We start from the raw sequence: 144,179 nt of genomic DNA on the forward strand, positions 1-144,179 counted from the left end.
CACTGCCAGAGCCCTGCAAAATTACCTCCAGCAAGCCACAAATGTGCATGTGTCTATTCAAATGATCAGAAACAGACTCCATGAGGGTGGTATGAGGGCCCGATGTCTACAGGTGGGGGTTGTGCTTACAGCCCAACACCGTGCAGGACGTTTGGAATTTGCCAGAAAACACCAAGATTGGCAAATTCGCCACTGGCGCCCTGTGCTCTTCACAGATGAAAGCAGGTTCTCACTGAGCACATGTGACAGACGTGACAGAGTCTGGAGATGCCAAGGAGAATGTTCTGCTGCCTGCAACATCCTCCAGCATGACCGGTTTGGCAGTGGGTCAGTAATGGTGTGGGGTGGCATTTCTTTGGGGGGCCGCACAGTCCTCCATGTGCTCGCCAGAGGTAGCCTGACTGCCATTAGGTACCGAGATGAGATCCTCAGACCCCTTGTGAGACCATATGCTGGTGCAGTTGGCCCTGGGTTCCTCCTAATGCAAGACAATGCTAGACCTCATGTGGCTGGAGTGTGTCAGCAGTTCCTGCAAGACGAAGGCATTGATGCTATGGACTGACCCGCCCGTTCCCCAGACCTGAATCCAATTGAGCACATTTGGGACATCATGTCTCGCTCCATCTACCAACGCCACGTTGCACCACAGACTGTCCAGGAGTTGGCGGATGCTTTAGTCCAGGTCTGGGAGGAGATCCCTCAGGAGACCATCCGCCACCTTATCAGGAGCATGCCCAGGCGTTGTAGGGAGGTCATACAGGCACGTGGAGGCCACACGCTACTGAGCCTCATTTTGACTTGTTTTAAGGACATTACATCAAAGTTGGATCAGCCTGTAGTGTGTTTTTCCACTTTAATTTTGAGTGCGACTCCAAATCCAGACCTCCATGGGTTAATAAATTTGATTTCTATTGATCATTTTTGTGTGATTTTTTTTGTCAGCACATTCAACTATGTAAAGAACAAAGTATTTAATAAGAATATTTCATTCAATCAGATCTAGGATGTGTTATTTTAGTGTTCCCTTTATTTTTTTGAGCAGTGTATATAGATATGTGTAATATATATATGTGTGTCATTATCTCAGTAGGGGAACCAAAAATGTGTGATTATGAATTTTGTATAAGGGATACTCAACCTGTATACGTATATATATATATATATATATATATATATATATTCGTGTCAGTTTGGCACTCCCAGAGCAGTAGTACAATGGCGCCGGTGCCCTCATGACATAAAGTATTTGTGTAGAAAGATGCAGCACTCGTAGCATTTACGCTGTTCACAATAAATCCAACACGGATTTAACAACGTTTCAGTTGACTAGCAACTGTCATGTTTAATTATTCTTAATTCTTTAATCAAGATTAAACCTGATGACAGTTGCTAGTCAACTGAAACGTTGTTAAGTCCGTGTTGGATTTACTGTGAACAGCGTAAATGCTCGAGTGCCGCATCTTTCTTTATATATATATATATATATATATATATATATATATATATATGTATATATATGTATATATATAATGTTAGGTGTTAGTGTCCCGTTAAGATTGATTGGAACATTTCACTAAAAGTCTTCCGCTAAAAGAGTGCCACTTTTACTCCAGAGATATTACATTTAACTATGGTGCGGCATAATAGGCTCTGAACATTTATCATGAAAATCAGACAATAAAATCATTTTCTGAAACGGCATATTACCTCGCCAATTATTTGTTAAGGGCCAATTTGTAGAAAAACTGGCAGGCAAATAGGGCATATAATAATATGACGCTATAAGGGTCAAAGGTTAAAGCTCAACATTAGGAGCCGAACTTTGTAATTTACAACTCATTGTCATTTTACACTTCATGTATAATTCATTAATATATTCAATTGGCACCAAATAACCCTAATAACCCATCTATTTTCTACCATCTCCAGATTTAAATATAAATGGTTTAACCCAATTTCCTAGCAGCATTTACAGGGAGTGCTTTGCCTTGTATTAACTCCTGTATCCTAGAGTCACTTAGTGCCTCCCAATTTAAATGCAAAGCCATGCTATAAATAATAATTTTAGTCCACTCTGAATACAAACCATAATCCCATTCAGGCCACGTATTATGTGAATTTATTGCGATCAATGTAATATCAAGTTTGCATATAATGTTAGCTTGACAGCCAATTAAAACATTGTTACACTCGTCTTTATGAGGCTTAGGGCTTAATGGCGGAAAATGAAACCGAAAAGAATACTTGAAAAACAAATAATAGCAGTTTTGCTGAATGTGACAGGTGCAAAAGTATGTGGCTCATTACTAGTTAGGTTAGAATTAGGTACTTAAAAGCTGTGGTGTAATTCTGGTCATTTATCATCCTCGTCAAAAGCCCTTTTGTAAAAGTGAATTTTGAAGAGCTTAGTTTACTGTTAGGCTGCCACAGCTGCTATCACTAAAAGCAGATGTTTGCAAGGCAAATATAGAGCTTAGCTAATTTCCATGCAACGGCTGTACAGGCAAGCAGATATTTGGCACATTATCCAGAAATAGATGGGATAGCTTCATGCAGGTGCGCACAATGTCTACCTAACTTGTGTATAAACTAAGGCAATAAGGAAAGAAAGCTGATATTGGTGGGATCGTTTTCAAATATATTTTAAAGTCAGCAGCAGGAAATAAAATTAGGTTATATTTAAAAAAAAAGAAAACTAAGTCATATCCTGTTGTAATGTTTATAATTCACTCCTCAATATCGCCCATTGAAAAAAAAATTTCATCGCTGAAATATTTTAATTCTAAAATTGGTTAAGGATTAATTTATTCATTTTATTTATATTTCTCATTTTAACACTATAAACTATACATTTAAATGTAAAAATACTTAATAGAAATAATTGATACATTACGTCCTGTAAACAGTATTAGCCAAACGCAAATGGTCACATATAACTGTAAATCCAAGATACATTTTATAGGATGAATTGTTTTTTGAGCCGATTGTACAGGTGGTAAGCGCACTGATAGATAGGAAGCAAATATTATTTATTTTTTGGTTTTACAAAGATGCAATCGTTGTGATTATCAGACAATACAGAGATATTTTAGTGACTGCCAGAGAATACAGATAGCACTTTAGTGACCGCCAGACAATATTGACAGCAATTTTGTTACCTCCAGACAATATGGAGAGCACTGCAGTGACTGCCATATAATACAGAGACCATCAGTGCCCACCATATAATTTGGAGAATTGCAGTGCCCACCATATAATGCAGAGAGTGACGCAATGACCACCATTAAATGCAGAGTAAATAAAATGAATTCTCTCAATAAAGCGCACACACATACATGATAAATAGTCCTTCTTCAGTAGTCTCAAATGATGGAGCAAATGTTCAGACCGGGTATACTTCCACTCCATATGATAACAATGGCTACAGTTGGAACCATCCACAGAGGATTAAATATATCTCAAATAGAAAAGAGAAAACATAGTGCAATATTGCAAAAAACAAAGTACATTATTATTTTTGACACTATGCACTCACAATTTAAAAATGTATTAAAGCATGTATGCCTCTGAGGAAGGACAGGGGAAAATGTACTAAGCAGTGATAAAAGTGGAGAAGTGAGCCAGGGGAGAAGTTGCACATGGCAACCAATCAGCTGCTCTGTATACTTTTATAGTATGCAAATAATAAATGTTACGTCAATGCTGATTGGTTGCTATGGGCAACTTCTCCACTGGCTCACTTCTCCACTTTTATCACTGCTTAGTACATGTCCCCCTTAGTGTCCAAAAAGCTTTTGGCTGGTGATTCCTTGTTTGGAGATTGGCGGGGACGCAGGATATCGATTACCTTTGGAGGGATAGTCTGGACCTTTCCTCTACCTTTTCCAACTGGGATGATAACCTGATCACTGCAGTATTCCCAGGGCCGGTTCTACACCTTGTGGTGCCCAGTGCAAAACAGTTTGCGAAGAATAGGGGCGTGGCTTCATAGGGGAGGGTTGTGGCCACAGTTATGCCCACAGTAGCTGTGCCCCCAGATTTGCCCCCAGTAGATTTGCCCCCTGTAGCTGTGCCCCCCTGTAGATTTGCCCCCAGTAGCTGTGCCCCCAGTAGTTGTGCCCCCAGCAGCAGTGCCCCCAGTTCATTTTCCCCCAGTAGCTGTTCCCCCTGTAGCAGTGCTCCCTGTAGTTGTGCCCATAGTAGTTGTGCCCCCTGTAGCAGTTCCCCTTGTAGCTGTGCACCCAGTATGTGCCCCCTGTAGTTGTGCCTCCTGTAGATCTGCCCCCAGTAGCTGTGCCCCCTGTAGTAGTGCCCCCAGTATGTGCCCCCTGTAGTAGCGCCGCTTTAAAACCCTAAAAAAAAAAATACTTACCAGCCTCTCTCCTGCTTCTGGACCGCTATTGCCGCTGCTGCTCCTGTCGCCGGGCGCCGGCTCCTCTCTATGGGACAGACATCATGACGTCTCTCCCATAGCAGCGCCGCACTGACACTAGGGGTCAATTTTGACCTCTAGCGTCAGTCAGTGACGCCGGCTGCAGCGGGAGCACACAGCGCTTGCTGCAGCCGGGGAGGGAGGATTAGTAGCGGCTCTTGCCACGGCGGCGGCGCCCTCAGGTTAGCGGAGCCCCGGGCAAAAAGCCTGTTTGCCCGTGGCAAGAGCTGCTACTGAGTATTCCCTGTGCGAGGCTCCTATATCCATTTATATGGTTACACGCTTTAATACATTTTTAAATTGTGAGTGCATAGTGTCAATAAATTTACTTTTGTTTTTTGCAATATTGCACTATGTTTTCTCTTTTCTATTAGAGATATATTTAATCCTCTGTGGATGGTTCCAACTGTATATGGAGTGGAAGGATTGGGACTGCTTGAAGAGTCAAGTATATCCGGTCTGAACATTTGCTCCATCATTTGAGACTACTGAAGGACTATTTTTCATGTACTGTATGTGTGTGCACTATATTGAGAGAATTCATTTTATTTGTTTGTTCACTTGGGATTGGTGAAGGATCCCTTTTTTCTCATAGCAGCATCACATAAGTTTGCGTAATTAAGAATATTATCTGTATTTATATAATGCAGAGTGTCACAGTGACCACCAAACAATGCAGTGTCGCAGTGCCTGCCATATAATGCAGAGTGTCGCAGTGCCCACTATAAAATACAGAGAGCGTTGCAGCCCTATACAGAACTGCCTGCCCCCACACACACCCATCCACTCTGCGTCCGAGAGTTCTGCATATGGTTACACACAGATATAGGGGTCATTCAGAGTTGATCGCTCGCTAGCAGTTTTTAGCAGCCGTGCAAACGCTATGCCGCCGCCCACTGGGAGTGTATTTTAGCTTAGCAGAAGTGCGAACGGTTGTATTGCAGAGCGGCTACAAAAATGTTTTGTGTCGTTTCAGAGTAGCTCAAAACCTACTCAGCGCTTGCGATCACTTCAGACTATTCAGTTCCGGATTTGACGTCATAAACCCGCCCAGCCATGCCTGCGTTTCTCCTGGCATGCCTGCGTTTTTCCACACGCTCCCTGAAAACGGTCAGTTGCCACCCAGAAACGCCCACTTCATGTCAATCACTCTGCGGCAAGCAGTGCAACTGAAATGCATTGCTAGACCCTGTGCAAAACTACATAGTTCGTTGTGCCCATACGTTGCGCGTGCGCATTGCGCCACATACGCATGCACAGAACTGCCATTTTTTAGCCTGATCGCTGTGCTGCGAACAAATGCAGCTAGCGATCAACTCGGAATGACCCCCATAATGTATAAAGAGTTACACATACGTACATACAGTATCCGGTCTCTAGGTCGACAGTAATTAGGTCGACACTATCTAGGTCAACCACTATTGGTCAACAATAACTAGGTCAACAGGGGTTCTAGGTTGACATGTTCTAGGTCGACAGGTCAAAAGGTCGACATGAGTTTTTCACAATTTTTCTCTTTTTTTGAACCTTTTCATACTTAACGATCAACGTGGACTACGATTGGAACGGTAATCTGTGCCAAGCGAAGCGGTAGCGGAGCGAGGCACCTTGCCCGAAGCATGGCGAGCAAAGCGAGCCATGCGAGGGGACACAGTGCACTAATTGGGGTTCCCGGTCACTCTACGAAGAAAACGACACCAAAAAAACATAAAAAACTCATGTCGACCTAAAGACGCTGTTGACCTAGAGACCCTGTCGACCAATAGTGGTCGACCTAGACACTGTTGACCTAGTTACTATCTACCTTCCATACCACACCCGTACATACTGTATACAATTACACAGACACATATACACAGTTACTCAGCCACATATACACAGACACATATAGAGTTACTCAGACACATATATGCAGACACAAATACACAGTTACTCAGACACATGTACACAGACACATATACAGAGTTACAGACACAAATAGAGTTACACAGACACGTATATACACAGACACAATATAATTTAATGTCCCTCAAACCTTACTACAGACTGTTAGTTGTTACTGAATGAGGACTTTGGCTGCTCTGGCAGCTCCATCCCACCTATCTGCCTTGCTACAGTGCAGGAATCATGGCTGTACTCCATGATGGGTAGCCCCGCCCCTTCTGGGACACTGCTACCTTCTTATCCTCATCCCTTCTGATTATTGAAGATGGCCCCTTGAAGAAGGCAGGCCCAGGACACATGCGTCCAGAGATTCCCTTACTGAACCACCATTCTCAATGCAAGGCAAGCAGCTGCCCCCTCCTTGTCCAGGAGGTGGAGCTTCTGCCTATGCTGGCTGGGGGGTAGGTAAGAGAGGCTGGAGGAGGTGGAGCTGCACTGGCCAACAGAGAGCAGGGGTGGAGAGTTCACACAGAGCCAGCTGCTGCTTATAAGGAGTCCCGCAGCCACCGCAGGCATCATATACCGCCATTGGTAATCTGGGGTGGAAACTGGCTGGGACAATGGAGTACAAGTTCCCCCTTCAGGGCTGGAGCAGCAACTGACTCCATTGTATCCAGAGGTTCCACCCCTGGTGCCCCATCCTTGAAGGCTTGAAAATGTAACAAAAATATCCCCCCCTTCCTGCACAAGCATCCCCCCCCTCACCCCCCACCCCCACCCTTCCCGCACAAGGTAGTTGGTGCTGCAGCTGCCTCTGGTCACCTGCATCTCTACCTGGTGCTATATGAACTCACCTCCATATGTACACTTGCAGTGGTGAATTAAGAAAGGAGAAGGCCCATGTGCAGGCTTCATGCGGGCACCCTCCTCTATGGCAGTGGCCACAGCTCTGTAGACTCTGGCATTGTGCCAGAGTCTACTACGCATGTGCAGTTCTCAAAAAACATGGCACACACACCGTATTCCTGAGGAAAATGGCCACCGTGGCATTTTTTCCTTGATTTTTTTCTGCAGAACCGACCTCTGTGGGACTACGGAAAGGTGAATATAATTATACGGGTGCAGGGTGTGTGGTGTGGGGCCCCCTGGACCCAGGGGCCCATGTGCACCACACACCTTGCACCCATTATAGATGCATCAATGTACACCTGCTGTTCGCTTACTGCACTCAGCAAATAGATGGTAGCCGTAACAATAATAATAGTAAAAATGTCAGAGGGAGGGATTAAGATGCCCTCAGCCAATCAAAGGTGGCAAGATATAGGGGGGTATCCAATTAGAAGAAATCCTTTTTCGGGCAATAAAAATGGCCTGATATTGCGATTTTTGACCGATGGTCATTATCGCAGTATCCAATTAGAGGCCATTTTTCTTGCCCGAAAAGCGGACCTGCGATCATGCGGTAACACATGGGATCGAGGATAAACTCCTGATCCCATTTGTTATCGCTGCTCCGACTATTACTTATCACCAATAAGAACCAGCATCGGGAGGAGGAGCGTGCCGCATCGGGGCTAACTGGATAGCCTAGGTGAACCTTGGTGATTATAGCGCTGTGCAATATGAAGGTGCTATATAAATAACTGTTAATAAAATAAACATCTATTATTGCTGTCTGATTCAATACTTTGTATACTCTACACCATGTAAAATATTACATGTCCTTCTTATTTCTGGCTTCACCCAGCGGTGTATATTGTACACTTTTTTTTATTGCACTGGTGACTAATGTCATCTGTATATTATTATTATTATTATTATACAGTATTTGTTCAATAAAGAGATAATCATTTATTGTGTTTCTTAAAACACATGCTATTACAAATGCTTAGAAAGTAGTCTTGTTAATACTATCTGCAACTATTTGCATATGTGTCTGCTAAATTAATTCATTCTGTTTTTTCAAGTGATTATGTTTTCTATAGCACCAGGTGACGTATAGAAAATCATAAACCATTTTCCTCTTTGGAAAATCAAGTACTATATTCAAAAGCTTTGGAGAATGATGATGATGATGCCTGGGGAATACCTAATGAAAGGAATCCCTAGTGGAGTGCAAGTGAGAAGCAGATTCCCTGTACAATCACATTATTAAATCTGGAATTATAACAGTTCACAGATAAGCCGCTCCTATAACGGGTATTGGGGCAAAGGGCGGTCTCAACCACACCTTCTCTACATTACCATAGAGCTCCCAATTCCCCAGCTATTCCCAGTAATATTATCAAGCCAGCATACGTATGTTAAATGCAACATCATGTAAAATGTGACAGAAAAGTTAGAGCTCTGAAATAAAAGTATGAGATTTTACTTTACATACAGGATTTGCTGATGTTAGGTGCATATTAGCAAATGAAACAAACTCCTTTTCTACTCACCTGTCTGGGGTAGATGTACTAAGCAGTGAAAAGAGTGGAGAAGTGAGCCCGTGGAGAAGTTGCCCATGGCAACCAATCAGCTGCTCTGTATAATTTTATAATATGCAAATTTTAAATGTTACTTCAATGCTGATTGGTTGCCATGAGCAATTTCTCCACTGGCTCACTTCTCCAATCTTTTCACTGCTTAGTACATCTACCGTCTGTTTATATCCCTCTTTCCTATTTCTTGTAATGCAGTCTGTTATTTACCTATTTCATACCTCCCAACATTTAACATTTTTAAAGGACACATCAACTTCAAGACAGAGTTTAGTGATTCTGAAGCTCTAGGATGACTTGCACCTTCTACCATCCATAGGTGTTCGAAAAGGAGATTTCCTGCCATGTCACCTGTTGAGGTATACAGTGATAACATAATGTCACGGAAACAGGTTTGGATTTAGTGCACTGCCTGTGGTGGACGTGCTTGGCCGGCCGGATCACTGCTCATATTGAACGTCTGTCCTGCCATTATCAAAGACAATGCATCAAACCCGTGACATGACTTTATCACTGTACACCTTGACAAGTTGGTGATGAATTTCAGCTGCTGATATGCCCTCTAGATGCAGAAATCTGATCACACTACATACCGCAATGTTTGACCATGTTTCCATCAGCCCCGCCATCTTACAACTGATGTTGGGACAGTATGAGTGATATGAGGCGCAGTCTAATGGCCGTGAGGGGAAGCAGTGGTCTACCTGCTCTGGCCTGGTGTGCAATAGGAATAAAATAGAGAACATTACACGTGAGAGGTCTTGTTACCTTATCATGGCCATAGACAGAGTGGCCGGCCCAGGTAATGGAGGCATGGCCTAATGTAAGGGGGCGTGACCATGCCTCTTTACAAATTTTTTTTTATAAAAATTGTATTTATGGTGCCATTGTGCACCCCAGCCAGGAGCAGATCAGGAGGGGGCGCGATCAGTGCGATCACTACCCCGCCTTCCCCATTACTGTTCAGGGGCAGCAACCTAGCTACATTCACTGCAGCCCAGGGTGGGGACACGTAAATGGGAGCTAACAGGTTGGGGAGGGGTGGGGGATGATCATCAGATCCAGGTAACTAATTAGTACTTGCTTTTCCCCCTCTCTGCGCCATTGGCTTTACTTATTGAACCATACTTGTATTTTTCTATATATAGGGGTATATGCAATTGCGGTCGAATTCCCGAAATTGTCGAATTTCGGGTCATTTTCGACCAAAAGAATAAATCGCCTATGCAATTCAGTGCTTTCCGACCAAAAAACGGACTTTCAAAATTCGACTTTTTGAAATTCGAATTTTTGCAAATTCGACTTTTTTGCAATGATACAAGTGCTGCAATTCGACCAAAGCATATTCAATTCAAGTTTGGAAATTCGACAGCAGTGCTTTTAGACAGCAAATTCGTCATTTTCAATCCGCCACACTTTGGAGGGTGAAAACAAATAAAAAAAATTTAAACATGTTTTTTTTTTGTGTTTTTTTTTTGGGAATAGCAGATCTATTTATATTAGAAGGGATTAGGTACTTTTTTTTTTTTTTTTTGGAGGCACAAATATTATTTATATATTTTTTAAAATATTATTATTTTTTTTATTTTTTTTTTATGCTGGAACGGTAAAATCATAAAAAAAAATGGCGTGGGGTCCCCCTTCCAAAGCATAACCAGCCTCGGGCTCTTCGAGCTGGTCCTGGTTCTAAAAATGCGGGGAAAAAATTGACAGGGGATCCCCCGTATTTTTAAAACCAGCACCGGGCTCTGCGCCTGGTGCTGGTGCCAAAAATACGGGGGACAAAAAGAGTAGGGGTCCCCCGTATTTTTAACACCAGCATCGGGCTCCACTAGCTGGACAGATAATGCCACAGCCGGGGGTCACTTTTATGCCGTGCCCTGCGGCCGTGGCATCAAATATCCAACTAGTCACCCCTGGCCGGGGTACCCTGGGGGAGTGGGGACCCCTTCAATCAAGGGGTCCCCCCCCCAGCCACCCAAGGGCCAGGGGTGAAGCCCGAGGCTGTCCCCCCCATCCAATGGGCTGCGGATGGGGGGGCTGATAGCCTTTTGTGATAATAAAAAGATATTGTTTTTTCCAGTAGTACTACAAGTCCCAGCAAGCCTCCCCCGCAAGCTGGTACTTGGAGAACCACAAGTACCAGCATGCGGGAGAAAAACGGGCCCGCTGGTACCTGTAGTACTACTGGGAAAAAAATACCCAAATAAAAACAGGACAAACACACCGTCGACAGTAAAACTTTATTTCATACGTCGACACACACATACTTACCTATGTTCACACGCCGACATCGGTCCTCTTCTCCATGTAGAATCCACGGATACCTGAAAAGAAAAGTTCAATATACTCACCTCAGCCATGGTCCAGAGATAAATCCACGTACTTGGCAAAAAAAGAAAACGCAAATACCCGACCACCGGACTGAAAGGGGTCCCATGCTGACACATGGGACACCTTTCCACGAATGAGACCTGTCAGTGACAGCTGTCACAGAAAGGTCTCTAAGCCAATCAGGAAGCGCAACTTCGTTGCGCTCACCTGATTGGCTGTGCGCTGTCTGAACTCAGACAGCGCATCGCACAGCCCCGTCCATTATATTCAATGGTGGGAACTTAGCGGCTAGCGGTGAGGTCACCCGCCGGTCAGCGGCTGACCGGCGGGTGACCCCACCGCTACCCGCAAAGTTCCCACCATTGAAAGTAATGGAGCGGCTTTGCGATGCGCTGTCACAGTACAGACAGCGCACAGCCAATCAGGTGAGCGCCACGGAAGTAGCGCTTCCTGATTGGCTGAAGGGACTTCAGTGACAGGAGTCACGTGATGTCCCGGCATTCGGGAGAAAGGGGTCTGATGTGAAAGCATTGGACCCCTTTCAGTCCGGTATGGAGCGGGTATTTGCGGTTTTTTTTTTTTAACAAGTACGTGGATTTATCTCTCTGGACGTGGATTTATCTCTGGACGCTGGAAGGTGAGTATAATTTTTTCACAGGTACCCTCGGATCGTCGGAGACCGTGGCAGTCGGCGTGTCAACATAGGTAAGTATGTGTGTGTCGGTAGTGTGTAATAAAGTTTTACTATCAAGGTGTCTGTGTCCTGTTTTTATTTGGGTATTTTTTTCCCAGTAGTACTACAGGTACCAGCGGGCCCGTTTTTCTCCCGCATGCTGGTACTTGTGGTTCTCCAAGTACCAGCTTGCGGGGGAGGCTTGCTGGGACTTGTAGTACTACTGGAAAAAACAATATCTTTTTATTATCACAAAAGGCTATCAGCCCCCCCATCCGCAGCCCATTGGATGGGGGGGGACAGCCTCGGGCTTCACCCCTGGCCCTTGGGTGGCTGGGGGGACGGGACCCCTTGATTGAAGGGGTCCCCACTCCCCCAGGGTACCCCGGCCAGGGGTGACTAGTTGGATATTTGATGCCACGGCCGCAGGGCACGGCATAAAAGTGACCCCCGGCTGTGGCATTATCTGTCCAGCTAGTGGAGCCCGATGCTGGTGTTAAAAATACGGGGGACCCCTACTCTTTTTGTCCCCCGTATTTTTGGCACCAGCACCAGGCGCAGAGCCCGGTGCTGGTTTTAAAAATACGGGGGATCCCTGGCCAATTTTCCCCCGGATTTTTAGAACCAGGACCAGCTCGATGAGCCCGAGGCTGGTTATGCTTTGGAGGGGGGACCCCACACCATTTTTTTTCCGGGTTTTTCCCGTTTTTTACCGTTTTTTAAAATCGCGGCAAAATCTGCCAAATCGGCCGATTTTCGCCCGCGATTCTGGCGAATCCGTTTTTCATTGAATATGGTGAATTCCGGCAGGCACCTGCCGGAATTCACCTGGCGAATTGAGTCGAAAAAAAAAACGGCGAAAAATTGCCGCAATTCGCCGTGAATTGCATATACCTGATAATGTATGGCGGCACAGTATCACTTACAGCCTCTTGTAAATATTTATCTTCTGCATACTTCGAAATGTACAGTTTGTATATGCCATGGTCAGGAGAAAAATTATATACAGTAATTGCTACCCTGACTGTACTGAAAAAGTTAACCCTGTGACTTGTATAGCATGTTACTTATATAGCCCTCTAGGTGGAGCACCCCCTTTATATTTCAAGCCAAGTTTTTCTGTGTTTCATTTTCTATCCCAGAAAACCAGATGCAGAAGTACAGTAGTTTGCCTGATTTATGGCAGAACATGCACCAAAGATGGAGTTTTTTTTTATTTTATTAGGTTAGTGTAATTTAATAGTACGGCATGTTATATAGCCATTCTGCACTATTTCCTATCTCGTATTTATTACATTTTCGGGGAAAAAAATATTTTTAATTTAACATATATTACTTACTGTATATCCTATATATTAAGTAGTACATGCCAATATATCATATATTTGGACATTTATGCTCATGTCATTTGTGATAGCACCATGGTGCAGTAGGACGTAGAAGGAGCATTTTACTCCAATGAAATTTATTATGTGTCATCTTACAGTAGTATGCAGACATCTATCTGGTCCAGAAGCTCACATTATCAGAGATACTGCATACATATGACTGATTATATATTAAGGGCTTGATTCTGTATAAAATGCAAATATACATGCGGATGTGCCATAGCAAGTAAATGCCGACTGCAGGATCAGAATAAAAATGGGGCGGCTGGGACTACAGTCCCAGGCCACATAAACATAGGCCCATCATAATGCCAGCACTGATTATGGCATACAAACTTGAATTCAGCCCTCTGTTGTAAGTGGGTGATTGCTACAGTAGCTTGGCGGCTGGTCATCATAATGACCAGCCGCCATGCTACTGTAGCCATCACCCACTTACAGAGGGCCGAATTCAAGTTTGTATGCAATTGCAATTGTTATTCTGTAGGGTACGGAGCAGCTAATGAAGCTGCCACCCAGCAATGAAAATAAATGCCCACCGGAGCCATCGCAAACTCAATCGCAGTTGTGTACACATTCGCAGCTCACACGCAAAAACAAGGAACATCAGAGCTCAGGGTTGCGCTATGGTTATGCAAAGTGGACACAGCAGTAGTGGCACAGGCGCCATGTTTTTATACATATAAGCTCGCTGCTGACACCAGATACACCTCCAGAAAATGGCCATGACGCGTCTGAGTTTTTCCAACCACCTCCAAATGGTCACTTCCTGTCAAACACTCTGTGATGGAATCCTCAGTGCAAACGAGATCGCAGCAGCACCTTGGCGCATGCACAATGTGGTCGCAGCACACGCACAGTCTACCAATAATCACTCCATTGCATTATAATCACCATTGCATGCAAACATAAATTAGGCCCAAAGTACGAATGTGGGCACGCTTATAGGCCTAATTTAGATCTGATCGCTGGGCTGCGTTTTTGCTGCCCTGCGATCAGATAGTCGCCGCCTGCAGGGGGAGTGTAAAATTACTGTGCAAGTGTGCGATCCTATGTGTAGCAGAGCTGCACAAAATCAGTTTGTACAGTCTCTGCGCAGCCCAGGACTTACTCTTCCAGGGCGATTGAATCCTGCTGATCGGGGCCGGAGCTGATGTCAGGCATCCTCCCTCAAAACGCCTGAGTCCGCCTGCGTTTTTCCGTACACTCCCTGAAAATGGTCAGTTGCCACCCACAAACAGCCTCTTCCTGTCAATCACCTTGCCGTGCGAATGGATCCTTCGCACCATTCCGTTGCTGACCGCCGATGCCCATTGTAGCCGTCCGACGCTCCGGCGCATTGTGGCTCGTACACATGCGCAGTTCGGATCTGATCACCCACTGGGCGAAAACGCACAGCACGGATCAGATCTGAATTAGGCCCTTCATCTCTATTGGGAATGTGGTTGATATATTAAAAAACTATATATATTTAATACAGAGTTATTCTTTAAAACGGCAATATAGTTTTGGCTTTAAAAGTGTTGAAACATTAATGATTACATTGCTTCAATTTGCATTGCATTTATTAAAACAATAGACTTTGTCAACGCAAGTGTTACTTCTTAGTCTCATAATTAACTTGGTTTATCCAAAGTAATTGTGATTTATTTTTTGTTATTTTTTTTAGATGCTGTAATACATCCCAGAAAGGATATTTGTGACACTATGATAAAGCACTGCTTAATTAATTTACCCTGCAGCTTGTAATAAATGAGCCATAGTATACTAAAATGTTTCTGGAAAAGTTAAGTGGTTATTAACTCCATTTAAATTGGGCAAATTAATTATGAACTATACACATTTATAGATGGGCTGCAATTGTATTTATTAGTTTGTCACCATCTTCTGTATACATGTCATAAAACTCTCTGAGATGTGACATATATAATATACACCATTATGAGACACAAAGTAATATAAAGTTAGTTTCAGCAATACGTATTGTCTTAACTCAACGTTACTTTTAATGTATACCATTCAACTTGTACTGATAATATTATTACGTGACCTGGAGCAGTCAGGGGAGGGCAGCCATTATATTTGATAGCAGGCCCTGTAGCTTTATTGTAAAGCATTCTATAAACCATATTATCTGACACATAGATTTTTCGGCCAAATGTGTGCTAAGAACTTTACTTATACTCCATGTTAATTGTAATAGTTTATCTAAATTATTTTGACTGTCAGTATTCTTAGTGCATAGAATGTGCATCAGTATTTTTCTTTTTGTTCTGTGTGGTACTAGAAGCCTCAGCATGTTAGCACCTCTTATTGTGTTTAAAAATAGGGTGTGCAGTCCAGTCCCCCCTTTTTTCCCCTGTATATTTGTGTATATGTTGAACACTTGAAGATGAGGCTCCTTCATTCTGGTAAACGCACCCCTCCCATCTACCCTCAGGTGTTTTAATTAGCATAGGTTCCTACATTGCTGACTACATATTAGAATGGGCTCTATTTAAAGTTAAGACCTAGATACATTTATATAATGTGTTAGTATTAGAGATGTTGGGACCCATCTGATAAAGATCACCTGGACCTGGTGGATGGGCCCACATATTTGGCCAAATTTGTGCTAAGAACTTCACTTTTACTTCAAGTTAATTGTAATGGGCCCTACACACTGGCAGATAATACTGAAAGATATGATCGATCTCGTTCATTAATGAACGAGATACCATTCATATCTTTCAGTGTGGAGGCACCAGCGATGAACGATGCGCGGCCCCGCGCTCGTTCATCGCTGGTGCCCCGTCACTTGTGCATGCAGGCCAATATGGATGAGATCGTCCATATTTGCCTGCACTGCCATGGAGCCGGGTGATGGGGGGGGGGGTGAAGAAACTTCACTCCCCCCGTCACTGCCCCCCCGCCGCCGGGTCGCCCGTCGGCTGTATCTGCCGTCGGGCAGCTCGGCAGCGGATCTATCAGTGTGTAGGGCCCATAAGAGTTATCAAAATTATTTTGACTATCAGTATTCTTAGTGCATCAGTATTTTTCTTTCTCGTGTATGATACTAGAAACCTCAGCATGGTAGCACCTCTTATTGTGTTTAAAAATAGGATGTGCAGTCTAGTCCCCCCTTTTTCTACATAAATTATTTACCCAGTGGCGGATTTCACACTAGGCACATGAGGCAGTAAAGACAAGAAGGTCCCTGCATATGCTCAGTGGTGATCTCGCCAGCCATCTTGGGATAGTGCATGAAGCTTAACTGGAGGACAGGAAGCCTGGAGTCCGCACAGTTGCGCACTCCTCTTTTAACAATTGGTACCAATTATAAGCTTGTGCTAGCGCATTCATATGATGATGAGGGCGAGTTGCACACTAAGTGCACAGATTGGGGTGGGTAGATGGCATAGGTGTGCACAACTCTGCATAAAGGTGAATATATAGATTTATTTCCTTGAATGCAAAGCAGGAGTGTATGTGGCCAATTTGCATTCAACTCTACAACAGGTCCTCTATTTGGGTTATGTAATAGGTCCGAAATTACGGAAGTGGCGGAATTTCAGAGAATTTGCTGTTAAATTTAAAGCGTCAATCAGTTATCAGGCTAGCTTTGCCTTATAATTGATTGCCGCTTTAAATTAAGCAGTGAACTCGTTAAAATTCCACCATTTTCATCATCAAACTTAGTACATAACCCTCTATGGAGGGGATGTATCAAATCTTGGAGAGAGAAAATGTGGAGAGAAATAAAGTGCCAACCAATCAGCTACTGTCATTTTTCAAACACAGCCTATAAAATGTCAGATAGAAGCTGATTGGCTGGTACTTTATCTCTCTCTCTCTGCTTTATCTCTCTCCAAGGTTTGATACATTTCCCCCTAGGTGTTAGATCATTTCATACACTCTCTATTAGGTATATATCCACCTGCAGTTTAAAAATCTTTTGTAATTTCATGATGAAGCTGCCATCACTCTGCCGCTAACATCAGCGAGTAGCTGCCACAGGAAGCATATACAGACCTGCTACCTTTATTCCAACATAGAGCTAATTTGTCTCACACATTTGTACTAGTTACATCGATCATCATAACACCTTTTCCATTGCAAAACATCATTTTGAATAAAGTGACACTCGAGCAATTAAAAAGTTAGGGACAAAAACTTTGACTCTAAAGATAGTGAAATGATGAGATTTACAAATACTTCAAACTAGTTACAAATCTGAGTGTTTCTGTAAATTGCAATCAGTGCTGATGAGTAAATCACAAGATGCCTGAGACATTTCTTGAGACTCCGAACTGTCACTGCACAGGAAGATGAATCAAACAATAAACGTCAATGCCAAAATAAATAGCCATTAAAAACGCCTAACCACTTTGTCACTGAACAGTTTTGGGTAAAGATTCTACAGGCACTTTTCTAAAGGAAAGTCCAGTTTTGGGGACGTTTAGTGGGTACACCACGGGATACAGTCGTTAGGTCGACCTATTGACCATGTCGACCTTCAGTGGTCGACTTAATGGTTGTCGATTAAGTCGACCACTGAAGGTCGACATAGTCAATAGGTCGATATGGTCATTAGGTTGACATGTACTAGGTCGACAGGTCAAAAGGTCGACATGAGTTTTTCAATTTCCCCCCATTTTTTGGACTTTTTCATACTTAACGATCCACATGGACTACAATTGGGAATGGTAACCTGTGCTGAGCGCAGCGGCAGCTGAGCGAGGTACCTTGCCCGAAGCATGGTGAGTGAAGCGAGCCATGCGAGGGGACACGGTGCACCAACTGGGGTTCCCCGTCACTTTCCGAAGAAAACGACACAATTTCCCCCCAAAAAACCCCGTGTTGACCTTTTGACCTGTTGACCTAGTACATGTCAACCTAATGACCACGTCGACATATTGTTGACCTTCCATGGTCGACCTAATGACTGTCGACCTAAGTTGAGTCGACCCAACGACCCATACCTGACACCACTGTGTCATCCCCATGTAGCAAATGGACAGAACACTCAGCTCTTGCTTATCAATTAATCTGTTCAAAACAGGTGACGGCAATCATAAATTAAGAGGAGAGTCCAGGAGCAGAGCATTTTGTCCCACCTGGAATGGCATGTTGGGAAGTATGGCAAATAGCGGGCTAACCTCTTAAGCTCTATGGAGGAGAAGATATGTTATCCCTTTTGTGCTAAGCTCATGGGGGGGAGATTCAATTGTGTAAGTAATGGGTGCTGATAGAGTTAATCAAGTATTCTGCCAATCAGGAACGACTGCAAGATTTCTGATTGCAGCCTACTGAGGTGGCAAGCTGAAATCTGGAAAAGTCAGCTGTTTGGGTGCCCAAACTACTGTTTGGGCAGCGTGTCCAATGGTTTGGATGCTTTTGGGCTCAACAAGGATAATAAATGATGAATGTCCGCTGCACTCATAAATGAGCCTGCTGGCAACTGAAGGCACAGATGGTACAGTCAGAATCTTGATAGAATCAGCACTAGAATACCAGGGTCCCCATTAGGGAACTGGAATGCTGGAGCCACCAGGATGGAACCGGAATACTGCAGACACTGGGATGGAACTGAAATACTGGAGTCACCGGGATGAAACCAGAATACAGAAGTCACCATGATGGAACCGGAATACTGGAGTCACTTGGATGAAACCGGAATACTGGAGCCAGTAGTGCAGTAAGGTAGATGCTGCCCTTGGAGTAGGCAAGTTCTGGAAACTTCAGGAGCTCACTGCATTAGCATACACCTAGGCTGAGGACGAGTGCTGCATGACGGAAGAGCCCTTACTATACCCTTGGCCGGAAAGGCGATTGTTTACGGCCATCATGTGACCGAGTACCGGTCACCTGTTGGTGCTTAGACAGTCACCTAAAGCAAACCAGCATGGCTGCGCCCAGTCACCGATGCCGGCAGGAAAGCTGTGTATGGAAGCCAGTGTGAATGTTGGGAGCTACGTGGAGCAGTAACCGCCGCAGAAGTTAGAAAGCCGTGCTGAGTCAAAGGAAGTTTGACATGTAGCCGCAGTATGGAGAGGGGAAGTAGATAAGTGACTCACTGGCTACACTGAATAGTGTGGACAATTACGAGCTGACTGCGTATGCATCTGAAATGTAAAACATGGGTGTGCACAGCACACAATGTGTTACTCTGAAGTATCAAATAGGTATGTGTGTGAGGGCCGTTTGTGATGGGAGTGTCAGGGGAATGTATCTAAACCTCCATGCGATTCTAAGGCTGAGTGATAAATCGCCCAAACCGCCATCATGCCGACACAGCGGCCGTTTCGTTAAGCATACACACTTACCACTTGACTGCCTGATATGTCAAGCCACACATCACTAATAGGTGGGCATTTAAATTTGTCCGCACAGATAAAATGACAGTCCCTGCAACCAGTGTATTTGTAGTCAGCGGGTCGCCCGTACACACAGCCAGACATGCTGGCATATCTGCAAGATATAGCGGCATTGTTGTGGGTGTCCAAACCTACCAACGTACTACAGATGTAACATTTAGTACTCGAACGAACAATATATCTGTGAAGTGTGTACACAACATAAGGGACGCATGGTTTAGACAGATCTCTTGCATCTAGCATGTAGCTGGTGCAAGTGTAGACAGTAATAACACCACAAAGTCTGGTGACACTAGAACTGTGAACGGGATAGGATTTCAGACACCCGTAATTGCCACTTACTTGGGCAGACTGCAGTATCAGCATATGAAAGTATGTCCAATGCTGTGGCTGTAGGGAAAAATGAAGCATCCGGTACAGAATCACACACAACACACATCTTGGTAAGATCCTTGTGTAATAATACTGTTGTAAGTTCTTTAATGTTAACAGGTACAACAAATACACGTGTAAAAGCAGCAGGTGGATGCTGTCTGACGTGGTATGCCTTTTAGACAGAAAATATGAGTAGTTAGAGAGATAGAAGGATGTGGCAATCCATCTGGGGATTCTTTAAATCTACCCATAGTAGACAATTTCTTTTCAAAGTCAATCTTTTTTTTTTTTTTAAATTCAAAGGTTTTTATTGAAGTTTTTGTATAAACAATACAGATAAACAAACTGTAAACCCTCCCAGCAACTTACATATGATTAACAATAACACTGCATTCTGCACTCACAGTACCAGTGAATACAATAAACAAATTTTGGGTAGCAACGTGTCACGCATGGTCATCATACGACAGTTTTATGATGCATTATAGCAGTGCAGCGGAGTCAATAGAACATAATCAAGAACAACAACACCTACACCCTTCATACAGTAACAAATTTCTTTCGGCAACCAGCATTAAATAGAGCTATTGATGTATATACGGTGAGTCTAACCACCTCTCCCAGATACTGTAGTATTTTGTTTCAGCACGTCTAGACAGATACACATACTTCTCATGCTTGACAACCTCATTGGTAAGAGATATCCGGGCTGCGATTCTAGGACCGCTAGTGGACATCCACAGTCTGGCAATACAGACTTTAGCAAGCATGCAGAGGTTGATAATGTATCGCTGCATATTCTCATCAAGAGCGTCATCCTCAAAAGCTGCTAACAAGCAAACAGTAAGAGTGTATGTGTCTGGGGGTACCCCCGTAGAGACAAGAACCCGGATAATCTTTTCCCAAAATAACTTAACCACAGGGCAGGGCCATATAAGGTGCCAGAAAGTGCCCTCCATTGAGTTGCATTTAGTGCAGTATGAATAGCTGAATCTGCTGAAACCTTGCCAAAGTGGACGAGATACGTGGGCCAGTCAGGGCAGCATCCCAGGAATCCTGAGACAAGGGGTCTAAGTCCGCTTCCCATTGTATACGAAGGCGTGGCATGTCAGTCACATGGTGTGAAGTAAGTAGAATAGAGTATATCTGAGAAATAAGGTGAGAGCCATCCAAGGACAGCAACATTTGCTTAACAGGTGATTGTTTTATCTGAATAGGATTGTCAGGGAACTGTGCAGAGCAGGCATGTCTCAGCTGTAGGTAACGATAAAAATAAGTATGGGGAATTGGATAGTCCGACTGTATTTGAGAAAATGATTTAAGTATATTCCCGGAGTATACCTGCCCAATAGAAATGATGCCCCACCTGCCCCATATCTCTCGGAGCTGGAGACCCATCAGTTCTTTAAACCCAGTAGTACCATCCAGTGGGGTGTCAGGGTCCCAGCCCTCACTCAAAAGCAAAATCCCAGCCTGTTTCCAAATCATTATAGCTTGTTTAAATATCGGCAAACCATGTAGGTTATTATTGCCAGACAACAAACATTGCAATGGAGTGAGTCCAGGAGCCAAGACAGACACCACCAGGGAGGGGAGAGCCGTCCCAGTGTCGTCCCTAAGCCATTCAAAAATATGTGACAGTTGCGTGGCACAATAATAGAGTCTAAAACAGGGTACTGCCATACCACCAGAGTCCCTATCCCGAGTCAAAGTATCCAGTTTAATTCTCACTGTCTTGCTCTCCATGGAGGAGAGTATGCTACAGTATCTATTCGCTTAAATATTGTCCGAGGGATGTATATTGGGGAGTGCTGTAATATATAGATCAATTTGGGTTGTTCAGTCATTTTTATAAGATTAATTCTCCCCGTTCCCGTCAGCGGAAGCTTGCCCCACATTGCTATCCGAGATTTCAAGTAGTTAATTTGGGGTTGTATATTGAGGGCTATGTAACGAGATGGGTCATTAGATATCCATATACTGTACCTAAGTATTTAAAGACCTCCACCCATTGATGTGGAAGGGGTATACTAGGAGTCTCTGGACACTGTCCCCTGAACGGCATTATACAGGATTTTTCCCAGTTAATCAGGAGTGCTGAGTACTTACCAAAGTAATTAATTATATTAAGGATTATAGGCATAGTGACTGCATAGTTGGATACAAATAACAATATGTCATTTGCATACAAAGCTATCTTGTCCTCTCTGGGACCAATTTTGAATCCCGATATAGCTTCAGTGTGTCTAATGAGACATGCCAATGGCTCCGCCACTAATGCGAACAGGGTAGAGGACAAGGGACACCCCTGCCTAGTCTCCCTCTGTAATGGAAATGAGGAGGAAATAAAACCATTAACAGATACTCTAGCTCTAGGGTTTGAGTACATTAATTTGACCCACTTAATAAAGCCGGGACCTATCCCAAATTTCTCCATGGTACCCCAAAGGAACTTCCACTCCACCGAGTCAAATGCTTTAGCAGCATCCAATGAAACTATAATCGAGGAGTGGTCGTCCCCACGAGGGACCTGCAGATGAGTAAACAATCTTCTAAGCTTAATCAGAGTGGACTTCCCAGCAGAGGCGTAACTAGGGTAGGGCGAGTGGGGCACTTGCCCTGGGCGCCTTGGCAGGCCCAGCAGAGGGAGGCGCCGCCGGCGGACAGGGCATCATGCCCCACTTGCCCCCGTCACGCCGCAATGTGAGGGGAGGAGAGTGCAGCGTCTCTCCCTCCCCTCACCGCCGCTGCCAGCACCAGCAGCGCTACCAGCAGCACTGCGTGTGTCCGGTCTCTGGCGGCGTTAGCCAATCAGAGCTTGCGGACCGGCTCCTGATTGGCTGCCGGTCCGCGAGCTCTGATTGGCTAGCGAACCAGCGCCACATAGCCACCGCCGGAGACCTGGAGCGTTGAGGGGCAGGAGAGGCGCTGCGCTCGCCTCCCCTCACATTAGGGAATGGGAAGCAGCGGTGAGTGAGCGTGGGGGGGGCATGTATCTGGCACTGTGGGGCATGTATCTGGCACTGTGGGGCATGTATCTGGCACTGTGGGGCAATGTAACTAGCACTGTGGGGCATGTATCTGGCACTGTGGGGCATGTATCTGGCACTGTGGAGCAATGTAACTGGCGTAACTGGCACTGTGGGGCATGTATCTGGCACTGTGGGGCAATGTAACTGGCACTGTGGGGCATGTATCTGGCACTGTGGGGCATGTATCTGGCACTGTGAGGCATGTAACTGGCACTGTGGGGCATGCATCTGGCACTGTGGGGCATTGTAACTGGCACTGTGGGGCAATGTAACTGGCACTGTGGGGCAATGTAACTGGCACTGTGGGGCAATGTAACTGGCACTGTGGGGCATGTATCTGGCACTGTGGGGCAATGTAACTGGCACTGTAGGGCATGTATCTGGCACTGTGGGGCATGTATCTGGCACTGTGGGGCAATGTAACTAGCACTGTGGGGCATGTATCTGGCACTGTGGGGCATGTATCTGGCACTGTGGAGCAATGTAACTGGCGTAACTGGCACTGTGGGGCATGTATCTGGCACTGTGGGGCAATGTAACTGGCACTGTGGGGCATGTATCTGGCACTGTGGGGCATGTATCTGGCACTGTGAGGCATGTAACTGGCACTGTGGGGCATGTATCTGGCACTGTGGGGCATTGTAACTGGCACTGTGGGGCAATGTAACAGGCACTGTGGGGCAATGTAACTGGCACTGTGGGGCATGTATCTGGCACTGTGGGGCATTGTAACTGGCACTGTTGGGCAATGTAACTGGCACTGTGGGGCATGTATCTGGCACTGTGGGGCATGTATCTGGCACTGTGGGGCAATGTAACTGGCACTGTGGGGCATGTAACTGGCACTGTGGGGCATTTTCAGTGGCTACACCCCTTCTGGTGCATGGCCACACCCCTTCTGGTGCATGGCCACGTCCATTTTTTCACCGCGGGCATGCCTTCGGCATGCACACATACTTCTTTTGGTGTGTTTTTTTTTTGGGGGTGGGGGCGCCACTCTTCATCTTGCCCTGGGCTCCGAAAACCCTAGTTACGCCTCTGCTTCCCAGGCATAAACCCAGTCTGATCACCATGAATCAGCTGAGTGATAACTGAATTGAGTCTAATCGCCAGTATTTTAGCCAGAATTTTGATATCTGTAGGTAAAAGAGATATGGGTCTATATGACTCCACCCTAGTGGGGTCCTTATCAGGTTTCGGTCGAACTATAATTAAAGCTTCGGACATGGATTCCGGTACTGTCTCCTTCTCAAACATCCCCCCATACAATGCCAATAATCTGGGCGCACAAAAATCACCATGCTTTTTATATAAGTCCAAAGGTATGCCATCCAGCCCCGGCGCTTTGCCAGCAGGGAAGGATTTTATGGCCCTCTCCACTTCATCCAGAGAAATCGGGGAGTCCAACAAATCACGCTCCTCAGGGGTCAGTGTCGGCAAGGGGATAGCTTCAAGACCGCAGGTCCTCGTCAGTAAAGGTCAACCTGGTACTATATAGTCGGCCATAGTAGTCAAGAAAGTGGTTGGCTATGTCGGGGGTCTGATTATACAAAGTACCGTCGCGGTCTACAATTTGGACAACAGTGTTAGACGGCTGCTCAGTACGTGCCAGCCTAGCCAGTAAACCACCGGGTCTGTCACCAATTGCATAAAGCGAATGTTTAGTGAAAAGTATCCTATATTTTGCTTTGTCAGTCAAACAGTCAGTCCACTCCCTCTGAGCCTGTAGCCATGCCTCCCTAGATTAACTCAGATTATCAGCCAGATAAGCAAGCTCCAAGGACCTACAGGAAGTCTCCAAAGTGGCCTCCCTTTCCCTATATGATTTCTTCAAAGTCGCTACCGCCCGAATAAGAGTATGGACAAAGGAGCTGTACCCTCGTTGAAAACCATAAACTATGCCCACTGTTCTTCCAATGTCCCATCAGTTCCCATTCTGGTGAGCCAAAATGGATTCAACTTCCAGAACACTTGGCCTCTCATCCCACCCATATCCAAGACTAAGGAAATCGGGGAATGATCGGAAATTCCGCTAGTTTCATATTGTACCGACCGAACTCTCGGTAGCAGTTCAGGGGAAATCAGAGCCAAATCTATACTAGAGAAGGCAGAGTGTGTAAGTGAAAAACAAGAATATTGTTTAATATCAGGGTGTCTCTGATGCCATACATATACTAACTCCATACCCTCTACTAGTGCCCTAAAGGAGTTACCACTCTGTCCAGGAGTCACCCTTGAAGCAGTAAGTCTGTCCAGAGTAGGATTCAGGGTATTGTTATAGTCCCCCAGACTAATTACAGGGATATCGGGAAATATAGCAATAAACTCCGCCGCTTTTTTAAGGACCTCCGGGGAGTACGTAGGCGGTATATACAGTGCTATCAACACAAGAGAAACAGAGTGAATCTGACACTTAACAAAAACTGATCTGCCCCATGAATCACTTTGTACTCGTTCCATCGTAATCGGAATCTGTTTTCTGACCTGGATGGAGAGCCTTCTAGAGGAGGAGGTGTGGGTTGAGTGGTAAGCCCAACCCACCTAAGGTTTTTTTAGAGACATAACTTTAGCCCCAGCAAGATGGGTCTCCATTAAACAAATGACATCCGCCCCGTAGTGTTTGAGCTGTCTGAGAACCAACACCCTCTTGACTTTGTCATTGAGGCCTCACACATTCCAAGAGAGGAATTTAACCAAGTTAGTCGCCATAAAGTCCTGGTGTGTCATACCACCGTGACTCCGCTAGCACACACAATACCAACCACGAAACACAGTGCACCCACAATATCACATGAATAACCAGCATGGCCCTGATAGCATTATGCAGTAAAAAGAAAGAACAAATACATAACAATAGTTGCAAACCAATCCCCCAAGCCCCTCCCCCCCTGGATGCCTCACGGAACTTTGGCACACCCCGATCCCCTAGCCCCACACCCGCCACCCTGTACACCACCCCAAACCTTGGCATACTTGGATCCCTACAACAAAACTAAAACCCTCCCCCCCTGTTATATCAACAAACCAACCTAAGTTCTATACACTTAGTGCTAAAACTGGTGGGCAAAAAATACAGTGGCGACTGGACATGTCGCAGCGCCCTCCATTTACAGAGAGCATCCCCCTGTGCAGTAACTTCAGAAATAAATTCGGACAACAATCCGGTGCAAGCACCAGCACTAAAGTGCCCCAACCCCTGAAACCCCACAAGGTATAACTCTAGGCACTCCCCAGCAACCCGAACCATACCACTATTATCCAGCTATTTACCTCTAAAAATAAAAGTTTCAATACTCGCCCAAAACCCTAAGTGCAGTAGCCACGTAGAGTGGAAGAAGGTATCTGTTACCCGATACATTTCTCTCAACACAGCAACAGTATAAAAAATCAAACCAGCAATAAATGAAGGTGAGAGTGTCCATAGCAAAAGGATAGTCCCATATGTTCAGTCCGCAGCCATGGCCTGTCTTGCCAGCCTGGCAGTATCCAGTCATACAGAGGCCTCCCGAAGAGTAGAAAAGAATTTTGTCTCTCCATCCACAACGATCCTGAGCTTAGAAGGGAATAACATAGCATAGGATATATTCAGTTCACAGAGATGTCTCTTAACAGGGGTAAACTGGGCCCTATTTTTTGAACTTCCAACGCAAAATCTCGGAACACGGATACACGAGAGCCATTCAATAACAGTGGGCCTTTAGTATGGTTCAGCCGTAGGACAGCATCCCTGTCACGGTAATTGAGGAGTTTCGCTATCAAAGTACGGGGAGGCGCCCAAGGCGGGAGAGGACGGGAGGGGACTCTATGAGCTCTTTCCACAGTGAAAAAGGGCGAGAAGGAATCAATGGCATAGCTATCAGTGAGCCATTTTTCCAAGAATTTCTCAGGATCTTGCCCTTCCTCATGTTCAGGCAGACCCACAAATCGGATATTACAACTCCTCAACCGCCCTTCCATATCCAGCAATTTATGTTGTACATCCGTCAATTGAGCAGTAACAGCAGTGACTTTAGCACACAACGGGTTCACGGAGTCTTCCAAAGTAGACGTGCGAGCCTCCACCTCACCCACATGTTCCCGGACCCTCTGAAGGTCATGATGTATAATAGATAGGTCAGATTGACCCTGGCCAATTTAATCCGCCAGTCTGGCCTCGCTAGCAGCCACAGCCTCTAGGACTTTCTGAAGGGCAGCATCAGGGGGAGCTTCAGAGGCGGCAGAACCGCGAGGGGACCTTGGCGGAGGAGAGGGGTCATGATCAGGGGTCACCTCTTTACGATTAGGGTTCGATGATCTGGAGTATTTCTACAGCTTAGCAGCAGCAGATTGCTGCGGCTTCACCATTATGCTGTAATATAAGGAAAGTCCCTCAAGCAAAGAACAGTAGTATAGAATAAACCAACAGAGGCAATATGCAGGATGTAGCTCAGATCATGCAATAAACAAAGAGGAGCAGGTGGCCTCGATCCCAGGTCATATATAGAGCAATATATACTGCGGGGATAATATGGCGGCGTTTCCCGCCGTGGACCTCCTCACAATGTACCCAGCGGGGACAAAATTGGCAATGGAGGGCTCCAGCAGGGAATAGCACTGGGGAAATCAGCAACCTTCATGCATAGGGTGGCAAAGCAGAGGGCCCCCAGACCCGGATCAGTCAGCAGCCAGGCTCATGCACAGCCCTGTCCACCTCCCGCAGCAGCCGCTTATCACCTCCCCCAGGCCGGCACAGAGATGGAAATGTCAGCGGGTTTGGGGCACAGGAGGCCAAACTTGCCAGGGCCGGCCAGCAGGGCTCGGGCTGAGAGCGGACCTTACCCCTCGCAGCCTCTGTCTCCGTCCCCGTCTCCAGTCTTCTCCACGCTCGGCGTCCTCTCCCGCTCGAGCCGTGGCACCAGGCACTTCCGCTTTCAATGGCGCCGGCTTCCTCCCTCCACGCCGCTCCCCGCAGCGCTATCTGGGTCCATGCAAGCAGTACGGTTGTCAGCCAGAGTCCGAAGCAGGAGCAGGTTGTACAGCGGGCTTTCCCCCACCGCTCAGTTGCTTTTGAGACACACGGGGGACACCAGGATAGGGTAACAGGAGTTTTAGGACGGAGAGCGCTGACTAAAAGCTGCTACTCCATGTCCTCATAGCCACGCCCCCTCAAAGTGTCAATATTAAGTAGCCTAGCACCCCACCCACCTGCCCTTGGGTGTTTTTAATTAGTATGGGTCCTTGCATTTACTGTCTACATATTAGAATAGGCACTATGATAGGTAAGACCTGGATACATTTATCTAATATGTCAGTATTACGGACGATAGGGCGGTGACTGGGTGATGATAGGGAGGTGGCTACTCAGATACACATAGATGGACATTCTTATAGGTGTGATATGGGAGTGTCTCATGTCGCTGAAGTAGTTGCCTACACAGATGCTTCAATGCTCACACTGGAGGCCATACTCAGATGGACATGTGGGGGTCTCAGTCCTTGCACACTCAGATGAATGCCGGTATTTGCATAAAGATACAGATGTGCACTGGCAATAGGCGCACACTTGGGTTCCACTGCTTCCTTCTCAGAATCAGGTCCAGAATTCCTTTACTTATCAGTGTTATTGTAGAGTAATTACTGCAGATATGTGAGGCTATAAAAGGTCAGGATGACATCAAAACCTTTTAGTAATTTAGTTTGCTCCAATCTGCTTAGGAAGAAAGTGAGTGATTAAGTAAAAATACAGAAATTTACTCTGAGAAATGTTGTTATGTGGTAAGATTAATAAAGTCCAAAATTATGCTTTGGTTCACCCCCTAATTAAACTGTACTGCTGGTCTGCCATGGAGGAGAGTATCTATTATCAAATATAATCATTATGGGAGGGGGAGAGGTGACAACCTACCCTCCTCACAGTAGCTTTATAGAATCAAGAATCTCACTTGCGTTGTCTAAAAGAAACTCCCAACACAACCTTGAAGCAGACTAAAGACTACACCGACCTAACATGATGTGCTCATGAAACGTGAAATTTAGAAAACACATACAGGACACTCTGAGAACTTTTTCAGGGCACTTAAACAAGGGACATACTAGGCATCGATCAATATTAAACCTAGGGACATCATCAGAGGCATAGGGTGTGATTCAGTTGTTTTGGGCGTCTATTTTTCCTGTCTAAAGGGGACGGTTTAGAAGCCCAAAAAATTGTTAGGATTTAATTTTGTTTGGGCACCCAAACAAACAGGATTTAGACACATAAAATGGCTAAAACCATCTAAAGTCTGTCATGACTACCAGTGAGTCCCGGCCTAGGCCTCGGCATTTACCTGTCTGGCTGACTTTGCGGGCATTCTCGTCCCGGCAGTGAGCACTCTATTCAGCCGCAGCACTGTTCCTGGAGGTGGTCAGTGGCAGGGCACAGGGCAGACAGGAGGCTGTGTCATGCTGCTATATCATTCCCCGTGACTCTGGCCTGTCGGGACATGTGGTGTGGATGGTGCCATCTTGCTTTAGGTCACCTAACCAGGATCAGCCCAATCCTGGTAAGGTTGTGAGTCATCTGATTCATGTAGCCAATCTGGATTCTCTTGAGGGTATAAAACCTCCTGCTTCACAGGACTCTGGTGCCAGTTCCATAGTCACACAGCAGTGTGAGCATTGCAGCTGCGCTCCCATGGTGAGACTCTAGCATCGGTTCTGAGTATCACTGTGCAAACCCTGCTATACAAGCATTACTCCAGTCCAGTTATAGTTCGGTTCCACTCCAGTCCGGCTCTAGTTTGGTTCCACTCCAGTCTGGCTCTAGTCCGGTTCCACTCCAGTCCGGTTGCACTCTAGTCCAGTTCCACTCCAGTCCAGTTGCACTCCAGTCCGGTTCCAGTCCGGTTACACTCCAGTGTGGTTACATTCCAGTCCGGATCCAGTATCACCATTCCAGTACTAGCCCGGTTTGCACTCCAATCAGGATCCAGCTGGTCAGACCACCAACCTAATGCCAAACCTTTACCAGAACACCTAGACCAGGTAACCCAGACAGGGGCTCAGTGGGTGCAGCAAAGCCCAAAGTTCCTTACGGGGCTTCCTGGTGAAGACCACCAGTGGGGTAAGACTCTGCGTCCCTGTTCTAGATCTCGTCAACCTTCTGGTACTAGTTCTACTCATAACCTCGTAACTTCCAAGGGTTATTCCATTCTATGCGAAAGCACTATCTCTGGCCTCCCAGCTTCCAGTATAATACTACCCAGAGGACCAGTGGAGACATCCAAAACGCAGAATCAGACAAAGTCCTGCTGTGGCTGTCGAAACTCCTGTTTGGACACCCAATTTGTTGAGTTTGCAGACAGTTTATCTCGCACCTCAGGAGACTGCGAGAAGGAATGTCACTCCCACGACTACCGGGCGTCTAAATGGAGCATCAATTGAATTGCTCTGTTTTGTGCCACCTCGTGCAATGAGGGGAAACAATTGAATCGGCTCCATCATTTCTTTCCAGGGACAGATTTTCATAACATGACACCTTCCCAGGGGACACTTGGCAACTATAGTGCTACAAGTAGTATTGCATTCTTGTAGCTCTGTTATACTCTACAAGAACAATTTTTACTTGAATGCTAGATCCATTTTATGTATTTAATTTATCACTCATTCCCATTGGCATAGCAAGACATTTTAATGCCCTCACCAAAAGAGAGTCCCAGCACCCTCCCTCACCATCACCCCTACATCTTATATATTTAGCTATTTACTCTCCTCACTGGCGTGCGCAGCACATTTTATTTGGGGGTGCACCGTCGGAGGGGTGTGTCTAGCACCGCCTTTTGGGTGTGTCTAGCACCATCTATTGACATCTATTGATGGTCAACGCATATAAAATATCCACCCTTGTACCAATCCTAATAAAGCAGATACATTGTCAGATGTTGTGGTGTGCACCAAACAAACACCCCTGATGGCACTCACTGCAATTACACTGCTCCTCCTCAGCCTGGTCTGGCTTCCCCTCTCTTTCCCCTGCAAGCTGCAGCAGCTTACTTACAAGTCGGTAACTAAACTGACACTGACAGTCGCAGACCAGTTACTGCTGCTGCTGGAAAAACGAGTGACGTGTCAATGCTGCTGCAGACCACCTGCCAGTATTGAACTTGTCTTCCTAAGAGGAACGCTGGCTGCATGCTGCTCCTCATCAGTGGCTGCCGTTGGCATAGCATAGAAGGAGAGAGGTGGGCATGTGGCGGGTGTGACAGGTGGGCGTGCAAGCAGCATGACGTAATCACGTCACATCACACTGTTTTTGTACGTGGAGGTGGAGCTGGGAATTTGAAAGCCGGTGGCAGTGGCACCCTTGATTAACCCAGGCGTCCGGTCAGTAATGCAGTCCTGACAGGGTGCAGCGCAGAGGGGACAGTAATCTGCTTGCTCGGTGATTGCTGCATCAGGCATGTGAGACCGGGGTGCCAGACATTAGGGGGTGCCTGTGCGCACCAGGCACCCCCCCTGCGCACACCTATGACTCTCCTCCCTTCACCCAACATATATATTATGATTCGCCCCTCATCATTATAACTCCTACCCTTAGATAATAGATTGAATGATTTCCTCCACTTACTCGCATTCCTCATATATTTAATGATTTTCTCTTCCCTCCCACTGTACTGTATATAATGTATTTATTGATCCCCCTCACCATCACCCCTACACTTATATAATATACTAGCATCATCTGGGTTTACATTTTCCAGTTATTAAGTTGTCAATGAGTTGGATGTAACTGTCAACATGTTAAAAAAAAAATAGTAGCTTAATAGCTCTTCCAACACGCTCATAGGGGTAAATTTACTAAGATTCGTATTTTCCCGTTTCAGGTCAAAGTTCAATCACGAATGACATCGAAAGTGTAAAACTGCAACTTTTTGAATTGATTACGACTAATTTACTAAGCTGTCGTATTCGGGTTTTTCTTTTGTTCCGATGTCGATGTCATTCGTGGTTTTTTTTCTATTTTTACGGCAGTGATTAGCAAAACACTGCCGACTTTTTTTACAATCAATCTCGGCCGGATCTGTGTGATCCGTGCTGGGGTTTATTTTTTTATTTTTTTTTAATTAAACACTGTAAAATAATAAAAAAAAATGCGTGGGGTCCCCCCTCCTAAGCATAACCAGCCTCGGGCTCTTTGAGCCGATCCTGGTTGCAAAAATATGGGGGAAAAAATGACAGGGGTTCCCCCATATTTAAGCAACCAGCATCGGGCTCTGCGCCTGGTCCTGGTCCCAAAAATACGGGGGACAAAAGAGTAGGGGTCCCCCGTATTTTTAAAACCAGCACCGGGCTCCACTAGCTGGACAGATAATGCCACAGCCGGGGGTCACTTTTATATAGTGCCCTGCGGCCGTGGCATCAAAAATCCAACTAGTCACCCCTGGCCGGGGTACCCTGGGGGAGTGGGAACCCCTTCAATCAAGGGGTCCCCCCCCCCCCAGCCACCCAAGGGCCAGGGGTGAAGCCCGAGGCTGTCCCCCCCCATCCAATGGGCTGCGGATGGGGAGGCTGATAGCCTTTGTTGTAAAAGAAAAGATATTGTTTTTAGTAGCAGTACTACAAGGCCCAGCAAGCCTCCCCCGCATGCTGGTACTTGGAGAACCACAAGTACCAGCATGCGACGGAAAAACGGGCCCGCTGGTACCTGTAGTACTACTACTAAAAAAATACCCAAAAAAAGACAAGACACACACACCGTGAAAGTATAATTTTATTACATACATACACACATACATACATACTTACCTTAAGTTCCCACGCAGGTCGGTCCTCTTCTCCAGTAGAATCCAAGGGGTACCTGTTGAAGAAATTATACTCACGAGATCCAGGGGTCCAGGCTCCTCGGGAAATCCAGGGGTAATCCACGTACTTGAAAAAAAAAAAAAAACGGTGTCCCGACCACGAACTGAAAGGGGACCCATGTTTGCACATGGGTCACCTTTCCACGAATGCCAGAAACCCACTCTGACTTCTGTCTAAGTGGGTTTCTTCAGCCAATCAGGGAGCGCCACGTTGTAGCACTCTCCTGATCAGCTGTGTGGTCCTGTCCTCACTGACAGGCAGCACACGGCAGTGTTACAATGTAGCGCCTATGCGCTACATTGTAACCAATGATGGGAACTTTCTGCTCAGCGGTGACGTCACTTTAGGTCAACCGCAGGGCAGAAAGTTCCCATCATTGGTTACAATGTAGCGCATAGGCGCTACATTGTAACACTGCCGTGTGCTGCCTGTCAGTGAGGACAGGACCACACAGCTGATCAGGAGAGTGCTACAACGTGGCGCTCCCTGATTGGCTGAAGAAACCCACTTAGACAGAAGTCAGAGTGGGTTTCTGGCATTCGTGGAAAGGTGACCCATGTGCAAACATGGGTCCCCTTTCAGTTCGTGGTCGGGACACCGGTTTTTTTTTTTTTTCAAGTACGTGGATTACCCCTGGATTTCCCGAGGAGCCTGGACCCCTGGATCTCGTGAGTATAATTTCTTCAACAGGTACCCCTTGGATTCTACTGGAGAAGAGGACCGACCTGCGTGGGAACTTAAGGTAAGTATGTATGTATGTGTGTATGTATGTAATAAAATTATACTTTCACGGTGTGTGTGTCTTGTCTTTTTTTGGGTATTTTTTTAGTAGTAGTACTACAGGTACCAGCGGGCCCGTTTTTCCGTCGCATGCTGGTACTTGTGGTTCTCCAAGTACCAGCATGCGGGGGAGGCTTGCTGGGCCTTGTAGTACTGCTACTAAAAACAATATCTTTTCTTTTACAACAAAGGCTATCAGCCTCCCCATCCGCAGCCCATTGGATGGGGGGGACAGCCTCGGGCTTCACCCCTTGCCCTTGGGTGGCTGGGGGGGGGGGGGACCCCTTGATTGAAGGGGTCCCCACTCCCCCAGGGTACCCCGGCCAGGAGTGACTAGTTGGATTTTTGATGCCACGGCCGCAGGGCACTATATAAAAGTGACCCCCGGCTGTGGCATTATCTGTCCAGCTAGTGGAGCCCGGTGCTGGTTTTAAAAATACGGGGGACCCCTACTCTTTTTGTCCCCCGTATTTTTGGGACCAGGACCAGGCGCAGAGCCCGATGCTGGTTGCTTAAATATGGGGGAACCCCTGTCATTTTTTCCCCATATTTCTGCAACCAGGATCGGCTCAAAGAGCCCGAGGCTGGTTATGCTTAGGAGGGGGGACCCCACGCAATTTTTTTTGAAAAAATAAGCACTTTCCCACCCCTTCCCACTGATATACATGCACGGATCTCATGGATCCGTGCATGCCTATCCAATCACGAATAAAAAAAAAAGGTCTGGTTTTTTTTTAGCACTTTTTTACGAGTTGTAATTTTTCACGGCAGTGTTTGTTTGTTTTTTGCTTTGCACTTCTTAGTAAATGACCGAGATTCATACTTAAACAGCCGCGTTTTGACCGATGGTGTATTCATTCGTAATTTTTTACTTGGACTTGCAAAAAATTACGAATGCCCTCATCTCTGCCGTGATTAGTGTTTAGTAAATTACCGAGATGACACTTTGATGAAAAAACGGCATCTCGGTCAAAATCGGGAGCTTAGTAAATTTCCCCCATATTGTTTTTGTTGTTGGAGGTGTCGCCAGTAGCCCAGATCCCCAGCTTTTCTTTCTGTTCAGTTTTATGGGTGTAAAGTTATCTTTTTGTTATCAATGTTGCTATTCCAATGCTTTTGGGTGCACAACATTTTTTGACTTCCCACCTCCATTTCTATTATTTTAGTTCATTGATTTATGGTTATTTCAGTCAGTTATTTCAGGTAATTGAATTTTGGTAATTTTTGCCAGTCATTACAGTTAATAAAGTTTTCATCCAAATCCATCCAGTGGCAGGCACAGAATAGGCTCCCCGGGTCAAAGTTCTGTCCAGTGTACGCCAACGGGAGGTCCAACTGGGACCCCAATCCCCTAGTATGCCTTTTGGGATCCAATGTTACCACCCTGTAATGTTTTCTTCCAAATCCATCCAGTGGAAGGCCCAGAACAGGCTCCCTGGGTCACAGTTCTGCTCAGTGCATTTCGCTGTGAGGTCTGACCGGCCCCAACCTCCTAGTATGTCTTTTGGAATGCAATGTTTCCACTCTGTAAAGTTTTCTTCCAAATCCGTTTAGTGGAAGACCCAGAATAGGCTCACCGGGTTAAATTTATTTCTGGTCAGCGTACACCAACAAGAGGTCTAACTGGGACCCCAACTCCCAAGTATGTCTTCTGGAATACAATGTGAAGTTTTCTACCAAATCCATCCAGTGGCAGGCCTAGAACAGGCTCCCAGTGTTACAGTTCTGCTTGGCCCATTCCGCCGTGAGGTCTGACTGGGAGCTTAACCCCCCTAAAACCTGGCCAGGATCCAATGGGACCACCTTGCATTGGTTTCATTCCAATCGGTGCAGGATTGTCGGAATGCATAACAGGACAGACAAACAAACAAACAAACAAACAGAACAATGAATTTTATATATAAGATTGAATGGTTCCTCCCACCACCATCACCCGACCCCTTATTTAATACAGTAAATTATTTTCTATTTCACTTCACCTCCACCCTGTATAATATATTTAATGATCTTTTCTCACCGACCCCCCCATCATATATTTTCTCATATTAAAAATGGTATAATAAATTTTAAAAAAAATTTAAATCAGGTTTTACACCTGTTTTTTTAATGCAATTTATATTTTCCATATTATCCTGCGTAAACCTTGCAACTGTAGAAGAAGTTTACAATAGCATTAATGCACCCCCTAAGGCTGTCAAGTGCTTTACTATTCATGCATGTGAATTCAAATCTCTGCTTGTAATTCCTACCAGGCTCTCCCCATTTATCCATTTGCTGGCTAAATACTAGTTTATTCACAGAAGGGGGTTAATATGAATCTGTAGGAAACTGGGTAGGGTGTATGACTTGGTAAGTTCCTTCACAGTTAATTAACTATGGAAAATAATACAGCTTGTTGCTCTCATTAAGCTGAATGTTATCATCACAGCGGGAAGAATAGAAATAAATAATATTTACAAGGTTCGGTTCCTCGATATATTATGCCTAAAACGATCAGTCATACAAAAATATATTAATGTGCTCAAAAAAGAATTTAACTGTATTAAGCATGTTTTGTTTTTTATATTTTTTAACTACATAAAGTGATATGGAATGAATTGTTTGTGTATTCTATATTATAAATTAAACAGATTATTTTATATTACAGGTATATGCAGAACTCAATAATACGGGTATAGGGGGTAATTCCAAGTTGATCGCAGCAGGAATTTTGTTAGCAGTTGGGCAAAACCATGGGGGTCATTCCGAGTTGTTCGCTCGTTATTTTTTTTCCGCAACGGAGCGATTAGTCGCTAATGCGCATGCGCAATGTCCGCAGTGCGACTGCGCCAAGTAAATTTGCTATGCAGTTAGGAATTTTACTCACGGCATTACGAGGTTTTTTCTTCGTTCTGGTGATCGTAATGTGATTGACAGGAAGTGGGTGTTTCTGGGCGGAAACAGCCCGTTTTATGGGTGTGTGTGAAAAAACGCTACCGTTTCTGGGAAAAACGCGGGAGTGGCTGGAGAAACGGAGGAGTGTCTGGGCGAACGCTGGGTGTGTTTGTGACGTCAAACCAGGAACGATAAGCACTGAACTGATCGCACTGGCAGAGTAAGTCTCGAGCTACTCAGAAACTGCACAGAGCAGTCTTTTTGCAATATTGCGAATCTTTCGTTCGCAATTTTGATAAGCTAAGATCCACTCCCAGTAGGCGGCGGCTTAGCGTGTGCAAAGCTGCTAAAAGCAGCTTGCGAGCGAACAACTCGGAATGAGGGCCCATGTGCACTGCAGGGGAGGCAGGACCTGAAGGACCTGACAACGATTACGGACATGTCGTCTACTGTCACTGCATATGATTCTCTCAACATTGAAAGAATGGTGGAGGATTATATGAGTGACCGCATCCAAGTAGGCACGTCACACAGTCCGTACTTATACTGGCAGGAAAAAGAGGCAATTTGGAGGCCCTTGCACAAACTGGCTTTATTCTACCTAAGTTGCCCTCCCACAAGTGTGTACTCCGAAAGAGTGTTTAGTGTCGCCGCTCACCTTGTCAGCAATCGGCGTACGAGGTTACATCCAGAAAATGTGGAGAAGATGATGTTCATTAAAATGAATTATAATCAATTCCTCCGTGGAGACATTGACCAGCAGCAATTGCCTCCACAAAGTACACAGGGAGCTGAGATGGTGGATTCCAGTGGGGACGAATTGATAATCTGTGAGGAGGGGGATGTACACGGTGATATATCGGAGGATGATGATGAGGTGGACATCTTGCCTCTGTAGAGCCAGTTTGTGCAAGGAGAGATTAATTGCTTCTTTTTTGGTGGGGGTCCAAACCAACCCGTCATTTCAGTCACAGTCGTGTGGCAGACCCTGTCACTGAAATGATGGGTTGGTTAAAGTGTGCATGTCCTGTTTATACAACATAAGGGTGGGTGGGAGGGCCCAAGGACAATTCCATCTTGCACCTCTTTTTTCTTTAATTTTTCTTTGCGTCATGTGCTGTTTGGGGAGGGTTTTTTGGAAGGGACATCCTGCGTGACACTGCAGTGCCACTCCTAGATGGGCCCGGTGTTTGTGTCGGCCACTAGGGTCGCTTATCTTACTCACACAGCTACCTCATTGCGCCTCTTTTTTTCTTTGCGTCATGTGCTGTTTGGGGAGGGTTTTTTGGAAGGGACATCCTGCGTGACACTGCAGTGACACTCCTAGATGGGCCCGGTGTTTGTGTCAGCCACTAGGGTCGCTTATCTTACTCACACAGCTACCTCATTGCGCCTCTTTTTTTCTTTGCGTCATGTGCTGTTTGGGGAGGGTTTTTTGGAAGGGACATCCTGCGTGACACTGCAGTGACACTCCTAGATGGGCCCGGTGTTTGTGTCGGCCACTAGGGTCGCTTATCGTACTCACACAGCTACCTCATTGCGCCTCTTTTTTTCTTTGCGTCATGTGCTGTTTGGGGAGGGTTTTTTGGAAGGGACATCCTGCGTGACACTGCAGTGCCACTCCTAGATGGGCCCGGTGTTTGTGTCGGCCACTAGGGTCGCTTATCTTACTCACACAGCTACCTCATTGCGCCTCTTTTTTTCTTTGCGTCATGTGCTGTTTGGGGAGGGTTTTTTGGAAGGGACATCCTGCGTGACACTGCAGTGACACTCCTAGATGGGCCCGGTGTTTGTGTCGGCCACTAGGGTCGCTTATCTTACTCACACAGCTACCTCATTGCGCCTCTTTTTTTCTTTGCGTCATGTGCTGTTTGGGGAGGGTTTTTTGGAAGGGACATCCTGCGTGACACTGCAGTGACACTCCTAGATGGGCCCGGTGTTTGTGTCGGCCACTAGGGTCGCTTATCTTACTCACACAGCTACCTCATTGCGCCTCTTTTTTTCTTTGCGTCATGTGCTGTTTGGGGAGGGTTTTTTGGAAGGGACATCCTGCGTGACACTGCAGTGACACTCCTAGATGGGCCTGGTGTTTGTGTCGGCCACTAGGGTCGCTTATCTTACTCACACAGCTACCTCATTGCGCCTCTTTTTTTCTTTGCGTCATGTGCTGTTTGGGGAGGGTTTTTTGGAAGGGACATCCTGCGTGACACTGCAGTGACACTCCTAGATGGGCCCGGTGTTTGTGTCGGCCACTAGGGTCGCTTATCTTACTCACACAGCTACCTCATTGCGCCTCTTTTTTTCTTTGCGTCATGTGCTGTTTGGGGAGTGTTTTTTGGAAGGGCCATCCTGCGTGACACTGCAGTGACACTCCTAGATGGGCCCGGTGTTTGTGTCGGCCACTAGGGTCGCTTAGCTTAGTCATCCAGCGACCTAGGTGCAAATTTTAGGACTAAAAATAATATTGTGAGGTGTGAGGTATTCAGAATAGACTGAAAATGAGTGTAAATTATGGTTTTTGAGGTTAATAATACTTTGGGATCAAAATGACCCCCAAATTCTATGATTTAAGCTGTTTTTTAGTGTTTTTTGAAAAAAAACACCCGAATCCAAAACACACCCGAATCCGACAAAAAAAATTCGGTGAGGTTTTGCCAAAACGCGGTCGAACCCAAAACACGGCCGCGGAACCGAACCCAAAACCAAAACACAAAACCCGAAAAATTTCCGGCGCTCATCTCAACTGGAGAGCTGTGCCCCGGGCAGACCGCCGGCCAGGGAGAGCACTGTGCCTCAGCCCCCCGTGCCTGCAGCCATGGTGGGACAGACGTCTTACACCAATGTACAATAAAACGCTTGCAGTGGACTTATCTGGCAGCAGCCGTATGTACTAAGTGAGAGACAGAAAGCCAACACTGGATCCAGGCCTCACAGATGCGCTCTCCCAGGGAGGACTCAGCTGAGCCTGGGCGGGTTTCCCAATGAGCCCGACCTGAGAACCAAAAATGTTTGCACAAGGTTTTGTTTGATTACTGTCAGAGAAAGTGATTCCTGGGCTGGTTGTTCATTTACTCTCCTATATATGTGGCCAGATGTGTGACTCTGACTCTGCCAAGCATTGTGACTCCACCCAGCGTTAGCCACACAGTCACAGAGTGACAGATCTGGGCAATTATATGTCACGATCCAGGTAATTCCTTATCAGTGTTTACCTTCCAAATGCCTCCTGAGGTTGGCTCAGCTGTCATTCCTGTCCCTGTGGCCACTGTGCGCGTCTGGGCGCGTGAAGTTTTGCTGTTGCGGCCTCCGCCGCCATTGCTACATGTTTAAAGTACTTTATTCCCCTTCTGTGTGTATTCATGGGTGCAGCCATGTTGGACTTCAGTCACATGACATTGTTCCTCCTATCCGCAGTACTGACAGTGCTGGAGCCTAATTGCCCACCAATCCCTTCTGACCTGTGGGTATAAATGTCCTGTCTCCACACCCAGAAGGTTGTTAGTGCTTCAATTGTCTTCTGTGATTCCAGTGTGCAGTTCTCCCATGGACTTTCCCTGCAGTACAGCCTGACTCCCTGGTGATTACACTCTGCAGTGTAAAGGCCCATACACACTTGACGATAAAATGAGGGACATCGTTCATTTCAGCCCTCATCAACGACGTCGCTCATTATATCGTCAAGTGTGTATGCATGCGACGACCACCGATGCGCGGCCCTGCGGGACGTTAACGACCCTCGCTTATCTGTGGAGCATGTATGCTCAATTTCCACTATGGTCGTTACCGAGCAGAGACGTCGTTGAATATGTATGGTGTGAACGACCAACGACCAAGCCACTGTTCACCAGCCCTGTTCCCAGCTCATTATTTTAATAAACTGTTCAGCTTGGATGGTTCAACGATGAATGGTCTTTGGTCGTTGGTAGTGTGTATGCTCATGTTGTTTGCTCAGCTGTTCAAGGTAAGTCGTTAACGATGGTCGTTAACGACGTGTGCATCGTCAAGTGTGTATGGGCCTTAACCCGACTCTCCAGTGATCAACCCTCTACAGTCTACCCTGATTCACCTGTGTCTGAACTTTGGCTTTCCAGCAGCCTTCCTCCATTTACATTCTCTGTATTCCTGCGAACCCCGGCTTCATTTCTCATTTATCTGCGAACCCCAGCTTCATTTCTCATTTACCTATGAACCCCAGCTTCATTTCTCATTTATCTGCGAACCCCAGCTTCATTTCCAATTCACCTATGTTTCTAAGTATAGTAGTGCATTACCAGTGATATTTCTGAGACTCACTTATGACTGTTTTTGTTTGGCTGCACATTATCTGACTTTTTATTTAATAAAAGCACTTTAGGCATCTTCAGTTGTCGTGGTCACTCCTTCGGGCATTTGGTATACAGCTTCTACGTATGTCTAGAAGTCCTCTCGCACCTCCTACATTCCGGTACCCGTCAGCCCCTGCAACTGAGGCTTCCAGTCACAGTCACCAGCCCTCAGTTGTGACCTTATATAGGAGATTTTGGTTGAACAAGTGGGAATTTTCCAGGAAACAGGAAGAGATAACAGTTTACAGTCCCTTAAATCAGGGAACCTTTGGCCCTCCAGCTGCCTTGCTACAGTTTTGCTATTCGGCCATTCTAAAACTGTTGCAGGGCATGCTGGGATGTGTATCTCAACAACAGCTGGAGGGCTGAAGGTTCCCCATCCCTGCCTTAAATAAACTGCCAGATCCCTCCCCCAATTCATCATTATGGGCTGAACTAACTGCCCTAAACCTAACAATTCAACAAAAAACACTATTAACCATAAAGATGCTAAAATCTCTCCCACCAAACTAAAAGCTTATGTAGCATCAGGCTTATGCAGTCTTAAGGTGTGTGCACACAGTGACATTTCTCCTTTCGAAGGAAAGTTAGTGAAAATCGCAAGGTATTAGGCAGCTTGCAATACCGATTCGATACCGATGCGCACTCCTGCGGGGACGGTATCGCAAGGCTAGATAGACTGTGCAGGCAAGTCAATCTTGACTATCTAGTGTACTATCCAGCATAGTCAAAACTGGCACTTAGTCAAAATCGTACATAGACAAAATCAAAAGTACAGATAGTCAAAATCTGTGCTATCTGGGCTCTGGGGGAGTTCAAGGGAAATCGCATAGTCAAAAATCGGGTATAGCAAGGATCTCACCATGTGTAGGCCCCTAAGGCTACCTTAGTATAACAGGATTAGCCAGTGTTGGACCGGGGCATGAAGGGCCCACCGGGGGAATGCAGTTGTAGGGGCCCATACTTAGGGAAATACACAATAGTTTAGTGCAGTGTAATGCAACATATCTACCATTTATAATACAAGTGCACAGTCTGGAACCTAATCCCTAGAGGAAGGAGTGGGCCCTCAGGCAGTGAGGCTTACCGGTGGTTTCTCTAACGTCCTAGTGGATGCTGGGGACTCCGTAAGGACCATGGGGATAGACGGGCTCCGCAGGAGACATGGGCACTTTAAGAAACAATTTAGGTTCTGGTGTGCACTGGCTCCTCCCTCTATGCCCCTCCTCCAGACTTCAGTTTGATACTGTGCCCAGACGAGCTGGGTGCTTTTCAGTGAGCTCTCCTGAGTTTACTGATAGAAAGTATTTTGTTAGGTTTTTTATTTCCAGGGAGCTCTGCTGGCAACAGACTCCCTTCATCGTGGGACTGAGGGGAGAGAAGCAGCCCTACTCTCTGAAGCTAGGTCCTGCTTCTTAGGCTACTGGACACCATTAGCTCCAGAGGGATTGGTATGCAGGATCTCACCCTCGCCACCCGTCCCGGAGCCGCGCCGCCGTCCCCCTCGCAGAGCCGGAAGATAGAAGCCGGGTGAGTATGAGAAGTAAAGAAGACTTCAGAGGCGGTACAAGACTTCATGATCTTCACTGAGGTAACGCACAGCACTGCAGCTGTGCGCCATTGCTCCCACACACCTCACATACTCCAGTCACTGTAAGGGTGCAGGGCGCAGGGGGGGGGGGGGGGGGGGGGCGCCCTGGGCAGCAATATAAACCTCTTATTTGGCAAAAGGAGCATATATACAGCTGGACACTGTATATATGCATGAGCCCCCACCAATTTTACACTTTTAGCGGGACAGAAGCCCGCCGTCGAGGGGGCGGGGCTTCTCCCTCAGCACTCACCAGCGCCTTGTTTATCTCCACAGCACCGCTGAGAGGAAGCTACCCGGACTCTCCCCTGCTTATACCATGGTAGAAGAGAGGGTTTTAAAGAAGAGGGGGGCACATAATTTGGCGCAGATAATAACAGCGCTACTGGGTAAACATTAAATTGCTGTGTTTTTCCTGGGTCATATAGCGCTGGGGTGTGTGCTGGCATACTCTCTCTCTGTCTCTCCAAAGGGCCTTGTGGGGGAATTATCTTCAGATGAGCATTCCCTGAGTGTGTGGTGTGTCGGTACGTGTGTGTCGACATGTCTGAGGTAAAAGGCTCTCCTAAGGAGGAGATGGAGCAAATGTGTGTGTGAGTGGTGTCTCCGTTGACAACGCCGACACCTGATTGGATATGTGAAATTAAGTGCTGAGGTAAATTTATTGCACAAAAGATTAGAGAACAGACAGTGAATCTACGCAGGACTGTCCCTATGTCGCAGAGACCTTCAGAGTCTCACAATGCTCACTATCCAAAATAATAGACACTGATATCGACACGGAGTCTGACTCCAGTGTCGACTACGATAATGCAAAGTTACAGCCAAACTGGCAGAAAAGTATTCAATATATGATTATTGTAATAAAAGTTGTTTTGCATATCACTGATGACTCATCTGTCCCTGACACGAGGGTACACATGTTTAAGGGGAAGAAAGCTGAGGTAAATTTCCCTCCTCTCATGAAGAAAAAGAGCGGGAATCTCCAGACAAGAAGCTGCAGCTTCCCAAAAAGAATTCTCAGGGAGTATCCTTTCCCTACTAGGGCCAGGATACGAGGGGAATCTTCCCCTAGGGTGGACAAAGCCTTGTCACGTTTACCCAAAAGGTAACGCTGACTTAACAGCTATCCTCAGGGATCCTGCAGATAGCTTGCAGTAAAAGTACTTTGAAGTCCATTTACACACATGCTGGTACACTACTCAGACCGGCGATTGTGTCGGCATGGGTTTATAGCGCTGTAGCAGCGTGGACAGATACCTTATCAGCGGAGATTGAAACCCTAGATAAGGATACCATGGTATTGACCCTAGTATATATATATATATATATATATATAAAAGATGCTGGCTTATATATATATATAAAACATGCCCAAAGAGACATTAGTCTACTGGGTTCTAGAGTCAACGCTATGTCGATTTCTGCTAGAAGTGTCCTGTGGAACATGCAATGGACAGGTGATGCCGACTAAAAGAGGCATATGGAAGGTTTACCTTACAAGGCTGAGGAATTGTGTGGAGAAGGGCTCTCGGACCTGGTCTCCACAGCTATAGCTGGTAATTCTGATCTTTTGCCTTATATTCCCTCACAGCCTAAGAAAGCACGACATTATCAAATGCAGTCCTTTCGGTCGCAGAATAACAAGAAAGTACGAGGAGCGTCCTTTCTTACCAGAGGTAAGGGTACAGGGCACAGCTAGTTCCCAGGAACAGAAGTCCTCCCCGGCCTCTACTACATCCAACGCATGACGCTGGAGCTCCGCTAAGGGAGTCCGCTCCAGTGGGAGCACGTCTTCGACTCTTCAGCCACATCTGAGTTCACTCACAGGTGGTTCCCGGGGCAATAAAAAATTGTTTCTCAAGGTTACAAGCTGGATTCGAAAGGTGCCTCCTCACCGGTTTTCCTTATCGGACCTACCGGCTTCTCCCCCAGGAAGGGAGATAATATTAAATACAATTCACACATTGTATCTCCAACAGGTGGTGCTCAAGGTTCCCCTCCTGCAACAAGGAAGGCGATATAACTCAACCTTGGCTGTAGTCCCGAAACCGTATGGTTCGGTCAGACCTATTTTTTAAAATTAAAATCTCTGAACCTAAACGGGAAAAGGTTCAAATTTAAAGTGGAATCGCCCAGAGCGATCATCACCAGTCTGGAAGGGGGGGATTTGATGGTGTATCTAGACATAAAGGCTGCATACCTTCATGTTCCCATTTATCCACCCCATCAGGCGTACCTGACAATTGCGGTACAGGATTGTCATTACCAATTTCAGGGTAATTGGTGGAAATAATGGTGCTCCTACGCAAGCAAGGAGTCACAGTTGTCCCATACTTGGACGATCTCCTAATAAGGGCGAGATCAAAAGAGCAGTTGTTGAACAGCGTGTCACTTTCGCTGAAGGTGTCACAGCAACACGGCTGGATTCTCAATTTCCCGAGGTCACAGTTGGTTCCTATAACTCGTCTGCCCTTCTTGGGTATGTTTCTGGATACAGACCAGAAATGGGTTTACCTTCAGATAGAGAAGGCCCAGGAACTCATGACTCTGGTCAGGGACCTATTGAAACCAAGACAGGCGTCAGTGCATCACTGCACTCGAGTCCTGGGAAAAACATTCCCTTCAGCAGGTTCCATGCGAGGACTTTCCAATGGGACCTACTGGACAAGTGGTCCGGGTCACATCTACAGATTCATCAGTTGATCACCCTATCCCCCAGGGCCAGGGTATCTCTCCTGTGGTGGCTGCAGAGTGCTCACCTTCTAGAGGGCCGCAGATTCGGCATTCAGGACTAGATCCTGGTGACCACGGATGCGAGCCTCCGAGGCTGGGGAGCAGTCACACAGGGAAGAAATTTCCAAGGTCTTTGGTCAAGTCAAGAGACTTGTCTTCACATCAACATATTGGAACTAAGGGCCATATACAACGCCCTAAGTCAAGCGGAGACCTTTCTTTGCGACCAACCGGTTCTGATCCAGTCAGACAACGTCACCGCAGTAGCTCATGTAAACCGCCAAGGCGGCACAAGGAGCAGAGTGGCGATGGCGAAAGCCACCAGAATTTTTCGCTGGGCGGAGAATCATGTAAGAGCACTGTCAACAGTGTTCATTCCGGAAGTGAACAACTGGGAAGCAGACTTCCTCACCAGACATACGTCCTGGAGAGTGGAGACTTCATCAGGAAGTCTTCGCACAGATTGCAGTTCGGTGGGGACTGCCACAGATAGACAGGATGGTGTCCCGCCTCAACAAAAAGCTGCAGAGTTATTGCGCCTGGTCAAGAGACCCTCAGGCAGTAGCGGTAGACGCCCTAGTGACACCGTAGGTGTTCCAGTCAGTCTATGTATTTCCTCCTCTTCCTCTCATACCCAACGGTTGAGAATAATTGTTCCAGATTGGCCACGAAGGATCTGGTATCCGGATCTGCAGGAAATGCTTACAGAAAATCCGTGGCCTCTTCCTCTAAGACAGGACCTGTTGCAACAGGGCCCATGTCTGTTTCAAGACTTACCGCGGCTGCGTTTGACGGCATGGTGGTTGAACGCCGGATCCTAGCGGAAAAAGGCATTCCGGATGAGGTCATTCCTACGCTGATAAAGGCTAGGAAGGACGTGACATCTTAACATTATCACCGTATCTGGCAAAAATATGTTTCTTGGTGTGAGGCCAGGAATGCTCCTACGGAAGAATTCCATCTGGGCCGTTTCCTTCACTTCCTACAAACTGGAGTGAATTTGGGCCTAAAACTTAGGCTCCATTAAGGTTCAGATTTCGGCCCTATCCATTTTCTTTCAAAAAGAGTTGGCTTCTCTACCAGAAGTTCAGACGTTTGTAAAAGGAGTGCTGAGTATTCAGCCTCTTTTTGTGCCTCCGGTGGCACCTTGGGATCTTAACGTGGTGTTAAGTTTCCTAAAGTCACACTGGTTTGAACCACTTAGAACGGCGGAGTTAAAATATCTCACGTGGAAGGTGGTCATGTTATTAGCCTTGGCTTCGGCTAGACGTGTGTCAGAATTAGCGGCTTTGTCACATAAAAGCCCCTATCTGGTTTTCCATATGGATAGAGCAGAATTGCGGACCCGTCCACAATTTCTGCCGAAAGTGGTTTCATCTTTTCATATGAACCAACCTATTGTGGTGCCTGTGGCTACTCGTGACTTGGAGGATTCCGAGTTGCTTGATGTGGTCAGGGCTTTGAAGGTTTATGTAGCCAGAACAGCTAGGGTCAGGAAAACAGAGTCGTTGTTTATCCTGTATGCATCCAACAAGCTTGGTGCTCCTGCTTCAAAGCAAACTATTGCTCGCTGGATCTGTAACATGATTCAGCAGGCTCATTCTGCGGCTGGATTGCCGCTGCCAAAATCAGTTAAGGCCCATTCCACTAGGAAGGTGGGCTCTTCTTGGGCGGCTGCCCGAGGGGTCTCGGCATTACAACTTTGCCGAGCGGCTACTTGGTCAGGTCCAAACACTTTTGCAAAGTTCTACAAGTTTGATACCCTGGCTGAGGAGGACCTCTTGTTTGCTCAATCGGTGCTGCAGAGTCATCCGCACCCTCCCGCCCGTTTGGGAGCTTTGGTATAATCCCCATGGTCCTTACGGAGTCCCCAGCATCCACTAGGACGTTAGAGAAAATAAGATTTTACTTACCGGTAAATCTATTTCTCGTAGTCCGTAGTGGATGCTGGGCGCCCGTCCCAAGTGCGGACTTCTTCTGCAATACTTGTATATAGTTATTGCTTCAATAAGGGTTAAGTTATGGTTGCATCAGGGTTTGACCTGATGCTCTGTTATTTGTCATACTGTTAACTGGTTGTTATCACATGTTATACGGTGTGATTGGTGTGGCTGGTATGAATCTTGCCCTGGATTACCAAAATCCTTTCCTTGTACAGTCAGCTCTTCTGGGCACAGTTTCTCTAACTGAGGTCTGGAGGAGGGGCATAGAGGGAGGAGCCAGTGCACACCAGAACCTAAATTCTTTCTTAAAGTGCCCATGTCTCCTGCGGAGCCCGTCTATCCCCATGGTCCTTACGGAGTCCCCAGCATCCACTACGGACTACGAGAAATAGATTTACCGGTAAGTAAAATCTTATTTTCTCTGGTACCCCTGTGGGCCAGTCCGACCCTAGGATTAGCAAACATCACTTAACATGAAATTTACTCCATATTGTTGTTCAATATTCTTTAGGGATTTTTGCATGCGCAGTAGAAAAAAATCACCAATTTATGAGAACATCGACATTCTGTGCGAGACAGTATTAGGCCCTGTGTGATTTATAGCATAACCTTCAAGTTTCTCTGTGAAGTTATTCGCATCTGGAAGACAGTTTTCAAGGTTGATCCACAATGTCGATATACCCTTATTTCAGTATTAGGCGTAACATGGAATATGACAAGTGATAACATATAGTACAGTTGGCTGTAGAGGACACACACTGGGGAGAGATCCAAGGACTCTCTGGTCTCTAAGATCCACAGGAATTCATCATATGATCGTGTCATACCTTTCCCTTTCTGAGCCAGAAGTACAGCACTTACAATGAAGGACATTGGAGTAACAAATAAGGTACATGCTGCAATTGGAAGCAACATTTTCATTCATATAATTTATAGTTTATAGTTTTTCATTTTTTTTAATTAAGATTTTACATGTACAATCAAATGTTTTTCATTTCATATTTAATATTTTCATGTCAAGGCTTGTTTATAAATTATAATTTTCAGTAAAAACAATAATTGCATGATGCCATCATAGATTGCAAGCAAATAATCATAGAGATGGTGGTAGACCTCAATACAGATAAAATTGGCCTGCAGACTGGCATGGTGATTTATATATTTTTTGGGATGGTGGATTGTATTTTTGTTATTGAACTCCAGCCCTATTAGTGTGAGACCCCTAGAGCCCTCAAGAAAGTCTTCTACCGATAGCAACCCCACGCTGTTCCCTTAGTGCTCGATACACACACTGGTACTTAGTGGCCCCCCTGGACTGTGTAAGTCCCAATGGAGCCAAGCAGGGAACTGGCAGACAAGGAAGGAGATGTACAGAATGCTGTTCAGAGGCACTCCCAGTGGACAGACACACCAACGGGCCACAGGGGTACCCCCGGGGACACCAACCTCAATACAGCGACAGAGGAGCATCCTTGGGAAAGCATCTGACAGCAGAGGGGGGGGGGTCAGGTGGGCCCATCAGGCAGCAGCATCAGCATGGTCATGTCAGTTGATGATCTGGGAGTCCGGGAATTCCAGGCTGTGGCTTCCGGCCTATCAAGAAGTTCGTTGGCCCCCCTTCACCTTGTAGGCCTCTGGACATTTGCAAGTCTAGCCATCCTGTAGTTACAGTATTGGGTGAGATTTTCATAGCAGTGAAAAGAGTGGAGAAGTTATCCAGTGGAGAAGTTGCCAATGGCAACCAATCAGCTTTGAATGAAGTAACATTTATCAAGTGCAATATATAAAATTATATGTTCTCAACTGGTTCACGTTACTCTCTTTCACTGCTTCACACATCTACTCCATTGTGAAATGGAAAAATAAACACATTAATTATTGCCCCAGCCCCACACAGAAGTCTTACCTGGGCTTCCTCTCTCAGCACCAGCACCCCTGTAGGGTGGTTCCATTATGCGGCCACTCTGCTGAAATGGCCCTTGAGTCGGCCTTGGGTAGATGGCAGGCTGTGACAGGTAGAGTAAGAGGGCTGTCTGCGAAAGGTTGGGGGTCCGGGGCAGGCTGTGCCAAATAGGGGCAGTGGATAGGCTGTGACAGGCAGAGGGCTGGATGTGATAGGTAGTTGGCGGAGAGCTGGCTGTGACAGGCAGGGGCAGAAGACTGGCTATAAAAGGTGGAGTACAAGCTGTACTGAGTCTCCCCGTGCCTGGTCGACAGCACAGTGTGGTCTATGGTAAGGGGATTGGGGAAAATGAGGGGGTGGGGGTTGCATGGGGTGCATTTAGGTTCAAAGTGGAGAGAGCAACACAAAGGACAGGAGAGCTGAGGGGGAAGAGAGGACGAATGTGAAAGATGAGAAGGGTGCAGAGCTGGTCCCAGAGGAAGGACCAATCCATAGTAATAGAGAAGATACTGGTGCTGAGTTCTTTTTCTAAATTAATACATAAGATGGATGTATTGTCAAATAAATTTTAATACGTAAAAACTAAAATACATACAGGTTAAAACTGCACAAATGTCACTGAGATAACTCCACAGTGGGATCCCGGACTAGATAGAACTCAATACTCCTATAAAAGGCACTTTGAATAAACAGTTGGTAATAACCAATCATGGTTGGCACAAATCCAAGCACAGGCTCTTTGATCAGCATGAAAGCTGGCTGTGTGGAGTCCACTGGGTTTCCAATTAAATACTGTAATGCAATGTAGTCAAAGTTGAATTGTCGAAGGTGAGCAGGAGTTTTTATTAGTCCATATCTGGATACTTAGAGCTCATGATGAGTTGTGTAAAAGGCAACATAGGGGAAGCCCGAAGCTGAATCTTAATGCATATCCCTGGGGATGGTCACCTGGCTTCATCAGCCCATAGTAACTAGCCACACACTAGTCGGATCTAGATGCAGGAGGGAGGAGGGCCTTGGGGAGGGTGGAGGTAAAGCAGCCAGAGAGGAGATTATGTCCATCCTGATACTGCCCGTAGTTACCCTACAGCAGCCACACAGCACCCTGCATCTCAGTATATTGAATAACGCTGTACTCAAATGGTTTTTCTCTTACGTCCTAGTGGATACTGGGGATCTGTACTTTAGTACCATGGGGTATAGATTGGATCCACTGGAGCCTGGCACTTTAAAAACCTTTAGTGTGTGTATGTGTGAGCTGGCTCCTCCCCTCTATGCCCCTCCTACCAGACGCAGTATAGAAAAATGTGCCCAAGGAGCCGGGTGCATTTCTCAGGAGCTCCAGAGGGTTTCCTTTATGTTTTATTTTATTATTTTCAGGTAGCTCTGGTTGGCAACCAGTGTACCTGCTTCGTGGGACTTAGAGGGGGGACCGAACCAACCTCCTGAGGGTTAATGGTTCGTAATCCCAGCTACTGAGCTCCTGAGGTGCTGTTCACACTCCATTAGTATGTGTGCCCACGCCAGCAGCTAGCCGCCACCCTTTAACAGATGCCAAAGATCGATAGGTGCGGTGAGTGTTAACACTGGGGTCCCGGATAGCAGGTCCCTAGTGCGGTTTTGGTGGCATGTCACGCGGCGGTCAAGGGCCACGAGCTGCAGTGCCCGCCGCGGACAAGACTGGCTCATGCCTCGCAGTGCTCACTATCCCCTACGGCTTGTGTGTACTGATATATATATCTATGTTTGTTAACATGGCCAGTATAAAATTGAAGGGAACGCGCAACATTGCAAGGGGCGGGGCTTCCCGGTGCGGGACCAGAGAAGCGGGAAGGCGCCATTTCCTGCTGCTGCAGACCATCAAGGCTGCATGCACACTGCTCCTCCAGGCAGGGACGGACTGGGGCCTCTTTCAGGCCCTGGCATCCGTGTGCTCACATGCGCCTTCGGCGTGTGCGCACACTTAAACGGAGGTGCGCGTCCTGAGAAAGGGGCGTGCAGACACTGCAAATGGGGGTGTGCCACGACTCAGGGGGTGAGGCCTCACGGCACACCTCTATATTGTTTAGCAACGGGGCACTACGGGGGCAACGTCGGCAGTGGGGGACGAAACAGAGAGTCGGGGTTGCGATGCACGTGGCATTCCTGGCTCTCTGTGGACCGGACCACCAGCCCATCGACCCTTCTGGTATTTGCCAGAAAAGCCAGATGGGCAGTCCAGCCCTGCCTCCAGGTACCCACGCTGTTACAAATTCTGTGCTGGTACCAGGGGGTCATAGCAGGGGGGGAGCACACCAGCGGTAGAGCCGCTGCACTTCTATAAGGTTATAGACATAAATCTCACACTGCGCTGCTGTGTTTTGTGTGCTGGTCTCCGTTCCTCAGTGTCACTCCAGGGGCTCTCTAGGATCTGTGTGGAGGTGTTTTTTCAGTGAGCTGCGCTGTATTACAGTTGTGTAAAGATGTCTTTTGACATGGTCATGTGTGCTGCTTGTAACTCTACCCCTTCTTCAGCGGGGTCTCTCATATGTGAACAACCTTCTCAGGGACACAAGTCACTGGCACCTGACTGGCTAGATAGTTTTAAAAGCATGATTCAGAATGTAAATTCAGAATTAACTGCAGCGAAGAAGGAGAGACAGGTGTTACAACAGTCTATTGATTGTATGGCAAAAGCAGCAGAGACCAGAAAGGCTTCTCAGCCCCATCTGTTGGTTTCACATAAATGTTCACTGCCACAGGTGCTCCAGTCTGGTTCTGATCAGCCTGATGTGGATGATGATGATATGGATGAGGACAGCACTCTGTCCCCTGAGGAGGAGGCCCTCATTTTTGCTGTAAGAGAGGTTCTTCACATACCGGACCAGGAGGCAGAACCAGATGAAGAGTTGTATTTTAATGTTAGACCAAAGACCTCAGCAACCTTTCCTGTGTCTAATGGTGCCCATACACTTGTGAGATAATCGGTGCTAACCTTCGATTTCGACTGAATCTGTGAGAGAGATTGAAAGATTGTATGCACATTTTAGGTACCTTGCGACGCGATGCGCGGGCACGCCGGTCGAATCTCGCGTCTCAACATAGTATGTGCTGCACTTAATCATTATTGAATCACAGTGCGATCGCATGTTTTTTTTTTAAAACACATGATATATTGCACTGCGATGTGCGATGGACACCCGCCGGGAGCGGCCAGATGCCGCTCCCACTCTGCTGTTACATGCCCATCACGTGATTACCATGCGATCTATCGCATGATAATCACTTTGGCAGTTCAGGTGCGATTTCATCACACCTGAACTGCCGGTGCGATGCCCCGCGATGTCACGTCATGGACATCATAAGGAATTAAACTCCCTGGCCAGGGAGGCATGGTTAAACCCTAACTGAGAGGTTTTTAGCTACTTTTCCCCTCCCAGCTGAGGACAGGAAGGTATGGGAAATCCCCCCGTCAGTCGATACGTCTGTATCCAGACTGTCTAAGAAATTGGAACTGCTGGTGCCAGGGGCTATATCCCTAAAAGAGCCGGCTGACCGTAAAATTGAGACAACTCTCAAGGCAATATATACGGCAGCAGGCATAGCACAGCGCCCCACAATTGTTTGTGGGTGGATTTCCAGGGCAGTGGTCAAGTGGTCTAACGCTGTTATTGATGGTTTAGACTCTCTGCCCCGGGAGGAGGTCATTACTCTGCTGCAACATATACAGGATGCTGAAAATTTTATGAGCGAGGCTATAAAAGAATTGTGTAAGATAAATGGCCGCACTACTGCAATGGCTGTTTTGGCACGCAGAGCTCTCTGGTTACGTGTCACAACTGAGGGCCTGAGCTGACGGGAGGCAGCCTCAGTTGTAGAGGCTGAGATGTACCGGAACCTGGGAGGTTGTATCAGACCCCTGGACATGTAAGTAACATGAAGAAGAACCGCCCGAAGGCGTGACCACGACAACTTAAATAAAAGTCAATGATGTTTATTTATGACAAACTCCATGCATCACAGTAGCAGTAAAAGAAACATAAAATCAGCAGAGAAATAATACAGTTCCTGGGTACTACAGGGTGGCAGGGGCCACAGAGCTCTGGTAGTATGAGACAGTTCTTATTATCTGCGAGTTGGAAAGTCCTTACCAGGCCTGACTGTAGCAATGAAGAAAGCCCAGGATCGTACCAGCTGATGTTCCAGGGAAAGCTGGACTGCTGTAAATAAAATAGCTGCTGTGGGTTCTGGTTGGAACCAGACAGATGTTGGCACGGAGTGGATACTGGCTGGAACCAGTTAAATAATAAATGAAGCTTGAGAGCGATGCAATATGAATGAAATGTAGAGTTTGAGAGCGGAGAAATAATAATACCGGTGGAGAGTGGTAAACTGTAGAAAGGACACCGGCCCTTTAAGAGAAGCTGTACTCTGCTGGAAGCTGGGCTGGAAGCAGGTAATGTTGTAGCTGGAAACAGATGAATCCACAATGGATCGGAGAGTCAGGCTACACCGCAGGTGGAATGCTGGTGCGGGTCTCTATGGTGGAAGTCTTGAGACAGGAGCTGGAACCTGGAAGACAATCACAGGAGAGAGACAAACAGGAACTAGGTTTGACAACCAAAGCACTGACGCCTTCCTTGCTCAGGCACAGTGTATTTATACCTGCAGCAAGGAAGGGATTGGCTAGGCAATTATGCAGATTATCAATACTGAGAACAGATTGGTGGAAATGATCAGCTGACAGAATCCAAGATGGCTGCGCCCATGCAGACACTTGGAGGGAAGTTTGGTTTGTAATCCATGTGGTAATGAAAACAGTAATGGCGGCGCCGGCCACCGGAGACAGGAGGCGCCGGGCTGACAGGTGCACATCCAACCACGCGGACACAGCGGAGGCCGCGGCTGACATAATCGCCATTCAGACACTCTGCATGCAGAAGCTCAGGGACGGCGGCGGAGGCCGCGGGAAACGCCATGCCAGGTGTAATATGGCGTTTACTGTGACAGCGTCTCAGAGTGACAGGAGAGGATACAGGAATGTAAACATCAGGATAACAGATGGGATCCGGTCCTGGAGCGCTGAGCCAGCCTTAGGAGGCATCTGATGGGTAAGAAATGGCGTCCAGATACCCGGATCGTGACAGCACCCCCCCCTTTAGGAGTGGCCCCAGGACACTTCTTTGGCTTTTGAGGAAACTTGGAATGGAATCTCCGGACCAAGGCAGGAGCATGGACATCAGAAGCATTGGTCCATGAACGTTCCTCAGGGCCATAACCCTTCCAGTCAATAAGATATTGTAGTTGACCGTAACGGTGACGTGAGTCCAGGATCTTGGCTACTTCATACTCAACGCCTCGTTGAGTTTGGACTTTCGGAGTTGGAGGAAGTGAGGAATGAAACCGATTCAGGATCAGCGGTTTCAACAGGGAAACATGGAATGTCCTGTGTATTTTTAAGAAGGGAGGCAACTGGAGTCTGTAAGCAACAGGATTGATGACTTGTTCAATCTTGAAAGGACCGATATAGCGAGGTGCAAACTTCATACTGGGAACTCTTAACCTCAAATTCTTCGTGGATAACCATACCCGATCACCCACCTTGAGAGCAGGAACTGCTCGACGCTTCTTATCCGCAAACTTCTTGTACCTGAACGATGCCTTGAGCAGAGCTGATCGTACGCTCTTCCAGATATTGGCAAACCGATGCAAGGTGATATCCACTGCGGGAACAGAAGTTGCTGGAAGCGGTTGGAACTCAGGGACTTTAGGGTGGAATCCAAAGTTAGTGAAGAATGGTGTTGAAGCAGATGAAGAATGATACTGGTTGTTATGACAGAACTCGGCCCAGGGAAGTAATTGAACCCAGTCATCTTGAGAGGAGGACACATAGATGCGGAGGAAGGCCTCCAAGTCCTGATTCACCCTCTCGGTTTGACCATTGGTCTGAGGATGGTAAGCCGTGGAAAACTTTAGCTTGACTTGGAGGACTTGACATAAACTTCGCCAGAATTTGGCTGTGAATTGAACTCCTCGATCTGAGATAATTTCTTCAGGAAGACCGTGGAGTCGGAAGATTTCTTGTATGAATACTTGAGCCAACTTGGAAGCTGACGGAAGACCGGTGAGAGGAATGAAGTGTGCCATCTTGGTGAACCGGTCAACTACCACCCAGATGGTATTGAACTTGTTGCACATGGGTAAATCTGTAATAAAATCCATCGACAAATGGGTCCAAGGTCGACGGGGAACAGATAGTGGAACCAGTTGCCCCGCAGGCGACTGGCGGGATACCTTATGTTGAGCACACTTTGGGCAAGATGCAATAAACTCCAAGACGTCCTTTTTCAGAGTTGGCCACCAATAGGACCTAGAGATAAACTCCAGGGTTTTTTGGATACCTGTATGTCCGGCAAAACGGGAAGCATGGGCCCAATGCATGAGCTTCTTCCTTAGCATCGGTTTCACAAAAATTTTCCCTGATGGGGGCGTAGAGTCCATCCCTACCGTGGAGAATGCCAACGGATTTATAATAGGATGCTTGTCTGAAGACTCTGACTCATTTTCTTGCTCCCATGAGCGGGAAAGGGCATCGGCCTTGCGATTCTGAGAGCCCGGACAGAACTGGAGTTTAAAGTCGAACCTGGAAAAGAAAAGTGCCCATCTGGCCTGACGAGGGTTGAGACATTGTGCGCCTTTCAGATATAAAAGGTTCTTGTGGTCTGTAAGTATGGTGATTGAATGAGAAGCTCCCTCCAACAGATACCTCCACTCTTCTAGAGCGAGCTTGATGGCTAGCAACTCCTGGTCGCCAATGGCATAGTTGCGCTCAGCTGGGGAGAACTTCCGGGAGAAGAAACTGCAAGGGTGTAAATGGCCATCTTTAGCCCTCTGAGATAACACCGCTCCTACTCCAACGGAGGAGGCATCCACCTCTAAGATGAAAGGAGAGTCGATGTCAGGCTGTTTCAGAACAGGCGCAGAGATGAACCTTTGTTTTAAAAGATGAAATGCTTGCATGGCTTCTTCAGACCACTTGGACGGGTTAGCACCCTTCTTAGTGAAAGCAGTAATAGGCGCCACAATGGTGGAAAAGTCTCGTACAAACTTTCGGTAATAGTTGGCGAACCCTAAGAACCTCTGGACCCCTTTGAGGGTTAAGGGTACCGGCTAATTTTGGATTGCTTGTAGTTTCTCAGGATCCATCTCTAGTCCGGAACCGGACACAATGTACCCTAGAAACGGAATGGACTTGACTTCAAAGACGCATTTCTCTAATTTGCAATAGAGATGATTGACACGGAGACGGGACAGAACCTCTTTAACCCAAAAACGATGTTCCTCTAAATCGTTGGCAAAAATGAGGATATCGTCTAGATAGACCACGACATGACGATATAGAATGTCTCTGAAGATCTCATTGACAAAATGCTGGAAGACAGCTGGAGCATTGCTCAATCCGAAGGGCATGACGAGGTACTCATAATGTCCGTCACGGGTGTTAAAGGCGGTCTTCCACTCGTTGCCCTCACGGATCCGGATGAGATTGTATGCACCTCTCAAGTCCAGCTTTGTAAAGATGGTAGCTCCGCTAACTCTGTCAAAGAGCTCAGTAATCAGGGGTAAAGGATAACGGTTCTTGATGGTAATGTCGTTCAAACCTCTGTAGTCGATGCACGGCCGCAGACCACCATCTTTCTTCTTTACAAAAAAGAAGCCTGCGCCGGCTGGAGAAGAAGAAGGTCGAATGAACCCCTTTGCTAGGTTCTCTTTAATGTATTCCTCCATAGAATGCGTCTCAGGCAGAGACAACGGATAAGTTCGGCCTCGAGGTGGAACCTTCCCTGGAACGAGATCAATCGGGCAGTCCCATTCTCTATGAGGAGGAAGGATATCAGCAGAAGCTTTACTGAACACATCCGTGAAATCTTGATATGGAGGAGGTGGAACATCAGACGACCTGGGGGAGGAAGAACAGACAGGCAATACTTTAAACAAACATGTCTCAGCACAGGAGGAACCCCATGCCAGGATTTGCGTAGTCGTCCAATCAATTGTAGGATTGTGAAGACGGAGCCATGGAAGGCCCAGGACCACTGGATGTGTGGCTCTTGGAATCACTAAAAAAGAAATAAGTTCGGAATGAAGAACTCCCACTCTCAGACGAACTGGTAGAGTCCTTAAAGAAATAACTGCATCAAAAATTTTGCTGCCATCCACGGCAGTTAAAGAAATGGACGAAGGAAGTCTCTCGGTGGGTAGGGACCACCGTTTAACATAGGCTTCGGTAATAAAGTTCCCAGCTGCTCCGGAATCAAGGAGGGCAATGACGTTCCGATAACGTTGAGCAACTTGAAGCGAGACTGGGAGATTACAATCTTGAGGAGATGGAGAGGAGATCATTACTCCTAGCCGGCCCTCTCCTGGGCGAGCTAGGGTTTGGAGTTTTCCCGGACGTTCGGGACAGGCATTGATGGTGTGAGACGGAGCTGCACAGTAAAGACAAAGAGACTCAGAGAGACGTCTTCGGCGCTCAGCAGGAGTTAAACGGGAACGGACAATTTGCATGGGCTCATCTTTAGTTGGTGACAGTTGGCGAGGAGGAGGAGCAGAAGATTTTGGAGCAGATGATCTTCCACGCTCAGTTGCTCTCTCTCTGAAACGTAAATCAACTTTCGTGCAGAGTGAGATTAGCTCATCTAACTTAGAGGGTAAGTCTCTGGTAGCTAACTCATCTTTAATACGCTCAGATAAGCCATGCCAGAATGCAGCATACAGGGCCTCGTCGTTCCATGCCAGTTCGGATGCCAGGATCTGGAACTGTATCAGATATTGTCCTACAGTACGTGACCCCTGGCGTAAACTGAGAATCTCGGATGAAGCTGAGGTTACCCGGCCTGGCTCGTCGAAGATGCGCCTGAATGTTGAGACGAATGCAGTGTAAGAAGATAGCAGGGTGTCGGACCTCTCCCATAACGGTGATGCCCAATCAAGGGCTGAGCCACTGAGAAGAGAAATAATGTAGGCAATTTTTGTACGGTCACTGGGAAAATTGCCAGGTTGTAGCTCAAACTGAATCTCACACTGGTTGAGAAATCCCCTGCAGAATCTTGGAGATCCGTCAAATTTTGCTGGCGTTGGAAGATGAAGACGTGGAGCAGAAATGGGTAAGGTGGGTGGGGTTATAGCTGGAGTCACTGTGGTTGACGCACCAGACGCGCCTGATCCACGGAGAGTTGTCTGAATCCCATCCAGCCGAGTAGAGAGATCCTGGAGACAGCGGATGATGTGGCCCTGTGCAGCCTCCTGATGTTCTAGTCGGGCTGCCAGTTCTTGCATCGGCCTGGCCGCTTGATCCTGGTCTTCGGCTGGATTCATTAGGTCAGTGCTTACTGTCACAACTGAGGGCCTGAGCTGACGGGAGGCAGCCTCAGTTGTAGAGGCTGAGATGTACCGGAACCTGGGAGGTTGTATCAGACCCCTGGACATGTAAGTAACATGAAGAAGAACCGCCCGAAGGCGTGACCACGACAACTTAAATAAAAGTCAATGATGTTTATTTATGACAAACTCCATGCATCACAGTAGCAGTAAAAGAAACATAAAATCAGCAGAGAAATAATACAGTTCCTGGGTACTACAGGGTGGCAGGGGCCACAGAGCTCTGGTAGTATGAGACAGTTCTTATTATCTGCGAGTTGGAAAGTCCTTACCAGGCCTGACTGTAGCAATGAAGAAAGCCCAGGATCGTACCAGCTGATGTTCCAGGGAAAGCTGGACTGCTGTAAATAAAATAGCTGCTGTGGGTTCTGGTTGGAACCAGACAGATGTTGGCACGGAGTGGATACTGGCTGGAACCAGTTAAATAATAAATGAAGCTTGAGAGCGATGCAATATGAATGAAATGTAGAGTTTGAGAGCGGAGAAATAATAATACCGGTGGAGAGTGGTAAACTGTAGAAAGGACACCGGCCCTTTAAGAGAAGCTGTACTCTGCTGGAAGCTGGGCTGGAAGCAGGTAATGTTGTAGCTGGAAACAGATGAATCCACAATGGATCGGAGAGTCAGGCTACACCGCAGGTGGAATGCTGGTGCGGGTCTCTATGGTGGAAGTCTTGAGACAGGAGCTGGAACCTGGAAGACAATCACAGGAGAGAGACAAACAGGAACTAGGTTTGACAACCAAAGCACTGACGCCTTCCTTGCTCAGGCACAGTGTATTTATACCTGCAGCAAGGAAGGGATTGGCTAGGCAATTATGCAGATTATCAATACTGAGAACAGATTGGTGGAAATGATCAGCTGACAGAATCCAAGATGGCTGCGCCCATGCAGACACTTGGAGGGAAGTTTGGTTTGTAATCCATGTGGTAATGAAAACAGTAATGGCGGCGCCGGCCACCGGAGACAGGAGGCGCCGGGCTGACAGGTGCACATCCAACCACGCGGACACAGCGGAGGCCGCGGCTGACATAATCGCCATTCAGACACTCTGCATGCAGAAGCTCAGGGACGGCGGCGGAGGCCGCGGGAAACGCCATGCCAGGTGTAATATGGCGTTTACTGTGACAGCGTCTCAGAGTGACAGGAGAGGATACAGGAATGTAAACATCAGGATAACAGATGGGATCCGGTCCTGGAGCGCTGAGCCAGCCTTAGGAGGCATCTGATGGGTAAGAAATGGCGTCCAGATACCCGGATCGTGACATTACGTCAATGGTCAGTGGACGCTGATTCCAAGAAGGGTGTAGAAAATAAGATTTTAAACCTACCGGTAAATCTTTTTCTCCTAGTCCGTAGAGGATGCTGGGGACTCCGTAAGGACCATGGGGTATAGACAGGCTCCGCAGGAGACATGGGCACTATAAAGAACTTTAGAATGGGTGTGCACTGGCTCCTCCCTCTATGCCCCTCCTCCAGACCTCAGTTAGAGAACTGTGCCCAGAGGAGACGGACAGTACGAGGAAAGGATTTTGTTAATCTATGGGCAAGATTCATACCAGCCCACACCATCCACACCGTATAACATGGAACATATTAACCTGTTAACAGTATGGAACAAAACAGCATCAGTCCGATGAAAACTGTAACATAACCCTTATGTAAGCAATCACTATATACAAGTCTTGCAGAAATATGTCCGCACTGGGACGGGCGCCCAGCATCCTCTACGGACTAGGAGGAAAAGATTTACCGGTAGGTTTAAAATCTTATTTTCTCTTACGTCCTAGAGGATGCTGGGAACTCCGTAAGGACCATGGGGATTATACCAAAGCTCCAGACCAGGCGGGAGAGTGCGGATGACTCTGCAGCACCGATTGAGCAAACACGAGGTCCTCATCGGCCAGTGTATCAAACTTGTAGAATTTTGCAAAAGTGTTTGAACCCGACCAAGTCGCCGCTCGGCAAATCTGTAATGCGGAGATGCCTCGGGCAGCCGCCCAAGACGAGCCCACCTTCCTAGAGGAGTGGGCCTTTACCGAATTTGGTAACGGCAATCCAGCCGTAGAATGAGCCTGCTGAATCATGTTACATATCCAGCGAGCAATAGTCTGCTTAGAAGCAGGAGCGCCAACCTTGTTGGCTGCATACAGGACAAACAGAGCCTCTGTTTTCCTAACCTGAGCCGTCCTGGCTACATAAATTTTTACGGCCCTGACTACATCCAGGGACTTGGAATCCTCCAAGTCACTCGTAGCCACCGGCACCACAATAGGTTGGTTCATATGAAATGAAGAAACCACCTTAGGCAAAAATTGAGGACGAGTCCTCAACTCCGCTCTATCCACATGAAAAATCAGATAGGGGCTTTTGTGAGACAAAGCCGCCAATTCAGACACCCGCCTTGCAGACGCCAAGGCCAACAACATGACCACCTTCCAAGTGAGAAATTTTAATTCCACTGTTTGAAAGGGGCTCAAACAGTGAGATTTCAGGAACTGTAACACCACGTTAAGGTCCCATGGTGCCACAGGAGGTACAAAAGGAGGTTGCATGTGCAGCACTCCCTTTACAAAAGTTTGGACTTCAGGGAGAGAAGCCAATTCCTTCTGAAAGAAAATCGATAGGGCCGAAATCTGTACTTTAATGGAGCCCAATTTAAGGCCCATATCCACTCCTGTCTGCAGAAAGTGGAGAAAACGGCCCAGATGGATATCTTCCGTCGGAGCATTCTTAGCCTCACACCAAGATACATACTTTCTCCAGATACGGTGATAATGTTTCGCCGTCACCTCCTTCCTAGCCTTTATCAGAGTAGGGATGACTTCTTCCGGATTGCCTTTCCCAGCTAGGATTCGGTGTTCAACCGCCATGCCGTCAAACGTAACCGCGGTAAGTCTTGGAACCCGCAGGGCCCCTGTTGCAACAGGTCCTCTCTGAGAGGAAGAGGACACGGATCTTCTGTGAGCATTTCCTGAAGATCTGAATACCAGCCAATTCGAGGCAAATCTGGAACAATGAGTATTGTCCGCACTCTTTTTTGTCTTATGATTCTCACTATCTTTGAGATGAGTGGCAGAGGAGGGAACACATAGACCGACTGAAACACCCACGGTGTCACCAGGGCGTCCACTGCTACTGCCTGAGGGTCCCGTGACCTGGCACAATACCTCCGAAGCTTCTTGTTGAGGCGTGACGCCTTCATGTCTATTTGAAGAAGTCCCCAACGATCTGTTATCTCTGCAAAAACTTCTTGATGAAGTCCCCACTCTCCTGGATGGAGATCGTGTCTGCTGAGGAAGTCTGCTTCCCAGTTGTCCACACCCGGAATGAATACAGCTGACAGAGCGCTTACGTGATTTTCTGCCCAGCGAAGAATCCTGGCGGCTTCCACCATTGCCACTCTGCTCCTTGTGCCGCCTTGGCGGTTTACATGAGCCACGGCTGTGATGTTGTCTGATTGAATCAGAACCGGTAGGTCGCGAAGGAGATTCTCCGCTTGACGAAGGCCATTGTATATGGCCCTCAATTCCAGTACATTGATGTGTAGACAAGCCTCCTGGCTTGACCATATCCCCTGAAAATGTCTTCCTTGTGTGACTGCACCCCATCCTCGGGGGCTCACGTCCGTGGTCACCAGAACCCAGTCTTGAATGCCGAACCTGCAACCCTCTAGAAGGTGAGCACTCTGCAGCCACCACAGGAGAGACACCCTGGCCCTGGGGCAATGGCTTATTTGTTGATGAAGTTGAAGATGGGACCCGGACCACTTGTCCAGAAGGTCCCACTGAAACTTCCGCGCATGAAACCTGCTGAAGGGGATGGCCTCGTAGGACGCCACCATTTTCCCCAGAACTCGAGTGCATTGATGGACTGACACTCTTTTCTGGAAAGCCCAAACGGCAACGTCTGAAACTGGTAATGACAGTCCTGTACAGCGAACCTCAGGTACGCCTGATGAGGGGGATATATGGGGACATGAAGGTATGCATCCTTTATGTCTAGAGACACCATAAAATCCCCCCCTTCCAAGCTGGAGATAACTGCCCTGAGCAATTCCATCTTGAATTTGAACTTTTTTAAGTACAGGTTTAGGGATTTTAAATTTAGAATGGGTCTGACCGAACCGTCCGGTTTCAGGACCACAAATAGGGTTGAGTAGTACCCTTTTCCCTGTTGAACTAGGGGAACCTCGACAACCACTTGTTGTTGACACAGTTTTTGAATCGCAACTAACACTATCTCCCTGTCTGGGGAAGAAGCTGGTAAAGCCGATTTGAAAAACCGGCGAGGAGGCACGTCTTCGAATTCTAGCTTGTAGCCTTGGGATACAATTTCCAATGCCCAAGGATCCACGTCCGACCGAACCCAGACGTGGCTGAAGAGTCGAAGACGTGCCCCCACCGGAGTGGACTCCCCCAGTGGAGTCCCAGCGTCATGCTGTGGATTTAGTAGAAACCGGGGAGGACTTCTGCTCCTGGGAACTAGCCGTAGCCGGCAGTTTTCTCCCTCTACCCTTACTTCTGGTGAGGAAGGCAGAACCCCGACCTCTTCTGGACTTATGCGATCGAAAGGACTGCATCTGATATTGCGGCGTTTTCTTCTTTTGCTGTGGAGAAACATAAGGTAAAAAGGTAGATTTACCCGCGGTAGCTGTGGAAACCAGGTCTGCGAGACCTTCCCCAAATAAATCCTCACCTTTGTAAGGTAAAACTTCCATATGTTTCTTTGAGTCGGCATCACCCGACCATTGGCGGGTCCACAGGGCTCGCCTAGCAGAAATCGCCATGGCGTTGGCTCTCGAACCTAGCAGACCAACGTCTCTCTGAGCGTCTCTTATATACAAGACTGTGTCTTTTATGTGACCTAAGGTCAATAAAATGGTATCCCTATCTAGGGTATCAAAGTCAGCTGACAAGGTATCAGTCCAAGCTGCTACAGCGCTACAAACCCAAGCCGACGCAATTGCCGGTCTGAGCAAGGTCCCTGTATGTGTATAAATTGATTTTAAGGTAGTTCCTGTCTGCGATCAGCAGGATACTTGAGGGCTGCTATGTCTGGAGACGGTAGCGCCACCTTTTTGGACAAGCGTGTTAACCCCTTGTCCACCCTGGGTGAGGATTCCCACCGTAACCTGTCCTTCGTAGGGAAAGAATACGCCATAAGAATTCTTTTGGGAATCTGCAGCTTCTTGTCTGGAGTTTCCCAAGCCTTTCCAAATAACTCGTTCAGCTCATGAGATGGGGGCAAAGTTACCTCAGGTTTCTTTTCTTTAAACATGTGAACCCTCTTGTCCAGGACAGAGGGATCATCCGTGATATGCAAAACATCTTTTATTGCAATAATCATACAATGAATACTCTTGGCCACCCTTGGGTGTAACCTCGCATCCTCGTAGTCGACACTGGAGTCAGAATCCGTGTCTGTATTAGTGTCTGTTATTTGGGACAGGGGACGTTTTTGAGACCCTGAAGGGCCCTGTGACACCGTCAAAGCCATTGATTGACTACCTGTATTATCCCTAGACTCTGCTTTGTCCAACCTCTTATGCAACAAAGCCACATTTGCATTTAAAATATTCAGCATATCCATCCAATCATGTGTCGGCGTTGCCGACAGAGACACCACAATCATCTGCTCCACCTCCTCCTTAGAAGAGCCTTCCGCTTCAGACATGCCGACACACGCGTACCGACACCCCCACACACTCAGGGATATATCTATATGGAGACAGTTCCCCAACAAGGCCCTTTGGAGAGACAGAGAGAGAGTATGCCAGCACACACCCAGCACCAACTGACACTGGAAACCAAATTCCCAGAGAAACAGCGCTTTTATACAATTATATAATATACACTCACTGCGCCAATAAACAGTGCCCCCCCTCCTTTTGCCCTCTGTCACCGTGTTCAGCAGGGGAGAGTCCGGGGAGCCAGCTTCCCTGCATGTGCTGTGGAGAAAATGGCGCTGGTTAGTGCTGGAGGATCAAGCCCCGCCCCCTCAGCGGCAGGCTTCGGTCCCGCTCAAACAATCAAAAAACCTGGCGGGGCTAAATAATATACTGCCTCCGCAGTATATGTACAGCTGCCAGTGTCCCTTGAGGCTATTAATTGCTGCCCAGGGAGCCCCCCGTGCGCCCTGCACCCTTACAGTGCCCGCTGTTGTGTGTGTGTGTGTGTGTGTGTGTGTGTGGGAGCGCAGCGTTACCGCTGCGCGTTACCTCACTGAAGAACCAAAGTCTTCTGCCGCCTTTGAAGTCTTCTTTCTTCTGCTACTCACCCGGCTTCTATCTTCCGACTCTGTGGGGACGGTGGCGCGGCTCCGGGACGAATGGCGAGGGTGAGACCTGCGTTCCAACTCCCTCTGGAGCTAATGGTGTCCAGTAGCCTAAGAAGCAGAGTCTATCATTTAAGTAGGTCTGCTTCTCTCTCCTCAGTCCCACGATGCAGGGAGCCTGTTGCCAGCAGTGCTCCCTGAAAATAAAAAACCTAACAAAATTATTTTTTCAGAGAAACTCAGGAGAGCTCCCCTGTAGTGCCTCTAGTCTCCTCTGGGCACAGGATCTAACTGAGGTCTGGAGGAGGGGCATAGAGGGAGGAGCCAGTGCACACCCATTCTAAAGTTCTTTATAGTGCCCATGTCTCCTGCGGAGCCCGTCTATACCCCATGGTCCTTACGGAGTCCCCAGCATCCTCTAGGACGTAAGAGAAAATCTTCCCTTTACAGGTGATGCCTTGTTTGGCAATGAATTAAATAAATGGATCTCCCAGGCAACAGCAGGTTAGTCTACCTATCTGCCATTGGCTGCACCACCTGCTAGACGTTCTTACACAGGACCCTCCTTGCAGTCCTTTCATGTGGCAAAGTTCAGAGGCAGGGGCCGAGGGGTCTCCACCACTCCCAGAGGATCTCGTGGTAAGTCCCGTAAAACTGCAGCTGCTGCCTCCCTGGACCAGACCACCGGATCCCCTGCCACTAAGCCTTCCGCGTGACGGTTGGCCCCAGCGGCAAGGCGACTTTCCTCCAGTGGGTGCTCGTCTTCTACACTTCGCCCACATGTGGCCGAAGTCCTGCTGGGATCCTTGGGTGAGGGACCTCATTTCCTAGGGATTCCGGCTGGAATATCAAGCACTTCCTCCTCACAGATTTTTTAAATCGGCTTGCCAGTTTTACCCGCACCAAAAGTTACCTTGCAAGAGGCTATTCAAAAACATTTCCGGACAAGGGTGGTGGTTCCAGTACCTCCTCCTTTACGCAACAGGGGTTTTTACTCCAGTCTTTCTGTCATTCCAAAACCAGATGGTTCGGTGCGACCCATCTTGAACCTGAAATCTCTAAACCTGTATCTACAGGTGTTCAAATTCAAGATGGAATCCCTGTGGGCAGTGGTGTCCGGTCTGGAGGAGGGGGAGTTCCTGGTATCACTGGATGTTAGGGATGCTTCCTACACATTTCCATGTGGCCCCCTCATCAGGCTTACCTCAGGTTCGCCATATTGGTCGACCATTTCCAGTTTCAGGCTTTGCCCTTTGGCCTGTACACAGCTCCGAGGGTCTTCACCAAGGTCATGGCGGAGATGATGATGCAACCAGGGCAGTCAAGAGCCGGGATGGGCCAAGGTACTTTTCAAGGGGTGTGGCCTAATCACAGGAGGGGGTAAATTTACTAAGATTCGTATTTTCCCGTTTCAGGTCAAAGTTTAATCACGAATGACATCGAAAGTGTAAAACTGCAACTTTTTGAATTTGTTACGATGGATTTACTAAGCTGTCGTATTCGGGTTTTTCTTTTCTTCCGATGTCGATGTCATTCGTGTTTTTTTTGTGTTTTTTACGGCAGTGATTAGCAAAACACTGCCGACTTTTTTACAATTAATCTCGGCCGGATCTGTGTGATCCGTGCTGGGGTTCTATTTTTTTTTTTTTTTTAATTAAACACTGTAAAATTTAAAAAAAAAATTGCGTGGGGTCCCCCCTCCTAAGCATAACCAGCCTCGGGCTCTTTGAGCCGATCCTGGTTGCCGAAATATGGGAAAAAAAATGACAGGGGTTCCCCCATATTTAAGCAACCAGCATCGGGCTCTGCGCCTGGTCCTGGTCCCAAAAATACGGGGACAAAAAGAGTAGGGGTCCCCCGTATTTTTAAAACCAGCACCGGGCTCCACTAGCTGGACAGATAATGCCACAGCCGGGGGTCACTTTTATATAGTGCCCTGCGGCCGTGGCATCAAAAATCCAACTAGTCACTCCTGGCCGGGGTACCCTGGGGGAGTGGGGACCCCTTCAATCAAGGGGTCCCCCCCCCCCAGCCACCCAAGGGCCAGGGGTGAAGCCCGAGGCTGTCCCCCCCCATCCAATGGGCTGCGGATGGGGAGGCTGATAGCCTTTGTTGTAAAAGAAAATATATTGTTTTTAGTAGCAGTACTACAAGGCCCAGCAAGCCTCCCCCGCATGCTGGTACTTGGAGAACCACAAGTACCAGCATGCGACGGAAAAACGGGCCCGCTGGTACCTGTAGTACTACTACTAAAAAAATACCCAAAAAAAGACAAGACACACACACCGTGAAAGTATAATTTTATTACATACATACACACATACATACATACTTACCTTAAGTTCCCACGCAGGTCGGTCCTCTTCTCCAGTAGAATCCAAGGGGTACCTGTTGAAGAAATTATACTCACGAGATCCAGGGGTCCAGGCTCCTCGGGAAATCCAGGGGTAATCCACGTACTTGAAAAAAATAACAAAACGGTGTCCCGACCACGAACTGAAAGGGGACCCATGTTTGCACATGGGTCACCTTTCCACGAATGCCAGAAACCCACTTTGACTTCTGTCTAAGTGGGTTTCTTCAGCCAATCAGGGAGCGCCACGTTGTAGCACTCTCCTGATCAGCTGTGTGCTCCTGTCCTCACTGACAGGCAGCACACGGCAGTGTTACAATGTAGCGCCTATGCGCTACATTGTAACCAATGATGGGAACTTTCTGCCCTGCGGTTGACCTAAAGTGACGTCACCGCTGAGCAGAAAGTTCCCAATACTTAAACAGCCGCGTTTTGACCGATGGTGTATTCATTCGTAATTTTTTACTTGGACTTGCAAAAAATTACGAATGCCCTCATCTCTGCCGTGATTAGTGTTTAGTAAATTACCGAGATGACACTTTGATGAAAAAACGGCATCTCGGTCAAAATCGGGAGCTTAGTAAATTTCCCCCGAGGTGTGGTCATGTACCCTTAGAAAAAAATACTGACCTTCACATGCTATCTCCGAAAGCCCAGATGTCTCTATTATGGTGGCTACAAGTTCCTCACCTGGTGGAAGGCAGGAATTTCAATATCCACTCATGGATTCTACTGACAACGGATGCCAGCCTCCGGGGTTGGGGGGCTGTGACCCAAGGGGCCCAGTTCCAGGGGATATGGTCAAGTCAGGAATCTACTCTGCCGATAAACATCCTGGAACTCAGGGCAATTTACAATGCCCTTCTGCAAGCTTCTCATCTCCTGAGGGATCGGGTGATCCAGGTTCTATCGGACAATGCCACGGCAGGGGCATACATAAACCGACAAGGGGGAACAAGAAGCAGAGCAGCGATACGAGAAATGTCAAAAATCCTCCTCTGGGCGAAGGCCAACGCAAAGGCTATCTCAGGCCTCTACTTGACCGGTGTGAAAGTAGAAAGGTTTCTCCCGTGGAATTTAGAATAGGTAGTTTACTACTTTTTCTGCAAGTGGGAGCGATATGGGCCTATGTTAAGGGTCCATCAAATTCAAAATTTCGGCGCTCTCTATTTTCTTCCAGAAACAACTTGCCATGTTGCTAGAAGTACAAACTTTCCTAAAAGGAGTTCTTCATAAGCAACCGCCCTTCGTACCTCCCATGTGTCACGATCTGGACTACTGGACATTATTTTTTACCTGTCAGGTGTCTTCTGAGGCTGGCTCAGCGTTCCAGGGCCGGGTCTCAGTCATGATGTTATGACCTTACTTCATATTCCCTCCCTGTTAGCTTGCAGGTGCTGTCATAAGAAACTCTTAAATGGAATGGCGTTTATGGGTCACCGTGGCCTCCGCCGCCATTACTGGACTCTCAGCTTGTGGACGGCTCTGCATTACACATCCTGTCAGTTGCGGCCTCCGCCGCCTTTGCTGTGCAGCGCCTTTCACCCGCCGTAGCGTCTGTTGCTGTCGCTGGGGGAATGCTGTACAGTATTGTCATTCTCTGGGTCCAGTGGCTGCTGCCGCCATTACTGTGAAAGTTCCATATAGAATACAAGCCAGGTTTCCCTCCAAGAATCAGTATGGGCGCAGCCATGTTGGTTCTGATCATGTGATACTGTTTCTACCAATCCACAGTCCTGCTGAGCTTACCTGATTGCAGATCCAATCCTTGCACTGCTGAGGGTATAAAGGGACTAATTTTAGACAAGGAAATCGTCAGTGCTTTGGTTGTCATCACCAAGTGTATCCTGTCTCTGCTATCTATGACTCTAACTGTGTTCCAGGTATTCCAGCTCCTGAAGTCTCCAGTTCTACAGAGACCAGCGCCAATCATCACCCTGCGGTGCCTGCCTGACTTTCTTGTGTCATCAGTGTTCTCTGCGAGTGGCAGTGATTTTAATTAACACCAGCTTCCAACATTGTGCTCCCAGTGGTGTTCACCTATCTACCGTCATCGGTGTTCCTGATATTTACAGTGCCAAGTCATCTGTTTCTCAATTCATCGATCTCTAGCATCATTAGTGTTATACAGCTTCATTATCTGTTTCATCCGGACCTGCACTTCATCTACAGTTCTTCACTTTTCGTTTCATCCGGCAAAACCGGCAGTCTACAGATATTCATCTTTCTGCAGTACATTCAGCCTCCGTATTCCATCTGCTGACTAGTTCCAGCTATCATCTATTCTTACAGCACCTAGGCGTTGGTAAGGACTGTCCATCTCCTTAAACTCCCAAGCTAGTCTTGTGCGGATACCACACCTAAGGAAACATTGCAGCTGTTATTGTTCTTGGAACCATGTACTGTTTTTAATCATCTTTCATATCATCTTGTGCAAACTGCCAGTGTACCACCAGAACTGTGTCTAATAAACATTTATTTTTATCTTTGTTGTCGTGGTCACATCTTCGGGCATTGGTGGTAGAAGTCCTCTATGTCTAGGAGTCCTATTCAGCCACCTAGATTCACCTATACACCAGCCCTTACAACTGAGGTAGCCTCACACCAACACCAGCCCTCAGTTGTGACACCACGGCTCTGTGGGATCTCAATGTGGTTCTGTCCTTCCTTCGATCGGACTGGTTTGAACCCTTACGTAGGGTGGAGTTAAAATTTCTCACCTGGAAGACAGTATTTGATTTTTCATGAAGACAGGACGGAACACAGGACCCAACCTCAGTTTTTGCCAAAAGTGCTTTCAGCTTTTCATGTGAATCAACCCATTGTGGTTCCGGTGTTGTCTGACGCTTCCATTGGGCCAGAGTTCTTGGATGTGGTGAGGGCTGTGAATATTTATGTCAAGAGGATGGCTTTTCATCGGAAATCTGATTCGCTATTTGTCCTTTATGATGCCACCAAGATTAGTCGTCCAGCTTCTAAGCAATCAATTGCTCATTGGCTCAGGTTGACCATTCAACAGGTCTATACTTCGGCGGCTCTGCCTTTGCCGATGTCTATTCAGGCCCGCAGCTGCCCAGGGTGTCTCGACCCTACAGTTGTGCCGAGCTACTACTTGGTCTGGTTCGAACACTTTTGTGAAACTCTATCGGTTTGACACCTTGGCCTAGGATGACCTTCAGTTTGGTCAGGCGGTTTTACAGGGGTCTCAGTACTCTCCCACCCATTTGGGAGCTTTGGGACTTCCCCATGGTACTAAAGTACAGATCCCCAGTATCCACTAGGACGTAAGAGAAAATAGGAATTTAATACCTTAATTGCTTTTCTCGTAGTCCGTAGAGCACTATGACCGAGACAGAACTCAGCACATGTGCTGACTTCCTGTGCATTGGCCAACCGGTAAATGTCTGAATTGTGCATAAACCATTGGGTTTACATTCAGCTCTCAATCAGGTCCTTAATACGTATTTCTTATATGATCTGAAGGTATATTTCAGGAGCAACCATATATTTAAATCTGTATAATAGACCCTGAGCTCTTTACAATTGGAACAGTTTAAGAACTTGAAATGCCTGCTGCAGTTTCCTAGATATATCAATAAATCAATTAAGCTAGCCAACTGTATTATAACTGCTTATTCTCTATTTACTATGATTAGCCGTGCTGTTAGCTATAAATTAAAGTTATTGAAAGAACGATCATTTCTCCCACATGCAGGTTTAAACTGCAGTTCCTTCCTGTAAAATAAAAAAGCCATGACATATTCATAAATTCATTTTAAATAATTATGCAGCTGTACAAATCGGCATATTTCTGCGATTGCATTTTAAAAAGGGTCGTGCTTTTTTTTCATTACCCTTGATCAGTGGTTCCCAAACTTTTTTTTTAATCACGGCACCCTAGAGCATCAGAAGTTTTTTCACGGCACCCCTAGCCCAAAAGTTTCTTATTTAGAAATTCTAAAAAATATAAGTAAATTGTGTTTATATGTCATCCTTAGGTTCAAGGACTGGATTATCTTCTGCGTGTCCACACATTTTATGATTGGAAGCCACAAGCACTAGTTTTGCCTATTACATGGACCATAAATTATTTGAATTGGTGTTGAACCACCAACCCCAGGCACCCCTGCAAGTGCCCTGAGGAACCCCAGGGTGCTACGGCACCTACTTTTGGAAGGACTGCTCTACATACTGCAATCGTGCTTTAGACTTTAACATAAAATATATCCTTTGTTAATATACATTGTGCTAGCCAGTTGGCCGGTTACTGGTATACAGTCATTACAACAATAGACAGTGCTACGGGCTAAAAATTAAATTGAGAACATTTGAAGATTTCCCTGCTCTATATGGAAAAAAAAGTGTATCTTTACTTTACCAGCGGTACAGAAATCAATATTTATTTTAAATAATTACATTGTTGATGGCCGAATGTAACCATCTAACAGTTTCCAAATGAGACGAAAACTACCATTGCCTGAAGCAGATGTTTCTGTTTCACGGGATTGTAGCAACAACTTCTTAGGAAATAAACAACATTTTTTTTTCCACAGATTTGAAATTTGAAATTAAGATTGATTAACATGGGAAAGTTCTAGGATGTCAGGCAACACTTCAAGCTGAGCAGCATGTGCAAAATGCATTCAGGGCATTAGTTGTGCTTGTGCTACAAAAAGACATGATGTGAGAACACGCGTTTCGGAATGTGCTTGATTAAACAGCACGCCGGCCCGGTATGTCTTGATTTAGATTACATGTATCTTGGGACTGACAGTTGTTATCTTTTCATAGAAAGAAAACAGTATCCTGTGTATATGGAGCTGATGTCCAATGTAAATGACGTCACCCATTTTTTGTTGCCTTCTTTTATAGTTTGTTGTTCAAAAAGGATACTGTATTTTACTTTTTAAATATCAATTAAAGCTTGCTGAATGTACAGTAGTCAGTATTCAGTAGCAGTGCCAGAACTTGTGAGTGGTGGGTCCAAGTGCAAAAATATAATTTGGGTCCACCTCCTCCACCCCAACCCAAGTTCATATACTGTATATATCAATATGCCACATGGCAGTGGGTGACGGAGAGTGGTAGAAGGTGACAGCAAAAGGCAGGGGGAGACAGAGGGTGACAGCATAAGGCAGGGGAAGGCAGAGGGTGACAACGGAAGGCAAGGGGAAGCAGAGGGTAATATGGAATGAAGAGGGAGGCAGAGGGTGACAGGGAGAGGCAGTAGGTGACAGGGGTACAAGTACAATGTCCTGCACGGTGCGTATAACAGGGTGCATGTACCCTGGTGGGCACATGAACACAGTGACCTCTGCTCTATCCCTGACAGGGGATCCGGTCATGTGACCGACACTCGGTATCCTGGCGGTCACCATGCCAACATCGGGATCACGAGCGATCAAAAGTCCTACAGTCGGCATGCCGGCTATCAGGGACTATTCCCCCCAAGGAGTTTTGTTGCGCTCACCCGCCTCGCCGGCAGTCTGTGTCAAGGATCCCGGGGTCAATATGCTGACCGCCAGGATCCCCACCTCAACCCCCTGACAGGGGCCCCCATCGCTTCTGTTTTCCTCAGTTTGGCACTCAGTCAGGCCTATTGTGAGCTGCCTTTAATTCACAGACAGCAGTGAATCAGAAATAATGTACAGCTGTCTGTTAATTAGAGGCAGTAAGTGGCTTTGATCATCTGCTCTGATAGGGGGCAGGGGATAATTCATTGCTGGTATGGGCAGCAGTGGGCCCCTTAGTCCTCACGGGCCCCGTGCAATGCACTTGCTGCACCAATGGTAGTTCCACCTGTTTAGTAGTGAGGGAAGGGAGTGGCAGAGGCGGATTGCCAGAGGGGAGGCTCTAAGGTGAGAAGGAGTGGATGTCACCAGTCAGAGAGGTCAACCCAAACAGCCTCAAAAGGGGCAAGTGGTTGTTGTAATTTTGTAGAAACGCTGGCAACGGCACCACAATTTGCCCCCCTCATGGCCCTATCTTACCCTGGACTGGTGGATTTCTGTACACAGCCCTACGGGGCTGAGAACAAAAATCTGTGCGTCCAGCCAGAGGCGGAACTACCGCCAGTGCAACCAGTGCGTTGCACTGGGGCCCGCCTCTGTCCATGGGCCCAAAGCATGTAATGAGTCAAACTGACTCATTACATGCCGCTGTGCGCTGCGGGCAACTGCTACCCGCGGCGCCCAGCCGCCCAGAGAGGAGAGGAGCAGCGGTACGGGGGAGAAGGAGGAGGAGGGAGCCGCAACAGCGCTTTACTACTGGTGGAGGCGGTGCTGCTGCTGGCCCTCTGCTTCACTATAGGCTGTCTTCCGAGAACAGCCTATAGTGAAGCAGAGGGGCAGCAGCAGCAGCGCCTCCACCAATAACACAGTGCTGCTGCGGCTCCCTCCTCCACCTCCCTCCTCCTCCTTCTCTCCTGCCCGGGAATCGTCTGACGCTGCACCGAGGAGCCTGAGCCAGCGGAGAGGGTAAGTATAATTCTTCTTTCTTTCTTTCTTTCTTTCTTTCTTTCTTTCTTTCTTTCTTTCTTTCTTTCTTTCTTTCTTTCAAAAAGGGGGACTGTCTGCCACAATATGTAAAAAGGGGTAATCTGCTTGCCGCAATGTGTAAAAAGGGGGAATCTGCCTGCCGTAGTGTGTAAAAAGGGGGAATCTGCTTGCCGCAATGTGTAAAAAGGGGGAATCTGCCTGCCGTAGTGTGTAAAAAGGGGGAATCTGCTTGCCGCTATGTGTAAAAAGGGGGAATCTGCCTGCCGCAATGTGTAAAAACGGGGAATCTGCCTGCCGCAATGTGTAAAAACGGGGAATCTGCTTGCCACAATGTGTAAAAAGGGGGAATCTGCCTGCCGCAATGTGTAAAAACGGGGAATCTGCTTGCCGTAATGTGTAAAAAGGGGGACTGTCTGCTGCAATGTGTAAAAAGGGGAAATCTGCTTGCCGCAATGTGTAAAAAGGGGGAATCTGCCTGCTGTAATGTGTAAAAAGGGGGAATCTGCCTGCCGTAATGTGTAACAAGGGCACGCTGTCTGCCGTAATGTGTAACAAGGGCACGCTGTCTGCCGTAATGTGTAAAAAGGGCACGCTGTCTGCCGTAGTGTGTAAAAAGGGGGAATCTGCTTGCCGCTATGTGTAAAAAGGGGGAATCTGCCTGCCGCAATGTGTAAAAACGGGGAATCTGCCTGCCGCAATGTGTAAAAACGGGGAATCTGCTTGCCACAATGTGTAAAAAGGGGGAATCTGCCTGCCGCAATGTGTAAAAACGGGGAATCTGCTTGCCGTAATGTGTAAAAAGGGGGACTGTCTGCTGCAATGTGTAAAAAGGGGAAATCTGCTTGCCGCAATGTGTAAAAAGGGGGAATCTGCCTGCTGTAATGTGTAAAAAGGGGGAATCTGCCTGCCGTAATGTGTAACAAGGGCACGCTGTCTGCCGTAATGTGTAACAAGGGCACGCTGTCTGCCGTAATGTGTAAAAAGGGCACGCTGTCTGCCGTTATGTGTAAAAAGTGTACGCTGTCTGCCGTTATGTGAAAAAAGTGTAAGCTGTCTGCCGCTATGTGTAACTAGGGCACGCTGTCTGCCGTTATGTGTACAAAGGGTACGCTGTCTGCCGCTATGTTTAACAAGGGCACGCTGTCTGCCGTTATTTGTAAAAAGTGTACGCTGTCTGCCGCTATGTGGCACAAGGGCACGCTGTCTGCCGTTATGTGTAAAAAGGGGACGCTGTCTGCCGTTATGTGTAAAAAGTGTACGATGTCTGCCGTAATGTGTAACAAGGGCACACTGTCTGCTGTTATGTGTAAAAAGTGCACGCTGTCTGCCGTTATTTGTAAAAAGTGCACGCTGTCTGCCGTTATGTGTAAAAAGGGCACGCTGTCTGCCGTTATGTGTAAAAAAGGGGGACGCTGTCTGCCGTAATGTGTAAAAAGGGGACGCTGTCTGCTGTAATGTGTAAAAAGACGAATCTGTCCGCCGTAAGGTGTAAAAGGGTCTCTACTTGGTGTAGTGGTGCTACTGTGCTGCGTAATTTGAATAATGGAGACTACTGTGCACCGTTTTATGAATTGGTATTATTTTGTACGAACAAGAAAATTAGAGTAAATGACTTAGCCGGCGCTGTCAGAACGTCGTCTCATCTGGATATAACCTTCAAACTTCCATTTGCATAACCATAAGTTTCACCATAGAAAAAATGAAACAAAATGGCAATAGTGAAGTTTGTTTAATACAGTGAGAGACAATACAGAAACTAAAATAACATAAGTGTATCAATAATATCAATATTCCACCATAAGCTTCTGGTAACTCAAGAGTGCGGGCTAATTACCGGATGACAATGGAACCGTGGCCAAACAGTTCCAAAGTAAGCATGGACAGATGATGAAAGCTGGAATATATCCAATCGACATCCACGCTGGTCACCGCCAAAGAAACTCTCACTCCCTGTAGTCCCAAAAGGCTACCAACGCGTTTCCACTCCTGAACTGGAGTCTTTTTCAAGGTATTCTGGTGTATATTGACTTCCTGTCACATGTTGATATTTAAATGATCATTGTCCAATCACAAGCCAAGGTACACAGGTGGACCCTATACATAAAATTCCTACTGAGTCCTATGGTCTTTACTGTGTACCTCCCTATTGGCTGTGTCCATGAACAAACACCTTTAATCTCCATGGTAACACATTCCTATTCACACTTCGTCGCGTCACTTCCGGTGACGTGCTCCCGAGTTCCTATAGTAACCCAATGCAGGAAATGCACAGCGTTCTAATACTCCAATGGAGACGTTTTTTGTTTACCGTCTCCGTGGTAACATCTCTCTCTCCTTGTACGTAACCAATTAGGGTCACGCAAAAACCCTTTATTATTTTAAAACCAAACAAACAACCAGTCGTACCCAAATTGGGGAACACAGATGGACTTCAGCTGACACAGTGACATCCGGATATCACAATGCCATATAATCCCCTCAGTGAATACGCTGGTTTAAGAACTCCAATTTACACTGTATCGTATCAACGCGTTTCGACGCACGGCGGCGTCTTTATCAAGATTAGACAGTGTATTTAACACTGGCGTGCAGCCTCTCACATAGGGTCAGCTGGATCCAGCATTGTGATATCCGGATGTTACTGTGTCAGCTGAAGTCCATCTGTTTGTTTGGTTTTAAAATAATAAAGGGTTTTTGCGTGACCCTAATTGGTTTCCCGTATTTTAATTTTGCATATAATTCCATGAGTGACATCTATCTCACATGGTCTAATGAGGAGAGAATAAAACATCATCTCCAGTAAAGAAACCTTTATGTGTTTTCTACTACATTTAAAGAAGTAAGCATACACGTAAGAATTTACGTCCAAGTCCTCATCACTTTGGGTGACCCCATAAGAAGGTGGACGTCGGACCTTTTCTGGGACTGTTCTATCACCTTAGTTTCCCTCCACACTGGGGAAAGAACTTTTATCTTATATACAGTATTACACTATTTTGTGTTATATCTTTTTATTTCATGTTAACAATGTCATCGGTGTGAGGACTACTCAAGTGAAGGAGCATTTGGAGCGCAGAAAGTGAGATTGTACCATTCTTTTTCTATTTGTCGTTTTCATAGGTTGGGTGACCTAGTAGGTACCATCTATTTGCTGCTCCCATTTGCAGCGCCATAGGAGAAAGTTTTTTCTTGTTACTTTATAAAAACCACTTGATTTCAAAATCGGCATTCAGCCCTCTCGGTATAAGCGTGCCCAGATTAAAAATCATCTGCATTTCAGCCTGGGCTAATTGATTCGGTAAGTCTTTTCTTCTCCAGTGGCCTTTGATGTGTTTCAAACCACAAAACTGTCTGATGGCAGTAGGATTGCAGCTGTGTTGTGTTCTAAAATGCTCTGAAAGGGCATGGGTTGTGAGGCCTTTTTTGATATTCCTTAAGTGCTCCCCCAACCGTACTTTTAAAGGTCTTGATGTCCGGCCCACATACCATAAACCGCATGTGCATTCGATTCCATAAATAACATTAAAACTATTACACGTAATAAAATCAGTAATGTTGAAATCTTTTCCATTTATTTCAACACTTGTGATTTTACTTTTGTCAGAATTGACCCCCCTACATCCTAAACACAATCCGCACCTAAAAAACCTTTCGATTTAATTGTTCCCATAGCCTTTTTTGGTGGGAGCGCACTTTTCACTAAGTTTGATTTTAGATTCGGTGCTCGTCTGAAGATGCATTTGGGTTTATTGGGTAATAGGCTACCTATTACAGGGTCTTTTTTAAGTATGCCCCAAATTTTTCTTGATAATGGTTTCAACAGTTTTATATTGTGAACTAAAAGAGATCACAAAGGCCCACTCTAAATGATCTCTTTTTTCTTCTTTCTTGGCCGGTTTGAACAACTGTTCCCTATCTATGGACATAATCTTTCTTTTTACATGGTCCACTTGTTCCAAGTTATACCCTGAATTCACAAATTTATTTTGCATTTCCTCTGCCTTTATGTATAGGGTCCACCTGTGTACCTTGGCTTGTGATTGGACAATGATCATTTAAATACCAACATGTGACAGGAAGTCAATATACACCAGAATACCTTGAAAAAGACTCCAGTTCAGGAGTGGAAACGCGTTGGGAGCCTTTTGGGACTACAGGGAGTGAGAGTTTCTTTGGCGGTGACCAGCGTGGATGTCGATTGGATATATTCCAGCTTCCATCATCTGTCCGTGCTTACTTTGGAACTGTTTGGCCACGGTTCCATTGTCATCCGGTAATTAGCCCGCACTCTTGAGTTACCAGAAGCTTATGGTGGAATATTGATATTATTGATACACTTATGTTATTTTAGTTTCTGTATTGTCTCTCACTGTATTAAACAAACTTCACTATTGCCATTTTGTTTAATTTTTCCTATGGTGAAACTTATGGTTATGCAAATGGAAGTTTGAAGGTTATATCCAGATGAGACGACGTTCTGACAGCGCCGGCTAAGTCATTTACTCTAATTTTCTTGTTCGTACCTTATCACGTTGGTGAGGGGTGAGGGGACCTCACAAGAGTTTATGTAAGCTGGCAGCAGTATATTGCGCATAGAGCCTTTGTTTACCTTTTGCCTTTTGGTATTATTTTGTGGCCACACCCCTTCCCCACGAAGCCACGCCACTATGTATTTTTGCGCGCGCCTACGGCGCGCACTGCCCCTGTTTTGCATGCAGGGGTGGGGCTCCGATGCCGTTTCTTGCACACAGTGCTAAAATGTCTAGTTACGGCACTGTTGCTAGGTATCCACTTCCCTGAGCAGGTCCCCCTCACCAGATCCTCTCCAGGGTTGAGGGGGTGGACTTGGATGGGATGGGGGGGGGGCCCAAGCCATTTTGTCGCACATGGGCCCACCGCTCGCTAGTTCCGCCACTGCGTCCAGCAGTACCATAAGTGCAGCATATAGCAAATTAAGTCTAGGCTAATTTTAATGAGCCCAAAGTGTCAGAGAAATGATGCAGGGTGGTAGGAGGGGGGGTACACTAATAGTAGCATTATTAATCTATATATAGCTTTGTAATTGTATACCTTCTGCATAAGTTTCTTTTTATCCTCCTTAGTTTCTTTCTCTCTCTCTCTCTCTCTCTCTCTCTCTCTCTCACTCCTTGTGTCTGTCTCAGTCATTCCCTCTTTGTTACTCAGCCTCCCTCCCTCTCCCTGTCCCGGTCTCACTCATGCTCCATGCATGTTCTGTTTCTTCTCAGCCTCCTCCATGTGCGAGTGGCAGATCAGCCCATAGGCTTCACCACGCGGCTTCCTGCACCCTATAAACACAGCTGTGTCAGTGTGGGAAGCACGGTGCTGAAGTCTCTATGATGATCTACTGCTCACACAGGCTCTTTGAAGCTTTGCTGAATAATCGGATTTCAGTTGTACCCAAAAACACCATGAAAACCTAAAACAGGAATCCCTAGTTATAATACTCGTATATATGATCATTAATTAGATCACAAACTGTTCAGGACAGGGACATGAAGCTTCCCCTTGTAAGTATTAAAATAATTCCGTCCCAAAGGCCACTCTTACCCTTGTCTGTAACTTGTAATCCTGTAAAGTACTCTGTATACTAGTGGCATTAACGCAATAAATATGCATACAAGTATACACACACATATGACTTAAGTATCTTTATATGACTTATAACATTAAGTACCTGTACTTGACTTATAACCAGGGCCTTTTAATTCAAGTACAGGTACTTACTGTTACTTCCAATGGAGACCGGGAGAGCATTAACTCATGGCAATTGCCATTAAATGTGTATCATCTATCCAAGTGGGCCACAATTGCAATGTGGCGAGGAGTGAGGCCTGAGTTTTATATATAGATTATGTTTACCAAGAATCGCATTTCTCTGTTGACAATGAATTTGAGCAGAGCCGTAACTAAAGCGGTGCGGCCGGTGTCACCACACAGAGCGGAGGATGCCCTAGGGGTGAAACCGGCCTCTGCCATTTCCATTTGCCAGATACCCGCTGCAGTGCTGTTACAAGAGGTGCGTCTGGCTGTACTCTAGGGCTCACTCTGAGCTCCGCCTCCTGCACTGTGACATCATGATGTCTGTCCCACAGTGCCAAGCAAGGGCAGCTTCTGGCTGTATGCATTTTTAATTACACTAGTGATATGTATTACACACACTAAACAAGTATCTGCACATACAGTAATGTTTAAATACTCCCGCTGTGTGTCCTGAAGAGACACAGTGGGGGTAATTCAGACCTGATCGCTAGGGTGCGTTTTTTGCAGCCCTGCGATCAGGAAGTTGCCGCCTACAGGGGGAGGGTATATTTTGTGTGCAGGTGTGTGTTCGCTTTTGTAGCAGAGCTGCACAAACATCAGTTTGTGCAGCCTCTGCTCAGCCCAGGACTTACTCAGCCGCTGCGATGATCGGGGCTGGAACTGACGTCAGAAACTCTCCCACCAAACGCCTGGTCCCTCCAGCATTTTCCCGGACACTCTTACAAAACGATCAGTTGCCACCCACAAATGGCATCTTCCTGTGAGTCACCTTGGGATCGCCCGTGCGATCGCTTTTTTTGCACTGTCCCATCGCTATGCAACGATGCCCAGTGCGGTCATTCGACACGCTGGCGCATTGCGGTGCATACGTATGCGCAGTACAGACCTGATCACCCGCTGTTTGAAAACACACAGCAGCGATCAGTTCTGATTACCCCTAGTATTCTTTAGTTCTTTAGAGATGCACACAGACTCGATTTGAGCTGGGACTCTGCTCGGATTTTCTCAGGGGATTCAGACTAGAGTGGGTTCGGTTTTAAAGAACCGAATTCTCCCGAACTTCACTAACTGAGTCCGGATCCGAGCCCAGCTTGAGTTTTCCCGCCTTACTCGGAAACCAGAACGAGGCAAAATGTCATCATCCCGCTGTCGGTTTTTGGATTCCATATAAGGAGCCGCGCGTCGCCACCATTTTCACTCCGGCATTGGAGAGTGTAGTGAGAGGACGTGTCTCCGTTCTCAGTGTCTGTGCGGGAGGAAAAGTGGGGTGGCAATTCCAGTGCTGTCTTGTGCTGCTCAGTCCAGTGTAGTGTCTTATGCTGCATCAGTCCAGTCCAATCCACTATAGCTGTATAAGTCCAGTGCAATGGTTCTGTGTTGTCCTGCATCAGTACAGTGGTAGTGTCTTGTGCTGCATCAGTCCAGTTATAGTGGTGGTGTCCTCTGCTGCCATATGTCCAGTGCTGCTGTATAAGTCCAGTCCAGTAGTGCTGTGTTGTGCTGCATCAGTCCAGTGGTGGTGTCTTGTGCTGCATCAGTCAAGCCACAGTGGTGGTGTCCTCTGCTGCCATATGCCCAGTGCTGCTGTATAAGTCCAGTCCATTGCAGTGGTGCTGTGTTGTCCTGCATCAGTCCAGTGGTGGTGTCCCTGTACTGCTGTATAAGTCCAGTGATACTGCCGTATATGTCCAGTGATACTGCAGTATATGTCCAGCGGTACTGCTATATAAATCCGAGGAAACTGCCGTATATGTCCAGTGGTACTGCCATATAATTCCAGTGATGCTGCCATATATGTCCAGTGGTACTGGCGTATATATCCAGTAGTACTGGCATATAAATCCAGTCCAGTGATACTGCCGTATATGTCCAGCGGTACTACCGTATGTTTCCAGTGATATTGCGGTATATGTCCAGTGGTACTTTCATATAAATCCAGTGGTACTGACGTATAAATCCAGTCCAGTGATACTGCCGTATAAGTCCAGTGATACTGCCATATATGTCCAGTGGTACTGCCATATAATTTCAGTGATACTGTGGTATAGGTCCAGGGTACTGGCGTATAAATCCGGTGGTACTGCCATATAATTCCAGTCCAGTGATACTTCCGTATAAGTCCAGCGATACTGCCGTATATATGTCCAGTGGAACTGCCGTATAAATCCAGTGATACTGCCGTATATGTCCAGTGGTACTGCCATATAATTCCAGTGATAAAGCCGTATAAGTCTAGTGGTACTGCCATATAAATCCAGTGGTCCTGCCATATAAATCCAGTCCAGTGATACTGCCATATAATTCCAGTGATACTGCCGTATAAGTCCATTGGTACTGCCATATAAATCCAGTGGTACTGGCATATAAATCCAGTTCAGTGATACTGTCGTATATGTTCAGTGGTACTGCCATATAATTCCAGTTATAATGCCGTATAAGTCCAGTGGTACTGCCATATAAATCCAGTGGTACTGGCGTATAAATCCAGTCCAGTGATACTGCCGTATATGTCCAGCGGTACTGCCATATAAATCCAGTGGTACTGGCGTATAAATCCAGTCCAGTGATACTGCCGTATATGTCCAGCGGTACTGCCATATAATTCCAGTGATACTGCCGTATATGTCCAGTGGTACTTTCGTATAAATCCAGTGGTACTGGCGTATAAATCCAGTCCAGTGATACTGCCGTATAAGTCCACTGATACTGCCATATATCTCCAGTGGTACTGCCATAGAATTCCAGTGATACTGTGGTATAGGTCCAGTGTTACTGACGTATAAATCCAGTGGTACTGGTGTATAAATCCAGTCCAGTGATACTGCCGTATAAATCCAGTGATACTGCCGTATATGTCCAGTGGTACTGCCGTATATGTCCAGTGGTACTGCCGTATAAATCCAGTGATACTGCCGCATATATCCAGCGGTACTGCCATATAATTCCAGTGATACTGCCATATATGTCCAGTGGTACTGCCATATAATTCCAGTGATACTGACGTATATGTCCAGAGGTACTTTTGTATAAATCCAGTGGTACTGGCGTATAAATCCAGACCAGTCATACTGCTGTATAAGTCCAGTTATAGTGCCGTATATGTCCAGTGGTACTGCCATATAATTTCAGTGATACTGCTGTATAATTCCAGTGGTACTGCCGTATAAATCCAGTGGTACTGCCATATAAATCCAGTGGTATTGGCATATAAATCCAGTCCAGTGATACTGCCGTATAAATCCAGTGATACTACCGTGTATGTCCAGTGGTACTGCCATATAATTCCAGTGATAAAGCTGTATAAGTCTAGTGGTACTGCCATATAAACCCAGTGATACTGCCATATAAATCAAGTCCAGTGATACTGCCATATATGTCCCGTGGTACTGCCATATAATTCCAGTGATACTGCCGTATCAATCCAGTGGTACTGACATATAAATCCAGTGGTACTGGCATATAAATACAGTTCAGTGATACTGCCGTATAAGTCCAATGATACTGCCGTATATTTCCAGTGGTACTGCCATATAATTCCAGTTATAAAGCCGTTTAAGTCCAGTGGTGCTGCCATATAAATCCAGTGGTACTGGCATATAAATCCAGTCCAGTGATACTGCCGTATATGTCCAGTGGTACTGCCATATAATTTCAGTGATACTGCCGTATAAGTCCAGTGGTACTGCCATATAAATCCAGTGGTACTGGCGTATAAATCCAGTCCAGTGATACTGCCGTATATGTCCAGTGGTACTGCCATATAAATCCAGTGATACTTCCGTATGTGTCAAGCGGTACTGCCATATAATTCCAGTGATTCTGCTGTGTATGTCCAGTGGTACTGCCATATAATTCCAGTGATACTGCCGTATATGTCCGGTGGTACTTCTGTGTAAATCCAGTGGTACTGGCGTATAAATCCAGTCCAGTGATACTGCCGTATAAGTCCAGTGATACTGCCGTATATGTCCAGTGGTACTGCCATATAATTCCAGTGGTACTGGTGTATAAATCCAGTCCAGTGATACTGCCGTATAAGTCCAGCGATACTGCCTTATATGTCCACTGGTGCTGCCGTATAAATCCAGTCCAGTGATACTGCCATATAATTCCAGTGGTACTGCAGTATAAATCCAGTGGTACTGGCATATAAATCCAGTCCAGTGATACTGCCGTATAAGTCCAGTGATACTGCTGTATATGTCCACTGGAACTGCCGTATAAATCCAGTGATACTGGCGTATAAATCCAGTCCAGTGACACTGCCGTATCAGTCCAGTGATACTGCCATATATGTCCAGTGGTACTGTCATATACTGAAGATCCAGTGGTACTGGCATATAAATCCTGTCCAGTGGTGCTGCTATATAAATTCAGTGGTGCTGTCCTGTGCTGTATATTATTTACTCCAAATAAAGGGGTTATTAATATTTAATCCAAATAATTTTTACAGGGCTTGTCCTGTATGGTGTAGAGGTACGCTCTTCATTGCTGCATTTTGTTATATAACTCCAGAAAACAAATGAAGAACAAAAATTTGGAGGATAAAATAGGGAAAGATCAAGAACCACTTCATCCTACTGCTGCTGCTGCTGCTGCTGTTGTTGCTGCTGGGAGTCGATCGTCATCCCAGAGGGGAAGTCGGAAGACCACTTGTACTACTTCAACTAAGCAAATGACTATCCAACAGTCCTTTGCGAGGAAGATGAAATATAACAGCAGTCATCCTGTTGCTAAGCGGATAACTGAGGCCTTGACAGCTATGTTGGTGTTATACACGAATCCGGTATCCGCCATTAGTGCAGTGGGACTGCAGTGCCAACCCTAGATGGGCCAGGTGTTTGTGCCACACACTTGTGTTGCTTAGCTTAGTCATACAGCTACCTCATTGCACATCTTTTCTTCTTTGCATGATGTGCAGTTTGGGGCCTAGTTTTTGAATAGTGCCATCCTGTCTGACAATGCAGTGCCACTCCTAGATGGGTCAGGTGTTTGTGTCACTTAGCCTACACATACAGCAACCTCTGTGCACCTCTTTATCTTCTTTGCATCATGTGCTGTTTGGGGACTAGTTTTTTAAAGTGCCATCCTGTCTGACACTGCAGTGCCACTCCTAGATGGGCCAGGTGTTTGTGCCGTACACTTGTTTCACTTAGGTTAGTCATACAGCCACCTCATTGCACCTCGTTTACTTCTTTGCTTGATGTGCTGTTTGGGGACTATTTTTTTAAGTGCCATCATGTCTGCCACTGCAGTGCCACTCCTAGATGGGCCAGGTCTTTGTGCCACACACTTGTGTCGCTTAGCTTAGTCATACAGCTACTTCATTGCAATTCTTTTTCTTCTTTGCATGATGTGCTGCTTGGGGCCTAGTTTTTGAATAGTGCCATCCTGTATGACACTGCAGTGCCACTCCTAGATGGGCCAGGTGTTTGTGCCACACACTTGTGTCGCTTAGCTTAGCCATCCAGCGACATTGGTGTACCTCTTTTTCTTCTTTGCATCATGGGCTGTTTGGGGACTAGTTTTTTAAAGTGCCATCCTATCTGACCACTGCTGTGCCACTCCTAGATGGGCCAGGTGTTTGTGTCGCTTAGCTTAGTCATACAGCAACCTCGGTGCACATCCCTAATTTTCTTAAACCTCTTCAGGGATACTGGCACATATGTGTACATTTACTTTTATTTAAAAATAATGGTTATTTTAAATTGTAAAACTTTTTAACGTTTGAATAAATATTTATAACTAAACAAGTAAATATATTCAAATTTCAAAACCTTTGAATTCAATTGTAAATGTAAATAGTAAATGACCACATTTGTGTACATTTAATGCTCATCTGTATTTTTCCGTCAGTGTATGTTCTATATGTATTTTGTTTGCCAGGGTAAGTTCTATGTGTATTTAGTTTATGTACGGGTTGGGATTGCATGACCAGCGGACACCACCGGTCAGTATCCCGATGGCGGCTTCCCGGCGGTAGTGGGGGGCGGGGCGAGTGCAGCAAGCCCCTTGCGGGCTCGCTGTGCTCACCATGCTGTGGGCTCGGTAGTGACCTGAGGTCGCCACAGGTTCTATTTCCACTCTATGGGTGTCGTGGACACCCACGTGTGGGAATAGTCCCTGTTGGTGGGGCATTCCGACTGGCGGGATCGTGATTCGGTGGGATCCAGGGGTCGGTAATGTGAGACCACCGGTAAATTAACTGTATCCCATATGTACTTATATATTTATCAATATAATTATATACTTGAAAGAAATAAAAAAAAATCAAGTAAAAACACCCAAAAAAGGGGAAGGCCTTCTAGCTCTAATGTAGAAACACCATCAAGAAAAGCAAAATGTTGGAAGAAGGTTGTACCTGTAATGGATGGATGTAATGTAACTGGATGGAGTTGGACAGTATCCGAAAAAAATGGATGCCATGACAAAAACTGTACCAGACGCACTTTTTACATTGCGGAAAACGTAAAGATTCAGTGGGGTAAATTTACTAAGGTCCCGATTTTGCCCGAGATGCCGTTTTTTCATCAAAGTGTCATCTCGGTAATTTACTAAGCAATAATCACGGCAGTGATGAGGGCATTCGTAATTTTTTGGAAGTCCAACAAAAAAATTACGAATGAATACACCATCGGTCAAAACGCGGCTGTTTAAGTATGAATCTCGGTCATTTACTAAGAAGTGCAAAGCAAAAAAAAACCAAACACTGCCGTGAAAAATTACAACTCGTAAAAAAGTGCTTTAAAAAAACAGACCTGCTTTTTTTTACCGTGATTGTATAGGCATGCATGTATATCAGTGGGAAGGGGTGGGAAAGTGATTATTTGCTCAAAAAAAATTGCGTGGGGTCCCCCCTCCTAAGCATAACCAGCCTCGGGCTCTTTGAGCCGATCCTGGTTGCAGAAATATGGGGGAAAAAATGACAGGGGTTCCCCCATATTTAAGCAACCAGCATCGGGCTCTGCGCCTGGTCCTGGTTCCAAAAATACGGGGGACAAAAAGAGTAGGGGTCCCCCGTATTTTTAAAACCAGCACCGGGCTCCACTAGCTGGACAGATAATGCCACAGCCGGGGGTCACTTTTATATAGTGCCCTGCGGCCGTGGCATCAAAAATCCAACTAGTCACCCCTGGCCGGGGTACCCTGGGGGAGTGGGGACCCCTTCAATCAAGGGGTCCCCCCCCAGCCACCCAAGGGCCAGGGGTGAAGCCCGAGGCTGTCCCCCCCATCCAATGGGCTGCGGATGGGGGGGCTGATAGCCTTTTGTGATAATGAAAAGATATTGTTTTTAGTAGCAGTACTACAAGGCCCAGCAAGCCTCCCCCGCATGCTGGTACTTGGAGAACCACAAGTACCAGCATGCGGCGGAAAAACGGGCCCGCTGGTATCGCATGACATATAGCAAACTGTAAATCAGTTCTAGCAGCTAGAAGAAAATAAAATAAGACAACACTTTTCTACAGTAATAGGTATCTAGATATCTGTTAAAGACATATATTTCTGTTATGGAATTGCAGCTTTAACAACCAACCTTAAAAATACATTCTCTGTAGTTGTACTACAAGCTTACACCTTGCAGTTTATTATGTAGCGCCTGAGCAGCGCCTCAGGTGTTTAACTAAAAGGGACTACTAAACAACGTTGTCAGGAAGCAAAATGGAGGTTGCTCTGAAGACGGGATATGAGCCAAAAGTTTGAAGACAGTTTATGGACAGTTACAATTGAGTCAGTTGGTACAGAGGAAGGACCATACTTACCAACATTCTGGCTGCTCTCTACGGGAGAGAGCAGCCAGGTCAGCTCAACAGGCGGGCCGGGGAGCGCTGTGACATAAGGAGGGGGTGGGCTGGAGGCGGGACGGGGCGGGGTTACGGTGACGCCTCCTTTAAGCCACGCCCCCGCTCTGTAATGCCGCGATCACCGGCATTACACTGCAGGGGGCGTGGCTATGATGACACGATTCAGCAAGAATCGCGTCATCAACTGCCCGGACCGCCCACTTTACACACAAAGTGGGCAGACGGGCAGGGGGGACCCTTCAAATCGGGAGACTTGCCTGCTCTTTCGGGGGGCCGGGAGGGTCACCCGACTTTCGGGAGCCTCCCGGCCATTCCGGGAGAGCAGGTAAGTATGGGAAAGGTAGGAACAGGACAGTGTGAGGTATTTGACAGGAGGTGAACACGTCCCTGTCAGCCCCCTATTTGGGGAAGGGAAGAGAAAGATAGGAGTCTGCTGTCCCTTGTTTGAGAGATGGAAATGGTACAATTTGCTGGGGGCAGCACAAGCTGGCACTCCTGCATCAGTGCTTTGCCCTCAACCAGCAGCTGACTGTGGGCCTCATTCAGACCCGTTCGCACGCTGCAGTTTTTTTGCAGCCGTGCGATCGGGTCTGTATTGCACATGCACACGGGTCGCTGGACGGCGATTACCTGGTCCCTGTAGGCGGCGATAACCTGGTCGCAGCAGTGCAAAAATAGCCTGCGTGTGACCAGGTCTGAATGAGGCCCTGTGTCCGCACTCTAGAAAACCTCACATAACACCAAACACTAATAAAAGTGTATATATTTAAATATTGTTTATAGAAGTTTAATCATAAGCTGCAATAAACACTCAAAACATGCTTGTGAACACGTACAAACTCCACACATTATACATGGATGTGGAACAAGGACATTTTTCTGACAGGAGTGTGCGCTAATTTCATTAACCCCAGTCTGATATGTACTAAAAAAAACACCAGAAAAGTTTTGCAATAAATTTGCTTTTTATTTTTGATCAATCAATAAAAATCATTTTTCTTAATAAATGGTGACATATTTCTTATAAAAAAATGTATATCACATATATACAAGCAACAGTATCACATGTATAAAAACACATACATAAAAACAAACTACTAATATACTTTGCACAATGATGACAAATGTGGGGTGTCCTTTTTCAATAATATATAACCTGTTCTGTGGATCACAGGTATTTATAATGGGCCCATTATAGATGATAATTGAAAAAAAGTTCCTGAAACAGATATATATAGTGGTGCCACTGCAACATGACTATGGCCCTCATTCCGAGTCGTTCGCTCGGTATTTTTCATCGCATCGCAGTGAAATTCCGCTTAGTGCGCATGCGCAATATTCGCACTGCGACTGCGCCAAGTATCTTTGCTATGAAGATAGTATTTTTACTCACGGCTTTTTCATCGCTCCGGCGATCGTAATGTGATTGACAGGAAATGGGTGTTACTGGGCGGAAACACGGCGTTTTATGGGCGTGTGGCTGAAAACGCTACCGTTTCCGGAAAAAACGCAGGAGTGGCCGGAGAAACGGGGGAGTGGTTGGGCGAACGCTGGGTGTGTTTGTGACGTCAAACCAGGAACGACAAGCACTGAACTGATCGCACAGGCAGAGTAAGTGTGGAGCTACTCTAAAACTGCTAAGTAGTTTGTGATCGCAATAGTGCGAATACATCGGTCGCAATTTTAAGATGCTAAGATACACTCCCAGTAGGCGGCGGCTTAGCGTGTGTAACTCTGCTAAATTCGCCTTGCGACCGATCAACTCGGAATGAGGGCCTATATATTCATATAAGTATACGGAGGCTTTGTCTCTATATTCCTGTGGCTGGGAAATCATCAGTGAAGTCAAGTTGTTAGATTGTGCGCATAATACGAGACTGCGCTCGGTATGTCACCACTTTGTAGTAGCAGCAGCGACCTCCTCATTTGATCCCCAGGCACGCCACGCCAGTGGCTGGGTATGTCACAAAATGTGTCCGCACTCTAGACACTCTAGACTCTCTAGAATCTCTGCTGCTGCCTGCACCCTGGACCCTGGAGTAATAAGGTTCCAGCAGCTCTGGTCGTTTTGTGAGGCATTATTGGCTAGTTAATGGCAGGTATGTGCTTGATGGCTTCTTAATGATGGAGGTACATAGTGTCGAAGTTGAAAATATTATACCCACATGCATCAAGTACAATCACCACACAGAGTGGCCTCCGTGCGTGTGCTTGTTCTGCCGTGCGTGCACATGTCCGCACGCTGCGTACATTGGCTCACGAAGTCCTGCGTATTAGCGCGTGGTATGAGTAAATACGGTAATGTACGCATTCGCATGGAAAAGCCACAAAGACATTTCATCCACGTAGTGCATAATTTACACATAGCCCACACGCACCACACCAGCAAGTTACATTTACTTTAGAAATGGAACAATAGAGATATTCAACTTTACAGGATATGACGGGACAGAATTAGGTTAGGAGGTGGTGTTTGGTATCCGGTTGTACAGTATTTCAAGGGCAATATTCCGATGGCAGTTTGCAGAAAGTAGCACACTCCTGCGCATAGATATGCGCAGGAGTACAATATTAATATTACACTGTATTTACTGTACTCTTGATATTCGGCGGGAACCCAGTGGAGGACATCTGCAAGTGCACCTGGACCAGGCATAGCCCACCTATTCAAATTGACCTATGACCCCTCATGTATTGTAAATGACCAGCCCTTTAACCTATGGATGAAGAGATTACAGTTTTCTTTGTTTCATGCTTTGGACCATTGTATAAAAACCAAGCCTCCTGGCTGGGCTCAGTCTATTCTCTGGAGGTTATCTATCCAGATTGACTGAGGACCGGAACCGGGTGGCGCAGGCGAACAAATGTATGTATCCATTGGTTGTAGCCTTTTTCTCTTGTATTGTTGTAGTTCTCTGTGAACCCCCTTCTAAGTAAATATTTGTTGCTGCGTTGGACCATAACATAACATATACAATCGGTGTAGCATTCCTTTTCCTGTTAGGGGTTAAAGTGTATAGGCCGCACGTGTAGCTATTTTGTGCTTACAGCGTGATGGTGTGCTTATGCAACGTGTACGCATTTCATAGAGGTTTTACCCACACACACTTAGAGGTTGCAGCAGCCTGAACATTTCTGTATTTAAGGTATTGCTTTTTCTTCCTGTAAGTTAAACAAACTTAACAATAGACAAATACTTCACAATGAAGTGCCCACCAGGGGAATGCAGTGGTAGGGGCCCATGATTAAGGGATGTGGCCAGCCAGCACATGGGGCGTGGCCAGCCAGCATAGAGACCAGTCCAACTATTAGAGACAAGGGGCCTAATTCAGACCTGATCGCTGCAGGCGATTTTTGCACTGCTGCGATCAGATAGTCGCCGCCCCGTGTATTTTAGCTGTGCAAGTGTGCGAACGCATGTGTAGCAGAGCTGTTCAAACAGATCTTGTGCAGTCTCTGCGCAGCCCAGTACTTACTCAGCCGCTGCGATCACTTCAGCTTGTCCGGGACCGGAACTGACGTCCGGAACCCTCCCTACAAACGCTTGGACACGCTTGCGTTTTTCCAACCACTCCCAGAAAATGGTCAGTTGCCACCCACTAATGCCTTCTTCCTGTCAATCTCCTTGCGAACGCCCGTGCGAATGGATCTTTCGCACAAACCCATCACTGAGCGGCAATCCGCTTTGTACCCGTGCAACGCGTCTGCGCATTGCGGTGCCTATGCATGGACAGTTTAGACCTGATCACCCGCTGTATGAAAACGCAAGGACATAGCCTGCAGACAGCATGGATGCTACAGTTCATTGTCAGGGCCCCTTTACAGTGCTGCAAGTATGGCGGTACGGGGTGGTACTGTGTACCGGTAAGAAATTGACAGCTCGCCGTCCACCTTACTTGCAGCTGCTACTGTGTTTGTGTCAGAGGAGGAGAGCACAGCACGCGCCTCTCATGCCCCTCATTGCTCAGTCCTGCGGCGGCATGTAGGGTCTCAAATCAGCCGCTGATTCGTGAGCCAATCAGAGCTCGTGGACCAGCAGTGGTTATTCCTGATTGGCTGCTGGACTACGAACCTGAGCCTGGTTTGAGATACACGCCGCCACCGTACTGAGCACTGAGGGGCAGGAGAGTCATGCACTACACTGACCTGCCCTGTTTACCACAGAATCAGAGCAGTGGTAAACAGATGCATAGCTGTGTTAAATATAGAGTTTCAGGGGTTTGATAAAGAAATGCGGAGCTGTGGTGAATGAAGAAATGCAGAAATGATAAATAAACAGATGAATAGCTGTGATAGAGAAATGCAGAGCTGTAAAAAAGAGAGCGTTCTGAGAAGAAGAGTTGCAGAGCTGTGATAAATTATTAGATGCAGCACTTCGGTAGAGAGTTGCAGAGCTGTGATAAATGAATAGATGCAGCACTTCGGTAGAGAGTTGCAGAGCTGTGATAAATGAATAGATGCAGCACTTCGGTAGAGAGTTGCAGAGCTGTGATAAATGAATAGATGCAGCACTTTGATAGAGAGTTGCAGAGTTGTGATAAATGAAGAGATGCAGCACTTCGATAGAGAGTTGTAGAGCTGTGATAAATGAATATATGCAGAGCTTTGATCAGTGCCGTAACTAGACATTTTAGCGCTGTGTGCAAGAAACGACATTGTCGCCCCTCCCCCCATGCAAGATAGGGGCAGTGCGCGCTGTAGGCGCGCAAAAAATTATATAGGGGCGTGGCTTCATGGGGAAGGGGCGTGGCCACAAAATAATAGCAATTCATACTATGGTGCACAGTAGTCTCCATTATTCAAATTACGCTGCACAGTAGCGCCACTACACCAGGTAGAGCCCCTTTTATACATTACAGCAGACAGCGTCCCCCTTTTTACACATTACAGCAGACAGTCCCCCTTTTTACACATTGCGGCAGACAGTCCCCCTTTTTACACATTGCGGCAGCCAGTCCCCCTTTTTACACATTGCGGCAGCCAGGCCCCCTTTTTTACACATTGCGGCAGCCAGGACCCCTTTTTACACATTGCGGCAGCCAGGACCCCTTTTTACACATTGCGGCAGCCAGTCCCCCTTTTTACACATTGCGGCAGCCAGTCCCCCTTTTTACACATTGCGGCAGCCAGGCCCCCTTTTTACACATTGCGGCAGCCAGGCCCCCTTTTTACACATTGCGGCAGCCAGGCCCCCTTTTTACACATTGCGGCAGCCAGTCCCCCTTTTTACTCATTGCGGCAGCCAGTCCCCCTTTTTACACATTGCGGCAGCCAGGCCCCCTTTTTACACATTGCAGCAGCCAGTCCCCCTTTTTACACGTTGCGGCAGCCAGGCCGCCTTTTTACACATTGCGGCAGTCAGTCCCCCTTTTTACACATTGCGGCAGCCAGGGCCCCTTTTTACACATTATGGCAGACGGTGTCCCCCAGAAAGATAGAGAGAGAGAGAGAGAGAGAGAAAGAGAGAGAGAGAGAGAAAGAGAGAGAGGGATATACTTACCTTCTCCCCGCTGACAGGCTCCTCGTGCTGGCATGTCCCTCTGTGCAGGCATCGGACAAGGAGGAGGAGGGAGGAGGACTGGAGCCGCAGCAGCGCTATGTCATTGGTAGTAAGTGCCGCTGCAGCATCCCCCTCTCCTTCCGTATTGGTTGCCTGGCGCTGCTGTGGATGCTGGGATGGAGGAACCGCATCCCAGCATCCACAGCAGCGCCGGGCAGTCTATACGGAAGGAGAGGGGGATGCTGCAGCGGCGCTTACTACCAATGAAATAGCGCTGCTGCGGCTCCAGTCCCCCTCCCTCCTCCTCCTTCTCAGCTGCCTCCGGCGCTTCTCTCTCCTCCAGTGCGGCTGCGGCGCACGGCGCGGACTTCAGAGGCGGCATGTAATGAGTCAATTTGACTCATTACATGCCACTGGCCGTGCGCCCTCAGGGCAACTGCGCTGTGTGCCAAGCCCACTTGGCACACACGTAGTTACGGCCCTGGCTTTGATAAAGAGATGCAGAGCTGCGATTAAATAGAGGCTGAGCTGTTAAATAAAGAGATGCAGAATGGAGATAAATAAATGCAGAACTGTGATGCAGAGATGCAGAGCTGTGGTAAAGAGATTCTGAACTGAGATAAATAAAGGGATTCAGAGCTATTTTGTATTAAGTGATGCAGAGCTGTGATAGACAAGAAGAGCTGTGATAACTACAGACCTTTGATAAATAAAGAGATGCAGAGCTGTGGTAATTGAAGAGATGCAGAGTGTCACATGCTGGCTGGTGCTGTTGCTTCATGGCATTACAGTATGCCTGTCCCCAAGTTGTCTTGATGTGTCCCCCTCTGTGCTGCTGCCAGTAGTTGCTTGTTTTCACATGTGGAGTCTGTCGCCACTGGGACATGGGCGCCGCAATCTTGCCTTCAGTCAGCTAATCACTTTCCATCCTATCCTGTTCCTGATTTCTGCACATGACTCCAGTGACCTCTCAGCAGCCAAAGCACCCAATTTAAGTCTCTCCATGACCATTACTCCTTGTCAGAAGATCTTGTACTCTAGCCTGTCTTCCTGGCTCCCTCAGAGTGTTGTTTGTTCAGAGTTGGCTCCACAGTTCCAGTAAACTCCATCTGCTACTGCGTTTACTCTTAGCACCAGTCACTATTGCTGGGTGCTCTCCACAATCTCCAGTGTGCTCTTTCAATTGCTGTGCATTGCACCCACTCATTGCCAGTTACCATATCTGGGGTCCTTTACAGTCTTCTCTCAGTTGGATTCACTATTGCCTCCTGGGTTGCAGCTACCAGCTGTAGCCTTCTCTCTCAGCAAGCATCACAGCAGAGACTCTCTATACCAGCACTATACTGTGTACTCTCCGCAGTCTCCTGTCTTCATTATATATTATCAGCCTCTCCTGCTAATTAGTAATTAGTGACTGTAGTATCATGTGCTCTCTGATCTCTGCCAATACATGTTTCAGTATCAATAATCTGTTCAGTTTTACTTATGAGGAGAAACCCCATCAAGCCTCCCAGTGTCTTACATTAGTCCTCCAACAATAACAACCTTCGGGTCCTGCTAATAGCCCTGAAAACCCACAGATCTGACAAAGAAATGTGATAGAGTTGTGAGTTGTGAGACAGTTATATGTAGCCCTATAAAGAGCTGCAGTGCGACAGTGAGAAGCTGCTGCAAATGACTTGGGAGGGTCATTCCGAGTTGATCGCTAGCTAAAAATGTTCGCTGCAAAATGGCACTTCTGCGCATGCGTATGAGGCGCAATGCGCACGCGCGACGTACTTTCACAACGACCAATGTCGTTTCACACAAGGTCTAGCGAAGCTTTTCAGTCGCACTGGTGGCCGCAGAGTGATTGACATGAAGTGGGCGTTTCTGGGTGTCAACTGGCCATTTTCAGGGAGTGTTCGAAAAAATGCAGACGTGCCAGGAAAAATGCAGGCATGGCTGGCCGAACGCAGGGCGTGTTCGTGACGTCAAAACAGGAACTGAATAGTCCGAAGTCATCGCAAGCGCTGAGTAGGTCTGAAGCTACTCTGAAACTGCACAAAATTATTTTGTAGCCACTCTGCGATCCTTTCGTTTGCACTTCTGCTAAGCTAAGATACACTCCCAGTGGGAGGCGGCATAGCGTTTGCACGGCTGTTAAAAACAGCTAGCGAGCGATCAACTCGGAATGACCCCCTTGGTGTAGTGTAGTAACTGCACATGAGCTAAGTTCTTGTATCTGTGAGGATCAGTGAGAGTTTGATAAAAAACTAAATAAAGTGGAATGACAGGCGCCAGCAAGGTGATGTAGATGTTTTGTTTCTATTGTCACAACCCAGGTATGGTGCATAAGGGGAGTTGTAGATATTTATCATTTTGCAGTTAATTAATGTTCTGAAGTAATCATGTAACAAGGAGAACATATTTAGAATAGAAATGGTCTGGTGCCCAACTTATTATATTTGCGAAGTGCACCACACCATGTAACATCAACCTGTGTCCATATAAAGAAAAGTTTGCTGTAAAGCATGCATGAGCGGGGACCCCTTAGTTACTGACAGGCTGCACACATACAGTAATATAGCCAGGTCAGAGGAATGCATGGACAAGGAAGTGATCAGCCTTCTCATGTTCCTCGTACCAGCTACACACTGACAAAGGGTTACAGTAGCAAGCATACTACCCAACTGTCCTACTTTCAGCAGGACAGTCATGTTTTTGGGACTGTCCTGCTTTCCCACCAGCAGGCCACAGTGTGTGTGTGTGTGTGTGTGTGTGTGTGTGTGTGTGTGTGTGTGTGTGTGTGTGTGTGTGTGTGTGTGTGTGTGTGTGTGAGGAGGGGGGGGGCATTTGGCATCTATTCACCCCCCACACACAGTGATGCAAACAGGGTGTACACCCCTTCCCTATGAGGACCCTCCCCGCAATCCTCCATATCCTTTTCAGCCATGCGCCAAAGGCATGTGAGGGGTCCCAATTCTACTAAAGGCAATGTACAGTAATGAGGTATTTTGGCACAGTAGCTTTGACTGTGAAATCCTGCTCTCGTCATGTAGTGTGGAACACGTTGCACTTTACTGAGGGGATCCGGTCTCTACGTCGACAGTAACTAGGTCGACACTATCTAGGTTGACCACCATTGGTCGACAGTAACTAGGTCGACAGGGTTTCTAGGTCGACAGGGTCTCTAGGTCGACATGTTCTTGGTCGACATGAGTTTTTCACGATTTATTCCGTTTTTTGAACCTTTTCATACTTAACGATCCACGCGGATTACGATTGGGAATGGTAACCTTGCCCGAAGCCATGCAAGGGGACACGGTGCACTACTTGTGGTTCACGGTCACTCTACGAAGAAAACTACACAAACCCCCCATAAAAAACTCATGTCGACCTTTTGACTTGTCAACCTAGACCATGTCGACCTAGAGACCCTGTCGACCTAGTTACTGTTGACCAAAAGTGGTTGACCTAGACACTGTCGACCTAGTTACTATCTACCTTCCATACCACACCCTTTACTGAGACGACACCGTATTAATATGCTCCTTTCACTGTGAGATTATACTATTTTGCAACATCACAGAGTGAGCCAAAAAGTGTTATTCTGGATGGTAAACAGCTTAGGGAAAGTTCAAAAAGCAACTGATTTGATATTGGAAAATCAAAGGGCCCTACTGTATCACACTTCAGCAAGATGCTATTAATCAAAGGGAAGATTACTGTAACCGCTCTCTGGGAGATTAGAGCAACTGGAGGAGCACAGAGAAGGAGTGTGCGCTGGACGTTTGATATGGGGAGTTACAGAAATGTACAAATGAGGGTTACATGCGGTTCATGGGGTAAACAGCTGAGCGGAAGGCCTGGAGAAGGGAGATGAGGTGATGTGAGACAGATAAGGAGGAGATACTGTAGAAGGCCTGGTTCCAGTAACACAACACCTAATGGTTAATGTCCTCATTACTAAATGTACGCATCATTATTTTAAGGATACAATTCATATTATTCCAATGGTAAAACTGATGATATACTTAGGATTTCTTTATAATATGACAGGACAACTTAGAATAAGTGTCCAATATTTTAAAAATAGTGTTTATAAAGAAAGTGAATAAAAATGAAGCTAAATTTACTTTCCAAAAATATGTAATAGCCGCAAAAAAAAAGCAAGACTGAGTATAGGTGTCATCTAATGTAAAAATGGTAATACAGTATTAACCCTTAATGCCTTTAAGTCTTTCACACCTCAACCATCAGATCACTTCGTTTTTAGAACCCTGTGACATGTCTGGGTGTTTTATCAGCACACTTAGGGTAACCTACACAAATAATGACCATTTCAGATTACCTTACTGTTCCAATCACTTACTCCTGGTACCCTCTCTACTAAATGTGAACAGGCATTTAGCTTCCTAGCACCTTGGTTAGCAGTGCATGTTCTCTCCGTATTTACATGGGATTGTTCCCACAGTACAAAAAATATATACTGGTAGGTAAATGGGGTGCTGACACTAAATTAAACATTATGGGGTCTATTCAATTAGTGCCGGTATTTCCAACATTCTGAAATATCGGCACATCTTGACAGGAATAGGTCGAATTTGCATTCAACCTATTCAATGCATGTGCCGTTTCTCCTACTGTCTGAAAAAATGTCACTTGTCAAAAACCACATGGATCGGCGGATTAGACGCGAATCAACATTTTTTGACGTATTAGCCCCATGGATCGGCGGATTAGCCACATGGATCCACAATTGCCCCAGAATTGAATATTGCACTGTCGGATCCTCTCTGTCTGAGAGGATCTGACATGCATTGAATACCTGCCTATATGTGTCATGATTGGATGCCATTCTGATGCCAGAATATGCATAACTGCAAATAATATTGTATTGATCAATCTCTGCAAATGCCCTTTGTGTGGTTATGTATAAATCCTGTGTGAAAAGGTCATTTTAACAGCCAGTGCCGTAACTAGACATTTTAGCGCTGTGTGCAAGAAACAGGACCAGCGCCCCCCCCCCCCCCCCCCCCCCTATTTAAAAGAGGGCCAGTGCGTGCCGTGGGCATGCAACAAAATATAGGTGTGTGGATTTATGGGGAAGGAGTGTGGCAAAAAATAATACCAATTTATTTTACTCTGCACAGTAGTCTCCATTATTCAAATGAAGCCGCACAGTAGCGCCTCTACACCAGGAAGAGCCCATTTTACACATTACGTCAGGCAGAGTTCCCGTCAGGGGATATTATATATGTTACAATATGTTTTAATAAAGACTGTCCCAACAAGCATGTTCTGACCCTCAAAAAGTAATCAGTATGTTCCACAAATATATAATTGTAAAGTTCAGATGTAAATTTTCATTCTCCACTTTAGAGAGAATTAAATAGGATTAACATGTAATATGGCCCTCAGTAAAATATTCAACCATAGTGGTGTCCTAATGATTGTAAATCATACAGTGAGGTTTCTCACAAAAGTTTAGATACACCACTTTTTATTTGCCTTCACATCTGTGCGCTCAATTGGAGTCCCAATATATTCCGTCCAAAACATTATGTATGTTCTATAAGAATTAAATAGTGAGTATAAAAAGGACATTCAATCACAGCGCTCCTAGAAAAAACCTCAGCCCTGTTCACATGTGTTGGCATGTAGTACAGACACTTACAGCTATTAGAGACTAAAGGTATGGTAATACGGTAACAGAATTGCGCAGTTAAAAGATTAAGCTTCCTTGGTACACTGCAAAGGGAGAAAAAACACCTTTTCTCTATAGAAACAATATAACAAAAAATAACAGGTACCACTGGCGCTCTAATCTACCAGATGATCCTCTATTAGGAGAATATATCAATTTAATGAGCTTATATACCAATGGGAAACATATCCACAATGAACATGGTACATAAAAATCAATATTCTAATATCATAATAAAAACATACCGTATCCCAGCCTGTCCCCTCCAGTCCTTATACACACACACACACACACACACACACACACACACACACCCTGTCCCCTCCAGTCCTTATACACACACACATACAGCCTGTCCCCTCCAGTCACCACACGCACACAGCCTGTTCCCCACCAGTCCTTATATACACGCACACACACACACACACACACACACACACACACACACACACACAGCCTGTTCCCCACCAGTCCTTCTATACACGCAGACACACACACACACACACACACACACACACACACACACACACACACACACACACACACACACAGCCTGTTCACCCCCAGACCCTACACACACACACACACACACACACACACACACACACACAGCCTGTTCACCCCAGTCCCTACACACACACACACACACACACACACACACACACACACACACACACCCTGTTCCCCAACAGTCTTTATACACACACACACACACACACACACACACACACACACACACCCTGTCCCCCATAACCAGAAACACACACAGCCTGCCCCCACTAGCCCCTATAGACACACACACACACACACACACACACAGCCTGTCACATCATCCCCTCCACCCCCCCTATACACACACACTGTCTGTCCCCCCAGTCACCGCACACTTTACCTCCAGGGTGAATGGCAGCAGGAATAGTCAAAAGGTGAGAGCCCACCGAGCAGGTAGGGCGGAACACAATCTGCCCAGGCCAAGTCAGGGGCATGGCCTAATCGCGGATCTCCATGACCATGCCCCTTTTTTGAAAACATTTCCGACCCATAGAGCAGGCACCTCCAGCTGACCTGGCCGGGAGAGGAGATTCGGTAATGCAGGCAAGGACCTGCAATGCCCAGCACTGCAGCACATAAGTTCAGGTCAGGTGGGGGCGTCATCAACAGGTTTTGCTGGGCGGAGTCTCTGCCTTGCTTCCTCTGGGACTTCAGCAACTGGCAATTTGAGGGGCGCTGCTGTGGCTTCAGAGTTCCCTTCCCCCCCTCGTCCTCCCCTCACTCCGGCAGCAGCAGCCACAGCACACATCACGGGCTGCTTGTAGTGAGTCAGTCTGACTCATTACAATGCCGCACTCTTGAATGGGGATGCGGGTAGTTGCGCCCTCAGGGCGACTGCGCTGTGTGCCAGGCACCGCTGGCACACACGTAGTTATGGCCCTGCTAACAGCCCCTTCACAGCAGGAACTCTGCTATGTGTCAAGGTAGCATGCCCGGGGATAAGTCAAGCAGAAAGGTTTCAGGGAAGCATATTGTATCCCCTTCCTCTCTGTATCCAAAAAAACTATATTAAGTAGTATACTGTATTTGATCTATTGTATTGTGTTGTAAATGTCTTCTCAGGACAAATAGAAGAATAGTACTGGCCTGACGTGCCACTGCTCCCATGCTGATCTTAAAGGGGGAGGTGTCATGATCCAGGCTATTTCAAGTAGAAATAGGCCTGTTAAAATCAATGTATGTTATATCAATATTCTGATCGATGTATCAGTGTACCAGTGTGTGATAACTTTCTTTGCATGTCAATTGGTTGAAGCTTGATTGATCTGCTGGCATTTCATAAGAGCCACAGAACTCAGAGACACACTGGCTATGAAGGTGTGAAATTCCTCCTGACAAGAGCTAGTTAAATTACCCCAGAATCAGAACTGAGATATTAAAGTACACGCAGGTCAGGCCTGAAATGTGTTTTCTCAACTGGCTTGTGTATCTCCCAACAGGTTGTTTCCTGACCCCAGGGGGTCACCAGAGAGACCAGAAAGACATGCTAGCTAGGGAAGGTATAAAAACTTCCTTCAGCTAGCTATAACAGTGTCTTAGTATGATTGATAAATATGATTGCCCAGCTTCAAAAGGAATGGGAAAAGAAAATTAGCCAGCCCCTGTGTATATGACCAAGAGACCCCATGTCACAGTTGTGTTCACACAAGAACCATGGCCAGAGCTTCAAAGTCCGTTAGAAGATAAGGCCATTTGCCCCTGAGCGAGTGGCTGGGAAGCCCAGTATGAGCTGAACTCAATACCTTCTCTGGCTTTGGAAGGGTTAAAAACAAACTCTCCAGAGGGAGGGGGTTGAATGGGCAGCCTGAGTTTTAAATAGGAGAAACAGAGACTGCAAGGTGTGCATTATCAAAGAAGCAAGTCCGGAGAAGCATCTTAGCTTTGTAATGTCCCGAATATCTGAAAGGGCTTCCCTTAATCCCATTGTTCCACTCTGCATGGGCTAGGATCGGTGGGTTTTATCTCCCTATTTTTATTTTTATTGAAACAGTTTTTACTCATGTGACTTTGACTTTTTAACATTATATCTTGTAACTTTCTTTTCTGTAACGTAAGCTTTGAAGTGTTATACTTAAATTAAATAATCAATTTTAGCTCTGGTTTCTGTTGTGTATCCAACTCAACTCTCTGAAAGAAGCGTAACCAAAATATTAATAATTCTGGGTGCAGGCAAAAGCCATAAGTTTACCTTGGGTCATACCCTAAATGTTTGCACTTTGGCTGGTGGCAGTGATCGTGTTGAAATGAATGCACATGCTCAGGTACCCAGTAATGGTGTCACGTGGCAGGGATTCGCAGATTGGCGTATATGGGGAATCGCCGTGCCTACGATCGTGACAATATGTACTACATTACTGCAATCAGGAGGAGATTTTGTTATTCCACTGGAGCCTCCGTGATGTTCATTTACATGTATTAGTGTACAGTAGTTAAACCATTGCCTATAATTGCTGACGCCTCTACAGTATTAGTTCACTAACATCCCACAGAGTGTCATCACTAATTGACTAATTGTGCTGACTTTTACATGTTAGTGCATATGTACACTAGTTACATAAGTAAATACTATTTAACATATTCAGCTGCTCCAATGCTTTGACCCAGTGGGTATTAAGGGAATCGACCCAACACTTTTCTATATGCATGTTCCAAGTAATTAAAATGATCACTAGATGACTAGGCAGTGCTGCCTAGAGTCACGCTAAACTCACCTAATCCTTACAAGGTAATTTCCCATTTCAGAGTGACTAGTAAAGATCTGATCATTCCAGAATTTACACATAGAATATCGTGCAAAAGTTCATTTATTTCAGTAATTCAACTTAAAAGGTGAAACTAATATATTATAGACTCATTACATGCAAAGTGAGACATGTCAAGCCTTTATTTGTTCTAATTTTGATGATTGTGGTTTACAGCTTAAGAAAACCCCAAATTCTCTGAAAATTAGAATATTACATAATATCAATAAAAAAAGAATTTTAAATACAGAAATTTTGGCACTCTGAAAAGTATAATCATACATATGTACTCAGTACTTGGTTTGGGTCCATTTTGCATGAATTACTGCCTCAATGCGTCTATATAATATATTAGTGAGTATATATAATATATTAGTTTCACCTTTTAAGTTGAATTACTTAAATAAATTAACTTTTGCACGATATTCTAATTCTGTGTGTGTTTGTGTATCTAACACAGTTTATAAGTTAACCATGCTGTATATGCAGAATATGTAGCAGTATGTAACAGCACTTTTTGTGCGCATACTGTTACATACAGTATAGTCCTATCTGATAATACTGCTGTGTGGTCTTTGTCAGTGCAAGTTTTTTCTTTGTGCTTTGACTCGCCTTTCCTGAAAGCTGCGCGTTTGTTGACATTACAAATAACGACACCTTGGGGAACAAAGCAGTTTAAATAGCGTACAATAAAAGGCATCATTTCCATTTTAAGTACCTTCGCCCTACTGTGCAAACTCTGATAAGAAGTTTTGTGGAATATGTTTGCAAGTGCGCAGCGACTAAATTACTAAGTGCAGTTCAGTCCACCGTCTGCAGGAATACACAGTTGCCCTTGAAATACAACCAGTGCATAATAGGACAGCCAAAATGACGTTCAGAAATACCACAAACATCATCTGAAGCAAACCTCGGTGGTTTTACTGGTCAGGATGATATATTCTGTGATTTTCAATGTAGGGTAAAGGAATGGATTTACAGTCCATGCATTTAAACTGTTTTTCCCGATGGCCAATGTTTATTTTTTTACACATTGAGTCGGGTAGTTTTTGTTCAGCTAATAAATTAACAAAATCATCAGGAAATATGATCTCTGCTTACACCTAATACAAAAGCCATCAAAATGCTTGCTGGTTTGCTTTGTCCAGTCCAAGTAAGGCCTAACACGGATGTGTGCCCAGGTAGCTGAACATTTTAGATTTTTTTTGGTGAGGGTCTAAACATTTTTTTCAATGTTTTCTCACAACAATTCAGGAAGCTAACTACTGACAAAGAGTAAGATAAACAGTACATTAAACAGGTACAGCAGACGCTAGCAGTCAATGACTGTATTCCAGACAGATTAGGTTTACTATGGCCCTCTGAAACCTTTATTGTATTAAATTAATAGCAGATCTCTTAATCTCTGGTTTAATTTAAAATCCACCTAATCAATCCAGTAGGTCATGAACTGTGGTGCTTTTTCCAAATGTAAATGAGTAATTCTCTTAATTTCTCCAACCAACTGTAGTTCATCACATTATAAACCATGCTCAGCATATTTTCTGTATCTTTACTGTACATAATGTCTGTTATCTTACGATGTAAAAAAATGATACATTACAAATATTCACGACTAGTTTTAATATACTTATTTATTTGTACAAAAATGTTTATACTGTACTTTGGAAGAATATTAGTATACTAAAGTATTTGTAAAGCACCACTTTAGTATACTAAATTCTTCCAAGGTACAGTATAAACATTTCTGTACAATTAAATAAATAAATTAAAAGTTATTAATCCTTGGAAGTAATTAACTCTGAAGCAAATGTGTAATGTCTTGTGCACTTATTTGTAGAGATGTTCACAGAACGCTGGGTTTTAGTTTTGGTTCTACATCATTGTAGTGTTTTGGTAAAACCACCCTAAAGTGTTCTGGTTTTGTATATGGATATGGATTTCTTTAAAAAATGATAAAACCAGATAAAATCATGTAATTTGGACTTGTTTTTGTTATTACAGTATTGACATCATTAATTTCCAGTGTGAAATTGTACCTGAAATCACAAGGGAGTGACTTACATGCAATCCAAAACACAAGAGATTTGTCTATTAGATCCGAAGATTCGAACTTGTCTTGATTACCCGAGCCGGGACTTGGTTTGACACAGAACCCCAAAGTATCCCGAGCCAGTTCTTTGAGCTTTGTGCCACTTTCTTTGACAATTTCTGTCATGTACCATAAGCAGTGCCAGATTAAGGTCCTGGTGGGCCTGGAGCTGAAATTTATAAAGGGCCTATTGGGGGCTGCCGCAGGGGGTGTGACTACTGATATGGGGGTGTGGTCTGTGCCGTGAGGTGTGACTAGCACCAAGGAGGGCATAGCTACCCACCTTCTTTTACCCACTGCAATCTCCCTCTCCTCTTTGCTTATATGAAACATATACCTGTCTAAACAAAAACACAAAAAACACAACCTATGGTTTATTAATAAAATAAAATTAATGTTATTGAGGTTAGTAATACTCTGGGAACAAAACAAGGCCCAAATGATGTGATTCTAGCTTTTATGTCAATTTTTGGAAGAATTACAAAACCAAAACCAGTAACAGCGTTTTCGACACACCTCAATATTTGACCAACATGCTCTGGTGCTCATCCAATGCATCAAACAGCATATGGAAGTGGTGGTGTCACTCAGGGGGTAATTCAGATCTGATCTCAGCAGCACATTTGGGCAAAACCATGTGCACTGCAGGGGGGGTGGGGCAGATGTAACATGTGCAGAGATATTTAGGTTTGGGTGGGTTATATAGTTTCTGTGCAGGGTAAATACTGGCTGCTTTATTTTTACACTGCAATTTAGATATCAGTTTGAACACACCCCACCCAAATCTATCTATCTATACATCTGCCCCACCTGCACTGCACATGGTGTTGCCCATTAGCTAACAAATTTGCTGCTGCGATCAGATCTAAATTAGGCCCTCAGTCTTTCAATCAGGCAGAAGTAAAAACAGACACAGGGCCTGATTCAGAGTTGCAAGCAAAGCCAAAAAGAACACAACTGGGCAAAACCATGTGGGGCTAATATAACATGTGCAGAGAGATTTAGATTTGAGTGGGTTGTATCCCACAAATACTGGACAGCTTCATTTTTACACTGCAATTTAGATTATAGGAGTAAATGTATTACCCTGCGTTATAGGGGAGCAGTATCAGCGCACTGATACTGCTTCTCCCCCTTCTATTACTGTTGCGGTGCTGGCTCAGATAGCGCCCCTGTCCATATCGGCGCTGCTATCTAATGTAGCCCATGCACTTGTGAGATATCAGGTACAATCCTTCCATTTCGACCGCATCTGTGAGAGAAATTGAAGGATTGTATGCACATTTTAGGTACCTTACAACGCGATGCGCAGGGGGATCCGGTCTTTAGGTTGACAGTAACTAGGTCGACAGGGTCTCTAGGTCGACATGAGTTTTTCGCGTTTTTTTTCTTTTTTTTGAACCTTTTCATACTTAATGCTCCACGTGGACTACGATTTTAACGGTAACCTGTGCCGAGCGAAGCAAGGCACCTTGCCCGAAGCATGGCGAGCTTCGCGAGGGGACACGGTGCACTAATTGGGGTTCCCGGTCACTCTACGAAGAAAACGACACCAAAACCCTCCATAAAAAACTCATGTCCACCTTTTGACCTGTCGACCTAGAGACCCTGTCGACCTAGATACTGTCGACCAATAGTAGTTACTATCTACCTTCCATACCACACCCATGCGTGGGCACGCCGGTCGAATATCGCGTCTCATGATAGTATGTGCTGCACTTAATATTTTTTAAAAACACATGCGATATATCGCACCGCGATGCGTGATTGGCACACGCCGGGAGTGTGACATGCCCATCACGTGATTACCATGCGATCTATCGCATGATCGCATGGTAATCACTTTGGCAGTTCAGGTGCGATTTCATTGCACCTGAACTGCCAGTACGATGCCCCGCGATGTCACGTCGCGGGGCATCACACAAGTGTATGGGCACCATTACAGATAGCACACCGATATGAGGGGGCAATGTATGCACAGTCAGCATTGCTGACCGTTCTGACACCTGCAGCTGTCAGTTTCGACAGCTGCAGGTGGCGATGCCCATACACCACAGCAGGGACAGAGCTATCCCTGGCTGTGGCGGGCGCCAGCTCCGGACTGCGTAGGGGATCTCGCGTGAGTATGACATCCCGCACATGCACAGTGGAGCCGGCCGGGCAGGGGGAGACAGTGCATCAGCACTGAGCTGACGCGCTGTAAGCTCAGGAGGGCATCGCCTGAGGGGGGAGCGCTTCGACAGACAAGATGTTAATACATCTTGCTGATGTCCCTTCCTGCTTCACCTCGGTAATAAGGCAAAGCAGGAAGTGTTATGGCGTGTACACCCGGTGAGATTTTTTTCTTATGATTTTGACTATAAAGTCAAAATCGTAAGAAAAGTTAGTGCAGATCGCAAGGTGAAAGTCACCTTGCGATGCCGATGCGCGGTCCCGCGTGGTTGGCATCACAAGAATAGATAGACTGTGCAGGCAAGTCAATTTTGACTATCTCTATAGAAGAGATAGTTAAAATTGACACTTAGCCAAAATCGCACATAGTCAGTATTGCAAGCACATAGGGGCCATTCCGAATTGATCGATTTTCGCAGCGCAGCGATCAGGTGAAAAAACTGCATTTCTGCGCACGCATATGGGCTGCAATGCACACGCGCGACGTACGGGTACAAAGCCCGTTGTGGCTGTGCTCAGGTTCTAGCAAAGTTTTTCTTCGCACTGACGGCCGCAAGAAGATTGACAGGAAGGGGGCGTTACTGGGTGTCAACTGACCATTTTCAGGGAGTGTTTGCAAAAACGCAGGCGTGTCTGAAAAAACGCAGGCGTGGCTGGGCGGGTGTATGACGTGAAATCCGGACACGAATAGGCTGAAGTGATCGCAAGCGCTGAGTAGGTTCAGAGCTTCTCTGAAACCGCACAAACTGGTTTTTGCAGAGTTCGGCTGCACATGCGTTCGCACTTCTGCTAAGCTAAAATACACTCCCCAGTGGGCGGCGGCTTAGTGTTTGCACAGCTGCTAAAAGTAGCCAGCGAGCGATCAACTTGGAATGACCACCAACATCCGTTATTCACATTACACCGCCCAGCGGCATCCGATCATCATATTACAATGCACAGCGGCGTCCATTATTCACATTAAACTGCACTGACACATCCGTTATTCACATTACACCGCACAGCGTCGTCACATTATTCACATTATAGCGCACAGTGGTGTCACACTAAAGCACACTTACACGTTACTCACATTACACCGCACAGAGGCTTCCGTTACTCACATTACACCGCACAGCGACTTCCGTTACTCACATCACCCCTCACAGCGACTTCCGTTACTCACATTACAGCGCACATCGACTTCCGTTATTCACATTACAGCGCACAGCGACTTCCATTACTCACATCACCCCTCACAGCGACTTCCGTTACTCACATTACAGCGCACAGCGACTTCCGTTATTCACATTACAGCGCACAGCGACTTCCGTTATTCACATTACACTGCACAGCGACTTCTGTTATTCACATTACACCGCACAGCGACTTCCGTTACTCACATTACAGTGCACAGCGACTTCCGTTATTCATATTACAGCGCACAGCGACTTCCGTTATTCACATTACACCGCACAGCGACTTCCGTTACTCACATTACACCGCAGAGCGACTTCCGTTACTCACCTTACACCGCACAGCGACTTCCGTTACTCACATTACACCGCACAGCGACTTCCGTTACTCACATTACACCGCACAGCGACTTCCGTTACTCACATTACACTGCACAGCGACTTCCGTTACTCACATTACACCGCACAGCGACTTCCGTTACTCACATTACACCGCACAGCGACTTCCGTTACTCACATTACAGCGCACAGCGACTTCCGTTACTCACATTACACCGCACAGCGACTTCCGTTACTCACATTACAGCGCACTGCGACTTCCGTTACTCACATTACAGCGCACAGCGACTTCCGTTACTCACATTACACCGCACAGCGACTTCCGTTACTCACATTACAGCGCACAGCGACTTCCGTTACTCACATTACAGCGCACAGCGACTTGCGTTATTCACATTACAGTGCACAGTGACTTCCGTTACTCACATTACAGCGCACAGCGACTTCGGTTACTCACATTACACCGCACAGCGGCAACTGTCATTCACATTACAACACCCAGCAGCATCTGTTACTCACATTACACTGGACAGCGGCGTCACATTATTCACATTACAGAGTACAGCGGTGTCACATTATTCATATTACAGCGTACACCGGCGTCACATTACAATGCACAGAGGCGTCCATTATTCACATTACACCACCCAGCGGCGTCTGTTACTCACATTACACCGCAGGTGGGGGTGCCGATAGAACTGTTCTATCACAAGAGCACTTTGTTTGCAGGCAGAGGTCAGAGAGATTAGAGAAGACTCATACTCACCTCTCCTGCTGGATCCACCGCGGCCGCACTGTCTCTTCCTCTGAGGTCTGCGCAATAACGTCAACGGAGTTTGGCACGCAGATCTCCTTCTCTTCCTGACAGCCAGGTGGTGTGGGGACGGGACCTCTTCTCCTGTTAGTGGCCGGTGGCCGCAGCGCACAAGGCAAAGTACATTAAGTTAGTGATGCGTGGGAGGGCGGGGCCACAGATGATAGGCGGGACCACACCCCAATCAGCCCACTGGGCCTCTGCTTGGTAGAACTAATGACCAATCCGGCCCTGGTCACCAGAGTTCTGACTTGCCCACTGTGCTTGCAGTAAATGAGGAGGCTGAAAGTACAGAGCCACAATTCGTTTGCACTACTGCTGAATAGAGCTCCTGTCCTGGCACCAGGGCTATTGCTGGGAAGTCTGCTGATTAAGCTCCTTCAGTTATGTCTCCTTCTCCGTTCCTGCCATTGGGGACCTGCCAGCAGCTGGATTCCACCACCCACAGGCAAGCAAATCGCGGGCATAATGCCATGAGGGGGCGTGGCCTAATGCCGCGAGGGGGCGGAGCTACGATTCCGGGCCATGAACATGAAAAAAACTTTGTCTATCAGGCCCCCGCATGTGACACTGACCAGCGCTGCCGTTGGGGGGGGGGGGGGGAGGAGGAGGAGAGCAGAGGAGGCTGGTGTTGTTGCTGCCGGAGGGGGCGGGCCCTAGGGGGCGCTGCAGTAGCAGGAACAAAAATCCTGTTTACATTACAGCAGCATAGACATTTGCCGATACAGTGGGCCTATTTTGGAGGGTGGGCCTGGAGCTGCAGCTCCATTAGCCCCATTGTTAATCCGGCCCTGACCATAAGTCTTCAAACTACTCTGCAAAGTGTCTGAATGGATTAGCATGTGTGTGTTCCAATGGCAGACAAATACTACTATAGGGTGATTTGTGCTTCAAACAAAAAATAAAACAATGGGGCTAATTCAGACCTGATTGCTGTTTTCACACAGCGGGCGATCAGGTCTGAACTGCGCAGGCGCCTCAGTGCACCGGCGCATGCCAGAGATGCGATCGGCATCTCAGTCCAGCAATCGCCTCTACCTGATTGACAGGCCGAGGCGTAGCTGGGCGGGAGGTGGAGGGCCGGTGGCGTTGGGCCGCCGTTTTGGGGGCACGGTCCGGGCAATGCAGGTGTGCCCGGACCGTGTGGGGGGGGTGGGCTGTGGCAGCTGCGTGATGTCACACGCAGCCGCTGTGACCCGGAGAGCGATGGGTAGCTCCCTGCCAGCGCACAGGAGCTGCGCTGGTAGGGAGCTACTCTTCAGGTACAAAAGCTTTGCTGCCGTGCAATGCTTTTGTCTAAAAAATATTATCTGTATACAGCGCCAACCGTGAACAGCAGCTTTAGTACACCAAAGAAGGACTCCTCACAGGTCCCCAAATAGTAGACAGAACAAGATATATATGGGCACCAATGCGCTAATCACAAATGTTCATAAAAGTCCAAATATCTTACATCAGAGATGTATCAGAAGTATTTCGTCTCTGTTCCAAACTTCCTCCCAGAATAGCCGGTGCACCGTGTGGAAAAGGACCATAAATAGGGATATATCCTCTTGTCCTCACATACTGTATGTAGCCTCACCACAGAGATAGATGTCAACAATCTCTGGGGGGGTTTTGTGATTGTGTCATTACCAATATTCTGTTGCTGCAACAGAATATTGGTAATGACACAATCACAAAAAAACCCCAGAGATTGTTGAATGTGCTCTATTAAACCTGACAAGTCCCAGTGACTCTCTGAAGTCCTGCAGGATAAGAAATTTGGAGTGTCTCCTGAACAGGAGGAACATTTCAAGGGAAGCTTCAAGTGATGTTTAATCACCTCATGTTGAATCAATCAAGCGTCCTTCTATTCAGGTGACATCTATCTCTGTGGTGAGGCTACATATGTGAGGACAAGAGGATATATCCCTATTCATGGTCCTTTTCCACACGGTGCACCGGCTATTCTGGGAGGAAGTTTGGAACAGAGACGAAATACTTCTGATACATCTTTGATGTAAGATATTTGGACTTTTATGAACATTTGTGATTAGCACATTGGTGCCCATATATATCTTGTGCAATGCTTTTGTACCTGTGCAGGGGGATGGGAGGGCACAGCCAGACATGTGGGGTGGACTCAGGGGTGTATTTAGGTGTCTGAGCGCCCCTGGCAAAGTAAAGGACTGGTGTGCCCCCCCCCATATTTGAAATAGGGAAGGCACGTGTGCCAACAAAAAGGGCATGGTTACTCAATAGTACCCCAATTCAAATTACACTACAGTAGTGTGCCTTACTCACATTACACAGCACAGTAATGTACATTATTCACATTATGCTACACAGTAGTACCCCTTATACACATTATGCCACAGAGTAGTGCCCATATATGTATATGGGAAGGCGTGCATGCTACTGGGAAAGTGGGCGTGGCCTCACAATTTTATATTATGATATCAAACTATAAATATATAATCACACCCCCTACATATGCGCACACACACAATTAGCAGCCTTACACACAATACCCACAGTAGTTCTCATTACACATAATGTCCCCAGTATAGTGTCAGATGCACATAATGTCCCCCAGTATAGTGCCAGTTACACATGACCCCAGTAGTGCAGTGCCAGATACACATAATGCCTCCGAGTATAGTGCCAGATACACACATGCCCCCACAGTGCCAAATACAAATATGCCCCCACAGTGCCAGATACACATATGCCCCCACCGAGCGAGACACTCGTATGCCCCTACAGTGCCAGACACTCAAATGCCCCCACAGTGCCAGACACTCAAATGCCCCCACAGTGCCGGACAGTCAAATGCCCCCACAGTGCCAGATACACGTATACCCCCACAGTGTCAGATACACATATGCCCCCACAGTGCCAGAGACACTTATGCCCCCACAGTGCCAGACACACATATGACCCCATGTTGATTTTACTATTAAAGGCAGCACTTTTAGGTAGATTCACTTTTAGAGGCGACAGCTATCCCCCCACCTCCGTGTAGTTCCTCAACAGCAGGGATGCCCATTAATGATCAAAGAATGCAAAGAATACTGCCCGCAGGTGGCACCCCTGGAAGGCGCCCCTCCTCGGCTGGCACCCCTGGCGAGTGCCATCCTGGCCAATAGGAAGATACACCCCTGGGTGGACTAGCCCTGTGCTGGGCATCCACCCATGTCAGGGTGCTGATCATAACCGCGCAAAATTTTGTACGGCTACAATCAGGTCTGATTTAGCCCCAATATGTTTTGTCTCTGTATTTTTTGTGATTCATAAATGACCCACATAGTTCACCTATAGAAAAACACTTACCAGTAGTCCCATATCACAAACTAAACTTATGTTATACTCAGCTTACCAACTATTTTAAACAATTTTCCCAGTCCATTGCTACTGATGCGTGACATATCAAAAACAATGATTATTCATGTTATGGTCACACAACCCATATTGGTCTTAACTGTTCTTCCTAATTCATTTGTTTAGCTACAGTAACTACCACTGTATTATTGTGGGCATGTTAATTCAAACAATGGTCCTTATTCAGGGTTAGGAGTAAGAACACAAAAAAGGAGCAATTCGCTCCTGGAACAAACCATCTTGCAACAAAAGGGTGCAAATGCATTTACTTTTCTCATACGTCCTAGAGGATGCTGGGGTCCACTTCAGTACCATGGGGTATAGATGGTTCCGCAGGAGCCATGGGCACTTTAAGACTTTTCAAGGGTGTGAAACTGGCTCCTCCCTCTATGCCCCTCCAGACCTCAGTTTAGAAAATGTGCCCAGGCAGACTGGATGCACTCCAGGGGAGCAGCATGAAACCTAGAAACTGGCAAAAGTAGAGGGCACAGCCCTATCCCCGCCAGTATAAATAATGGTATCAAAAACTCTGAGGAGAAATGCGCCATTGCGGGGGCGGTGCTTCCTTCTCGGTCAGCCAGCACACTGCTCAGCGCCATTTTCTCTCCCTCCAGGCTGTAGAGAAGAACGCTGGTCCTCCTCCACTGCTGAACCAAGTATCAGGGTGCAAAACAGAGGGGGCACAGTGAATTTGGTGCTATATATTATTGTGAATATCATTATAAAAGCGCTACAGGTCTGTGGGCATTTTGTGTTTCACAGACAAGTTATTACTGGCGCTGGGTTGTGAGCTGGCAAATCCTATCTGTGTCCTTCTGACAGATTTTACTGTGGGTCTGTCCCCTATAAGTCCCGGAGTGTCTGTGGTGTGGTTGTACACGTGTGTGACATGTCTGAGGCAAGGAGCTCTTCCCCTGAGGAAGCCATTTTAGGGACACAGAGTTGTAATGTGGTGGCGCTACCGGCACACCATGAGCCTGAATGGGTGAAAGAATTACGTGATAGTGTGAATCATATCAGTAAGAGATTAGATAAGTCTGAGTCTCATGCAGAGAGCTGGAGAAAATCAGTAGAAGATGTAATTTTTCATAGTTCTGTCTCTTCATCCACAGGCGACCCCGCTGGGACACATAAGAGACCATTTGCACAAATAGTACATACTGATACCGACACAGACTCTGATTCCTGTGTTGACGATAGTGATTCCAGGGGAATAGATCCTAAAATGGCAAAAAGCATTCAATATATGATTGTTGCTATAAAGGAAGTTTTGGAAGTTACGGAAAGCCCTCCTGTACCTCAGGAGAAAACTTATTTTTATAAAGAAAGGAAAATTAATGTAACTTTCCCTCCTTCTCATGAGCTGAATACTCTATTTGAGGGAGTTTGGGTAAACCCTGAAAATAAATTTCAGATTCCCAAAAGGATTCAGGTTGCTTATCCTTTTCCGGCAGAGGACAGGAAAAGAAGGGAGTCACCCCCTGTATTAGACAGTGCCCTGTCAAGGTTAACTAAACAGGTGATTCTCCCTGCACCTGTGACGGCTTCACTGAAGGAGCCGGCAGACCATAAGTTGGAGACTACGTTAAAATCTATTTATGTGGCCAATGGTACACTGCTCAGGCCCACCATTGCTTGCGCGTGGGTGAGTAGGGCTATCGAGAAATGGTCAGATAACTTGTCATCGGAAATTGACACGATAGATAGAGATGAGATACTCCTAACGTTAGGTCATATAAAAGACGCTGCTGCATACATGCTAGAAGCCATGAAAGATATTGGACTTTTAGGTTCAAAAGCCGCTACCATGGCAGTATCGGCTCGGAGGGCGTTGTGGATTCGCTAGTGGAATGCTGATGCAGATTCCAAAAGAAATATGGAGGCTCTCCCGTATAAAGGCGAGGCCTTGTTTGGAGATGGGCTGGATGCGTTAGTCTCTGCGGCTACCGCAGGTAAGTCGACATTCTTGCCTTATGCTCCTGCACCTGCAAAAAAAACCCATCATTCTCACATGCAGTCCTTTCGGCCCAACAAATACAAAAAGGCCAAAGGTTCCCCCTTCTTTGCAGGTAAAGGAAGGGGAAGAGGAAAGAAATCTCCAGGATCGCAGGAGCAGAAATCCACACCTGCTTCTGCCAAATCTGCAGCATGACGCTGGGGCTCCCTTGCGGGAGTCTGCTCGGGTGGGAGCACGTCTGAAACTTTTCAGTCAGATCTGGCTTCAATCTGGCCTGGACCCATGGGTCTTACAAATAGTGTCCCATGGATACAAACTGGAGTTTCAAGACGTCTCCCCATGCCGATTTTTCAAATCGACCTTGCCAGCTTCTCTTCCAGACAGAGAAGTAGTAACAGCTGCATTTCAAAAATTATGTCAGGATCAAGTCATTGTCTTGGTACCGTTGTCACAGCAAGGAGAAGGTTCTTATTCAAGCCTTTTTGTAGTTCCGAAGCCGGACGGCTCGGTCAGACCAATTTTAAACCTGAAAAATCTGAATCTCTACCTCAAAAGGTTCAAGTTCAAGATGGAATCTCTGAGGGCAATGATTTCCAGTCTGGAGGAAGCAGACTTTATGGTGTCAGTAGACATAAAAGATGCTTACTTGTATGTTCCCATTTATCCTCCTCACCAAGCTTATCTGCAATTCGCAATACAGAATTGCCATTACCAGTTCCAGACGTTGCCGTTCGGGCTCTCCACGGCACCGAGGGTATTCACCAAGGTGATGGCAGAGATGATGGTCCTCCTTCGACAACAAGGAGTTAATATAATTCCTTACCTGGACGATCTCCAGATAAAAGTGAAATCCAGGGAACGGTTGGTCCAGAACATTGAACGCTCCCTGTCAGTACTCCAACAACACGGTTGGAGCATGAATTTTCCAAAGTCACAATTGGAACCGACAACAAGATTGTCCTTTCTGGGGATGATACTGGACACAGAAGTTCAGAGAGTGTTTCTTCCAGTAGAAAAGGCTCTGGAAATCCAGAGAATGGTCAAACAGATTTTGAAACCAACAAGAGTGTCAATACATCAATGCATTCGATTGTTAGGGAAGATGGTGGCGGCCTACGAGGCAATACAGTTTGGCCGATTCCATGCCAGAATATTCCAGTGGGACCTGCCGGACAAGTGGTCCAGATCCCACCTACACATGCACCGGAAAATAATCCTGTACTCAAAAGCCAGGATTTCGCTCCTGTGGTGGCTACACAGTTCTCACCTACTAGAGGGACGCAGGTTCGGGATTCAGGACTGGGTCCTAGTAACCACGGATGCAAGTCTCCGAGGCTGGGGAGCAGTCACACAGGGGGAAAGCTTCCAAGGAAAATGGTCAAGTCAGGAAACCTACCTTCACATAAACATTCTGGAATTGAGAGCCATTTACAATGGCCTTCTAAAAGCGGTATATCTTCTTCAAGATCAACCCGTGCAGATCCAGTCAGACAATGTAACAGCAGTCGCGTACATAAACCATCAGGGCAGAACCAAAAGCAGAGCGGCAATGGCAGAGGTGACAAAGATCCTTCTCTGGGCAGAAAGGCATGCAAGAGCTCTGTCAGCAATTTTCATTCCGGGAGTAGACAACTGGGAAGCAGACTTCCTCAGTAGACACGATCTCCATCCAGGAGAGTGGGGCCTCCATCAAGAAGTCTTCGCAGAGGTGACAAGTCTTTGGGGAGTTTCTCAAGTAGACATGATGGCATCTCGTCTCAACAAGAAGCTTCAGAGATATTGTTCCAGGTCGAGAGACCCTCAAGCAATAGCAGTGGATGCACTGGTGACCCAGTGGGTGTTTCGGTCGGTATATGTCTTCCCTCCACTTCCACTGATACCAAAAGTACTCAAAATCATAAGAAGAACAAGGGTTCGAGCAATCCTCATTGCCCCAGACTGGCCAAGGAGGGCTTGGTATCCGGATCTTCAGGAGTTGCTTATGGAAGATCCTCTGCCTCTTCGTCCTCATGAGGACCTGCTGCAGCAGGGACCGTGTGTGTATCAAGACTTACCGCGGCTACGTTTGACAGCATGGCTGTTGAGCGCAGGATCCTAGCCCGAAAGGGTATTCCCAAGAAAGTAATCCTCACTCTTATTCAGGCAAGGAAAGGAATAATGTCTAAACATTACCATCGTATTTGGAGAATATATGTGTCTTGGTGTGAATCCAAGAAGGCTCCTACGGAGGAGTTTCAGTTGGGACGTTTTCTCCATTTTCTGCAGGCTGGTGTGGATGCGGGCCTAAGATTGGGTTCAATCAAGGTCCAGATTTCGGTCTTATCAGTTTTCTTTCAAAAACAATTGGCCTCTCTTCCAGAAGTTCAGACATTCGTGAAAGGGGTGCTGCACATCCAGCCTGCATTTGTGCCTCCAGTGGCACCATGGAATCTTAATGTGGTGTTGCAAATCCTTCAATCGGATTGGTTTGAACCTCTGAAGAAGATAGAATTTAAGTTTCTCACTTGGAAAGTGGTGATGCTTTTGGCATTGGCATCCGCAAGGCGGGTGTCTGAGTTGGGGACCTTGTCTCACGAGAGCCCTTACCTGATCTTCCATGAAGATAGGGCAGAGTTGAGAACTCGCCCACAATTTCTTCCAAAGGTGGTTTCGTCTTTCCATATGAACCAACCTATTGTGGTGCCAGTGGCTACTGACACTTTCACTGAGTCAAAGTCTCTTGATGTGGTTAGAGCTTTGAGAATTTATATCACGAGAACAGCTCGGATAAGGAAAACAGAGGCTCTGTTTGTCCTGTATGCTTCCAACAAGATTGGGTGTCTTGCTTCTAAGCAGACTATTGCGCGCTGGATCAGAGGGACGATTCAGCACGCTCATTCCACGGCAGGATTGCCGATACCAAAGTCGTGTAAATGCCCATTCTACAAGAAAGGTGGGCTCATCCTGGGCGGCTGCCCAGGGGGTCCCGGCTTTACAACTTTGCCGAGCAGCTACTTGGTCAGGGTCAAACACGTTTGCTAAATTTTACAAGTTTGACACCTTGGCCGATGAGAACCTCAAGTTTGGTCAATCGGTGCTGCAGGGTCATCCGCACTCTCCCGCCCGTATTGGAGCTTTGGTATAACCGCATGGTCATGAAGTGGATCCCAGCATCCTCTAGGACATATGAGAAAATAGGATTTTAATACCTACCGATAAATCCTTTTCTCCTAGTCCGCAGAGGATGCTGGGCACCCGACCCAGTGCGTACTTTACCTGCAGTTGTTATTTTGTAGTTCCACTAATGTTGTGTTACGATTATTGCAGCATGTTGCTGCAATGGTTCATGCCTGTTGGCGTGTGTTATGTTGAATGCCATGTTGTGCGGCATGGTTGAGGTGTGAGCTGGTATGAATCTCACCTTTAGTTTAAAAGTAAATCCTTTCCTCGAAATGTCCGTCTCCCTGGACACAGTTCCTATACTGAGGTCTGGAGGAGGGGCATAGAGGGAGGAGCCAGTTTCACACCCTTGAAAAGTGCCCATGGCTCCTGCGGAACCGTCTATACCCCATGGTACTGAAGTGGACCCCAGCATCCTCTACGGACTAGGAGAAAAGGATTTACCGGTAGGTATTAAAATCCTATTTTTGCATGCATGGAAAATGCTGTCTGCTTTTGCATATAGCAAACAAATACTGAGCAGCTGTGTTTTTTTCACTGAAATTTAGAATTATATATATATATATATATATATATATATATAAGAGGGTTGTCCACCGTTGCTGTGGCCACAATTAAATTGCGGTCGCAGCTGCTGGTCAGAATGTTCAGCATGTTGGGCGGCCTTGCCCTGTGATGGGTGGCCCCCAGCATGCGAAAGAAAGGATTGCAGATTCTGCTTTTTAGTAGAATCTGGAATCCAACATGAATAGCCCCCTGTACTGCTTAATAGCCCAGCGGCGTTTTATTACAGTACTAATGAAAGTAATTCTAAACGCACATATACATTTTTTTTTTTAAAGTTTACAGTTTTATTGGTAATCACATATCAGGCACTCCTCGCTGCCCTGCGCTGGTTCTCAGGATTATATCAGTCGGTCCTCACTATCCCTGCACTGGCTCCATAAACTTTTCTATAATGGGTGCAGTGTGTGTGGTGCACACGGGCCCCAGGGTCCAGGGGGGCCGACACCACACACACTACACCCATATTGTATCTCCCCAGAGTCCCGCGTTGGTGCTGCTGATGCCAGAGAAATCACACAAAATATGGATCACTTAAAAAATTGATTATATGAGGCACTCCTCACTGCCCTGTGCTGGCTCCTGATATGGAAAGGATTATATGAGGCACTCCTCACTGCCCTGTGCTGGCTCCCGGGATGGAATGGATTATACGAGGCACTCCTCACTACCCTGTGCTGGCTCCCGATATGGAATGGATTATATGAGGCACTCCTCACTGCCCTGTGCTGGATCCCGGGATGGAATGGATTATATGAGGCACTCCTCACTGCCCTGTGCTGGCTCCCGGGATGGAATGGATTATACGAGGCACTCCTCACTGCCCTGTGCTGGCTCCCGATATGGAAAGGATTATATGAGGCACTCCTCACTGCCCTGTGCTGGCTCCCGGGATGGAATGGATTATATGAGACACTCCTCACTGCCCTGTGCTGGATCCCGGGATGGAATGGATTATATGAGGCACTCCTCATTGCCCTGTGCTGGATCCCGGGATGGAATGGATTATATGAGGCACTCCTCACTGCCCTGTACTGGCTCCCGGGATGGAATGGATTATATGAGACACTCCTCACTGCCCTGTGCTGGATCCCGGGATGGAATGGATTATATGAGGCACTCCTTACTGCCCTGTGCTGGATCCCGGGATGGAATGGATTATATGAGGCACTCCTCACTGCCCTGTGCTGGCTCTCGGGATGGAATGGATTATATGAGGCACTCCTCACTGCCCTGTGCTGGCTCTCAGGATGGAATGGATTATATGAGGCACTCCTCACTGCCCTGTGCTGGCTCCCGGGATGGAATGGATTATATGAGGCACTCCTCACTGCCCTGTGCTGGCTCCCGGGATGGAATGGATTATATGAGGCACTCCTCACTGCCCTGTGCTGGATCCCGGGATGGAATGGATTATATGAGGCACTCCTCACTGCCCTGTGCTGGCTCCCGGGATGGAATGGATTATACGAGGCACTCCTCACTGCCCTGTGCTGGCTCCGGTTATGGAAAGGATTATATGAGGCACTCCTCACTGCCCTGTGCTGGATCCCGGGATGGAATGGATTATATGAGGCACTCCTCACTGCCCTGTGCTGGATCCCGGGATGGAATGGATTATATGAGGCACTCCTCACTGCCCTGTGCTGGCTCCCGGGATGGAATGGATTATACGAGGCACTCCTCACTGCCCTGTGCTGGCTCCCGATATGGAATGGATTATATGAGGCACTCCTCACTGCCCTGTGCTGGCTCCCGGGATGGAATGGATTATATGAGACACTCCTCACTGCCCTGTGCTGGATCCCGGGATGGAATGGATTATATGAGGCACTCCTCACTGCCCTGTGCTGGATCCCGGGATGGAATGGATTATATGAGGCACTCCTCACTGCCCTGTGCTGGCTCCCGGGATGGAATGGATTATATGAGACACTCCTCACTGCCCTGTGCTGGATCCCGGGATGGAATGGATTATATGAGGCACTCCTCACTGCCCTGTGCTGGATCCCGGGATGGAATGGATTATATGAGGCACTCCTCATTGCCCTGTGCTGGCTCTCGGGATGGAATGGATTATATGAGGCACTCCTCACTGCCCTGTGCTGGCTCTCAGGATGGAATGGGTTATATGAGGCACTCCTCACTGCCCTGTGCTGGATCCCGGGATGGAATGGATTATATGAGGCACTCCTCACTGCCCTGTGCTGGCTCCCGGGATGGAATGGATTATATGAGGCACTCCTCACTGCCCTGTGCTGGCTCCCGGGATGGAATGGATTATATGAGGCACTCCTCACTGCCCTGTGCTGGCTCCCGGGATGGAATGGATTATATGAGGCACTCCTCACTGCCCTGTGCTGGCTCCCGGGATGGAATGGATTATATGAGGCACTCCTCACTGCCCTGCGCTGGCTCCCAGGATGGAACGGATTATATCTGGCGCTCCTCACTGCCCTGTGCTGGCTCCCGGGATGGAATGGATTATATGAGGCACTCCTCACTGCCCTGTGCTGGCTCCCGGGATGGAATGGATTATATGAGGCACTCCTCACTGCCCTGCGCTGGCTCCCAGGATGGAACGGATTATATCTGGCGCTCCTCACTGCCCTGCGCTGGCTCCCAGGATGGAACGGATTATATCTGGCGCTCCTTGCTGTCATGGGCTAGCTCCCAGGATGGAACAGATCAAGCGCTTTCCAGGATGGAATTGATTATGGGCCCAATTCAGCATACTTTTAAAACTACAACTCTTTTTTCGCTAGCATGCAGGGGGGAGGGGGCGCTCAGCACAGGGCAGGGCCGCCCCACATGCCGGGTCCTGCCCCCCACTAACATGCAACCTCTTCGCTATACAGCAATGTGCTCGCATGATTAGGGTTGCCCCCTGCCTATGCAGCCTAGCTGTGAAGGAAGACTGCTACCCGCCAATTTTTTTATCACTGCGGCTGTGTGTGACATCATGCAACCGCAAAAGTCCGGACATGCCTCTGATGTCCGGACCGCACCCCTTAAATGGAGCAACGATGCCCACAAAATGAGGCATCAACGCCCCGTTCTCGCCCCCTCAAGGTCTTAGATTGCTTTCTGAAGAGAACACAGTTTAAGAGCTCGTGCATGCGCGCACATGTGCTGATGTGCTGAGATCACTCCGTAGCGATTTCAGCAGATCAGCATCTGATGCTTAATTAGCCCCTATATCAGGTGCTCCTCACTGTCATGCGCTGGCTCCCGATATGGAATGGATTATATGAGGCACTCCTCACTGCCCTGTGCTGGCTCCCGGGATGGAATGGATTAGATCAGGCACTCCTCACTGCCCTGTGCTGGCTCCCGGGATGGAATGGATTATATGAGGCACTCCTCACTGCCCTGTGCTGGCTCCCGGGATGGAATGGATTATATCAGGCACTCCTCACTGCCCTGTGCTGGCTCCCGGGATGGAATGGATTATATCAGGCACTCCTCACTGCCCTGTGCTGGCTCCCGGGATGGAAAGGATTATATGAGGCACTCCTCACTGCCCTGTGCTGGCTCCCGATATGGAATGGATTATATGAGGCACTCCTCACTGCCCTGTGCTGGCTCCCAGGATGGGATGGATTGTATGAGGCACTCCTTACTGCCCTGCGCTGGCTCTCTGGATGGAATGGATTGTATGAGGCACTCCTCACTGCCCTGCGCTGGCTCCTGGGATGGAATGGATTATATGAGGCACTCCTTATTGCCCTGTGCTGGCTCCCGGGATGGAATGGATTATATGAGGCACTCCTCACTGCCCTGCGCTGGCTCCCAGGATGGAATGGATTATATGAGGCACTCCTCACTGCCCTGTGCTGGCTTGCTATATGGAATGGATTATATGAGGCACTCCTCACTGCCCTATGCTGGCTCGCTATATGGAATGGATTATATGAGGCACTCCTCACTGCCCTGCGCTGGCTCCCAGGATGGAATGGATTATACAAGGCACTCCTCACTGCCCTGTGCTGGCTTCGGGATGGGATGGATTATATGAGGCACTCCTCACTGCCCTGTGCTGGCTCCCGGGATGGGATGGATTGTATGAGGCACTCCTTACTGCCCTGCGCTGGCTCTCTGGATGGAATGGATTGTATGAGGCACTCCTCACTGCCCTGCGCTGGCTCCCAGGATGGAACGGATTATATCTGGCGCTCCTTGCTGTCATGGGCTAGCTCCCAGGATGGAACAGATCAAGCGCTTTCCAGGATGGAATTGATTATGGGCCCAATTCAGCATACTTTTAAAACTACAACTCTTTTTTCGCTAGCATGCAGGGGGGGAGGAGGCGCTCAGCACAGGGCAGGGCCGCCCCACATGCCGGGTCCTGCCCCCCACTAACATGCAACCTCTTCGCTATACAGCAATGTGCTCGCATGATTAGGGTTGCCCCCTGCCTATGCAGCCTAGCTGTGAAGGAAGACTGCTACCCGCCAATTTTTTTATCACTGCGGCTGTGTGTGACATCATGCAACCGCAAAAGTCCGGACATGCCTCTAATGTCCGGACCGCACCCCTTAAATGGAGCAACGATGCCCACAAAATGAGGCATCAACGCCCCGTTCTCGCCCCCTCAAGGTCTTAGATTGCTTTCTGAAGAGAACACAGTTTAAGAGCTCGTGCATGCGCGCACATGTGCTGATGTGCTGAGATCACTCCGTAGCGATTTCAGCAGATCAGCATCTGATGCTTAATTAGCCCCTATATCAGGTGCTCCTCACTGTCATGCGCTGGCTCCCGATATGGAATGGATTATATGAGGCACTCCTCACTGCCCTGTGCTGGCTCCCAGGATGGAATGGATTATATGAGGCACTCCTCACTGCCCTGTGCTGGCTCCCGGGATGGAATGGATTATATGAGGCACTCCTCACTGCCCTGTGCTGGCTCCCGGGATGGAATGGATTATATGAGGCACTCCTCACTGCCCTGTGCTGGCTCCCGGGATGGAATGGATTATATGAGGCACTCCTCACTGCCCTGTGCTGGCTCCCGATATGGAATGGATTATATGAGGCACTCCTCACTGCCCTGTGCTGGCTCCCAGGATGGGATGGATTGTATGAGGCACTCCTTACTGCCCTGCGCTGGCTCTCTGGATGGAATGGATTGTATGAGGCACTCCTCACTGCCCTGCGCTGGCTCCTGGGATGGAATGGATTATATGAGGCACTCCTCATTGCCCTGTGCTGGCTCCCGGGATGGAATGGATTATATGAGGCACTCCTCACTGCCCTGCGCTGGCTCCCAGGATGGAATGGATTATATGAGGCACTCCTCACTGCCCTGTGCTGGCTTGCTATATGGAATGGATTATATGAGGCACTCCTCACTGCCCTATGCTGGCTCGCTATATGGAATGGATTATATGAGGCACTCCTCACTGCCCTGCGCTAGCTCCCAGGATGGAATGGATTATACAAGGCACTCCTCACTGCCCTGTGCTGGCTTCGGGATGGGATGGATTGTATGAGGCACTCCTCACTGCCCTGCGCTGGCTCCCAGGATGGAATGGATTATATGAGGAACTCCTCACTGCCCTGTGCTGGCTCGCTATATGGAATGGATTATATGAGGCACTCCTCACTGCCCTGGGATGGCTCCCAGGATGGAATGGATTATATGAGGCACTCCTCACTGCCCTGCACTGGCTTACGGGATGGATTGGATTATATGAGGCACTCCTCACTCCCTGTGCTGGCTCGCTATATGGAATGAATTATATGAGGCACTCCTCACTGCCCTGCGCTGGCTCCCGATTGATATGGAATGGATTATATGAGGCACTCCTCACTGCCCTGGGCTGGCTCCCGGGATGAAATGGATTGTATGACGCACTCCTTACTGCCCTGCGCTGGCTCTCGGGATGGAATGGATTGTATGAGGCACTCCTCACTGCCCTGCGCTGGCTCCCGGGATGGAATGGATTATATGAGGCACTCCTCACTGCCCTGTGCTGGATCCCGGGATGGAATGGATTATATGAGGCACTCCTCACTGCCCTGCGCTGGCTCTCTGGATGGAATGGATTATATGAGTCACTCCTCACTGCCCTGCGCTTGCTCGCTATATGGAATGGATTATATGAGGCACTCCTCACTGCCCTGTGCTGGCTCCCGGGATGGAAAGGATTATATGAGGCACTCCTCACTGCCCTGTGCTGGCTCCCGATATGGAATGAATTATATGAGGCACTCCTCACTGCCCTGTGCTGGCTCCCAGGATGGGATGGATTGTATGAGGCACTCCTTACTGCCCTGCGCTGGCTCTCTGGATGGAATGGATTGTATGAGGCACTCCTCACTGCCCTGCACTGGCTCCTGGGATGGAATGGATTATATGAGGCACTCCTCATTGCCCTGCGCTGGCTCCCGGGATGGAATGGATTATATGAGGCACTCCTCACTGCCCTGCGCTGGCTCCCAGGATGGAATGGATTATATGAGGCACTCCTCACTGCCCTGTGCTGGCTTGCTATATGGAATGGATTATATGAGGCACTCCTCACTCCCTGTGCTGGCTCGCTATATGGAATGAATTATATGAGGCACTCCTCACTGCCCTGCGCTGGCTCCCGATTGATATGGAATGGATTATATGAGGCACTCCTCACTGCCCTGTGCTGGCTCCCGGGATGAAATGGATTGTATGACGCACTCCTTACTGCCCTGCGCTGGCTCTCTGGATGGAATGGATTGTATGAGGTACTCCTCACTGCCCTGCGCTGGCTCCCGGGATGGAATGGATTATATGAGGCACTCCTCACTGCCCTGTGCTGGATCCCGGGATGGAATGGATTATATGAGTCACTCCTCACTGCCCTGCGCTTGCTCGCTATATGGAATGGATTATATGAGGCACTCCTCACTGCCCTGTGCTGGCTCCCGGGATGGAATGGAATATACGAGGCACTCCTCACTGCCCTGCGCTGGCTCTCTGGATGGAATGGATTGTATGAGGCACTCCTCACTGCCCTGCGCTGGCTCCCGGGATGGAATGGATTATATGAGGCACTCCTCACTGCCCTGCGCTGGCTCCCGGGATGGAATTAATTATATGAGGCACTCCTCACTGCCCTGCGCTGGCTCCCAGGATGGAATGGATTATATGAGGCACTCCTCACTGCCCTGTGCTGGCTCGCTATATGGAATGGATTATATGAGGCACTCCTCACTGCCCTGCGATGGCTCCCAGGATGGAATGGATTATATGAGGCACTCCTCACTGCCCTGCACTGGCTTCCAGGATGGATTGGATTATATGAGGCACTCCTCACTCCCTGTGCTGGCTCGCTATATAGAATGGATTATATGAGGCACTCCTCACTGCCCTGCGCTGGCTCCCGATATGGAATGGATTATATGAGGCACTCCTCATTGCCATGTGCTGGGTCCCGATATGGAATGGATTATATGAGGCACTCCTCACTGCCCTGCGCTGGCTCCCGATATGGAATGGATTATATGAGGCACTCCTCACTGCCCTGTGCTGGCTCCCGGGATGAAATGGATTGTATGAGGCACTCCTTACTGCCCTGCGCTGGCTCTCGGGATGGAATGGATTGTATGAGGCACTCCTCACTGCCCTGCGCTGGCTCCCGGGATGGATTGGATTATATGAGGCACTCATCACTGCCCTGTGCTGGATCCCGGGATGGAATGGATTATATGAGACACTCCTCACTGCCCTGTGCTGGATCCCGGGATGGAATGGATTGTATGAGGCACTCCTTACTGCCCTGCGCTGGCTCTCGGGATGGAATGGATTGTATGAGGCACTCCTCACTGCCCTGCGCTGGCTCCCGGGATGGATTGGATTATATGAGGCACTCCTTACTGCCCTACGCTGGCTCCTGGGATGGAATGGATTATATGAGTCACTCCTCACTGCCCTGCGCTGGCTCGCTATATGGAATGGATTATATGAGGCACTCCTCACTGCCCTGTGCTGGCTCCCGGGATGGAATGGATTATACGAGGCACTCCTCACTGCCCTGTGCTGGCTCCCGGGATGGAATGTATTATATGAGGCACTCCTCACTGCCCTGTGCTGGCTCCCGATATGGAAAGGATTATATGAGGCACTCCTCACTGCCCTGCGCTGGCTCCCAGGATGGAACGGATTATATCTGGCGCTCCTTGCTGTCATGGGCTAGCTCCCAGGATGGAACAGATCAAGCGCTTTCCAGGATGGAATGGATTATGGGCCCAATTCAGCATACTTTTAAAACTACAACTCTTTTTTCGCTAGCACGCAGGGGGGGGGGGGGGGGGGCGCTCAGCACAGGGCAGGGCCGCCCCACATGCCGGGTCCTGCCCCCCACTAACATGCAACCTCTTCGCTATACAGCAATATGCTCGCATGATTAGGGTTGCCCCCTGCCTATGCAGCCTAGCTGTGAAGGAAGACTGCTACCCGCCAATTTTCTGATCACTGCGGCTGTGTGTGACATCACGCAACCGCAAAAGTCCGGACAAGCCTCTGATGTCCGAACCGCACCCCTTAGATGGAGCAACGATGCCCACAAAATAAGGCATCAACGCCCCGTTCCCGCCCCCTCAAGGTCTTAGATTGCTTTCTGAAGAGAACACAGTTTAGGAGCTCATGCATGCGCGCACATGTGCTGATGTGCTGAGATCACTCCGTAGCGATTTCAGCAGATCAGCATCTGATGCTTAATTAGCCCCTATATCAGGTGCTCCTCACTGTCATGCGCTGGCTCCTAGGATGGAACAGATTCTATCAGGTGTCCGCTAGTGATGAGCGGGTTCGGTTTCTCGGAAACCGAACCCCCCCGAACTTCACGCTTTTTACACGGGTCCGAGGCAGACTCGGATCTTCCCGACTTGCTCGGCTAACCCGAGCGCGCCCGAACGTCATCATCCCGCTGTCGGATTCTCGCGAGGCTCGTATTCTATCGCGAGACTCGGATTCTATATAAGGAGCCGCGCGTCGCCGCCATTTTCACACGTGCATTGAGATTGATAGGGAGAGGACGTGGCTGGCGCCCTCTCCGTTTAGATAGAGAGTGAGACACTTGATTTACTGGAGCATTAGGAGTACTCAGAGAGTGCAGAGTTTTGCTGATAGTTATACTAGTGGTGACCACCAGTTTTATTTATTATTTAATATAATCCGTTCTCTGCCTGAAAAAAAACGATACACAGTCACATACCATATCTGTGCTCAGCCTCAGTGTGCTGCATGATAATATCATCTATGTATATCTGACTGTGCTGAGTAGTGCTCACTGCTCACACAGCTTAATTGTGGGGGAGACTGGGGAGCAGTTATAGCAGGAGTACATATTTAACAGTGCACACTTTTGCTGCCAGAGTGCCAGTGTGACTGACCAGCAGTGACCACCAGTATATTGTCTGCCTGAAAAAGTTAAACACTCGTGTGGTGTTTTTTTTTTTTATTCTATAAACGCATTCTGCTGACAGTGTCCAGCAGGTCCGTCATTCATTATATTTCTATCTTCTTCATACTAGTAGTTTAGGAGTCTGCAGTGCTGACAGTGTCCAGCAGGTCCGTCATTATATAATATATACCTGTCCTGCAGTAGTGATATATATATATTTTTTATATCATTATCATCCAGTCTATACTAGCAGACGCAGTACGGTAGTCCACGGCTGTAGCTACCTCTGTGTCGGCAGTCGCTCGTCCATAATTGTATACCTACCTGTGGTGTTTTTTTTTTTTTCTATCTTCTTCATACTAGTAGTTTAGGAGTCTGCAGTGCTGACAGTGTCCAGCAGGTCCGTCATTATACAATATATACCTGTCCTGCAGTAGTGATATATATATATTTTTTATATCATTATCATCCAGTCTATACTAGCAGACGCAGTACGGTAGTCCACGGCTGTAGCTACCTCTGTGTCGGCAGTCGCTCGTCATCCATAAGTATACTAGTATCCATCCATCTCCATTGTTTACCTGAGGTGCCTTTTAGTTGTGACTATTAAAATATGGAGAACAAAAATGTTTAGGTTCCAAAAATAGGGAAAGATCAAGATCCACTTCCACCTCGTGCTGAAGCTGCTGCCACTAGTCATGGCCGAGACGATGAAATGCCATCAACGTCGTCTGCCAAGGCCGATGCCCAATGTCATAGTACAGAGCATGTAAAATCCAAAACACCAAATATCAGTAAAAAAAGGACTCAAAAATCTAAAATAAAATCGTCGGAGGAGAAGCGTAAACTTGCCAATATGCCATTTACCACACGGAGTGGCAAGGAACGGCTGAGGCCCTGGCCTATGTTCATGGCTAGTGGTTCAGCTTCACATGAGGATGGAACCACTCAGCCTCTCGCTAGAAAAATGAAAAGACTTAAGCTGGCAAAAGCACAGCAAAGAACTGTGCGTTCTTCGAAATCACAAATCCACAAGGAGAGTCCAATTGTGTCGGTTGCGATGCCTGACCTTCCTAACACTGGACGTGAAGAGCATGCGCCTTCCACCATTTGCACGCCCCCTGCATGTGCTGGAAGGAGCACCCGCAGTCCAGTTCCTGATAGTCAGATTGAAGATGTCAGTGTTGAAGTACACCAGGATGAGGAGGATTGTTATGCACACCAGTGCCTGCAGGAAAGTACTAGTGTCAGAACTGTTATGCACTCCAGTGTCTGCAGGAATGTACTGGTGTTTGAACTGTTATGCAAAACAAATGGACTCACAGACAAACTGGGGAATATGACATAACGTACACAGAAGGTGATAGGGTAACAAAATACACACACAGTGAACAGAGAAGCCCAGAGGCTAAGGAACTGGGTATCTCCCTTGTATTAGAACTGCTCAGATGTAAAAAGCAAGATGTTGTGTTTTAATACGTAGAGAACCCGAAATGCTGTTGCTAAGGGCAACAGCAAAACCCTAAAGGGTTACCAACGGGTGTGGCAGTAAACTCCTTGGTCAGAGATGGAATGATAGACACAAGGAGAGCCTCCACAATCCTGATTCTCACTTGCAGTGCACAGGTTTAAGCTTACTGCCACTAAACTGACCCCTGACACCTAGCACAGTGAGACAGGATTAGACAGGCAAGTGTTAGAATACAGCCGCAAACTTGCTAAGTTCACAGAGTAATAACAGAACCCCAGCAAGCTAAACGACTGACTCCAGTCTTACTGCTAGGTCTGGATTGGCAGAGTGTAATACCAAATCCCCAGGCCTATTTGCAGTAAGCAACAAACAAATACAAAGCTACACAGTACTGGCTAACTTTCATGAACTGACTAACCAACAGAGATTCAGCAGCATCTGCTTACCCTGAAAAGAGGCCTTATAAAGCAGGTGCTGTCCACGCCCCACTCAGACCTCACAGACTGTGAGCACAAAAACCAGCACCGGATCCCCTGCCGTGCACAGAGCCTATAACCACTGCACAGCAAAAGACCCGAACCGGAGTATCAGCTGCGCTCAGGTTACTCCACTAGCACTTGTCTCCCGGTTGCCATGACGACGTGGCAGCACAGGGCAGGAGACCCTAACAGTACCCCCCCTCTGACGAGGGGTCAAAGAACCCCTACCACCGGGTTTATCGGGGAACTGCGAGAAGAAAGAGCGTATCAGTCTGGGGGCATGAAGATCACAACTGCGCACCCACGACCGCTCCTCCGGGCCATACCCCTTCCAGTGCACCAAAAATGACAGCCGACCCCGAACCACCTTGGAGTCAAGAATCCTTTCAACAACAAACTCCCTCTGGCCACGTATCAGAAGAGGGGAAGGTCTTCCACTGGAAGAAGGATTACTAATCGCCCGTTTTAAAAGGGAACAATGAAATGTTTTATTGATACCCAAAGAACGGGGCAGATCTAACTGAAATGCCACCGGATTGATAACCCTGGTGATCTTATAAGGGCCGATGAACTGGGGCCCTAACTTATGAGATGGCTGTCTCAACTTCAAATTCTTGGTAGACAACCAGACGAAGTCTCCTAATTTGAAGCTGCAGGGTCTTTTCCGCTTATCAAAAACCCTTTTGGTCACTAATGACACAGACACAAGGGCTTTCTTCACTTTCCGCCAAATACCTCTAAGGACAGAAACCACAGAGGAACCACCAGGCGTGGAGTCCAGGGGGTCAAAAGAATTGGCCTTAGGATGATGCCCATACACACAAAGGAAGGGAGAGATCCCTGTAGCAGAGTGAGCCGCGTTGTTATAGGCAAACTCCGCCATGGACAGATGAGCAACCCAGTCAGTCTGACACTTGGAGACATAACACCTGAGGAACTGCTCCAAGGACTGGTTCACCCTTTCAGTCTGCCCATTAGACTGCGGATGGTAGCCTGACGACAAGCTGACAGAAATCTGGAGATCGGAACAAAATGCCCTCCAGAATTTGGCCACAAACTGGGATCCGCGGTCAGAGACCACATCAAGTGGCAACCCGTGGAGACGCACAACATGCAGCATAAATAATTCAGACAGGCGTCTGGCTGATGGCAGCCCAACCAGTGGAACGAAGTGCGCCATCTTCGAAAACCTGTCAACGACAACCCAGATGGCTGTCATCCCCGAGGATTTGGGCAAGTCCACCACAAAATCCATTGAAATGTGGGTCCATGGCTTAGATGGGATAGAGAGTGGATGTAATGGGCCAACAGGAACCCCTCTAGGAGTCTTATTTCGGGCACAGATGTCACATGCCCGAACCCACTGATCCACATCCTTAGCCACCGAGGGCCACCACACCGCCCTAGATAGCAACTCCCGAGTTCTGGCAATACCCGGGTGACCTGCCGACTTCTTGGCATGGAATTCCAGGAACACTCGCTGTCTTAACCTAGGAGGCACAAACAAAAGACCTACCGGAAGGTCTGGAGGAGCCTGCTCCTGTGCTCTAAGGACTAATGATAAGAGGTCCTGGGTAATGCCCACTTTAATACATGATGGGGAAACAATGGGCAACGGCTCCTCGGTGGTCTCCTGGATTGGAGCAAAACTCCGCGAGAGCGCATCAGCCTTGATGTTTTTTGACCCAGGGCGATATGTTATCAAAAAATTAAAGCGAGCAAAAAACAAAGCCCATCGTGCCTGCCTGGCATTGAGACGCTTCGCTGACTCTAAATATGCCAGATTCTTATGGTCAGTGAGAATTGAGACCACAAACTTAGCCCCCTCAAGCCAGTGTCTCCACTCCTCGAGTGCATCCTTAATAGCCAACAATTCCCGGTTACCCACGTCATAATTCATCTCGGCAGGCGAAAATTTACGGGAAAAGTAAGCACAGGGATGAAGGCGATTATCAGACACTCCCATCTGAGAAAGCACTGCCCCAATACCCATCTCAGAGGCATCCACCTCCACCACAAAAGGACGCTCTGGATCTGGGTGTCGCAGCACCTTGGCCGAAACAAATGCCCTTTTGAGACGGGCAAAAGCCGCTTTAGCCTTACAAGACCAGTGAGCAACATCCACCCCTTTCTTAGTGAGTGCCACCAAGGGCGCCACTATAGACGAAAATCCAGCGATAAATCGTCTATAAAAATTCGCAAAGCCCAGGAAACGCTGAAGCGCCTTCAAACTAGTGGGCTGCACCCAATCCAGGACTGCCTGTACCTTGGAACCCTCCATTTGGAAACCTTCTGGGGAGATAATATATCCTAGAAATGCGATTTGCTGAACTTCAAATTCGCACTTCTCCAGCTTCGCCCCAAGCCGGTGGTCTCTGAGTTTCTGGAGGACTAAGCGTACATGCTTCCGATGTTCCTCCAGGGAATGGGAGAAGATTAGGATGTCATCTAAGTATACAACTAAGAATCTATCCAAATATTCCCTGAGCACATCATTCATGAAATCCTGGAAGACTGCCGGGGCATTACAGAGCCCAAAAGGCATCACCAAATATTCATAATGCCCTGAGTGGGTATTAAAGGCAGTCTTCCATTCATCCCCCTCTCTTATTCGGATTAGATTGTACGCACCGCGTAGGTCAATCTTAGAAAAAATGGTGGCAGTACGAAGCTGGTCAAACAAGACCGAAATGAGAGGCAGTGGGTATGAGTTTTTAATCGTGATACGGTTCAATTCCCTGAAGTCGATGCAGGGTCGCAACGAACCGTCCTTTTTACCCACAAAGAAGAACCCCGACCCAACTGGAGACTGTGAAGGTCTGATAAATCCCTTAGCCAAGTTCTCCTGAATGTACTCTGCCATAGCCTGAGTCTCAGGACGTGACAGGGAGTACAACCTGCTCTTGGGAAGCTTAGCATTTGGCAACAAATCAATGGCACAGTCATAGGGGCGATGGGGAGGTAGTACCTCTGCAACTTTTTTGGAGAACACGTCCGCAAAATCTGCATAACACCCTGGCAATCCTGGCAAACTTAGCTGCGAGAGCCTGACTGGAAGGCTCAAGCAACTCCTGAAACAATCAGTACCCCAACTAAGAATCTCCCCAGAGACCCAGTCGAATTGAGGATTGTGGGCCCTTAACCAGGGTAACCCCAACACCAATGGGGCAAAAGTACAGACAGTCACATAAAAGGACAATTTTTCAGAGTGTGTGGCTCCAATAAACAAAGAAATCTGGCTAGTGCAAGAGGTAATTTTACCTTGGGATAATGGTTCCCCGTTTAACCCACAAATCTCAATTTCCGATGCCAAGGGTACTAAGGGAACAGAGTGTTTTAGGGCGAATTGGCGGTCCATAAAAACCCCGTCGGCCCCACTGTCCACAAAGGCCTCAGTCTTGACAGTTTGACTGAGGATCTTCAAGGTCACCGGAATGATAAAAGTCTTCTTGGGAAATTCTGACTTCTGGCCTGACAGGATATTTCCCATCACCCTCAGGCCCTGAAGTTTTCCGGCTTTTCTGGGCATGATACTACCACATGACCTTTATTCCCACAGTACAAACACAACCCCTGCTGTCTCCTCCGCGTCTTCTCACGCGAGGAGAGGCGGGTAGCCCCAATCTGCATAGGCTCCTCAGAAAATTCCTCAGAGTCTGAGGTTCCCTTGGGAAGGAAGGAAATCTCAGTCTCCCTTTCAAGCCTACGCTCTCTCAGCCGTCTATCCACCCGGATGGATAACTGCATGAGCTGATCCAAGCTATCAGGCAAGGGATATTGTACCAGTTGGTCCTTTATCTGGTTAGAAAGACCTCTTCGGTACTGGTGTCTCAGGGCTGGGTCATTCCACTGGGTATCATGGGCCAACCTCCGAAACTCCGTACAGTAAACCTCAACTGGCCTTCGCCCTTGCTTAAGGATCGAAATCTGAGCCTCGGCTGAGGCCGTCTTGTCAGGGTCATCATACAACATGCCCAGTGCCGTAAAAAAAGCATCAACACTTTTAAGCGACGGACAGTCAGGCTGCAACCCATATGCCCAGACCTGTGGGTCTCCTTGTAGCAAGGAAATCACTATGCCCACCCGCTGAATCTCCGACCCAGAAGACTGAGGCCTAAGCCGGAAGTATAGCTTGCAGCTCTCCTTGAAACAAAAGAACTGCGAGCGATCTCCAGAAAAACGATCCGGGAGATTTACTTTCGGCTCCTTAACCCCTGCAGGTGCTGCTGCTGCGGGAGCTCCGCCAGCAGTCTGGGAGGTGTGCATTTTAATGGACAAATCATTAAATTGCCGAGTCAGGACCTGCACCTGATCGACCACCTGTTGCAACGTATTTTGAGGGGTATGCTCCATATTCCCACAAAATTTCAACAGGAGTATTAGGCTGCTGAATATGTTATGCACACCAGTGCCTGCAGGAAAGTACTAGTGTCAGAACTGTTATGCACTCCAGTGTCTGCAGGAATGTACTGGTGTTTGAACTGTTATGCAAAACAAATGGACTCACAGACAAACTGGGGAATATGACATAACGTACACAGAAGGTGATAGGGTAACAAAATACACACACAGTGAACAGAGAAGCCCAGAGGCTAAGGAACTGGGTATCTCCCTTGTATTAGAACTGCTCAGATGTAAAAAGCAAGATGTTGTGTTTTAATACGTAGAGAACCCGAAATGCTGTTGCTAAGGGCAACAGCAAAACCCTAAAGGGTTACCAACGGGTGTGGCAGTAAACTCCTTGGTCAGAGATGGAATGATAGACACAAGGAGAGCCTCCACAATCCTGATTCTCACTTGCAGTGCACAGGTTTAAGCTTACTGCCACTAAACTGACCCCTGACACCTGGCACAGTGAGACAGGATTAGACAGGCAAGTGTTAGAATACAGCCGCAAACTTGCTAAGTTCACAGAGTAATAACAGAACCCCAGCAAGCTAAACGACTGACTCCAGTCTTACTGCTAGGTCTGGATTGGCAGAGTGTAATACCAAATCCCCAGGCCTATTTGCAGTAAGCAACAAACAAATACAAAGCTACACAGTACTGGCTAACTTTCATGAACTGACTAACCAACAGAGATTCAGCAGCATCTGCTTACCCTGAAAAGAGGCCTTATAAAGCAGGTGCTGTCCACGCCCCACTCAGACCTCACAGACTGTGAGCACAAAAACCAGCACCGGATCCCCTGCCGTGCACAGAGCCTATAACCACTGCACAGCAAAAGACCCGAACCGGAGTATCAGCTGCGCTCAGGTTACTCCACTAGCACTTGTCTCCCGGTTGCCATGACGACGTGGCAGCACAGGGCAGGAGACCCTAACAAGGATATGGGTGTTGCTGGCGCTGGGGAGGAAATTGACCAGGAGGATTCTGATGGTGAGGTGGTTTGTTTAAGTCAGGCACCCGGGGAGACACCTGTTGTCCGTGGGAGGAATATGGCCATTGACATGCCTGGTGAAAATACCAAAAAAATCAGCTCTTCAGTGTGGTAGTATTTCAACAGAAATGCGGACAACATTTGTCAAGCCGTGTGTTGCCTTTGTCAAGCTGTAATAAGTAGGGGTAAGGACGTTAACCACCTCGGAACATCCTCCCTTATACGTCACCTGCAGCGCATTCATCATAAGTCAGTGACAAGTTCAAAAACTTTGGGCGACAGCGGAAGCAGTCCAGTGACCAGTAAATCCCTTCCTCTTGTAACCAAGCTCACGCAAACCACCCCACCAACTCCCTCAGTGTCAATTTCCTCCTTCCCCAGGAATGCCAATAGTCCTGCAGGCCATGTCACTGGCAATTCTGACGAGTCCTCTCCTGCCTGGGATTCCTCCGATGCATCCTTGCGTGTAACGCCTACTGCTGCTGGCGCTGCTGTTGTTGCTGCTGGGAGTCGATCGTCATCCCAGAGGGGAAGTCGTAAGACCACTTTTACTACTTCCACCAAGCAATTGACTGTCCAACAGTCCTTTGCGAGGAAGATGAAATATCACAGCAGTCATCCTGCTGCAAAGCGGATAACTGAGGCCTTGGCATCCTGGGCGGTGAGAAACGTGGTTCCGGTATCCATCATTACTGCAGAGCCAACTAGAGACTTGTTGGAGGTACTGTGTCCCCGGTACCAAATACCATCTAGGTTCCATTTCTCTAGGCAGGCGATACCGAAAATGTACACAGACCTCAGAAAAAGACTCACCAGTGTCCTAAAAAATGCAGTTGTACCCAATGTCCACTTAACCACGGACATGTGGACAAGTGGAGCAGGGCAGACTCAGGACTATATGACTGTGAAAGCCCACTGGGTAGATGTATTGACTCCCGCCGCAAGAACAGCAGCAGCGGCACCAGTAGCTGCATCTCGCAAACGCCAACTCTTTCCTAGGCAGGCTACGCTTTGTATCACCGCTTTCCAGAATACGCACACAGCTGAAAACCTCTTACGGCAACTGAGGAAGATCATCGCAGAATGGCTTACCCCAATTGGACTCTCCTGTGGATTTGTGGCATCGGACAACGCCAGCAATATTGTGTGTGCATTAAATCTGGGCAAATTCCAGCACGTCCCATGTTTTGCACATACCTTGAATTTGGTGGTGCAGAATTATTTAAAAAACGAGAGGGGCGTGCAAGAGATGCTGTCGGTGGCCAGAAGAATTGCGGCACACTTTCGGCGTACAGGCACCACGTACAGAAGACTGGAGCACCACCAAAAACGCCTGAACCTGCCCTGCCATCATCTAAAGCAAGAAGTGGTAACGAGGTGGAATTCAACCCTCTATATGCTTCAGAGGTTGGAGGAGCAGCAAAAGGCCATTCAAGCCTATACAACTGAGCACGATATAGGAGGTGGAATGCACCTGTCTCAAGCGCAGTGGAGAATGATTTCAACGTTGTGCAAGGTTCTGCAACCTTTTGAACTTGCCACACGTGAAGTCAGTTCAGACACTGCCAGCCTGAGTCAGGTCATTCCCCTCATCAGGCTTTTGCAGAAGAAGCTGGAGACATTGAAGGAGGAGCTAACACAGAGCGATTCCACTAGGCATGTGGGACTTGTGGATGGAGCCCTTAATTCGCTTAACAAGGATTCACGGGTGGTCAATCTGTTGAAATCAGAGCACTACATTTTGGCCACCGTGCTCAATCCTAGATTTAAAACCTACCTTGGATCTCTCTTTCCGGCAGACACAAGTCTGCTGGGGTTCAAAGAACTGCTGGTGAGAAAATTGTCAAGTCAAGCGGAACGCGACCTGTCAACATCTCCTCCTTCACATTCTCCCGCAACTGGGGGTGCGAGGAAAAGGCTCAGAATTCCGAGCCCACCCGCTGGCGGTGATGCAGGGCAGTCTGGAGCGACTGCTGATGCTGACATCTGGTCCGGACTGAAGGACCTGACAACGATTACGGACATGTCGTCTACTGTCACTGCATATGATTCACTCCCCATTGAAAGAATGGTGGAGGATTATATGAGTGACCGCATCCAAGTAGGCACGTCAGACAGTCTGTACTTATACTGGCAGGAAAAAGAGGCAATTTGGAGGCCCTTGCACAAACTGGCTTTATTCTACCTAAGTTGCCCTCCCACAAGTGTGTACTCCGAAAGAGTGTTTAGTGCCGCCGCTCACCTTGTCAGCAATCGGCGTACGAGGTTACATCCAGAAAATGTGGAGAAGATGATGTTCATTAAAATGAATTATAATCAATTCCTCCGTGGAGACATTCACCAGCAGCAATTGCCTCCACAAAGTACACAGGGAGCTGAGATGGTGGATTCCAGTGGGGACGAATTGATAATCTGTGAGGAGGGGGATGTACACGGTGATATATCGGAGGATGATGATGAGGTGGACATCTTGCCTCTGTAGAGCCAATTTGTGCAAGGAGAGATTAATTGCTTCTTTTTTGGTGGGGATCCAAACCAACCCGTCATTTCAGTCACAGTCGTGTGGCAGACCCTGTCACTGAAATGATGGGTTGGTTAAAGTGTGCATGTCCTGTTTATACAACATAAGGGTGGGTGGGAGGGCCCAAGGACAATTACATCTTGCACCTCTTTTTTCTTTCATTTTTCTTTGCGTCATGTGCTGTTTGGGGAGTAGTTTTTGGAAGGGCCATCCTGCGTGACACTGCAGTGCCACTCCTAGATGGGCCAGGTGTTTGTGTCAGCCACTTGGGTCGCTTATCTTAGTAACACAGCTACCTCATTGCGCCTCTTTTTTTCTTTGCATCATGTGCTGTTTGGGGGGTGTTTTTTGGAAGGGCCATCCTGCGTGACACTGCAGTGCCACTCCTAGATGGGCCAGGTGTTTGTGTCGGCCACTAGGGTCGCTTAGCTTACTCACACAGCTACCTCATTGCGCCTCTTTTTTTTCTTCTTTGCGTCATGTGCTGTTTGGGGGGTGTTTTTTGGAAGGGCCATCCTGCGTGACACTGCAGTACCACTCCTAGATGGGCCAGGTGTTTGTGTCGGCCACTTGGGTCGCTGAGCTTAGTCATCCAGCGACCTCGGTGCAAATTTTAGGACTAAAAATAATATTGTGAGGTGTGAGGTGTTCAGAATAGACTGAAAATGAGTGGAAATTATGGTTATTGAGGTTAATAATACTTTGGGATCAAAATGACCCCCAAATTCTATGATTTAAGCTGTTTTTTAGGGTTTTTTGAAAAAAACACCCGAATCCAAAACACACCCGAATCCGACAAAAAAAATTCGGTGAGGTTTTGCCAAAACGCGTTCGAACCCAAAACACGGCCGCGGAACCGAACCCAAAACACAAAACCCGAAAAATTTCCGGTGCTCATCACTAGTGTCCGCACTGTCCTGCGCTGGCTCAAGCATGCTGCTGACATCCTCACTTCACATCTCCTCTCTGCCAGTCCGCAGACGCTGTCACAAAGAACTCATGTAGTTATAATGGCGTTCTAGCCCTCCGCGGCCTCCGCCGCCATTGCTGCACTTCCAGTACTCAGATGGGTCCGCATGGCGTCTCCTGTCCGATGCGGCCTCTGCCACCATCTTTAATTCAAATGTTCAAACAAGTCTGCATGGCGTCCTTCGCCCGCTGCGGCCTCTGCTGCCATCTCTGTGAATCAAGTGCGCAAGTTAGCATCCACTGTCCTCTGCGGCCGCCGCCGCCATTGCTGTAATTCCTCACATGGTGCAACAAACTAGATTTCCCTTGACCATCCAATCCCTACACTGCTGCAGGTATAAAGGTCCCATTCCTGAACTAGGAAGTTGTCAGTGCTTTGGTTGTCAACCCAGTGTTACCAGTCTCCTTGCTTGTGGTTGTTTGCTATTCCAGGTATTCCAGCTCCTGCTTCCAACTCCACTAGAGACCCGCACCAGTTCAACATCTAGCGGTGCAGCCTGACTCCACAGTGTCCTTACACTGTCCGCTGCAATTGGCAGTGCCCAAACACCGGCTTCCAGCAGTGTGCTTCCAGCGGTGTACTGTCTTCCAACATTATCGGTGCTCCGCCATCGACTACCAGTAATCATCGGTGCTCCGCCATCGAATCCCAACAATCATCGGTGCTCCGCCATCGAATACCAGCCATTATCGGTGCTCTGTCACCGTCTTCTCAAATCCAACGATCTCTAGCATCTCCTGTGCATCTAGCTGTTCACCAGCTACATTGGATCATCAAACACTCTGTTAACATCATCATTCAGTCCGGTTCCATCCGGCCCACCCAGCAACTAACTCACCTCTCCTACAATACAACCAGCTTCCAGAGAACCATCTGCTGGTCATTTCCTGTCCTCTTTGCATCACTCTGCAACTGGGTGTAGGTCAAGGACATTCCATCTCCAAAGTCTGTCCAGACGTATACCTATTATTACCACACCCAGTACCATCTGCATCTCTGTTGTATTCACAGGAACTGTGTATTGAAAATCCTTTTACCATGTCTCATGTTGCTGTTGATGTACCACCTGAACAGTGCTTGAAATAAACTTTTTAAACTTTACTTCTGTTGTCGTGGTCACACCTTCGGGCTGGGATTCTGCATGTCCAAGAGTTCCATATTACCGCCCAGGTTTCACTATACCTCTGCCCCTGCAACTGAGGGTTCCTCCTGTCAGCCCCAGCCCTCAGTTGTGACAGTAAGCACTGACCTAATGAATCCGGCCGGAGACCAAGATCCAGAGGCCATGCCGATGCAAGAACTGGCAGCCTTACTCAAACATCAGGAGGCTGCACAAGGCCATGTTATCCACTGTCTCCAGGATCTCTCCTATCGGCTGGATGGGATCCAAACGACCCTTTGTGGCTCAGGGGCGTCCGGTGTGCCGACTGCAGTATCTACAGTGGTAACCCCACCTACCATACCCATTTCTGCTCCATGTCTCCATTTACCGACTCCAGCAAAATTTGACGGGTCTCCAGAAGCCTGCAGGGGATTCCTCAACCAGTGCGAAATGCATTTCGAGTTACAGCCTGGCAGTTTCCCAACTGACCGCACCAAGGTTGCCTACATTATCTCCCTACTCAATGGCTCCACCATTGACTGGGCATCAACCTTATGGGAGAGATTGGATACTATGCTGTCCTCCTACACAGACTTTGTGGCAACATTTAGGCGCATCTTCGACGAGCCAGGTCGAGTAACCTCAGCCTCTTCCGAGATTCTCTGATTACGCCAGGGGACACGAACTGTTGGACAGTATCTAATACAGTTCCAAATTCTGCCATCAGAACTGTCATGGAACGACGACGCTTTGTATGCAGCTTTTTGGCACGGCCTATCTGAGCGCATCAAAGACGAGCTAGCTACCAGAGACTTGCCTCCCAAGTTGAATGAGCTCATATCTTTGTGTACCAAAGTCGATCTACGGTTCCGTGAAAGGGCAATTGAGCGAGGAAGGCCATAATTTCCCAAGTCTACTACTGCTCCTCCTCCTCGTCAACCATCTCCGCCCAAGGACGAACCCATGCAGATAGGTCACTCTCGTCTATCTCCAACAGAGCGTAGAAGACGTCTTTCTGAGCGCCTCTGTCTCTATTGTGCTGCACCATCTCACGTTATTAATGCCTGTCCCAAGCGTCCGGGAAACTCCAAGCCCTAGCCCGCCAAGGAGAGGGTCATCTAGGAGCGATGCACTCCTCTCCATCTTCAAGTGATTGTAACCTCCCAATCTCGCACCAAGTGGCCCAGCGCACACAGGAACATTATTGCTTTGTCAGACTGAGGAGTGGCTGGGAACTTTATGACTGAGGAATACGTCAAGCAGTGGTCCCTACCCACGAGAGACTTTCGTCTTCCATATCCTTGACTGCCGTGGATGGCAGTAAGATTTCTGATGCAGTCATTTCCTTTAAGACTCTACCTGTCCGTCTGAAGGTAGGAGCTCTTCATTCAGAACTAATTTACTTTTTGGTGATTCCAAAGGCCACCCATCTGGTGGTTCTGGGCTTCGTCTGCATAACCCCCAAATTGATTGGAGGACGACCCATATCCTGGCATGGGGCCGCTCCTGCTCCAAGACCTGTCTTTCCAAAGTGCTTCCTGTTTGTTCTTCATCCTCCAAGTCTTCCGATGTTCCACCTCCTCCATATCAAGACTATACTGATGTGTTCAGCAAAACTTCTGCTGACATCCTTCCCCCTCATAGGGAATGGGATTGCCCTATTGACCTCATCCCGGGGAAGGTTCCACCTCGAGGCCGAACATATCCGTTATCTGTACCAGAGACTCATTCCATGGAGGAATATATTAAAGAGAACTTGGCAAAGGGCTTCATCCGACCTTCTTCTCCAGCTGGTGCAGGTTTCTTCTTTGTAAAGAAGAAAGACGGTGGCCTGCGGCCATGCATCGATTACAGAGGACTGAACGACATCATTGTAAAAAAACGGTATCCTCTGCATCTGATTACTGAACTCTTCGACCGTCTTAGCGGTGCAACTATCTTCACGAAGTTAGATTTGAGGGGTACCTACAACCTCATTCGGATCCGGAAGGGTGACGAGTGGAAGACCGCATTTAACACCTGTGACGGACATAACGAGTACCTCGTCATGCCTTTCGGACTCAGTAACGCTCCAGCCATTTTCCAACACTTGAACGAGATCTTCAGAGACATCCTCTATCGTCATGTCGTGGTTTACCTCGATGACATCCTCATCTTTGCTAACGATCTGGAGGAACATCGTTTCTGGGTAAAGGAGGTTCTGTCCCGTCTCCGTGACAATTATCTTTATTGCAAGTTGGAAAAATGCATCTTTGAAGTTAAGTCCATTCCGTTTCTAGGCTACATTGTGTCCGGTTCCGGACTAGAGATGGACCCTCAGAAACTACAAGCTATTCAAGATTGGCCGATACCTACAACCCTCAAGGGTGTCCAGAGATTCTTAGGATTCACCAATTATTACAGAAAATTTATCCAAGACTTTTCTACCATTGTGGCGCCTGTCACTGCCCTTATCAAAAAGGGTGCTAACCCTTCCAAGTGGTCCAAAGAAGCTGTCCAAGCCTTCCATTTGTTAAAACAAAGGTTCATCTCAGCTCCGGTGTTGAAGCAGCCAGACACCAACTCGCCCTTGAGGTGGATGCCACTTCTGTTGGAGTGGGCGCAGTCCTGTCTCAAAAAGCCAATGATGGTTATCTACATCCTTGCGGCTTCTTTTCCTGGAAGTTCTCTCCTGCTGAGCGTAATTACACCATTGGCGATCAAGAACTCTTGGCTATTAAACTCGCTCTGGAAGAATGGAGATACTTGTTAGAGGGAGCTTCTCACACCATCACTATTCTGACAGACCACAAGAATCTCCTGTATTTGAAAGGCGCACAATGTCTCGACCCTCGCCAAGCCAGGTTGGCACTTTTCTTTTCTAGGTTCGACTTCAAACTCCAGTTCTGTCCAGGGTCACAGAATCGCAAAGCTGATGCCCTTTCCCGCTCCTGGGAGCAAGAAAATGAGTCTGAGTCTACTGACAAGCAGCCTATTATCAATCCAGTGGCATTCTCCACGGTAAGGATGGACTCTATGCCCCCACCAGGGAAAAGTCTTGTTAAACTGGCTCTAAGGAAGAAGCTCATGCACTGGGCACATGCTTCCCGTTTCACCGGACACACGGGCATCCAGAAAACCCTTGAATTCATCTCCAGATCTTACTGGTGGCCGACTCTGAAAAAGGACGTCACGGAGTTTATTGCTTCCTGCCCAACACAAAGTATCTCGCCAGTCACCCGCTGGGCAACTGGTTCTGCTATCTGTTCCTCATCGTCCGTGGACCCATTTGTCAATGGACTTTATTACGGACCTTCCTATGTGTAACAAGTTTAATACCATCTGGGTGGCAGTTGACCGGTTTACTAAAATGGCTCACTTCATTCCCCTCACTGGTCTTCCGTCAGCTTCCAAGTTGGCTCAAGTCTTCATCCAGGAGATCTTCAGACTACATGGTCTGCCAGAGGAGATAATCTCTGACAGAGGAGTACAGTTCGTAGCCAAGTTCTGGCGAAGTTTGTGTTTGGCCCTTCAAGTCAAGTTGAAATTCTCCACAGCTAATCACCCCCACACCAATGGTCAAACTGAGAGGGTAAATCAGGACTTGGAGGCCTTCCTCTGTATTTATGTATCCTCTTCCCAAGATGACTGGGTTCAATTCCTTCCCTGGGCCGAGTTCTGCCATAACAATCAATATCATTCTTCATCTTCTTCCACGCCATTCTTCACCAACTATGGATTTCACCCTAAAGTTCCAGAATTTCTACCACTTCCAGCTACTTCAGTGCCTGCAGCTGATATCACTCTTCGTCAGTTTTCAAATAACTGGAGGAACGTCCGAGCGACTCTACTCAAGGCATCTTTTAGATACAAGAAGTTTGCAGATAAGAAGCGTAGGGCAATTCCTACCCTCAAAGTGGGTGATCGTGTTTGGCTATCTACGAAGAATTTGAGACTGAGAGTTCCAAGCATGAAATTTGCTCCTCGATATATCGGTCCTTTTCAAATTGAACAAGTCATCAACCCAGTGGCTTACAAACTCCAGCTACCTCCATTCTTGAAAATTCCCAGGACGTTTCACGTCTCCCTTCTGAAACCGCTGATCCTGAATCGGTTCCATTCAGCGCTTCCCTCGGCTCCCAAAGTCCAGACTCAATGTGGCATTGAGTATGAAGTAGCCAAGATTCTGGATTCACGCTTCCGTTATGGTCAACTTCAATACCTGATTGAGTGGAAGGGCTATGGCCCTGAGGAACGCTCCTGGACCAATGCCTCAGATGTTCATACTCCTACATTGGTCCGGAATTTTCACTCCAGATTTCCTCAGAAGCCTAAGAAGTGTCCTGGGGCCACTCCTAAAGGGGGGGTGCTGTCACGATCTGGGTTATTGGACGCCATTATCTACCTTTCAAGTGTCTCCTGAGGCTGGCTCAGCATTACAGGGCCGGGTCTCAGGCATGCTGCTGACATCCTCACTTCACATCTCCTCTCTGCCAGTCTGCAGACGCTGTCACAAAGAACTCATATAGATGGAATGGTGTTCTAGCCCTCCGCGGACTCCGCCACCATTGCTGCACTTCCAGTACTCAGATGGGTCTGCATGGCGTCTCCTGTCCGATGCGGCCTCTGCCACCATCCTTAATTCAAATGTTCAAGCAAGTCTGCATGGCATCCCTCGCCCACTGCGGACTCTGCCGCCATCTCTGTGAATCAAGTGTGCAAGTTGTAATTAGTAATAGTAATTAGCAAATTGGTTATTAAGAATTATAGCATTGCTATAGGTATAAGGCATCTGCTTTTATATTAGATTGCTTATGCACATGATGGGTTGCTATTGATAAATTGGAATGTTATCTCCTGGGTATAGGCATGAGGGCATGACTGTGTTAAATCTCAGTTTGTTGGTTTGTTCGCTTGTTTTTTTAAGAGTGTTTTATTACTAGTCATTGCTGGGGGAGGGTTCATTGGAGTTTGGGTGCAATCAGTGTATTCACATGCTTGGTCCATTACTTAAAGAACATCAGGAAGGCTTAGGCCATAGGCTTGTGGGCCATTACTTCAAAGGACATTATTCAAAGGATAACTACAAATTTAAAAATAATTTAGACGTTACACCGACGTTAAACCGAAGGAAAACAGAAGGACAACAACCTATCCACAATCTGGACCACTAAAGGACAGCTTTCAAACAAATGTGAGTCCAGTTCCTCTACACATCAAACTACTCCAGCCTGAGTAACCCATACTTAGAACTTAAATCTGTGTTAGGAACGCTGCTAGACCTTTCCATTTCATCCGCAACTACTTAAATCTATGTCTATAGCTTACCAAAACCATCTGAATTCTCGCCTGTACCAATGTTATCTGTCTTTTTACACTATGAAAAGACATCCCCAAACTGCTCACTACAGCTCTCTCTTATGCAAACTCATGTATGTTTTTTTATGTAATAATTGGCTTGTAATTGGCATTGCATGTGTGGGGAAGTTGCACAGTGAAACATAGTTTATTATTGCATGCTCTCTGGTGTTTACCTCCTTTGAACATTTGGTCATTGTGGTCAGGTGTACTATATCTTTACATTTAGGGAGGTGTATTCATGGTGTAAAGGAAACAGTGTGATTCCTGATTAGTAAAAAAAATTGAGATATATATATATATATATATATATATATATATATATATCAAACACTGAGCAACATCCCCAAACAGGTAATT

This window comes from Pseudophryne corroboree, chromosome 2 (assembly GCF_028390025.1).
Source record: "Pseudophryne corroboree isolate aPseCor3 chromosome 2, aPseCor3.hap2, whole genome shotgun sequence".
NCBI lineage: Eukaryota > Metazoa > Chordata > Amphibia > Anura > Myobatrachidae > Pseudophryne > Pseudophryne corroboree.